Source organism: Trachypithecus francoisi, unplaced genomic scaffold (assembly GCF_009764315.1).
Source record: "Trachypithecus francoisi isolate TF-2019V2 unplaced genomic scaffold, Tfra_2.0 Lachesis_group11, whole genome shotgun sequence".
Classification (NCBI taxonomy): domain Eukaryota; kingdom Metazoa; phylum Chordata; class Mammalia; order Primates; family Cercopithecidae; genus Trachypithecus; species Trachypithecus francoisi.
The window spans coordinates 81,268,833-81,401,192 of record NW_022681456.1 but is presented as its reverse complement, the minus strand read 5'-3'; the positions used below and the strand labels follow the sequence as shown (position 1 = coordinate 81,401,192).

General features: G+C 48.6%; 3 protein-coding genes and 1 long non-coding RNA gene across 14 annotated transcripts; 2 read left to right on the top strand and 2 right to left on the bottom strand.

Moving 5' to 3' along the window:
• The first annotated feature begins 45,531 nt into the window (after positions 1–45,531).
• EIF4B (eukaryotic translation initiation factor 4B) lies at positions 45,532–82,732 on the top strand. Of its 4 annotated transcripts, none has more exons than XM_033221968.1 (15): positions 45,532–45,865; positions 55,510–55,647; positions 57,843–58,051; positions 58,990–59,106; positions 60,942–60,996; positions 61,628–61,762; positions 67,836–67,973; positions 68,073–68,246; positions 74,793–75,021; positions 75,583–75,680; positions 78,069–78,282; positions 78,873–78,928; positions 79,810–79,915; positions 80,208–80,280; positions 80,666–82,732. In XM_033221968.1, the coding sequence occupies exons 1-15, from the start codon at positions 45,853–45,855 to the stop codon at positions 80,744–80,746; spliced, it is 1,836 nt and encodes a 611-aa protein (XP_033077859.1). In that variant the 5' UTR covers positions 45,532–45,852; the 3' UTR covers positions 80,747–82,732. The 4 variants fall into 4 exon arrangements, with proteins under 4 accessions (XP_033077859.1, XP_033077858.1, XP_033077857.1 ...); XM_033221967.1 differs by having other exon boundaries at positions 79,807–79,915; XM_033221966.1 differs by having other exon boundaries at positions 75,583–75,695.
• A 3,304-nt stretch (positions 82,733–86,036) lies between these two features.
• On the bottom strand, positions 86,037–88,074 carry LOC117090062. Its single transcript, XR_004439886.1, has 3 exons — positions 87,671–88,074; positions 86,783–86,882; positions 86,037–86,464 (listed from the first exon to the last, which is right to left on the bottom strand). It is a non-coding gene; the product is annotated as an uncharacterized LOC117090062 (long non-coding RNA).
• On the top strand, positions 87,752–105,196 carry TNS2 (tensin 2). Of its 8 annotated transcripts, none has more exons than XM_033221960.1 (29): positions 87,752–87,883; positions 92,610–92,718; positions 93,212–93,249; positions 94,163–94,201; positions 94,521–94,559; positions 94,711–94,760; positions 95,016–95,187; positions 95,948–95,998; positions 96,331–96,453; positions 96,544–96,608; positions 97,763–97,846; positions 98,314–98,426; positions 98,518–98,578; positions 98,773–98,848; positions 99,060–99,189; positions 99,313–99,378; positions 99,455–99,568; positions 99,791–101,002; positions 101,149–101,299; positions 101,419–102,008; positions 102,124–102,213; positions 102,566–102,691; positions 102,902–102,994; positions 103,125–103,202; positions 103,342–103,419; positions 103,841–104,009; positions 104,096–104,164; positions 104,405–104,434; positions 104,572–105,196. In XM_033221960.1, the coding sequence occupies exons 1-29, from the start codon at positions 87,827–87,829 to the stop codon at positions 104,708–104,710; spliced, it is 4,212 nt and encodes a 1,403-aa protein (XP_033077851.1). In that variant the 5' UTR covers positions 87,752–87,826; the 3' UTR covers positions 104,711–105,196. The 8 variants fall into 8 exon arrangements, with proteins under 8 accessions (XP_033077851.1, XP_033077855.1, XP_033077850.1 ...); XM_033221959.1 differs by lacking the exon at positions 87,752–87,883 and adding an exon at positions 88,014–88,194; XM_033221957.1 differs by lacking the exon at positions 87,752–87,883 and adding an exon at positions 89,367–90,010.
• On the bottom strand, positions 105,142–120,985 carry SPRYD3 (SPRY domain containing 3). Its single transcript, XM_033221969.1, has 11 exons — positions 120,836–120,985; positions 118,636–118,782; positions 117,276–117,351; positions 116,634–116,758; positions 116,187–116,322; positions 115,132–115,317; positions 109,308–109,457; positions 108,797–108,854; positions 107,408–107,527; positions 107,149–107,321; positions 105,142–106,801 (listed from the first exon to the last, which is right to left on the bottom strand). The coding sequence occupies exons 1-11, from the start codon at positions 120,856–120,858 to the stop codon at positions 106,667–106,669; spliced, it is 1,329 nt and encodes a 442-aa protein (XP_033077860.1). The 5' UTR covers positions 120,859–120,985; the 3' UTR covers positions 105,142–106,666.
• Positions 120,986–132,360: the final 11,375 nt, after the last annotated feature.

Sequence of the window (132,360 nt, the reverse complement as noted above, 5' to 3'; positions counted from 1 at the left end):
GTGGCGGGTACCTGTAGTCCCAGCTACTCAGGAGGCTGAGGCAGGAGAATGGCGTGAACTCAGAGGTGGAGCTTGCAGTGAGCTGAGATCACGCCACTGCACTCAGCCTGAGCGACAGAGCGAGACTCCATCTCAAAAAAATAAAAAAATACGTTATGTCTTGGACACCTTTCTGAGTCAGTATGCATAGACCTGCCCCATTCATTTGAGTAGCTGCTTAGTACTCTACTGCGTGGAGTACAAATTAGTTAACCTAACCTAGGTCTTTAAGTGATGGATGTCTTGATCTTTTTTTTTTTTTTCCTTTTTGAGACAGAATCTCGCTCTGTCACCCAGGCTGGAGTACAGTGGCACAATCTTGGCTCACTGCAACCTCTCCGTCCCGGGTTCAAGCAATTCTCCTGGCTCAGCCCCCCGAGCAGCTGGGACTACAGGTGCATGCCACCACGCCCAGCTCATTTTTTGTATTTTAGTAGAGACAGGGTTTCACCGTGTCACCCAGGCTGGCCTCAAACTCCTGAGCTCAGGTAATCCATCAGCCTTGGCCTCCCAAAGTGCTGGGATTACAGGCGTGAGCCACCATGCCCAGCCTAAAAGCTTTTTCTTTTCTTCTTCTTCTTTTTTTTTTTTGTTGACGGAGTCTGCATCTCGCCCTGTCCCTCAGGCTGGAGTGTAATGGCACAATTTTGGCTCACTGCAACCTCCGCCTCCCGGGTTCAAGTGATTCTCCTGCCTCAGCCTCCCAAGTATCTGGGATTACAGGCACCCGCCACCATGCCCGGCTAATTTTTTGTATCTTTTAGTAGAGATGGGGTTGCACATGTTGGTTAGGCTGGTCTTGAACTCCTGACCTCGTGATCCACCCGCCTCAACCTCCCAAAGTGCTGGGATTATAGGTGTGAGCCACCAACCCCGGCCATCTTGATCTTTGGTAGTTTTGTTTTTGCAAAAAACAGACACCAGCCAACGTTATAGGATGTGCAGCTGACTGAAGGTAAAACAGGAAGTCTCTTGGGAGCCCGAGCAGTACTTGCAGCTGATTCAAGCTGATCAGAGTAATCCAAGACGATGCACCTGATACGATTAGCCCTCCCATTCGACAAAGTCTTACAGTTCCCAGGGCGCTTATGCATTTGATCCTCATTACAATCCTGTGAGGTATGCAAGGCAGTGGGTTTTATTGGCTCTGGCTCTGAGAGTTGGACACTGAGGTCCACAGGCATCATGCGACTTGTCTGAGGTCACAGAGCTGGAAGCTTAAAGCAGGAACCGTATCTTCAGGTTCCCAGTCCGCAGGTCTTTCCTCTGTGTGCTATAATTTAACTGCACAGGCTGCACATTAGACTCCTTGGGAAGCTTTACAAACAATACTGAGGCCCGGGTTCCAGCACCAGAGATTCTGATTCAGGTGTTTGGAGGGCAGGACTCAGGGCAAATGTTTGAAAAGCTCCCTAGGTGACTCCAATAAGCAGGCAAGGTTGGGGACCAGACCCAAGCTGTACCTGGGATTTGCAGCACGACATTCCTTCCTGATTCAGGTCATGGTTGTGTCTGATTGATTGATTGATTGACTGATTTGACAGAGTCTCATTCTGTCACCCAGGCTGGAGTGTAGTGGCGCAATCTTTGCTCACTGCAACCTCCGCCTCCTGGGTTCCAGCGATTCTCCTGCCTCAGCCTCCCGAGTAGCTGGGATTACAGGCGCACGCCACCATGCCTGGCTAATTTTTGTATTTTCAGTAGAAACAGGGTTTCACCATGTTGGTCAGGCTGGTCTCGAACTCCTGACCTCATGATCCACCCGCCTCGGCCTCCCAAAGTGCTGGGATTACAGTGTGAGCCACTGTGCCAGGCTGGCTGTGCCTATTTTAAACAGCGCACTGCTGGAAAATCCCGAGGCCTCTGGAACAATCCTACTCATTCCCCAGCATGGGAAGATGACTGAGGGGCAGTCTATTTTGTCCCCCAAGCACCAAAGGAAAAAATTATCATTCCCAAGGTTATAATATGAAGTCATCTGTTCTTTATTATATCAGTCCTATCTATTAGATCCATTCCCTATTTAAGTGCAACCCAGACCAGATGATAAAATTAATAAATGGTACTGGAAGACACGGAATAGTATATAGTGCCATTTATGGGGAAAAAAAACAACTCATATGTATATACCCTTGTACATGCAAAGATCTCTACAAGAAGACATAGGAAATTGGAATTCGTGATTGCCTCTGGGGAGGGAAATTGGTAGGGGGGAAGCAAGGGGGGAAGGGAGACTTACTTTACATTATCCTTTTATACCTTCTGAATTACTTATTACTAATTACAGAGAAAGCAGGGAAGGATTGTTAACTTTTCAATGGTACAGGAATCTACAGGCTTCCAGGGAAGGAAATGTTGCTGCTGTCTTTGTTCCATTCTTTTTTCTTTTTCTTTTTCTTTTTTTCCTTTCTTTTTTTTTTTTTTTTTTTGAGACAAGTCTTGCTCTGTCACCCAGGCTAGAGTACGATGACACGATCTCAGCTCACTGCAACCTCTGCCTGCTGATTCTCATGCCTCAGCCTCCCAAGTAGCTGGGATTACAGGTGCATGCTACGCCTGGCTGATTATTTGTATTTTTAGTAGAGGTGTCATGCCTGGCTCCACCATATTCTTTCAGTCACTCAATAAGTATTTCTTGAGCACCTACTGTGTACTAAGAACAGTTCTAAGTCCAGAGAATATAGTGGTGAATAAAACAGACCAAAAAACTCCCTGTTCTTGTTGAGTTTACATTCTAGCAGATAGAGACATAATAAATGATAATGTAGCAAGTAAATTACAGAGTACGTTAGAAAGAGTGTTATGGGAAAAGATAGAGCAAGGTGTGAGGACTCAGCAGTTGGTGGGGTGGGGGTATATTAGTTGCCTATTACTGCTCTAACAAATTACCATAACCTTAGTGACTTAAAACAATATACAGCCGGGCGCGGTGGCTCACACCTGTAATCTCAGCACTTTGGGAGGCCGAGGCGGGCAGATCATGAGGTCAGGAGATCGAGACCATGCTGGCTAACACAGTGAAACCCCGTCTCTACTTAAAAAAGTACAAAAAATTAGCTGGGCTTGGTGGCAAGCACCTGTAGTCTCAGCTACTTGGGAGGCTGAGGCAGGAGAATGGCATGAACCCGGGACGGGGAGCTTGCAGTGAACCGAGATCACGCCACTGCACTCCAGCCTGGGCAACAGAGCGAGACTCCATTTAAAAAAAAAAATACATGTTATCGGCCAGGTGTGGTGGCTCACGCCTGTAATCCCAGCATTTTGGGAGGCTGAGGTGGGAGGATCACAGGTCAGGAGTTCGAGACCATCCTAACACAGTAAAACCCCATCTCTACTAAAAATAAAAAAAAATTAACCGGGCGTGGCAGCAGACACCTGTAGTCCCAACTGCTCAGGAGGCTGAGGCAGGAGAATGGCATGAACCTGGGAGGTGGAGCTTGCAGTGAGTAGAGATTGCACCACTGCACTCCAGCCTGGGCGACAGAGTGAGACTCCGTCTCAAAAAAAAGAAAACAACAACAACAAAAACAAAAACAACATACACGTTATCTTACAGTTTGTTATCTTACAGTTTGGTATATCAGAAGCCCTATCAGGTTGTCTGCAGAGCTATTTTCCTTCTAGAGGTTGTAGGTGGAACTGGTTTCCTTGACTTTTTCAGCTTCTAGAGGTCACCTGCAATCCTTGACTTGGTCCCATCTGCCATCTTTAAAGCCAGCAACTTCAAATCTCTCCTCACTTCCCTTTCTCCCGACTTCTGCTTCCATTATCCTCGCATCTCCTTTCTCTGATCCTTCTGCTTCCCTCTTATAAGGATCCTTTGATGACATTAGATTTACCCAGACAATGAGCATAATCTCCCCAATTTAAGATCCTTGATTTACATGGCAAGGTCCCTGTTACTGTGTAAGGAAATATTCACAGGCAAAGAGAGGGGCGGTTAGGATATGGACATCTTGGGATGGGAGGGGACCATTATTCAGCCTACCATAGGAAGGGGGCAGCAGATTGCAAGGTTTTTTGTTTTTGTTTTTCTGTTGAGATGGAGTTTCATTCTTGTTGCCCAGGCTGGAGTGCAATGGCTCGATCTCGGCTCAGGGCAACCTCCACCTCCTGGGTTCAAGCAATTCTCATGCCTCCCCCTCCCGAGTAGCTGGGATTACAGGCATGAGCATACCCGGCTAATTTTGTTTTTTATTTTTTAATTTTTATTTATTATTATTATTATTTTTTTTTTTTTTGAGACGGAGTCTCACTCTGTCGCCCAGGCTGGAGTGCAGTGGCACCATCTTGGCTCACTGCAAGCTCCACCTCCTGGGTTCAGCCATTCCCCTGCCTCAGCCTCTCAAGTAGCTGGGACTACAGGCGCCTGCCACCATGCCCAGCTAATTTTTTGTATTTTTAGTAGAGACGGGGTTTCACCGTGTTAGCCAGCATGGTCTCGATCTCGTGACCTGGTCATCTGCCCACCTCGGCCTCCCAAAGTGCTGGGATTACAGGCATGAGCCACCGCGCCTGGCCAGCAGATTGCAGTTTTAAGTAGGGCAGCCTGGGCAGGAAGTGACATTGGTCCAAGACTAAAGGAGGTGAGGGACCTAGCCTGGCAGCAGTGAGGATGGATCCTGGGTGTATGAGCAGCATCTCTCAGCCCCCCACCTGCCCATTCAGGTTTGCCCTTGTATGTGCCCTTAGGTCTCCTCAGGGCCCACAGGGCGTTGGGGAAAGGGTAGACTGCCAACGTACTTTACCCCAAAGCTCCTCCTCATCCCCCCTTCACACTGCCACTAAAGCCCCCCACAGGCCACCAGTCTGAATCCAGCAGCCTCCTCTGTCTCTTCATCTTTTTCAGCTTCTGTAGCACTTGGCCCTGACGCCGTTCTGCTCTTGGCCTGCACACCACTGTGCTCCACAGTCCTCTCACCTCTGCTTGCTGTGCTTCGTCCATTTGCCCTTTAAACACAGACTTTGCAGGCTGTCATCAGCTTTTTCTCTTCCTCGGCCATTTTTGTTGTTGTTGTTGTTTTGAGATGGAGTCTCACTCTGTCACCCAGGCTGGAGTGCAGTGGCACAATCTCAGCTCACTGCAACCTCCACCTTTGGGGTTCAAGCGATTCTTCTACCTCAGCCTCCCAAGCAGCTGGCATTACAGGCGCCCACCACCACGCCCAGCTAATTTTTTGTATTTTTAGTAGAGATAGGGATTCACCATATTGGCCAGGCTAGTCTTCGACTCTTGACCTCAAGTGATCCACCCACCTCAGCCTCCCAAAGTGCTGGAATTACAAGTGTGAGCCACTGTGCCTGGCCATGGACAATCTTATTTTTATTCCCCGACTCTATTGCTACCTCTGAGCTGGCGTCTCAATGTTTATCTCCAAACCTGGCCTCTCTTGAGCTTCAGAACCGTGCCATATTTTCCAACTGCCTTTGTTTCATTTCATCATGTGGCATACTTATGTGGCATACTTAGCTATTTATGTCATCTTTCCCATGAGACTGGAAATGCCTTGAAGACAGGTATCGTATTATTTTATTTGTTTGGTTTGTGTTATTGTTTTTTGTTTGTTTGTTTGTTTTGTTTTGACACAGAGTTTCACTCTTGTTGCCAAAGCTGGAGTGCAATGGCGTGATCTCAGCTCACTGCAACCTCCACCTACCCGGTTCAAGTGATTCTCCTGCCTCAGTCTCCCAAGTAGCTGGACTACAGGCATGCGCCACCACGCCCAATCATTTTTGTATTTTTAGTAGAGATGGGGGTTTCACCATGTTGGCCAGGCTGGTCTCAAACTCCTGACCTCAGGTGGTCCGTCCACCTCGGCCTCTGAAAGGGTTGGGATTCAAGGTGTGAGCCACTGCACCCGGCCTACCCTGTTTTATTCATTCTGGTGTCATCCCAGATTGGTCATACAACAATGGCAATTATCATAATAACCAGTATTTTTTTTTTTTTTTTTGAGACAGAGTTTCACTCTTGTCACCCAGGCTGGCGTGCAATGGCACAAACTTGGCTCACTGCAACCTCTGCCTCTCAGGTTCAAGCGATTCTCCTGCTTCAGCCTCCCAAGTAGCTGGGATTACAGGAATGCACCACCATGCCTGGCTAATTTTTGTATTTTTAGTAGAAATGGGTTTTCACCATGTTGGCCAAGCTAGTCTCAAACTCCTGACCTCAGATGATCCACCCACCTTGGCCTCCCAAAGTGCTGGGATTACAGGTGTGAGCCACTGCATCTGGCCAGTAACCAGTATTTACTGAGCACTTTCTATGTGTCAGGTGCTATGCTAAGCACATTACATATATTAATTAACTTAATCCTAACAACAACCCTATGAGACGGATAGTATTACAATTCTCATTTTACAGGTGAAGAAACTAAGGCTCAGAAAGGTAAACTACCTTCCTTAAGGTTTCACAGCTAAATAAATGGCAAAGCCAGAATTCAAACCCTGGTAGTCTGGCTGCAAAATCCAAAGTTAGTAGTTGGAATGGATTGGCATTCAGCTCCATTCCAAATTGGTACCTTTCTGCTTCAGAAACCAAGGAGCTAAAAAGTGCATTTCCCAGATGCCCTTGTAGCTAGGAAGTGAATTATGTTGCACTAATTGGATGCAGATTAATACGATTTGGAAAGTAGAGTGAGGTGAAGACCCTCCTCTGCTGCTTTGATTGTTCCTGCTGGCACGTCTGGTCATGAAGCTGTGGGATTTTTCTGGAGCAGTGTACAGAGTCCAGTCATTTGCTTTGTAGGTATTGAGTACTGGGAGGTGGTTGAACCACGAGGAGCAGTAGTAGTTTCCTGATCCACGGATCACAGCTGCAATTGTGTGTTCATGGGGTCAGTCAGCTCCAGGATCCCCACCAGCTAGAGTAGTTTGTTTCCTGCAACTAGAATTCACGATGATACCTTCAAGGAAGGGATCTGAGAGTGGATATCTGAAGTAATGACAAAATGAATAACTTAATTTACCACCTGGGGTCACCAGGAATGACTGACCTGTTGAAGGTAAGGCTTTGGCAGGCTACACACCGTTGAGATTAAATCATTATGGAGGGGAAAGGAAATCAAAGGCTCTGGTGTGGTCTGGCTGCTACAGGCATGCGCCACCACACCCAACCATTTTTGTATTTTTAGTAGAGATGGGGGTTTCACCATGTTGGCCAGGCTGGTCTCAAACTCTGGTGAGCTTAAAGAAGAAGAAAGGGGCCGGGCGCGGTGGCTCAAGCCTGTAATCCCAGCACTTTGGGAGGCCGAGACGGGTGGATCACGAGGTCAAGAGATCGAGACCATCCTGGCTAACACGGTGAAACCCCGTCTCTACTAAAAAATACAAAAAACTAGCCGGGCGAGGTGGCAGGCGCCTGTAGTCCCAGCTACTCGGGAGGCTGAGGCAGGAGAATGGCGTAAACACGGGAGGCGGAGCTTGCAGTGAGCTGAGATCAGGCCACTGCACTCCAGCCTGGGCGACAGAGCGAAACTCCATCTCAAAAAAAAAAAAAAGAAGAAGAAGAAGAAAAAAAAGGGCTGAGCACAGTGGCTCACATCTGTAATCCCAGCACTTTGGGAGGCTGAGGTGACCAGATCACCAGGTCAAGAGTTTGAGACCAGCCTGGCCAACCTGCTGAAGCCCCGTCTCTACTAAAAATACAAAAATTAGCTGGATATGGTGGCACGTGCTTGTAGTCCCAGCTACTTGGGAAGCTGAGGCAGGAGGATCACTTGAACCCGGGAGGCAGAGGTTTCAGTGAGCTGAGATCGTGCCACTGCACTCCAGCCTGGGCAACAGAGTGAGACTCTGTCTCAAAAAAAAAGAAAAAAAAAAAAAAGCCAGGTGCGGTGGCTCACACCTGTAATACCAGCACTTTGAGAGGTGGAGGCAGGCCGATCATGAGGTCAGGATATTGAGACCATCCTGGATGACACGGTGAAACCCCGTCTCTACTAAAAATACAAAAAATTAGCTGGGCGTGGTGGTGGACACCTGCAGTCCCAGCTATTCGGGAGGCTGAGACAGGAGAATGATGTGAACCCGGGAGGCAGAGTTTACAGTGAGCTGAGATCGCACCACTGCGCTCCAGCCTGGGGGACAGAGCGAGACTCCGTCTCAAAAAAAAAAAAAAAAAGAAGAAGAAGAAGAAAAAAAAAAGGCCAGGTCCCGTGGTTCATGCCTATAATCCCAGCACTTTGGGAGACCAAGGTGGGCAGATCACGAGGTCAGGAGTTCAAGATCAGCCTGGCCAACATAGTGAGACCCCCCATCTCTACTAAAAATACAAAAATAAATTAGCCAGGTGTGGTGGTGGGGGCCTGTAGTCCCAGCTACTCAGGAGGTTGAGGAAGGAGAATGGCATGAACCCGGGAGGTGGAGCTTGCAGTGAGCCGAAATCACGCTATTGCACCCCAGCCTGGGCAACAGAGCGAGACTCCATCTCAAAAAAAAAAAAAAAAAATTTCATTGGCACATAATAATTGTATAGTTACTGGAACATTATTGTTCCTTCTACTGGGCTGAAATCTGCCTCCTACTAACCTTCTGAACTCAGCTCTGCCCACTAGAGTTACGAAGAATTCCCTCTGCCATTAGATTTCAGGCATAAGTGATTATTCTTCGCCTAACCTGTATAAAAGCAGCCCCAGTCACGGTGTAAGGATTTAGCTGCACTGCTGGCCTCAACCTCACCTGCCTGAATGAGCTGGAAAATAATTATCTACACAGAAACAGCCCAAGGAATTAGAATGACAGTGATGCTCAGATCCGGGGAGGCTGTGTCTCCCTGAAGGCCCTGGTCAGATCCTGGTGAAGTGGATGGCGCTGCCACAGGAGGGATGTAGGGTAAACTTCTCAGAGACTCAGGGCACTCCAATGATCTGGGCCCAAAGCACATAGTTCCTCTTCCTCTCCCCACAATCCACGCTGGAGCAGCAGGCTTTAGCGGGCCCCTCCCAGGCTGGCAGAACTTTCCCTATCACCCACTCCTCAGAAGCAAAAAAAGTTTAAAAAGCACCAGCCTAAGGCTGGGTGCAGTGGCTGATGCCTGTAATCCCAGCATATTGGGATGCTGAGGCAGGCAGATCACAAGGTCAGGAGTTCAAGATGTGCCTGACCAACATGGTAAAACCCCGTCTCCACTACAAATACAAAAATTAGCCAGGCATGGTGGTGCATGCCTGTAATCCCAGCTACTCGGGAGGCTGAGGTAGGGGAATTGCTTGAACCCAAGAGGCAGAGGTTGCAGTGAGCCAAGATCATGCCATTGCACTCCAGCTTGGGCAACAGAGCAAGATTCCATCTTAAAAAAATATATATATTATGCATTTAAAAATAAGTAAAAGAGTATAACTGGATTGTTTGTAACATAAAGGATAAATGCTTGAGGTGATGGATGCCCTGACGAGATTATTATGCATTGTATGCCTGTATCAAAATATCTCATGTACACTAAAATAGACACACAAACTATGTACCCACAAAAATTTTTTAAAAAATTTTTGAGACAGGGTTTCACTCTTGTTGCCCAGGCTGGAGTGCACTGGCTCGATCTCGGCTCACTGCAACCTCTGCCTCCCAGGTACAAGTGATTCTGCTGCCTCAGCCTTCTGAGTAGTTGGGATTACAGGCACCCACCACCACACCCGGTTAATTTTTTTTTTTTTTTTTTTTGTATTTTTAGTAGAGACGGGATTTCACTATGTTGGCTAGGCTGGTCTCAAACTCCTAAGCTCAGGTGATCCACCTGCCTCGGCCTCCCAAAGTGCTGGGATTACAGGGTGAGGCACCAGGCTCAGCCAAAATTAAAACCTTTTAAAAATAAATTAATAACCACAGCAGTAGCTAGTAGCTAATGGCTACCACATTGGACAGGACAGTGCAGCACCAGACTAGAAGCTCCCTTTGGGCAGAGACTAGACTATCTTTTTCACTCTTAGGCCCTGATACATAACACAGTTCCAACACATCAACAGCACGTTGTTATTTTATTTTCTAAAGACAAAAATTTGAAATTGTAATTTTTACTAAATAAAATAAAATAACATTTTATTTAACATTTTATTTTATTTTATAACCTACAGCATTTGCCAATATCCAAGGTGTAAATACTGCCGCCATGGTTGATTTAAAATGGTTTAATTCTGGCAAGCAAAATTTTCAAATTTAACAATCTTCTCTTACTAACTTTTGAATGATTAAGCAAATGAATGAACAAATAGATGAGCAGATAACCAACCAAGAGGAGTCTCTGCATGCCTCACCCAAGGAAAAGAGGACAAAGGAAAGTAGAAGAATATTTCAAGATGCCAGCAGTCCTCTCACTCCCTTTGCAGGTCCTCTTTGTTCCAGGAAAGAGAACCTAGTGGGAGAACGATTGAACTTCCTCAGCCTTGCTTCATACACACCCTCAGCTTTAAGAAAGCTCAGGGAGAATTTTTTTTTTTCTTTTTTTTTTTTGAGACAGTGTCTCAGTGTCTCGCTCTGTCACCCAGGCTGGAGTGCAGTGGCGTAGTCTCGGCTTCTCAGCTCACTGCAACCTCCACCCCCCAGATTCAAGCAATTCTTCTGCCTCAGTCTCTCCAATAGCTGGGATTACAGGTGTGTACCACCACATTCAGCTAATTTTCGTATTTTTAGTAGAGACAAGGATTTCACCATGTTGACCAGGCTGGTCTCAACTACCTGACCTCAAATGATCCACCCGCCTCGGCCTCCCAAAGTTCTGGGATTACAGACATGAGCTACCTCGCCCGGCCTTTTTTTTCTTTTTAAGGAAAAAAAAAGAAAAAGAAAATCTCATCTTAATCTGCTCCAATTTTTTTTTTCTTTTTAAAGAAACTTTCCCAAGTCACTTAAACAGTCTTCATAATGGGAAGGCACTCAAACTGTAAATCTCCCTGTCATTTAGGAATGCTCAGTGCAAATGTTTATAGAAGACCCCAGGCACCTCTTTCAACCTCTCCTTTGAAGAAGGGCTTTGTAATCCTCCTCTGGGGTCACTCCTACATTCCAAAAATGTTCAGGAAAGGAGGGGCAGGTGCCCACTAGTGGGACAGCTTAGACCCAGGTCCTGACCCTCAGGTTCAGCCTTAACTGATTCAAAACACAGAGCATTCAAATAACAATTCAAGCAACAAAACATAAAGATACAAGAAAGGTCACAAGGTTAATTCAGAGCCAAGGAATTTCATGGCAGTAAATGCTGCAGGTGTTCACGGGGAGGATGATGGCCACGATTTGTGGCAGCAGTGAAACCTGAGGGATGCTAAGATTTGTGCAGTGGAAGAGGTGAGAAAATAATGGGAACAAAATCCCCAAGGCTTGGCTGCATGCCTGGCAGCTAGTAGGTATTGCATAAATACAAGTTCATTGGCCTTCCTTGAGTTGTCTGGATGGGGTCCCAGAGACTCCGAACCTTTGCTCTTGGCTGCAGCAGGGGCAAGATCGCAGGGGTGGGTACATGCCAAGCCCCAGGCAGCACATCACCAGGGAGATAACCTTGAGCTGGCAGGAGCAGCCAGGCATCCAGTGGGGCTGAACTGAGCCAAAGCACAAAACAAAAAGGTCTCGTCCCTGTAGCTATGATCAGGGATGCCAACCCTCCAGCTGCCCCAAGACCCCAATCCTAGATAAGGAGGTAGCATCCTGCCTGAAGAGTGTGGCTGTGTCCAGCCAGGGTCTCAAAGGCCTACTGCCCACTTTGGTGCTGCCTTGAGCTCTGTCTAGCACCAGACCCAGCCACAAGGAGCTCCTCAGGACTATGGCATCCTTCTGTTGACCGGATGGTCACAGCCCTGGTCAAATCAAAGCCTTCTTGGGGTTCCCTGGAGCTGTTGCTCATCTGCCACCACTTTCAGGCCTCTGTCACCCCAACCCAGCCCTTCAACACAAGTTCTCTGACTTCTTCAAGTGCCTATCAAGTAATACAAAATCACCCTTAAAAGGCTCTGCAGTATTGTCCAATTCCTTATCTAATAATTTCAAACCCCAAAAAGCTCTGAAAACCAAAATTTCTTCATAACTCACTTACATGCAAAACCTAACATTAAGTTATTTATACTTTTTTTTTTTGAGATGAAGTTTCACTCTTGTTGCCCAGGCTGGAACGCAATGGCACGATCTTGGCTCACCGCAACTTCCTCCTCCCAGGTTCAAGCAATTCTCCTGCCTCAGCCTCCCAAGTAGCTGGGATTACAGGCATGCACCAACATGCCTGGCTAATTTTGTATTTTTAATAGAGATAGGGTTTCTCCATGTTGGTCGGGCTGATCTTGAACTCCCAACCTTAGGTGATCCGCCCACCTGGGCCTCCCAAAGTGCTGGGATTACAGGTGTGAGCCACCACGCTCAGCCTATTTATACTTTTTATATATTCCATTTAGTGTGAATATTCATACGTTTCACTGCAGCAATATTAATATGACTGAGTCTATGATTATAGTTGCCACAGATTCCCCCTCCCCACTGTGGTTTTCTTTAGTATACATTTTATAGGCCGGGCGCGGTGGCTCAAGCCTGTAATCCCAGCACTTTGGGAGGCCGAGACGGGCGGATCACGAGATCAGGAAATCGAGACCATCCTGGCTAACACGGTGAAACCCCGTCTCTACTAAAAAATACAAAAAATTACCCGGGCGAGGTGGCGGTCACCTGTAGTCCCAGCTACTTGGGAGGCTGAGGCAGGAGAATGGCGTGAACCCGGGAGGCGGAGCTTGCAGTGAGCTGAGATCCGGCCACAGCACTCCAGCCTGGGCGGCAGAGCGAGACTCCGTCTCAAAAAAAAAAAAAAAATACATTTTATGTACCACATTTCCTTTGTAAAATCTGAAAGATTCTGAATCCTGAGAGTCATCTGGTCCTACAGGTTAGGTTAAGTGATTGTGGGCCTGCAGCATAAGCCCAAGTATACAGTGAAAGAATTCCAAGCTGAAATGCCTACTCCCCCAAGAGATGCACAGGCCCCTGCCAGGCAGAACAGACAGGGTCTTAGAGCTGATAGTGGGAGGGCTCCCAGAAGGAGAAGACAAGACAGGGTAGGGGACTTGGACAGCTCAGGGCAGTGCCTCTTCACCAGCTGGTGCACAAGTGCAGTGTTTCTAGGCTTTCACAACCACGCAGCAGCCCAGGGTGTGCCTGCTGCTCACCGGGGTGACTCCACCTCTTCCATCAGCGAGAACTTGAGCAACAACTTATCTCCCCACCTGGGTTTCTTCATCATTGCAAGGAACCCACCAGGGAGCCCTGGGTGGGGAAAGGAACTGAGGCATGCAGCACACTTAAGGAACTCAGTGGGAGTCGGCTATTTTGATTGTTCCTTTATTCAGTGTTTCGTGACAACCTTGTACTGTGGTAGACCCCTGTGGGCAAGACAATGTATAAATTACCGTGTGAACTCAAGGACAGACAGAAAGCAAAACTGAATGGAGCAGATTAAAGTGAGATTTCAGAAGAGAGTTTTGGCCTGGAGAAAAGAAGCTTGGGAGGAAAGAATGCTGCCTGGGGCGTCAGAAGCCCTGGGTTAGGTGAGGCTGACTCATTCCATGACTTTCACAAGGTTCTTCTTCTCTGGGCTGTTTTCCTCATCAGCAAAATATAGATTTAGCCTTAGATCTCCTCTAAGATTCCTTTCATTTTCTTTCTTTCTTTTTTCTTTTTTTTTTTTTTGAGACAGAGTTTCACTCTTTTTGCCCAGGCTGGAGTGCAGTGGCGCAATCTAGGCTCACCGAAACCTCCGCCTCCTGGGTTCAAGTGATTCTCCTGCCTCAGCCTCCCGAGTAGCTGGGATTACAGGTGCATGCCACCATGCCCAGCTAATTTTTGTATTTTCAGTAGAGACGGGATTTCTCCAAGTTGGTTAGGTTAGTCTCAAACTCCTGGCCTCAGGTGATCCGCCCACCTCGGCCTCCCAAAGTGCTGGGATTACAGGCATGAGCCACTGCGCCTGGCATTTTTTTTTTTTGAGACAGAGTCTTGCTTGATCATGGCTCACTGCAACCTTGACTTCCCAGGTTCAAGCAATCTCCTGCTTCAACTTCCCAAGTAGCTGGGACTACAGACACGCACCACCACACCCAGTTAATTTTTTTGTTGTTTTTTGTAGAGACTAGGTCTTACCATGTTGCCCAGGCTGGTCTCAAACTCCTGAGCTCAAGCGATCCTCCTGCCTTGGCCTCTCAAAGTGCTGGGATTACAGGCGTGAGCCACTGAGCCTGGCCTCCCTTCCATGATGCCAAATATTAGAAGGTCTGTCATTTAGAAGATAAATTATACCTACTCTCTGTGATTCCCAGGGGTACAACCAGACAAAAGTGTGGAAGCCAAAGGTGGCAGGCTTGCTGAGATGAAGGACTTTCTGAGATGCTCTCCTGCACTCAGGAGGCCGCCTCCTGCTCACCCCAGTGCAGCAGCCTAGGGTTTGTAAATTAGGTAGAGAGTCAGAGTAGGGGGCCACACAGTCCCCTCCCTCCACAAGTCCATAAACTTAACCTCAAGAACATTTGCCAATTTGAGTTTACAGAGCATTTGCCAATTTACCAAGCAAGTCTGATTTCATCCTGGCAGCAGATCTAAAGGACAGCAGGGCAGGAACTCAAGGAGTCCTCAAGGAGACATAGGGGATGAGGACCCTGGGAATGGGCAAGGGAATAGCACCTGGATATGATGTGAGCTACACATGAAGGGAGATGTTGGTTCATGCCTGCACTCCCAGCACTTTGGGAGGCCTAGGTAGGCAGATCACCTAAGGTCAGGAGTTCAGCCTGGCCAACATGGTGAAACCCCATCTCTAGGCTGGGCATGGTGGCTCACACCTGTTATCTCAGCACTTCGGGAGGCCGAGGTAGGCGGATCAAGAGGTCAGGAGTTCAAGACCAGTCTGGCCAACATAGTGAAACAATTAAAAATAAAAAAATTAGCCAGTGTGCTGGTGTGAGCCTGTAATCCCAGCTACTCAGGCGGCTGAAGCAGGAGAATTCTGTGAATCCAGGAGGTGGAGGTTGCAGTGAGCTGAGATTGCGCCATTGCACTCCAGCCAAGGTGACATTATGAGACTCCGTCTCAGGAAAAAAAAAAGAAAGAAAGAAAGAAAGAAACTCTGTCTCTACTAAAAATAAAAAAAAATTAGGCAGGCGTGTTTGCAGTTGCCTGTAGTCTCAGCTACTCAGGAGGCTGAGGCCAGAACCTGGGAGGCAGAGGTTGCAATGAGCCGAGATTCAGCCACTGTACTCCAGCCTGGGCAACAGAGCAAGACTCCATCTCAAAAAAAAAAAAAAAAATTAAATTTTAAAAATTAAAAAGGGAGGGGAAGGCTGAGCCTGGTGGCTCATGCCTGTACTTTGGGAGGCCAAGGTGGGTGGATAACCTGAGGTCAGGAGTTCCAGACCAGCCTGGCCAACCTGGTGAAACCCCACCTCTACTAAAAATACAAAAAAAAAAAAAAAAGAAAGAAAGAAAGAAAAAAGGTTGTGGTGGCAGGTGACTGTAATCCCAGCTACTCGGGAAGCTGAGAATCACTTGAACCTGGGAGGTAGAGGCTGCAGTGAGCCGAGATAGCGCCACTGCACTCCAACCTGGGTGACAGAGGAAGACTCTATCTCCAAAACAAAACTGTGGGGCGGGACTTATAGTCATTTATGCATATAATACACAAAATGCAAATTATATACCAAATAGCAGAATATAATCAGTATGGGGTTAGTGGCAACAAGGGCTGGCAGTGGCTGTGGGAGGAGTTTGTGTTCTCACTCTGCCCTCCCCTCTCCATCTGGGTATTTCTGCCCCTGCCCCTGTTCTCTCTCTCTCTCTCTCTCTCTCTCTCTCTCTCTCTCTCTCTCTCTCTCTCTTCTCTCTCTCTCTCTCTCTACCTCCCTCCCTCCCTCCCTTTCTCTCCCTGTCTCTCTCTGTGTGTGTATGTGTGTGTGTCTTTCTCTGTTTCTCTCTCTCTCTTCCTCTTTCTCACTCCTTACACTGGCTCCCACCCTCCTCAACCATGGCCAGATGGCACCAAGGAGGAGACACAGCCCATGTCCTTGAAAGGTGTAAGGTGCGGCTGGGCAAACACCAGGCCGACCCATCCACAGGAAACCCTGCAGGGCCAAGGCCCAGTAGAGTCCTCTGTGTTTTGGCACCAGAGACAAAGGATTCTTCCAAGGATTTCAGAGAAGGAGCCAGGCTGGCTGGCTGGGAGAAGGAACAGGGAGAGGGGCTTCCTGGAGAAGTGGGTGTAACACTGATAGACAAGAATGAGTGGACTGTTCCTGAGCTGCAGAGGGGCCAGATGCCCCCCCTCAAGACTGAATGGGTTCAGGTAGCACTCCTGCAGCAAGCTCAGAGATGCAACCAGCATCCTCCACCTTTCCAGTCTTGTCCAGGAGAAATGGGGTGGGCGGGGATCCAGGACATGAAGAAAGGCACGTAGCCTGCCTGCGGGCAGAGAGGGGTGAAGAAAGCTCCAGGGGCTGGGATCCTAACACTCCTGCTGACTTTTATCTCCCCTCCTTTAATAGCCACTCCAATGGCCCCGTCCCAGCTGTACAGAGATATCCCTGGACAGAAGTCAAACAGCCTCTGTGGAATAATCCCAGAGAGGTCACTGCCTCCATCCTTCTGTGTGCGTTCTCTGAGACCCCCAGGAAGCAGTGCAGGACTGCATTCTGGTGCTTTTATCTTCCCGGGACATGACTTCTGTGTGGGAGAGGGGCCAAGGCAGTGAGGCCTGGGACTGGGGGTCACAGGAGAGAAAGAAGACACTCTGGGGAACCTCTGTGGGTGGACTGAACCTCTGGGATGTTCCCTTGGGCCCATAAGCTTCAGACCAGCCCCCTTGCTCTTGAACTTTGACCCACCCGCTTCTCCATTCCCCACACCCACTGTCCCTGGTTGGGCTGAGGTGACAGTATGGAGAAGCCACATGGCACACAGTGTATGGAATCCTTCCCTGGACTGTGCCAGGCCCTCTGTCTGTTCTGTGCTACCTGGGAGGCAGGGAGGGACTGAGGTCCAAGCCCAACTGCGGACAGAGCCCCTGGCCAAGCATAGACACAGAGCCCCAAGAATCCCAGGAGAGGGAGGGTGTCTGTCTCATGGCTCCCCCGTCCCACCCATCCTGCATCTTCATCAAGGTACTTCTGGGCCGCTTGGGACAGTGGCAGCAGCTGAAGGTGAGGAGTCGGGGGATAAGAGAGTGTGAGACCTGCACTCTAGGACCTGCAGAGTCTCTACCCTGCACCTCTCTCATTTGCTTCCAAAATTATCTTTAAACCCACATTGTTCCCCTATTACGACTCCCCCTGAAATACTTGTGATGGCCTCTCATTGTTGAAAGCATAAAATTTGATCTTCCCACTGCATTCCATCTCCTATATCCACCTTCCTACTCAAGTGCCCCATCTCCCCTTCGCTAAACCTACTGTTCCACCTGAACTGATCTCAAACAACGTTTCTCAAACTGCCTCCTGCCAGGATTTCTTCCCACCTTTCCATATCCTGCATCCCATGCTTTCCCCAAGGCTCAGTGCAAATCACACCTCCTCCCTGAATCCTTCCCCATAACTCAGCCGCCACCCTCTGGCTGCCTGCCAATGCTGTCTCCTCCTCTGACATCTCTTATGAGCACCACTCATCAAGATGGTCCCTTTAAGTACTTGGGGTGCCTGGACCCACATGTTGGCTGTCATTGTTTATTTGAATGAACATTGCCTTGGTACAATGATGGAGACTGCTCTACCCTCCTAGAAGAGACAGGAGAGAGAAGCCAATAGCAAGGGTCAAAAACTCCCAGCCTGAACCCAGGAGATGTCCATATACTGATGAAATGACAAGTTCCCCTCCGGGTTCCGATGCACAGGCCCCGTACCAGATGAGGAAGCCATAAGGGATGCAGAGAGAGACCCAAAGACAGAGACAAGGGCTGAGGGAGGGGGGATGGAAAGAACTGGGGAGCCAAAGACTGCAGCAGAGAAAGAATGCAGTGTCCATCCTAAAAGAAGGAAAATGGAAGTTTCCTGGGGAGGAGGGTGCCTGATCTTATCTGCTGTTTACATTCCAGAGAGCCCCTGGTTCTGCTTCTCATTGTAATTAGAGAATACCTGAGAAGCCCTGCACCGTGCAGGGAGAAAGGAATGCAGGTCCCTACCACCCCTGGCCTGCCCGCCTCACCCCGTCCTGCTGGCTATGTGGTGGGAATGATGGGAGCCCGGGTTCTGGATTCATTTTCTGTTTTCTGTTTTTTTGTCTACAGTGGACTGATCCATTAAGCTGGATTCCTTGAGAGATTATGTGAGAGGGTCTGGGAACTGTCAGAGCTCCAGTTCTGCAGGAAAAAAAACAAACAAACAAAACTTTAAAAGCATTAAAAAGAGCCACTAAGAGGAACAGCTGAGATTCTCTCAGTCAGTCTGCCACCCACCCACCCACCCACACAGCCATCGCTCTCACCCCACCACCATAATGTCCAGGCAGGGTACTGACACTTCGCCATTCACCACCCACCCCATCCCGGGCTGTCCTCCAAATGTGTGTCAGACACAGTGCTGGGGGACTCATACTTCTGTCATAGTCTCTGTCCTTAGTTGTATATGGTAAGAGCCAGGATCCACTACTAAACATGCTGTGAGTAGGTAGAAACAAAGTCTTGTCTTGTAGGGTGAGCAGGCAGTGAGATCAAGAAGGGCATCACAGGCAGAGGAAAAAGCATGGGCAGAGGTCTGGACCCCAGCCCCTCTTCATACTACCAGCTGACCCTTTCCCCTCCCTGCCACATCAGATTTCTCTCCCTCTTTTCTCTCTTCTCTCCCTCAACAATTCCAGGATTGCCTACCTGAAAACAAGCTCCCTGGACCACCATCCCCTGCAGCTCTCCGTTCCTTCTCTCTCGCTCTCTTTTTTTTTTTTTTTTTTTGAGACAGAGTCTTGCTCTGTCACCCAGGCTGGAGTGTAATGGCGCAATCTCAGCTCACTCACTGCAACCTCTGCCTCCTGGGTTCAAGTGATTCTTCTACCTCAGCCTCACGAGTAGCTGGATTACAGGCGCCCACCACCACGCTCAGCTAATTTTTGTATTTTTAGTAGAGGTGGGGTTTCACCGTGTTGGCCAGGCTGGTCTCGAACTCCTGACCTCAGGTGATCCACCCGCCTCAGCTTTCCAAAGTGCTGGGATTACAGGCGTGAGCCACTGTGCCCGGCCAGCTCTCTATTCCTTCTCACAGCTAAGCATCTTACATCATTCTCTCTCGTTTTGTTCTTGTTTTGTCGTTGTTGTTTTCGCTGTTGTTGTTGTTGTTGTTTGAGACAGTGTCACTCTTGTTGCCCACGCTGGAGTGCAGTGGCGTGATCTTGGCTCACTGCAACCTCCACCTCCTGGGTTCTAGTGATTATCCTGCCTCAGCTTCCCAAGTAGCTGGGATTATAGGCATGCGCCGCCACGCCTGGCTAATTTTGTGCTTTTAGTAAAGACGGGGTTTTATCAGGTTTGTCAGGCTAGTCTCGAACTCCTGACCTCAGGTGATCCACCTGCCTCGGCTTCCCGAAGTGTTGGGATTACAGATATGAGTGGCTGCTTCCGGCCTTACATTATTCTCAAAAGAGGTCTACTCACAGGCTCTCTCCTTCCTCACCCAGTTCACTCTTCAGCCCCTCCAGGCTGGCTCAGCTCCCATGGCTCTTCAGAAGCTGTACTAGCTGAAGTTCCCAGAGACCTCCATGTTGTTGAAATCGATGGACACTTGACATTCCTTTTGTTCCTTGACCACTTAGCTTCCAGCAGCTGCATGCTCCCTCCTTCTTATTTTATTTATTTATTTATTTATTTATTTATTTATTTATTTATGACGGAGTTTCACTCTTGTTGCCCAAGCTGGAGTCCAATGGCACCATCTTGGCTCACTGCAACATCCATTTCCCATGTTCAAGCGATTCTCTTGCCTCAGCCTTCTGAGTAGCTGGGATTACAGGCATGTGCCACCATGCCTGGCTAATTTTTTGTATTTTTAGTAGAGAGGGGGCTTCACCATGTTAGTTAGGCTGGTCTCGAACTCCTGACCTCAGGTGATCTGCCTGCCTTGGCCTCCCAAAGTGCTGGGATTACAGGCTTGAGCCACCGTGGCTGGCCTTTCCCTCCTTCTTGAAACACTCTCCTTCCTAGTCTCCCAGACACCTCGTGCCAGGCTTTTCTCTAGTTATAGCTTCTTGGTCCCTTTTCCCCACTCATCCTCCTTGACATGGTCTGTAACTTGATGTTTCTGATCTATAAATCGACCTGATATAAAGTTGATGTTCCTCAGGGCTGGGTCCTGGACCCTCTTCTCTTATCACTAGCGACTATTTTCCTGAGTCATCTCATACCTTATCCTGGTTTTAATTGCAACTTCTATACACCAAAGACTTCCAGATTGTGATGTCCAACCAGACCTTTCTTATGAGCTCCAGAGCAGCCTATGGAACATTCTACTAATGCCTCCTTTTAGACGACTGTTAGGCATCTCAAATTTAACCTGTTCAAAACTGGATTATTGATCTTAGCTCCCACCAGCTGCTTCATAAATCTTGTTCATCTTAGTAAATGACACACCATCCATCCAATTGCTTGTGCCAGAAACCTGGGAATCATATTTGACACCTCCTTCTCTCTTGGTCTACCCTATGGATCTAATAAATTAATAATCCTGCTTCCACAATATGTCCAAATCTATTCCTTTCTCCCCATCCACACCCCGCATCCAGGCTGTAGGCATCTGTCTTCTGTACTATTGCTGCAACATCTTCCTAACAGAAGGTCTTCTCATGGTCACCAGTAACCACTCAGCCTTCCTCCACACACCAGCCAACATGGTCTTCTTTAAAAATAAATCTCGGCCGGGCACGGTGGCTCAAGCCTTTAATCCCAGCACTTTGGGAGGCCGAGACGGGCGGATCACGAGGTCAGGAGATTGAGACCATCCTGGCTAACACGGTGAAACCCCGTCTCTACTAAAAAATACAAAAAAAAAAACTAGCCGGGCGCGTTGGCGGGCGCCTGTAGTCCCAGCTTCTCCGGAGGCTGAGGCAGGAGAATAGCGTGAACCCGGGAGGCGGAGCTTGCAGTGAGCTGAGATCCGGCCACTGCACTCCAGCCTGGGTGACAGAGCAAGACTCCGTCTCAAAAAATAAAAAAAATAAAAAAAAAAAAATCTCAGCAGGGCTTGGTGGCTTACGCCTGTAATCCCAGCACTTTGGGAAGCCAAAGTGGGCAATCACCTGAGGTCAGGAGTTTGAAATCAGCCTGGCCAACATGGCAAAACCCCATCTCTACCAAAAATACAAAAAAAAAAAATTAGCTGGGCATGATGGCAGGCACCCATAGTCCCAGCTACTCAGGAGGCTGAGGGAGGAGAATCACTTGAACCCAAGAGGTGGAGGGTGCAGTGAACCGAGATGGTGCCACTACACTCCAGGCTGGGCGACAGAGCAAGACTCTGTCTCAAAAAAATAAATAAATAAAATAAAAATAAAAATAAATCTCTGCCAGGCCCGGTGGTCCCAGCTACTTGGGAGGCTGAGGTGGGAGAATCACTTGAGCCCAGAATACTGGGCAACATAGCAAGCCTGGGCAACATAGCAAGACCATCTCTAAAAAATATATAAATAAATAACAAATAAAGAGATAAAACTAGATATCATAATAGTCTTCATTTACTTAAAACCCTTCAGTGACCTAGGAAGCGTCCAGACTCCATGGCCAGTGCCCTGGCTCCCTCCAGCTCCTCCTTTGGCAGTCTCCCCTGCTGACCAGCCTCCAGCCACACCATCCACTCCACACACACACTCCTCCCTTAGCTCCCTCCCACCTCCTCATCACCGATCTGATCTCTCCCTCACCTTCCGAGGCTCTGGCTAAATGCTCTGGTATACAGAAGGAGCTTGATGAGTATGGCGAAGGTACGGGGACAAAGGAAGGGAGGAAAAGCCATGGTGACAGGGTGACGCTTAAAGCAACAAGTTGTATCGTGAGGGGGGCAGGTTAAGGGATGAGGCTGCAGAGCTCCCTTGAACTATCCCTTTAAGCATTTCATAACGAATCCTATCCCTTTAAGCATTTCATAGCAAGATCTGCACCTGTTTGAGTTACTCTGTTTTATTTCTGGCACTGCATCGTTACAGCCATCGGTTTTATTAAATGACACTGATGGCTTTTTTTCTCGATCTGTCACCCTAGCTGGAGTGCAATGGCTCAATCTCAGCTCACCGCAACCTCCGATTCCTGGATTGAAGCTATTCTCCCACCTCAGCCCCCTGAGGTACGCACCACCAAGCCCGACTAATTTCTTGTATTTTTAGTAGAGGCAGGCTTTCACCATGTTGGCCAGGCTGGTCTTGAACTCCTGACCTCAAGCCTTGGCCTCCCAAAGTACTGAGATTACAGGTGTGAGCCACCGTGTCCGGCACTGATGGCATTTTTGAATGGTGACTGCAGCTGGCCCTGAGAAAAGCAGTCCTGTGGCTGGGCACGGTGGCTCACGCCTGTAATCCCAGCACTTTGGGAGGCCGAGACAGGTGGATCACGAGGTCAGGAAATCAAGACCATCTTGGCAAACACGGTGAAACCCGGTCTCTATTGAAAATACAAAAAAGTAGCTGGGTGTGGTGGTGGCGGGCGCCTGTAGTCCCAGCTACTCGGGAGGCTGAGGCAGGAGAATGGCGTGAACCCAGGAGGCGGAGCTTGTAGTGAGCCCAGATTGTGCCACTGCACTCCAGCCTGGGCGACAGAGCGAGACTCCATCTCAAAAAAAAAAAAAAAAAGCAGTCTAGGTTCCCTCTGCCCCCTGGTGGCCTTCTAGGTGCAGAGACCATTGTTCCAGTATAACCCTGGCTACCAGACTATACTTTGATTTTCTGGCTTATAGCACCACCATTTGACCAAATTTGCTAATAGGCGGCTGCTCCATCCACATTCACCTCCAATTTCTTTTCAACCTTCTCATGGGCAGAGTTCATGGAATCAGAGCCTCTTGGAGCTTAAACAACCTCAATAGATGTAAGTGCTCTCCAGAGCCTCAAGCAAGCTTGCAGTTCATTCTGGAGGGCCATGCTAGAGGCATAGACAGAATGGCAGTGATCCATGGTGCAGGAGTTGAGGAACTGGCACTGTGAATGTCAGGCATGTGTCCCCGAGTTTCCTCATCCTTCCCTATTTGCCCTCGCCCTGACACACCTCTCATCCTCCTTCATGCTGCTTCCTACACAATGCTTCTCCAGATTGGCTCAGTCCTATTTACTCAGTCTTTGATCTCTGCCCTTCTGATTTTCACCACACTTTAAAAAATAAATGTTTTCATTTTTCCTTATTTCAAAAGCAGGTCACATTCTTTTTTTTTTTTTTTTTTTGAGACGGAGTCTCGCTCTGTCGCCCAGGCTGGAGTGCAGTGGCGCAATCTCCGCTCACTGCAAGCTCCACTGCCTCCCGGGTTAACGCCATTCTCCTGCTTCAGCCTCCCTAGAAGCTGGGACTACAGGCGCCCACCACCACGCCTGGCTAATTTTTTTTTTGTATTTTCAGTAGAGACGGGGTTTCACCGTGTTCGCCAGGATGATCTCGATCTCCTGACCTTGTGATCCGCCCGCCTCGGCCTCCCAAAGTGCTGGGATTACGGGCGTGAGCCACCGCGCCCGGCCAGCACATCACATTCATAGTAAAAAATTAGGAAATGGGCTAGGTTCGGTGACTCACACCTGTAATCCCAACACTTTGGGAGGCTGAGGCAGGTGGATCACCTGAAGTCAGGAGTTCGAGACTAGCCTGACCAATATGGTGAAACCCTGTCTCTACTAAAAATACAAAAATTAACTGGGTGTGGTGGCACGTGCCTGTAGTCCCAGCTACTAGGGAGGCTGAGACAGGAGAATTGCTTGAACCTGGGAGGCAGAGTTTGCAGTTAGCCAAGATCGTGCCACTGCACTCCAGCCTGGGCAACAGAGCAAGACTCTATCTTGAAAAAAAAAAAATAGAAAACAAAGATGGAGAAAAATAAGAAAATTTTAAAACCATAGGAATACTACCACCTAGGGGAAACTATTGTTAATATCTTGATATGTATCCTTCAATATCTTTTAACATACTTTTTTTTTTTTTTTTTGGTTTCACAAAAGTGAATTGACTTGTGCTCACTGTTTTGCAACCTCCTCTTTACATATAACATGTATAATGGGAACATCTTTTCCTGTCACTAAATACTCATTATACGACCAGTCGCAGTGGCTCACGCCTGTAATCCCAGCACTTTGGGAGGCCGAGGTGAGCAGATCACCTGAGGTCGGGAGTTCAAAACTGGCCTGACCAACATGGAGAAACCCTGTCTCTACTAAAAACACAAAATTAGCCGGGCGTGGTGGCACATGTCTGTAATTCAAACTACTCCGGAGGCTGAGGCAGGAGAATCACTTGAACCCAGGAGGCAGAGGTTGTGGTGAGCCAAGATCACCTCTAGTGCGCTGCAGCCTGAGCAACAAGAGTGAAACTCCATCTCGAAAATAAATAAATAAATAAATAAATAAATACTCATCTTACATAGATCATAATAATATTATTTTCAAGGATTGAATAGTGTCCCCTCAATGAATGGATATGGCATAATTTATTTAACCAGTCCCCTAGTTTGGGATATTTACTTTGTTTTTAGTTTTCCGCTATCATAAACTGAACTTCAACAAACATCCCTCTGGTCATTTGAAAAGTAATTTTGCATTGTGAATATTCCCATAAATGGCATGCTTAGCCCGTTAAACTGTGAGGACCTGCTAGGAACTGCCTGGTGCCCCTCTCCCCTCATGCAGAGGCACACTTGCAGACTCCAGTCAGTACAGTACTGCCTCTGTATCAGCACAGTGGATGCTTATCTAAATCTCACCCACTTCAGCTCTCAACTTCGCTGGGACTCCTAAGGTTCTTACTCTTTTCTCTTTTTTAATTTTATGTTTTACTTTTTGAAGAGACAAGCTCTTGCCAACTTCTTTTCTTTTTTTGCAATTTTTTATAGAGACAGGGTCTAGCTATGTTACCCAGCTAGTCTGGAACTTTTGACCTCAGGCAATTGTCCTGCCTGGCCTCACAAAGTACTGGGATTACAGGCTTGAGCCACAGTGCCCAGCCCTTTACTCTCTTCTTACCTAGCACCTAAGTTAGTATCCATCAATGTATTCGTTTAGAAGTGAATGATATTTTTACCCTGTGTTTATGTCTTTTTTTTTTTTTAGACTGTTCTTGAACTCCTGACCTTGTGATCTGCCCACCTCAGCCTCCCAAAGTGCTGGGATTACAGGTGTGAGCCACTGTGCCCAACCTATGTCTTTGTAATAATACCTAATATTTGTATAATGCTTTCAAGTTTATGAACTATTTTATTTTATTTTTTATTTTTATTTTTTTGAGACAGATCCCCACTCTGTCACCCAGGCTGGAGTGCAGTGGCACGATCTTGGCTCACTGCAACCTCCACCTCCCGGGTTCAAGTGATTCTCCTGCCTCAGCCTCCCAAGTATCTGGGACTACAGGCACATTCCACCACGCCCGGCTAACTTTTTGTATTTTTGGTAGAGACCGGGTTTCATCATGTTAGCCAGGATGGTCTTGATCTCCTGACCTCGTGATCTGCCTGCCTCAGCCTCCCAAAGTGCTGGGATTACAGGCATGAGCCACCATGCCCGGCCTATGAACTATTTTATACAGAACTACCACTCTTTGAGTGCTTACTGTGTGCCAGGTACTGTGCTAAGAATTTGCAATAAATGATCCCTAAGCTTTCCAAGATAGGTAAGTGTAAGTGGTCCTGTGTTATGAAAAAGGAAACTGCCAGGTGTGGTGGTTCATGCCTGTAATCCAGCGCTTTGGGAGGCTGAGGCAGGCGGATCACCTGAGGTCAGGAGTTGGAGACCAGCCTGGCCAACATGGCGAAACCCTTTCTCTACTAAAAAAATACAAAAATTAGCTGGGCGCGGTGGTGGGTGCCTGTAATCCCAGCTTCTCGGAAGGTTGAGGCAGGAGAATTGCTTGAACCCAGGAGGTGGAGACTGCAGTGAGCCGAGATTGCGCCACTGCACTCCAGCTTGGGTGATAGAGTGAGATTCCATCTCAAGGGGGGAGAAAAAAAGAGGCTAGGCACGGTGGCCAAGGCCTGTAATCCCAGCACTTTGGGAGGCCGAGGCGGGTGGATCACGAGGTCAGGGGTTCGAGACCAGCCTGGCCAACATAGTGACACCCCATCTCTACTAAAAATGCAAAAATTTGCCAGGCATAGTGGAGCATGCTTGTAGTCCCAGCTACCCAGGAGACTGAGGCAGGAGAATCGCTTCAACCCAGGAGGCAGAGGTTGCAGTGAGCCGAGATCACGCCACTGCACTCCAGCCTGGGAAACCGAGTGAGATGCTGTCTCAAAAGAAAGAAAAAGGAAACTGGCAACAAGACCAAATGACATAGTAGAAAAAGCTTTGAAGTCAGACCACACCCAAGTTTGAATTATTTAATTGTTGTGAGTATCACAAAATGTCAGTTCACTCCACGGATAAAAATTGCATGTGAACACCTCTAGCCAGGGCATGCACTCCTCAATCTTCCACAGTCTGCACCACTTCCAGTGACCTAAACCATTTCGCACACTTGCCTGTCTGAACTCTGACAGTATTTGAATTTGAGACCCTTGAAAATATTCCATTTGATCTTTTTTTTTTTTTTTTTTGAGATGGAGTCTTCCTCTGTCGCCCAGGCTAGAGTGCAGTGGCACCATCTCGGCTCACTGCAAGCTCCACCTCCTGAGTTCATGCCATTCTCCTGCCTCAGCCTCCCAACTAGCTGGGACTACAGGCGCCTGCCACCATGCCCGGCTAATTTTTTGTATTTTTCGTAGAGATGGGGTTTCACCATGTTAGCCAGGATGGTCTCGATCTCCTGACCTCGTGATCCGCCCACCTCAGTCTCCCAAAGTGCTGGGATTACAGGAGTGAGCCACTGCGCCTGGCTCTGTTTGATCTTTAACAAGGGCTTTATAAGGAAGGCAGTAGCATAACAAAGGTAGGAGGGTAGGAGGATTCCATCCTGAGTCAGGCAAGAATGGATGTTTAGTCCATAATGAATTTTATTTTATATTTTATTTATTTTATTTTATTTTATTTTATTTTTTGAGGCAGAGTCTCCCTTTATCACCTACGCTGGAGTGCAGTGGCGCAATCTCGGCTCACTGCAACCTCCACCTCCTTGGTTCAAGTGATTCTCCTGCCCCAGCCTCCTGGTAGCTGGGATTACAGGTGTGTGCCACCGTGCCTGGCTAATTTTTTTTTTTTTTTTTGAGACGGAGTTTCACTCTTGTTGCCCAGGCTGGAGTGCAATGGCACGATCTCGGCTCACCACAACCTCCGCCTCCCGGGTTCAAGCGGTTCTCCTGCCTCAGCCTCCCGAGTAGCTGGGATTACAGGCATGTGCCACCATGCCCAGCTAATTTTGTATTTTTAGTAGAGACAGGGTTTCTCCATGTTGGTCAGGCTGGTCTTGAATTCCCAACCTCAGATGATCCACCTGCCTCGGCTCCCAAAGTGCTAGAAATACAGGCATGAACCATTGCACAGGCAATTTTTGTATTTTAATTAGTATTATTAGTGAATTAATAATATCTGCCCTATGATTATAAACTTGAACAGTATAAAGATATACAATGAAAGTAAAGTCTTCCTTCTACCCAGCACCCAACCCCACAAACCCACTACAGAGGCAACCATTATTTACAGTTTTTTAATGTACAGGTAGATATCATCTTAACCTCATTTTACAAATGAGGAAACTGAGGCTTAGAGAGGTTGAGTGGCTGACCTGAGATCACGCATCTGATGGAGCTAACAGAGATGATATGAGATCTTGTCCTTGACACCGCATTGCCACCCTGACATCATCCTGCTTCCCACGTACATCCTGGGTATGCATCCTGGACTGAGAGTCCTCAGAGGGCAAAGGTTGCCCATGGAACCTCCTGGGGCAGTAGTCAGCACTGGGCCACTGGGTGCTATAGCAGGAGATCTGGAATCTGTGCCATGATTGAGCTGCTGTGTGATGCTGAGCAAATCTCTTGATATCCTCACTTGCCTTTCTTACTCACTGGGCTATATTGAGACTTGAACAAACCAAGTAGAAAGATGATTGGAAAGTAAAGATGTCATACAGATTCAAGGAAGGGTGAAGACAGATATTTAGTATAGGGTTAACTTTGTACTTTCCTTGGAGCACACGTGTCCATGTTCAGATACTTTACAAATACTTTAACTTGAGCACGTGTCCTTGTTCAGTTCCTTGAAAAGTGTTGCTTGTTCACTGCCTTTCTTCTTTTTTTTAGACAGGGTCTCACTCTGTCACCCTGGCTGGGGTGCAGTGGCACAATCATCACTCACTGCACACTTGACATCCCAGGGCCAAGTGATCCTCCCACCTCAGCCTCCTGAGTAGCTGAGACTACAGGCGTGCATCACCACACCAAACTAATTTTTTATTTGTTGTAGACATGGGGTCTCACCATATTTCCCAGGCTGATCTCAAACTCCTGGGCTCAAGGGATCCTCCCCCTTGGCCTCCCAAAGCACTGGGACCACAGACACATGCCACCATGCCTACCTAATTTGTTTTTGTTGGTTGGTTGGTTTCTGTAGCAATTGGGATCTCACTATGGCTGGTCTCAAATTCCTGAGTTCAAACCATACTCCTGCCTTGGCCTCCAAAAGCACTGGGACTACAGGCGTGAACCACTGTGCCCGGCCTTCTGCCTCTCTTCTTTTTTGTGTGTGTGAGACGGGGTTTTGCTCTTGTTGCCCAAGCTGGAGGGCAATGATGTGATCTCGGCTTACTGCAATCTTGCCTCCCAGGTTCAAACGATTCCCTGACTCAGTCTCCCAAGTAGCTGGGATTACAGGCATGCACCACTATGCCTGGCTAATTTTGTATTTTTAGTAGAGACAGAGTTTCACCATGTTGGCCAGTCTGGTCTCAAACTCCTGACCTCAGGTGATCCACCCGCCTCGGCCTCCCAAAGTGCTGGGATTACAGGTGTGAACCACCGTGCCTGGCCTTCTGCCTCTCTTTGGAAGAGGGTTGACTTCCATTTCTCTACAAACTTCAAGCCCAGTAAGATAATAAGTCCATCAAATTGGCTACACAGCCATCTAGAAGGTTTGGGGCCAAGCCACATACGCAAATAGTGACACTTCTTTCAGGGAGCAGCACAGGGCTCCCAACCCAGTTGGGATGCAGGACAACTGAGACAGAAAATTCAATCATGGTAGACAGCGTTCTCTCTCCAAAGAAGAAACATTTGTCTTCTGCCTCCAGCTGACATTCTGTGACTGCACAGATAGCACTTTGTCAGTTTAGCTATTACTACGTAACAAACCACCCCAAGACTTAGAGGCTTAAAACAGTAATTAGCTCACAACTCTGCAATTTTAGCTGGGCTCAGCTGAGCAGTTCTTCTGTTCATCTCACTTTGAGTTGCTTAAGTGGCTGCGACTGCAGCATGTGGACCAGAATGGTCTACAATGGACTCACATAACTGGCAGTTAGCTGGGATTGTCAGCCAAAGCACCTCAGTTCTCCTGCATGTGGCCCTCCAGCAGAATAGCCTGGGTTCCTTGCCCGGTATCAACAGGTCCCAAGAGAGTAAAAGTGGAAGTCACAAGATCTTCCAAAGTCTAGGCTCCAGAAGTCACATATGTCACTTCTCACACATTTGTTACCCAAAGCAAGTCACAAGGCAATGCCAAATTCAAAAAGTAGGAAACAGACTACCTTTTGATGAAGGCACTGCAAAATATTTTGGTCATGTTTTTCGATCTATCACACTCTTTCTTTTTTTTTTTTTTTTTTTTTTTTTTTTTTTTTTTAATTTTTTTTATTTTTATTTTTTTATTTTTTATTTTTTTGAGACGGAGTCTCGCTCTGTTGCCCGGGCTGGAGTGCTGTGGCCGGATCTCAGCTCACTGCAAGCTCCGCCTCCCGGTTTAGGCCATTCTCCTGCCTCAGCCTCCCGAGTAGCTGGGACTACAGGCGCCCGCCACCTTGCCCGGCTAATTTTTTGTATTTTTAGTAGAGACGGGGTTTCACCGTGTTAGACAGGATGGTCTCGATCTCCTGACCTCGTGATCCGCCCGTCTCGGCCTCCCAAAGTGCTGGGATTACAGGCTTGAGCCACCGCGCCCGGCCTATCACACTCTTTCTAATCCATCATTCAATAATTCTCCAACCAACCAGCCTGTACTTATTGCATACCTAGCATAGCTAATACCTAAATATTGTGCTAGATGGCAAAATACAAAAGAACGCTAAGACCAAGTCTTTGCTGGAAAAAATGTAGAAGATGTTAAAATGAGCTAAAGATTACTGGGGGCCGGGCGCAGTGGCTCAAGCCTGTAATCCCAGCACTTTGGGAGGCCGAGACAGACAGATCACGAGGTCAGGAGATCGAGACCATCCTGGCTAATACAGTGAAACCTCGTCTCTACTAAAAACTACAAAAAACTAGCCGGGCGACGAGGCGGGCGCCTGTAGTCCCAGCTACTTGGGAGGCTGAGGCAGGAGAATGGCTTAAACCCAGGAGGTGGGGCTTGCAGTGAGCTGAGATCCGGCCACTGCACTCCAGCCTGGGCGGCAGAGCCAGACTCCATCTCAAAAAAAAAAAAAAAAAAAAAAGATTACTGAGTACCTTTTTGATGGAATGTTGGCCTTTGTATAGAGAACTTTCAGTGTTATTTGATTATGTAGTTGTCTGTGTCTTTGTGTTTGTTATTTCTTTTTAATTTTATAAAAATAGTTTATTTCAAAGACTCAATAGTCCTTCTTTTTTTTTTTTTTTTTTTTTGAGATGGAGTTTTACTCTTGTTGCCCAGGCTGCAGTGCAATGGCATGGTCTAGGCTCACTGCAACCTCCGCCTCCCAAGTTCAAGCAATTCTCCTGCCTCAGTCTCCCAAGTAGCTGGGATTATAGGTGCCCACCACCACGCCTGGCTAATTTTTGTACTTTTAGTAGAGATGGGGTTTCACCATGTTGGCCAGGCTGGTCTCGAACTCCTGATCTCAGGTGATCTGCTCACCTCGCCTCCCAAAGGGCTATGATTACAGGCATCAGCCACTGCATCCAGCCCCTTCAAATTCTTATTTTTGGATATACTATAATGTAGTAGGACAAGCCACAGACAAAACTCCTCAGACACCGGATTAAAAAAGGAAGAGGTTTTTTATTTGGCTGGGAGCGTCAGCAGAGTCACGTCTCAAGAGCCGAGCTCTCCAAAGACAGAGTTCCTGGCCCTTTTAAGGGTTTACAACTCTAAATTGTAATCCCAGCCTGTAATCCCAGCTACCCGGGAGGCTGAAGTAGGAGAGTTGCTTGAACCTGGGAAGCAGAGGTTGCAGTGAGCCGAGATCGCGCCCCTACACTCCAACCTGGGTGACAGAGTGAGACTCCATCTTAGGGGAAAAAAAAGAAAAGAAAAGAAAGAGAAGAAAGAGAGGGAGGGAGGAAGGGAGGGAGGGAAAGAAATAGAAATGTTTGTAGGTCGGGGGTAGTGGTTCATGCCTGTAATCCTAACACTTTGGGAGGCCGAGATGGGTGGGTCATCTGAAGTCAGGAGTTCGAGACCAGCCTGGCCAACATGGTGAAACCCTGTCTTTACTAAAAAATACAAAAATTAGCTGAGCATGGTGGTACACACCTGTAATCCCAGCTACTTGGGAGACTGAAACAGAAGAATTACTTGAACCCAGGAGGCAGAGGTTGCAGTGAGCTGAGATCACACCATTGCACTCCAGCCTGGGTGACAAGAGTGAATCTCTTGTCTCAAAAAAGAAAAAAAAAGAAAAGAAAAGAAAGAAAGAAAAGAAATGTTCGTTGTTGACCAGGTGCGGTGGCTCACGCCTGTAATCCCAGCACTTTGGGAGGCCAAGGTGGGTGGATCACCTGAGGTCAGGAGTTCAAGACTAGCCTGGCTAACCCGGTGTAACCCCGTCTAAAAATATAAAAATTAGCCAGGTGTGGTGGTGGGTCCCTGTAGTCCCAGCTACTCCAGAGGGCTGAAGCAGGAGAATTGCTTGAACACAGGAAGCGGAGGTTGCAGTGAGTTGAGATTGTGCCAGCCACTGCACTCCAGCCTGGGCGACAGAGCGAGATTTCATGCCAAAAACAAGACAGAAATGTTTGTTGTTTAAGCCACACAATCTATAGTAATTCGTTACAGCAGAACTCAGACAGACACAAGATCAAGGTGGGAAAAAGTGTAAGTTGACCCAGCTCTGTGATGAGATTATCCCTGGCTTCTTCCTCTATTACATTTACCTTTCTCTATTAGAGAATGCTCCACTCTTTATATATTCATCACTCATTTATCCAGATATACAATAAAAACATTAATCAGGTGAATTACTTTCTCACCAATACCTGCCAAGAAAACTGACTATAAATTTGTAATAAATTCGCAAGGGGCAGAGGTTGGGTTTATTAGTTGCTTCTCAAACACACCCCAGCATTCAAAAGTCTGAAGAAAGTAAGGAAAACGAGAACTTTAGCACGCTAGTGTCAAATAAGCCTGTTCTAATAAGCAACCCCAAACTCCTCTCCTGTCTGGGTCCAGAATTGGGTTTGGTTTATGAAATACTGTGTCCAGAATTGGTGGGATCTTGGTCTCAATGACTTCAAGAATGAAGCCACAGACCCTCGCGGTGTTACAGTTCTTAAAGATAGTGTGTCCGGAGTTTGTTTCTTCTGATGTTTGGACATGTCCAGAGTTTTTTCCTTCTGGTGGGTTCGTGGTCTCGCTGACTTCAGGAGTGAAGCTGCAGACCTTTGCAGCGAGTTTCACAGCTCTTAAAGGCGGCACATCCAGAGTTGTTCGTTTTTGGTCTCACTGGCTTCAGGAGTGAACCTGCAGACCTTCACGGTGAGTGTTACAGCTCATAAAGGTAGTGCGAGCCCAGAGTGAGCAACAACAAGATTTATTGTAAAGAGCAAAAGAACAAACCCTCCACAGGTTACCGCTGCTGGCACAGGTGGACTGCTTTTAGTCCCTTATTTGGCCCCACCCACATCCTGCTGATTGGTCCATTTACAGAATGCTGATTGGACCATTTTACAGGGTGCTAATTGGTGCATTTACAAACCTTTAGCTAGACACAGAGCACTGATTGGTGCATTTACAATCCTTTAGCTAGACAGAAAAGTTCTCTAAGTACCCTACCCCATTAACTAGACACAGAGCACTGATTGTTGTGTTTACAAACGTTTAGCTAGACACAGAGTGCTGCTGACTGGTGCATTTACAATCCTTTAGCTAGACAGAAAAGTTCTCCAAGTCCCCACCCTATTAGGAAGACACAGAGCACTGATTGGTGTGTTTACAAACTTTTAGCTAAACACAGAGCGCTGATTGGTGCATTTACAATCCCTTAGCTAGACAGAAAAGTTATCCAAGTCCCCACCAGACCCAGAAGCCCAGTGGCTTCACCTCTCAATACCACATGGCAAATCTCTAGCCAAAGTCCTCACTAGTTCCTCCTTTGACTAACAATATCCAGCCCAGGAAGTGGGAACCTCTTTGGTAGAGGTGGTTGGATTTACTCAAGAAAAGCCCCACGTGAACTCCCCAAGCACAAATCTTCATTAGAAAAAAAAACAAAAAAACAAAAACGGCCAGGCGTGGTGGCTTATGCCTGTAATCCCAGCACTTTGGGAGGCTGAGGCAGATGGATCATGAGGTCAAGAGATCAAGACCATCCTGGCCAACATGGTGAAACCCCATCTCCACTAAAAATACAAAAATTAGCTGGGCGTAGTGGTACACCCTGTAGTTCCAGCTACTCGGGAGGCTGAGGCAGGAGAATCGCTTGAACTTGGGAGGTGGAGGTTACAGTGAGCTGAGATCGTGCCACTGCACTCCAGCCTGGCGACAGAGCGAGACTTCGTCTCAAAAAAAAAAAAAGAAAGAAAGAAAGAAGGAAAGAAGGAGCCATTAAGACCCTAACAGTGTGCACTTATGCTGTCGGGAAACAGGTAGGAGTGACAGCTTAAAGAACATTCTGAGGCTGGGCATGGTGGCTCATGCCTGTAATCCCAGCACTTTGGAAGGCCAAGGCAGGCAGATCACCTGAGGTCAGGAGTTTGAGACCAGCCTGGTCAACATGGCAAAACCCTGTCTGTCTCTACTAAAAATACAAAAATTAGTCAGGCCTGGTGGTGGGCACCTGTAATGCCAGCTGCCTGGGGGAGGCTGAAGTGTGAGAATCACTTGAACCTGGGAGGTGGAGGCTGCCGTGAGCCGAGATCACGCCACTGCACTCCAGCCTGGGAGATAGAGCGAGACTCTGTCTCAAAAAAAAAGAAAAAGAACATGCTAGGGCTACACTCCAGCATTTAAGCTAAAGCTAGAAATACAGGGTTGAAAGGTTGAAGGCATCCACTGAGCTCACTAGGAGCTCAACAGGAGCTTTGACACAAAGATAGGGTCTTTGCCCCCATCTGAACAGGAGTGACGACAGAAGCTTTGGGAATTGATGAGTTACTAAGGAAAACAGTGCAGGGCACAAGTTGCAACTCTTGGCCCATGGGCTAAACTGGCCCCAAGTGTACTTTATTTGGGCTACACAGGGTCATAATTTTTTGAATTAATTATCCACTTTTAAATGTTGGACTATTTCACCAAAAAATCTGTATATCTAGTTTATCTTGAAAAACTGGAAGATCTGGTAACGCTGGGCCCCATTTCACTTGACAATGAGAGTCAGGGTTGAGTTGTGCCTGTTACCTTTAAAGAAAGTACATAGGGTAGGCTAGGCCACAGTTACAAAATATCAGGCACTTAACATAATGAAGATTTGTTTCTTGTTCAAGCAAACTCCAGGTGAATCAGGCAACTCTCCAGGGTAGCTTTCTTCCTTGTAATGACTCAGGGATCCAGGTTAAACACGTCTTATGAATCTGCTATTCCAACTTACACTCTAGATGATCCCATCAGGGAACCGGAGCTGGAGGGCTGCTTTGTGGCACTTACATGCTTCCAACACAAAGTGAAATGGTACTTGAACTAACTGTCCATTTGCCGAAACTAGTCCCAGGACCCTCATTAGGGGCCTGACACATGTGGGGCAGCTCATGGATATTGGGTGAGCAGTAAATGTCTCTGCCACATGGAACATGTGCTATGCAGTTTGCCACATGCCTGCCAGGCTGCTTAAATCATTCACATGATCTACCTGGCTCCTGGAGACACTGGCATTTGCAGCCTTTGGTACAAAAAGAGAGGAGTGCTGAGGAGAGAACCTTGTGGAATGCTACCAGGGAGCAGCCATCACAACAGAACCCTACACTTGCCCAGTGTTTCCTGCCAAGGTTCTGTCTGTAAGTGACAGAACCTACCCCTGGGAGGTGACCTGGCTATATCTTTCCTATCTCCTGGTCACAGTGCTGAGGGGGTGCCTGCTGCTTCTCCACAGATGAAGATTCAAAATGTTCTCGCGTTACAACCTTTGCATATTTCAAATTCCTTATAGTCAAAAAGACTCTTCTGAATTCTACCTACTTTCCTTCCCCCCATATTGCATTTCTTCTCTTTACTCGTGTTCTGCATAGCTGCCTAAAGACTGAACTGGAGCAAAAACCTACACACTAGGCTCTGGATAGTACCAGTTCCCAAGTAAAATGTTCAGGAAGACCAATTTATGTGTTTTTTCCTGAAAAGTGTTTGTTTTAAATAATTTTATTTGTCCCAGTTTTATTTTTTCACCTGTCTCTCCTTTTCTGCCTTTGTCTGAATTACACATTGTTTAGAATTCCACACTATTTATTGAATTTTTTGCTATAATTTTTTTTTTTTTGATACGGAGTGTTGCTCTGTCACCAGGCTGGAGTGCAGTGGCATAAACTCGGCTCACTTCAATCTCCGCTTCCTGGGTTCAAGCGATTCCCCTGTCTCAGCCTCCTGAGTAGCTGGGACTACAGGCATGCACCACCATGCCCGGCTGATTTTTGTATTTTTAGTAGAGATGGGGTTTCATCACATTGGCCAGGATGGTCTTGAACTCCCGACCTCGTGATCTGCCTGCCTTGGCCTCCCAAAGTGCTGGGATTACAGGCGTGAGCCACCACACCCAGTCAGCTATACCTCTTTACATTACTTTTCAAATTCTTGCTCTAGGGCTTAGAAAATATATCCATAAATTTTCACAGCCTAGGGTTATATTAATATTGTACTTCTTCATGTGAAGTATGAAAATCTTACAACCATTTTAGGTCCATTTACCACCAACACCCACTATTTCCTTTTTTTTTTTTTTTTTGAGACGGAGTCTAGCTCTTGTCGCCCAGGCTGGAATGCAATGGCACGATCTTGGCTCACTGCAACTGCTAGCTCCCAGGTTCAAGCGATTCTCCTGCCTGAGCCTCTAGAGTAGCTGGGATTACAGGCACGCACTAGCGTGCCTGGGTAATTTTTGTATTTTTAATAGAGACGGGGTTTCACCATGTTGGCCAGGCTGCTCTGAACTCCTGACCTCAGGTGATCCATCTGCCTCGGCCTCCCAAAGTGCTGGGATTACAGGCGTGAGCCACTGTGCCTGGCCCCACTATTTCTTATTTATTTATTTATTTATTTGAGACAGACTCTCGCTCTGTCGCCCAGGCTGGTGTGCAGTGGTGCGATCTTGGCTCACTGCAACCTCCACCTCCTGGGTTTAAGAGATTCTCCTGCCTCAGCCTCCCGAGTAGCCAGGATTACAGGAGAGCATCACCATGCCTGGCTAATTTTTGTATTTTTTAGCAGAGATGGGGTTTCACCATATTGGCCAGGCTGGGTTCGAACACCTGACCTCATGATCCACCCACCTTCGCCTCCCAAAGTGCTGGGATTACAGGCGTGAGCCTCTGCACCCGGCCTTCTTTTCAATTTATTTATATTTTAACTTATTTTTTTTTTTTTGAGATGGAGTCTTACTCTGTCGCCCAGGCTGGAGTGCAGTGGAGGAATCTCAGCTCACTGCAACCTCCACCCCCTGAGTTCAAGTGATTCTCCTGCCTCAGCCTCCTGAGTAACTGGGATTACAGGTACCTGCCACCACGCCTGGCTAATTTGTGTATTTTTTCAGTAGAGACGGGGTTTTACCATGTTGGTCAGGCTAGTCTCAAAATCCTAATCTTGTGACCCACCCACCTTGGCCTCCCAAAGTGCTGGGATTACAGGTGTGAGCCACCGCACCCAGCCTTCTTTTCATTCGTTTGCTTATTTTTGAGATAGGGTCTTGCTGTCATCCAGGTTGGAGTGCAGTGTCAATCACAGCTTACTGCAACCTCGACCTCTCGGGCTCAAGTGACCCACCCACTTCAGCTTCCTGAGTAGCTGGGACTACAGGTACATATCACCATGCCCAGCTTTTTTTTTTTTTTTTTTTGCAGAGATGGGGTTTCACCATGTTACCCATGGCTCATCTCCAACTCCTGTGTTCAAGGGATCACCCTGCCTCGGCCTCCCAAAGTGCTGGGATTACAGGCATGAGCCACCACACCTGGCCCAATTCCCACTATGTTTTAGCTGTAGTTGTATATATTACATTTAAATACATTATAATTCCCCAAGACCATGTTTTAATATTTGCTTTTGGCAGTCAAGTGTATTTTAAATAAATTAAGAGGGGCAGGGCATGGTGGTTCATGCCTCTGTAATCCCAACACTTTGGGAGGCTGAGACAAGAGAACTGCTTGAGGCCACGAGTTCGAGACCAGCCTGGGCAACACAGTGAGACCCTGGTCTCTACCAAAAACATATAAAAAATAAAAATACGCTGAGTGTGGTGGCACACACCTGTAGTCCCAGCTGCTTGGGAGGCTGAGGTAGGAGGATTGCTTGAGCACAGAGATTGAAGACCACTGCACTCCAGCCTGGGTGACAGAATGAGACCTTGTCTCTTAACAAAAGACACACAGGGCCAAGTGCAGTGACTCACGCCTGTAATCCCAGCACTTTGGGAGGCTGAGGCTTGATCACTCGAGGTCAGGAGTTACTGACCAGCCTGGCCAACATGGTGAAACCCTATCTCTACTAAAAATAAGCTGGGTGTCGTGATGTGTGCCTGTGATCCCAGCTACCCTGGAGTCTGTGGCAGAAGAATCACTTCAACCTGGGAAGTGGAGGTTGTGGTAGATTGCACCATTGCACTCCAGCCTGGATGACAGAATGAGATTACAACTCAAAAAAAAAAAACCCCACAGAAAAGCAAACGTGTATTTTATATATATATGTGTGTGTGTATGTGTATTATATATATATATATACATATATATATATATATTTTTTTTTTTTTTGAGACGGAGTTTCACTCTTGTTGCCCAGGCTGGAGTGCAATGGTGCGATCTTGGCTCACCGCAACCTCCGCCTCCCGGGTTCAAAGCGATTCTCCTGCCTCAGCTTCCTGAGAAGCTGGGATTACGGGCACCTGCCACTACACCTGGCTAATTTTGTATTTCTAGTAGAGATGGGGTTTCTCCATGTTGGTCAGGCTGATCTTGAACTTCTGACCTTGGGTGATCCACCCACCATGGCCTCCTAAAGTGCTGAGATTACAGGCGTGAGCCACTGTGCCCAGCCTATAGTAGTTTCAATAAATAAATCATAAATAAAAATAATTTTGAAAAAGAAATTAAGATGAAAACATGCCTTTTACACTTACCTGGTAGCCTACTAAATAAATACTCTTTATTCCTTCCTAAATATATGCATTTCTCTCTGGTATAATGGCCCCTCAGTTTGAAGAACTTCCCTTAGTTTGGCTGTAATACAGTTCTTTTTTTTTTTTATTTTTTATTTTTTTGAGACAGAGTCTCATTCTGTTGCCCAGGCTTGAGTGCAGTGGCGTGATCTTAGCTCACTGCAACCTCTGCCTCCCAGGTTCCAATGATTCTCCTGAGTAGCTGGGACTACAGGTGCGCACCACCACACTCAGATAATTTTTTGTATTTTCAGTAGGGAAGGGGTTGCCTATTGCCCAGGCTGGTCTCAAACTCCTGAGCTCAGGCAGTCTGCCCATCTCAGCCTCCCAAAGTGATAGGATTACAGGCACGAGCCACCTTGCCCAGCTGGCTTTAATACAGTCTATTGGCAATGACTTCTTAGTTTTCTTGTATCTGAATATGCGTTTATTTTGCCTTCTTTTTTTTTTTTTTTTTTTTGAGACGGAGTCTCGCTCTGTTGCCCTGGCTGGAGTGCAGTGGCCGGATCTCAGCTCACTGCAAGCTCCGCCTCCCGGGTTTACGCCATTCTCCTGCCTCAGCCTCCCGGATAGCTGGGACTACAGGCGCCAGCCACCTCGCCCGGCTAGCTTTTTGTATTTTTTAGTAGAGACAGGGTTTCACTGTGTTAGCCAGGATGGTCTCGAACTCCTGACCTCCTGATCCACCCGTCTCGGCCTCCCAAAGTGCTGGGATTACAGGCTTCAGCCACCGCGCCCGGCCTTGCCTTCGTTTTTTTAAAAACAGCTTTGAAATACAGTTAACAAACCAAACAATCCATCCATTTAAAGTATACAATTGGCCAGGCGTGGTGGCTCACACCTGTATTCACAGCACTTTGGGAGGCTGAGGCAGGCAGATCACCTGAGATCAAGAGTTCAAGACTAGCCTGGCCAACATGGTGATACCCAGTCTCTACTGAAAATACAAAAATTAGCCAGGTGTGGTGGCATATGCCTGTAATCCCAGCTGCTTGGGAGGCTGTGGCAGAAGAATCGCTTGAACCTAGGAGGCAGAGGTTGCAGTGAGTCAAGATTGTACCATTGCACTCCAGCCTGGGCAACAAGAGTGAAACTCCATCTCAAAAATAAATAAATAAAAATAAAAATAAAATATATAATTAAGTGGTTTTTAGTATGTTCACAGAGTGATGCAGCTATCATTACAATCAATTTTAGAGTATTTTCATTACCCTGAAAAAGAAAACCCATACCCTTTAGCTGTTACCACTCCCCTGCCCCTACTTCTTCCATCCTCACAACCTTAGACAGCCACTAATCCACTTTCTATGTCTAGGAATTTATCCATTTCTTCTAGATTGCTCACAGTAGCCACTAATGATCATTTGAATTTCTGCAGTACCAGTTGTAATGTCTTTTTCATTTCTGATTTATTTAGGTTTTCACTTTTTCTTTTTTTTTTTTTTTTTTTGAGATGGAGTCTTGCTCTGTCGCCCAGGCTGGAGTAAAGTGGCGCAATCTCTGCTCACCGCAAGCTCCGTCCCCCCGGGTTCATGCCATTCTCCTGCCTCAGCCTCCCGAGTAGCTGGGACTACAGGCGCCTGCCACCACGCCTGGCTAATTTTTTTGTATTTTTAGTAGAGACAGGGTTTTACCGTGTTAGCCAGGATGGTCTCGATCTCCTGACCTCGTGATCTGCCCACCTCACTGGGATTACAGGTGTGAGCCACCGCACTCAGCCAGGTTTTCACTATTTTTTTTTCCTTAGTCTGGTTAAAAGTTTCTCAATCTCGTTCATCTTTTCAAAAAAATTTTTTGTTTTGTTGACCTTTTGTATTGTTTTCTTCATTTAAATTTAATTTATCTCTACTCTGATATTTATTGTTTCTTTTTTTTTTTTTTTTTTTTGAGACTGAGTCTCACTGTCGCCCAGGCTGGAGTGCAGTGGCGCAATCTACACTCACTGCAACCCCTGCCTCCTGGGTTCAAGCGATTCTCCTTCCTCAGCTTCCCAAGTTGCTGGGATTACGGGTGCCCACCACCATGCCCAGTTAATTTTTTGTATTTTTAGCAGAGACAGGGTTTCACCATGTTGGGTTTCATCACGTTGGCCAGGATGGTCTTGAATCCCCGACCTCGTGATCCACCTGCCTCAGCCTCCCAAAGTGCTGGGATTACAGGTGGGAACCACCGTGCCCGGCCAGCTATACCTAATTACATTACTTTTTAAATTCTTGCTCTAGGCCTTAGAAAACACATCCATAACTTTTCACAGCCTAGGGATAGGTTAATATTCTACTTTTTCATGTAGAATATGAAAACCTTACAACCATTTTAGGCCCGTTTACCACCAACTTTCACTATTTCCTTTTTTTTTGAGACGGAGTCTTGCTTGTTGCCCAGGCTGGAATGGCATGATCTTGGATCACTGCAACCGCTAGCTCCCAGGTCAAAGCGATTCTCCTGCCTCAGCCTCCTGAATAGCTGGGATTACAGGCATGCACCAGCATGCCTGGCTAATTTTTGTATTTTTAGTAGTGACGGGGTTTCACCATGTTGGCCAGGCTGTTCCGAACTCATGACCTCAGGTGATCCGTCCGCCTCGGCCTCCCAAAGTGCTGGGATTACAGGCATGAATCGCTGCACCCAGCCCCACTATTTCTTTTTATTTATGTATCTATGTATTTATTTATTTGAGGTGGAGTCTCGCTCTGTTGCCCAGGCTGGAGTGCAGTGACACGATCTTAGCTCACTGCATCTTCCACCTCCCGGTTCGATTCTCCTGCCTCAGCCTCCCCAGTAGTTGGGATTACAGGTGTGTGCCACCACACCCAGCTAATTTTTGTATTTTTAGTAGAGACGGGGTTTTGCCATGTTGGCCTGGATGGTCTCGAATTCCTGACCTTGTGATGTGCCCACCTCAGCCTCCCAAAGTTCTGGGATTACAGGTGTGAGCCACTGCACCCAGCCAACTTTGTAGTTCTTTAAGATGCATCGTTAGGTTGTTTATTTGAAGTTTTACTTCCTTTTTTGATGTAGATACTTATAGCTATAAACTTTCCTCTTAGTACTGCTTTCACTGTATCCCACAGGTTTTGGTATTCGTGTTTCCATTATTATTTGTTTCAAGAAATTTTTCAAGACATTCTTCTTAACGTCTTCATTTTGCCACTGGTCATTCAGGAGCATGCTGGGTAATTTCTGTGTGTCTGTATAGTTTCCACAGTTCCTCTTGTTATTGACTTCTAGTTTTATTCCATTGTGATCAGAGAAGATGCTTGATATTATTTCAATTTTTTTGAATGTTTTAAGACTTGTTGACTGGGCACAGTGGCTCGCGCCTCTAATCCCAGCACTTTGGAAGGCCGAGGCAGGTGGATCACGAGGTCAGGGATTCAAGACCATCCTGGCTAACACGGTGAAACCCCATTTCTACTAAAAATACAAAACAAAATTTGCCGGGCATGGTGGCAGCCGCCTGTAGTCCCAGCTACCTGGGAGGCTGAGGCGGGAGAATGGCGTGAATCCAGGAGGTGGAGCTTGCAGTGAGCGGAGATCGTGTCACTGCCCTCCAGCCTGGGTGACAGAGTGAGACTCTGTCTCAAAAAACAAACGAACAAACAAAAGACTTGTTTTGTAACATATGGTCTATCCTTGAGAATGATCCATGTGCTGAAGGAAACAATGTGTATTCTGCAGCCATTTGATGAAATGTTTTGTAAATACCTATTAGGTCCATTTGGTCTATAACACAGATTAAGTCCGATGTTTCTTTGTTGATTTTTCTGTCTGGAAGATCTGTCCAATGCTAAAAGTGGGGTGTTGAAGTCTCCAGCTATTATTGTATTGGGGTCTATCTCTTTCTTTATTATAATATTTGCTTTATATATCTGGGTGCTCTAGTGTTGGGTGTATATATAATTACAATTGTTATATTCTCTTGCTGAATTGACCGTTATCATTATATCATGACCTTCTTTGTCTCTTTCAGTTTTTGTCTTGAAACCTATTTCGTTGGCTGGGCATGGTGGCTCACGCCTGTAACCCCAGCACTTTGGGAGGCCAGGGTGGGTGGATCTCTGGAGGTCAGGAGTTTGAGACCAGCCTGGCCAACATGGTAAGACCTCATCTTTAGCAAAAATACAACAATTAGCTGGGCATGGTGGCAGCAACCTGGAATCCCAGCTACCTGGGAGGCTGAGGTACAGGAATTGCTTGAACCTGGGAGGCAGAGGTTGCAGTGAGCCGAGATCATGCCATTGCACTCCAGCCTGGGAAACAAGAGTGAAACTCCATCTCAAAAAAAAAAAAAATTGGCCAGGCATGGTGGCTCACACCCATAATCCCACCAATTTAGGTGGCTGGGGCAGGTGGATCACTTGAGCTCAGGAGTTCAAGACCAGCCTGGGTAACATGGGGAAACCCCATCTCTACAAAAAAAAAATACAAAAATTAGCTGGGCATGATGGCACGTGCCTGTGGTCCAAGCTTCTCAGGAGGCTAAGGTAGGAGGACCGCTTTAGGCTGGGAGGTGGAGGTTGCAGTGAGCCATGATCTCGCCACTACACTCCAGCCTGGGTAACAAAGTGAGACCCTGTCTCAAAAAAAAAAGAAAAGAAAGAGGAATAAAAGAATGGCTACTCCATAGGCAGAGAGCAGCAGAACGGGCTGCTTGACTAAAAATACTTATAATTATTTCTTGATTATATGTGAAACAAGGGGTGGATTATTCATGTCTTCCCTGGAAAGAGGAGGGCGATTCCCATACTGAGGGTTCCTCCCCCTTTTAGACCACATAGAGTAACTTCCTCACATTGCCATAGCATTTGTAGTATCTTTTAGCTTGCTAACGCATTATATTTAGCATACAACGAGCAGTGAGGAGAGATCACTTTAGTCGCCATCTTGGTTTTGATGGGATTTGGCCGGCTTCTTTATTGCATGCTGTTTTATCAGCAAGGTCTTTGTGACCTATAACTTGTGTTGACCTCCTATCTCATCCTGTGATTAAGAATGCCTAACCTTCTGGGAATGCAGCCCAGTAGGTATCATTTTACCCAGCCGTATTCAAGGAGTTGCTCTGGTTCAAATGCCTCTGACAACTGCACTCTCCATTCAGTAGCCTGAGGAATCTTTTTTTCTAATTAACGCGTGACTTACATAAAGTACACAAATCTTAAGTATATGAATTCTAGATATACACCCATGTAACCGCCACTCACATCAGGATACTAAATCCTTTTTAAATTTTTATTTCAAGTCATGACATTTTTCTGCTTTAAATCATTCCATACTTTCCCAATCCCCTTGAGACAAAATCCAAACACCTCCTAAACCTGGTTACACAGTCTCACACGATCCAGCCCCTATCTCTCAGGATTCATCCTGAACCATCCTTCCCTCCCCTGCCCTCACCATATTGCAGCAATCCCGTCTGCGCATCCTGTCTTCTCCTAAACCTCTTCAGAAGACATTCCCAGTGCTGGCAGCTTATAATTTAGATCTCCGTCTGAATGTCACTTCCTCAGAGGTCTCCTCTGACAGGCAATCTAAAGTTGCACCCAATCACTTTTCATTACACCACCTTGTTTTAAGTACTCACAGAATACTTGTTGTAATATTTTATTTATTAGTTGCTTATATATCTGTCCTTCCCCCACTAGAATATAACCTCTTTTGGACAGTTCTAGTCCATGTTGTACCCACAAATGTCTGCCTGGCACACGGTGGGCAACAAAAATTTTCCTTGAATGAATGAAATGGAACATCTGCTAGGGGAAGCATGAATAGCCCTAGTCTCAGAAACCCTGAAGGCCTAAGTTTGACTAAACCTAGTCAGTAAATTGGAGCATTAAATGAGGTAAAAGCCCATGGGAATTAAGTGTTCAGCATTTGTTACCTTCTTATTCCGTCTGAACATGCCTCATTAAAGCCATTCTTACACAAGACGCTCGATTTGTTTTGCCTTTACAAAAAGTAATTTGAAAAGAAACTCCGGCCGACAGCAGTGACTCACGCCTGTAATCCCGGCACTGTGGGAGGCCACGGAGGGAATGTTTGAGCCCAGGAGTTCGAGACCAGTCTGGGCGACATAGGGAGATACAGCGCCTCCCCCCCCCCCCCTCCGCCCGCCCCTCTATCTCCACACAAAAACTGTTTTTTAATTAGCTGGTCCTGGAGGCGCTCGCCTGTGGTCCCAGCTGCTCGGGAGGCTGAAGTGGAACGACCGCTTGAGCCCCGGAGGTTGAGGCTGCAGTGAACCGAGATCGCGCCACTGCACTCCAGCTTGGGCGACACGGCGAGACCCCGTCTCAAAAAATAAAAATAAATACAAATAAACTCTGTAATTTCTGATGCGGCTTTTAAAAACTAGGCCGGTCGCGGTGGCTCACGCCTGTAATCCCAGCATTTTGGGAGGCCGAGGCGGTGGACAGCCTGAGGTCAGGAGTTCAAGACCAGCACGGCCAATATGGTGAAATACCGTTTCTACTAAAAATACAAAAAACTAGCAGCGAATAGTGGCGGGCGCCTGTAATCCCAGCTACTCCGGAGGCTGAGGCAGGAGAATCGCTTGAACCTGAGAGGCGGGGGTTGCAGTGAGCCGAGGCCGCGCGCGCCATTGCACTCCAGCCTGGGCAACAAGAGCGAACCTCCGTCTCAAAAAAAAAAAAAGTACGTTAAACTCAGACTCTTCCCTTTCCGGAAAATCCATTTCGCCACACCCATCGCCGGCTATGTGCAGAGTAAGCGGAACCAGCAGCGAAGCCCCACCCTTCCCGTCACTCTTCCGACAGGAAGTCTATGCATCACGAGGCCGGCCAGGGCTCAACACCAGCCCCGCGCTCGCGTGTAGCCCTACGTAAAGCGTGAGGGGTTTCGCGACAACCCAGGCCCCACCCCTTTGGCCACATGTCGCGCATGTCTTCCCGTCGAAAGCCGTGCCACCTCGCCGCGCAGCTTTACGAACCTAGAGCAGCGCCACCCCGCCTCCTGTCTCCGTCCTCACCTCCCCGCCCCCTCCCAGCTTCGCGTCTCCTAGCCCGACGCGCCCGCTATAATCACGTGATTGCCTCATCCGGGTCCTTTGCGTTCTCTTTCCCTCTCCCAACATGGCGGCCTCAGGTGAGCGAGCAGCCGAGCGCGGCCAAGGACTGGGCTCGGAAACCCCCCCTCCGAGCGTGATCCACTGATTTCCTGAAGTCGGGGAACTGCTGGCACCGGTTCCTTTCTGAATTGAGGGCTGCGGCAGGCTGGCGGCGTAGCCATGTTAGGTTACTATCTCGGGATGTTTGGGGGGGAGGGGAAGGTGTCCTTCCCCTCCCCCTCACACTCTTTTCACCCTTTCTGCGCGAGATTGGAATAGGCAGTAATGGTGGACTCTGGCTTGAATTGGAGAAGGAGGCGCAGAAAGGTGTGCGGGTGGTGCGAGGCCTTTTCGTAGACGTGAAGCACCGTGCCCACGTGAAGGCGTGGAGGAAGGAAGGAGGCGGTTGCTGCGCCGACGAGTGCACATTAGGCTACGTCTCCAAGGCGCGAGGCTGTAGCGGACCGGAGTCGGGGGCAGGGGAATAAGTGTGGGGGGAGCAGTTGGAACGCGAGCGCGAGTCGGTGGAGGGGCGGGAGAAGGCAGTGGTGCGCGTGCGCGGTGGGAGACACGCGGGTAGTGGAGACGGGCGCGCCTTCAATCCTTGCGCTAGAACCCAGATGGGAAGCTTTTAGCGCGCCTGTGTTGCGCGCTTTTTATGTCCTTTTAGGTTATTTCTTCCCTTTCTAGAGTGTGGCCCTGTGCCTGTATTCTTGCAAGGGTATGTGTGTTAGGCTTGGAGGTTGGTGCTGTTGGGGGGTGGGGAACCCAGTGTGGTGCACCCACGTGTTGGAGAAGCACGGGTGTGCACCTAGATTTCCTTCTAGGCTTTTTTCTCATACTCAGTTGGAGGCATTTTTACTCAGCGCAACTGTATGCAAGGATCAGGTTTCTCTTCTGGCGCTTCCATGTTGGTTGAATTTGGATAGCTCCAATGGTAGATTTCCGCTTTTTTTTTTTTTTTTTTAAGGTAACAGTACAACTACTAGCAGGTATTTTAAGATAGTGCTTACTAGTGGCTGGAGTTGCTTACTTTATGTATTACTAGTGACTGGAGTTGCTTACTTCTTTAGACAACCTTGGAAGTTGCCTTGCAAGTCTACTTACATATCTATTGGGCCTGTAAGAGCAGTGATGATCCAACATCTTGTAGCATTGATTTTAGTTTGGGGAATATAGTTTGTTTTCTCTGGCATGACCTTGCATTTTTCAAAACATTATTTGAACTTCTGTCTCTGGGTGCTCATTTCTTACCCAGTAATTCATCATCTCTGTTACAAAGAAGCTAAGGGTTATGGTTGGCTTTGGAAAATGTTGAGAAATTTGAGGTGCATTTGAAGATCTTTCGTTGGTGTAACACTTGACAGTTGACCAAGCACTTTTGTGCATTGTCGTCTCCTTCGATCCTGAGGTACTGCAGAGAACTGGTGGTATTTCCCAGCTGAGGAATATTATTTAAGGCCACACTGCTCTCAGCTGGCAGAGCAAGCTCATAATCTTTGAGACTCCTCAGCAACTTAAAAGTATCAAGGTGTCATCATCAGTTTAGGACGCTGCCCGAAAGCATCTGAAGTTTACAAAAATGTTCAAATTTTTTTCTCCAGTGGGCTAGTACAAGTCCTAAATATATTTTAAACTAATCATTACTTAAAGTACTTACTTGGTCTGGATTTGCCACCTTCACAGTTTAGTATAGTAATAGTGAAGAAAATTTGTGTTTTCTTAACTTTTGTGTGTTTTTTAGAGGTGGAAGACATGACAGCAATTCATGTCCTTTGTTTTACCAAGTTGAGGGAAGTCCAGACTGATTAAAGGGATTTACTCAGTGACGTCCCATTTTCTTGTTCTTCCATATTTACTCCACCCCCTTGAAAACCCTCATCTCTTTTAATTCACTTCAGTAAATCTTTTTAGCTGGTACTGGTATCCGAGCACAAGTCACGTCTTTCAGTCTGCCCTTGAGGAATCTGGGGTTTATCGGATTGTTTCCCCGCTCCTCTTTTCCAGTCACGTTGGCTTTGTGAAGGAACCAGTATTCCCTGATGAGGGAAATGGATGTTATATATTCTGTGTGAAAATACATAAAACAACTTCATATGCCTCTTTTACTGTTAAATGAGACCAAAAAATTCTTTGCAGCAATACCAGTTTCCAGTGTGATCCATTATTGACCTTCAAGAACTAAGGTAGGTCTCAGAACTAACTATAGAATGAGGATAGTTTGAATTCCTAGAAACTTGATACATTGAGCCAGTACACTTAATTTCTTGCTTTGCTTCTTAGAAAGAATTCTTCAAGGCTGGGCGCGGTGGCTCACGCCTGTAATCCCAGCACTTTGGGAGGCTGAGGCGGGCGGATCACTAGGTCAGGAGTTGGAGACCAACCTGACCAACATGGTGAAACTCTGTCTACTAAAAATACAAAAATTAGCTGGGTGTGGTGGCGCGTGCCTGTAATCCCAGCTACTCAGGAAGCTGAGGCAGGAGAATCACTTCAACCTGGGAGGTGGAGGTTGCAGTGAATCGAGATTGTGCCACTGCAATCCAGGCTGGGCAAAACAGCAAGACTCCATCTCAAAAAAAAAAAAAATTAAAAATATGCAGTTTTTCATTTCTCTTAAATTTTCATTGTGACTACTTTAGTAGACTTGTTACAAGCCAGTTACCTCTTGAATCTCAGTTTCTTTATCTGGAAAGTGGTCATTATTTGTCTGCTCTCCCCTTACCTAGAGGGAATCAAATGTGTTTGATACAGTTTAACATTTAAAATGCTTTCAAATTGGGCAGGGTGCAGTAGCTCATGCCTGTAATCCCAGCACTTTGTGAAGCCGAGGTGGGCAAAATACCTGAGAACCGGAGTTCGAGACCAGCCTGGCCAACATGGTGAAACCCAGTCTCCACTAAAAATACAAAAATTAGCAGGGTGTTGGGCTGGGCACGGTGGCTCACGCCTATAATCCAGGAGGCAGAGATTGCAGTAAATTGAGATTGCACTACTGCCCTCCAGCCTGGGTGACAGAGCAAGACTCCGTCTCAAAAAAAAAAAAAAAAAAACTTTAAAATTGGAAATAACGTACATAAGCTCATGCACAGGCCTATTTCCATAATGCTTCAAAATGCCATCCTGTGTGACATCTCATTTGATTATTTTTATAGGGAGAAGATGCTCTGCAGTGGTTGTTTTCATACACTGCTGACTCTTACAGTGAAATGGTTTTAAGGGTTGCCATTATATATTGCTTACAGATTACCTAGTTTCAAATTCCATCCTCTATCATGTATATGTTTTTCTGGGAGTAAGATAACCAGAAGGCTAAAACTAAAACTTTTTGAAAGTTTAAATACCAATACAGAATACTGTCAGTTAAGATAAAGCAGTATTTCTAAGTAATGTCATTGAAAAAAGAGGTATGTTTCATCTCAAAACATTCTGGAATTCTCTTTTCATAATGGTAGAGGAAATAACTGACGAATACAGAATACAGTATTTTAAGTGCATATTTGTAATTAGATTTGCCTTATGTACATTTATGAGCCAGTTTCTTAAATTTGTGATAGATACTGCTATGGTCCCAATGGTAGGAAACTACTCAAATCAAGAAGTTTAATTTGAATTTGTGTAGCTCCTGTCTCCTATTTTGTGTAATGGTTGGTATGGCATGCATTGGGCACTTACTTTGATTATGTAAATGATCAAATTGAGTATCCCTGGAAGGATAAGGAAAAGGTAGTATGGCATCTTTCTTCTTGTGTCAAAATGAAGTAATTGGGCACAGAGAGGTCATGAAACAACCTGTACGGGAGTCAAGATGGTGGAGCTTATGAATTCTGACTTAGTCTTTATCTCTACTATGCTAAACTTACCCAATCCCCAACTAAATCAAAGGGTGGTTTGCATTGGGATCTTTTCGACTTCACAGTGGGTTTATCTGGATAGTAAATGCTTTTTTTTTACTTGAGATGGGTTTATCCTGATAGTCTTATCATAAGTGAGGGACCATCTATATAGTGCAGTAAAGGTGAAGGTGAAATATTATGATATTGCATTGCATGAAATGTCTTTTCATGGCTGGGCTCTAAACACCAATGTAATTAATTAGTCTAATTCTAAGCACTCTATTTGGGTAGATTGATTGTGTTTATACAATGCTGTTGATTTAGGGAAACATTTGTTAATCATTAATTCATTATTTAAAGTAGCTTTTTTTGTTGTTTTGTTGTTTTTGTTTTTGTTTTGAGACAGAGTCTCACTCTATGGCTCAGGCTGGAGTGCAGTGGCATGGTCTCGGCTCACTGCAATCTCCACCTCCTGGGCTCAAGCAGTTCTTGTAGAGATGGAGTTTCACTGTGTTAGCCAGGCTGGTCTTGAGCTCCTGACCTCAGGTGATCCTCCCACCTTGGCCTCCCAAAATGCTGGGATTACAGGCATGAGCCACCACGCATGGCCTAAAGTAGCCTTTAATTATGGAGAATTTGGCAGAACTCACTTTTAATAACAGCTTTATTCAATGTAATTTGTATACCATAAAATTTACCCTTTTAAAGTATACAGTTTGGACCGTGTGCAGTAGCTCACACCTGTAATCCCAGCACTTTGGGGTGCCAAGGCAGGAGGATCACTTAGGCCCAGGAATTCAAGACCAGCCTAAGTAACATGGTGAGACCACATCTCTACAAAAATTTTTTTTTAATTAGCCAGGGGTGGTGGCATGTACCTGTGGTCCTAGCTACTTGGGAGGCTGTGGTGGGAGGATTGCTTAAGCCCTGGAGGTCAAGGCTGTAGTGAACCATGATCTCACTACTGTACTCCAGCCTGGGTGACACAGCAAGGCCCTATACAATTTGGTGGGGTTTAGTATATTCAAAGATGTACAACCATCATTATTAATTAATTTCAGAACCTTTTTATCACCCCCAAAGAAAAGTCCTTTGTATAGGACTAACATTTCCTTTTCATTTATCTTTTTATTCACTGAAGTGAAACATCACTTAGAACATGGTTCTCAACTAAGGGACAGTCTTTTCATCCCAAACCCCCATCCCACCATAGAGCATTTGGCAGTGTCCGGAGATGCTTTTGGTTGTCACAGTGGAATGGGGTTCAGGGGTTGCTATTGGCATCTAATGAGCAGAGTCAGAGATACTGCTAAAGATCCCCCCATGACAAGAAATTACCTAAGCTAAAATATCAGTAGTGCTGAAATAGAGAAACTCTGAGTTAAGAAGTAGGTTGTATTTATTTTAGTGTCTGTTATAACAAATTCTGTTTATTAAGAAAACCATGAATGTGTTGTCTCTTGTTTAAGGGCTTCTGGACTTAGCAATATTTCCGTTTTTAAGATCTTTTATTAAACCTGTATGGATATATAAAGAGCTGGTGGTGTCCTTTCCCCACTGTAGACCATGTATAAATAATTGGGACACGTTTTGCGAGCTGATTGATTTGTTACCTTTTTAACCAGTTCACATAAGATTTAGAGAAAATTAAAGAATTGGACCAGTTCATTGTCGAATTGCAAAGGATTGATAAACCTGGAGCATTAAACAGTGCTTTACTTATAAAGCAGAGGGAACACTGTTGAAATCTAAACATGTAATAGGCCTAGGTATTGGGGAAGCAAAGGGCATGGAGGATTTAGATAACATCTTTTCTGTTATTGGAATGAAATGGAGTGGAACAAACACAGGCACCTACTTTAGGCTTACTGATTTTGCTTTTCAAGGGCTACTTCCTTTAAACCTGCTGCTTATGTTGTGACTGAGTCAGTGCTGCTCCTGCAGTTAAATAAGTTAAAGATCTTGTACAGAATTTTAGCCTGTTTTTTTTTTTTTTGAGACTCATCTAATAGCTGGGGCGCAGTGGCTCACACCTGTAATCCCAGCACTTTGGGAGATGGAGGCGGGCGGATCACCTGGGATCAGGAGTTGGAGACCAGCCTGACCAACATGGAGAAATCCCGTCTCTATTAAAAATACAAAATTAGGTGTGGTGGCGCATGCCTGTAATCCCAGCTACTCGGGAGGCTGAGGCAGGAGAATCGCTTGACCCTGGGAGGTGGAGGTTTTGGTGAGCCAAGATTGCACCATTGCACTCCAGCCTAGGCAACAAGAGCAAAACTCTGTCTTAAAAAAACAAAAAAAAGACGCGTCCAACAGTAATTTCTTAACCAGAGGGCCTGGGAGTGGGTGGCAATCAGAGGAGGGGGAGATTTATGATTTGAAAAGACATTCTAAGATGTAAAAGTGCTTTTAATATTTTTTAGTCATGATATTTAATTTGTTTGGAAATTTCAAATAACATTAAAGAAGAAACTTGTTTGTCAAAGGAGTCAAGGGGTAAGAGTTGAGAAACTGATCTACAAAGTTGATTTAAGCCAAATCGGACTAAAGGGCAGATTAATTCCACATTCTGCTGTTTTGGTAGAAGATACGTATATTGGCCGGGCGCGGTGGCTCAAGCCTGTAATCCCAGCACTTTGGGAGGCCGAGACGGGTGGATCACGAGGTCAGGAGATCGAGACCATCCTGGCTAACACGGTGAAACCCCGTCTCTACTAAAAATACAAAAACTAGCTGGGTGAGGTGGCGGGCGCCTGTAGTCCCAGCTACTCGGGAGGCTGAGGCAGGAGAATGGCGTAAACCCGGGAGGCGGAGCTTGCAGTGAGCTGAGATCCGGCCACTGCACTCCAGTCCGGGAGACAGAGCGAGACTCCGCCTCAAAAAAAAAAAAAGTAGGGTGGATTCAAAATGTGATCTGGTTGATCATAAACGATACTTTCGGAGCTGGATTAATGTTAAGTCACTTGAGAGATATGGAAAATACCATGTTCGTGGTCAACTTTGATTATTTTAGCCGGGTTCATCTGGTTTGCATGTTGAGACCATAATACTTCAGGTTCTGATTGTGTCCAGAAGGCTGTGTGTTAACATTCATAGCAAACTGGTTACCTTTATTTCCTGAAAGTTGAATTTTGAAAGAAAGGCAGATACCAACTGAGAAAGCAACCTTCAGTTAAACAAAGGGGTACATCAAGTTTGATATTCTTGGATTAAAAATCAGGTGACGCCGGGCGCGGTGGCTCAGGCCTGTAATCCCAGCACTTTTTTTTTTTTTGAGATGGAGTCTCGCTCTGTCACCCAGGCTGGAGTGCTGTGGCCGGATCTCAGCTCACTGCAAGCTCCGCCTCCCGGGTTCACGCCATTCTCCTGTCTCAGCCTCCCGGGTAGCTGGGACTACAGGCGCCGCCACGTCGCCCGGCTAGTTTTTTGTATTTTTTAGTAGAGACGGGGTTTCACAGTGTTAGCCAGGATGGTCTCGATCTCCTGACCTCGTGATCCGCCCGTCTCGGCCTCCCAAAGTGCTGGGATTACAGGCTTGAGCCACCGCGCCCGGCAATCCCAGCACTTTGAGAGGCTGAGACGGGCGGATCACGAGGTCAGGAGATCGAGACCATCCTGGCTAACACGGTGAAACCCCGTCTCTACTAAAAAATACAAAAAACTAGCCGGGCGAGGTGGCGGGCGCCTGTAGTCCCAGCTACCCGGGAGGCTGAGGCAGGAGAATGGTGTAAAGCCGGGAGGCGGAGCTTGCAGTGAGCTGAGATCTGGCCACTCTACTCCAGCCTGGGCAGCAGAGCGAGACTCTGTCTCCAAAAATAAAAATAAAAAATAAAATCAGGTGACAGTTGGAACATGGAGGAGAAATTCATGATTATAAAAACCATGAAGCCGATCTTTTTTACAACAAAGCTGCTTGCTTTTTTCTTAATCATGTAGTGTCTGCTATCAGGCCAGTTCTGGAACTTTACTGAGTCCCTTCTGCTCTTCTGAATTAGTTCTTGATTGGTGATGACTTCTCAGAAGTTCTGAGGACCAAAAAGAAAGAGCAGTGTCAGTTCACTAAGCTGAACCATTTGGAGATTACTAAGTATTCCTTAATGGTGGGAAACACTTAAATGTGTTGGTTATTAGGGTTTTCTTGTGTTTTCCTTTTAGCATTACATCCTCATATGCAGTATTGTTATAGTAGAGAAGGACATTTTTTCTAGAGGGCAGAGAGATCTAGGGAATATGACTTTTACCATTTGAACACTACAAATAGCAGTACGTTTTACCATGATTTTGATAATCTGACATAGAATAAGCTGCTGAGAGGCAAGGATACCTTGGTGTATAGAAAGAACCTTGGACTTCGTATGAAAAAAACTTGGGTTTTATCTTCAGCCTAGCCATCTAATGTCTCTGTAACTTTACAGACATCTAGTGTTTCACTTAACCTCTCTGAGACTTAGTATCCTTTTCTGTAAATTGGTAGTTGTGGCCAGGCACCATGACTCATACCTGTAATCCCAGCATTTTGGGAGGCTGAGGCAGGAGGATCACTTGAGCCTAGGATCCTCCAGGATACTTGAGACCAGCCTAGGCAACATAGGGAATAAAAAAAAAAAAATTAAAAATCAGCTGGACATGGTGGTGTGCCTCTGTGGTCCCAGCTTTTGAGGAAGCTGAGGTGGGAGGATCGCATGAGCCTGGGAGGGTTGAGGCTGCAGATAGTCGTGGCCACACCACTGCACTACAGCCTGGACAACAGAGCAAGACCCTGTCTCAAAAAAGAAAAAAAAAATGGGGCCGGGTGTGGTGGTTCACACCTGTAATCCCAGCACTTTGGGAGGCTGAGGCAGGTAGATCACCTGAGGTTAGGAGTTTGAGACCAGCCTGGCCAACGTGGTGAAACCCCGTCTCTACTAAAAACACAAAAAAGTTAGCTGGGCGTGGTGGCGGATGCCTGTAATCCCAGCTACTCAGGAGGCTGAGGCAGGAGAATTGCTTCAACCCAGGAGGCAGAGGTTGCAGTGAGCCGAGATGGCACCATTGCACTCCAGCCTGGGCTACAAGAGCAAGACTCTCTCAAAAAAAAGAAAAAGGATAGTTGTGATTCCTTCCTCATATGGTTTGTTTACAAGTGTCAAACAATCTTCAAAAGTGCCATACAGAATATGTTATGTGAGATACGAATTTTTATTCATCTTTTTTATCCAAGGAGCAGTGAAAGTAGTAATCGAATAGAAGTACTTACAAAATTAAAGATCTCAAATGATAAGTGAATATAGTAGAAAATAAAAGGTTGCCATCCTGGCTAACACGGTGAAACCCCGTCTCTACTAAAAAATACAAAAAAAACTAGCCGGACGACGTGGCGGCGCCTGTAGTCCCAGCTACCCGGGAGGCTGAGGCAGGAGAATGGCGTGAACCCGGGAGGCGGAGCTTGCAGTGAGCTGAGATCCGGCCACAGCACTCCAGCCTGGGTGACAGAGCGAGACTCCGTCTCAAAAAAAAAAAAAAAGAAAAAGAAAATAAAAGGTTGCCCCCACACTCCAAACATACTCTCCAGGGGTATCTCAAACACCCAGGCCCTTTTCCATACGTAAACATGTGTTTACACATAATAGATATTCTGCAACTTTTAAATTTCTTATTGTTCGGTTCTTCTTTTTGTGCCATTGTATTGTGCTTTCTCCTTATTTATGTCTGTATAGTACCCCTTCATGGAAATACCATAATTTAACCATCTGAGGAGTATCCATGTTACTTTCTTTGAAAATAATGTTTTACAATATTGCATTGTACAGCTCTGTAAATATCTGAGTGTTGATGAATAATCTTTCTCTTGCCTTTTAAAACAGCAAAAAAGAAGAATAAGAAGGGGAAGACTATCTCCCTAACAGACTTTCTGGCTGAGGATGGGGGTACTGGTGGAGGAACCACCTATGTTTCCAAACCAGTCAGCTGGGCTGATGAAACGGATGACCTGGAAGGAGATGGTAATTTTTCTTTTGTCATCATGTTTGGAATGTTTATTATTTTCTAGAGAAAACCTATTACATAATAATTCACATCATTTGTAATCTGAAAAGAACTTACTCATTTTTTAGCACCTGAAATCTTACATATTTTATAGAATCTAAGGTTTATTCTGAGGTTTGGGCTATCAGACTTTGCAGTGAAGACTGAAGTGGTCATTTAAGAGAGCTTTGCTAGTTCTTGTTCTTGCATTAACAGACTTCTTAAGTTACTATTCTTTTGGGCCTCATTTTCTTCATTTTAAAAGTAAGCAGTTCTATGGGGTCCTCATAAAGTGATGTTTCAGGCTGCTCACGATGGCTCACACCTGTAATCCCAACACTTTGCGAGGCCGAGGTGGACAGATCACGTGAGATCAGAGGTTCAAGACCAACCTGGCCAACATGGTGAAAACCTGTCTCTACTAAAAATACAAAAATTAGCTGGACGTGGTGGCATGTGCCTGTAATTTCAGCTACTCGGGAGGCTGGGGCAGGAGAATTGCTTGAACCCGGAAGGCGGAGGTTGCAATGAGCCGAGATCATGCCACTGTACTCCAGCGTGGGTGACAAAGCGAGACTCCATCTCAAAAAAAGTAAAAACAAAAAGTGATGTTTCAGTGTAATCTGTTAGCTGTGTTTACTCAGAGCCAAGGAATAATTAGTTCTAGGAGTTAGTAGTATAAAATCAGTGTCCTTGGGTAAACGAAAATGGTCTGAGGAAAAGGAATGAGAACACTAATTATGGTGGGAAAATAAAGAAGAGTCATTGAGTGTCATTTGGACAAGTTCTGTACCTTCAGGGAGTCACCAGAAATAATCAGGAGCTATTTTTTATAATTACCAGGTATGACATAAATCTCATTACCATTGTTTTTTTCCTGAAAATCTTTTATTGCATGCTGAAAGAATAATTTTTCTTGTGACCTGTTCTCATAATTCCTAAAAACGAGAATTTTTTTTTTTTTTTTTTTTTTTGATACAGAGTCTCACTCTTATCGCCCAGGCTGGAGTGTAGTGGCGCGCTCTCGGCTCAACACAACCTCTGCTCCTGGGGTTCAAGTGATTCTCCTACCTCAGCCACCTGGGTAGCTGGGATTACAGGTGCCTGCCACCGCGCCAGCTAATTTTTGTATTTTTAGTAGAGTTGGGGTTTTACCATTTTGGCCAGGCTGGTCTTGAACTCCTGACCTCATGATCCACCTGCCTCAGCCTCTCAGAGTGCTGGGATTACAGGCATGAGCCACTGCACCCAGCCAAAATAGGAAATTTTATATAGATCGTACTTCCCATAAGTGTTGGTGTCTGAAGTACAAATTCATGGACAGTGCTGTAGGGAAAGGTTGTTGTTGTTGTTGTATTTTTTGTTTGTTTTCAGATGGAGTCTCTGTCGCCCACGCTGTAGTGCAGTGGCGCAGTCTCTTGGCTCACCTCCACCTCCCGGTTCAAGAGATTCTCTTGTCTCAGCCTCCCAAGTAGCTGGGATTACCGGCACGCACCACCACGCCTGGCTAATTATTGTATTTTTAGTAGAGACAGGGTTTCACCATATTGGTCAGGCTGATCTCAAACTCCTGACGTCAAATCCACCCACCTTGGCCTCCCAAAGTGCTGGGATTACAGGCATGAGCCACCGAGCTGGACCTGTTGTTGTTTTTAAGGGCGGATAGACCATGCAGAAAAATACTCACTTCAGCCTCGCCACTAGGAATACGAGAGTTGTCAGTAGTCGTTAAATACACCTGGAGTAAGAGGGACCCAGGTTTGAATCCTAGCTTTACCATCTGTGACCTTGGGCAAATTACTGTGTGAAATCTGAGTTTGCTTTTCTGTAGAATGGGGGACAACCTCACAGGATTGTTAAAAAGATAAGATGGGATATAATTAATATAAAGTAGCAGGCACACAGTAATATTCCATGAACAGTTGTATTTATGGAATAATTCCATACATTTATGGAATAGTATTTCTTTGCTACATAAGGATTGAGGTGTCATAATTAATCTCAGAAGCGTCTTCTTTTTGTAAAGTGCCCTTATTACTGAACCTCCACTTTTTTTTTTGTCTGTTTCCTTGTATAGCATGTTTAATATTTGGCAGTTAACATGGGTCCTCTTATTCTATGACAGTAGTGAGAGATGTTTCTTCTAATTCTTGTATTCATTCCTCTATCCTAGTTTCAACAACGTGGCACAGTAATGACGACGACGTGTACAGGGCGCCTCCAATTGACCGTTCCATCCTTCCCACTGCTCCACGGGCTGCTCGGGAACCCAATATCGACCGGAGCCGTCTTCCCAAATCGCCACCCTACACTGCTTTTCTAGGGAACCTACCCTATGATGTGACAGAAGAGTCAATTAAGGAATTCTTTAGAGGATTAAATGTAAGTGTAAAAGTTATAATAATTAACTAGATATTGAGGATAGTGTCTAAAAAAGACTAATTGTGGAATGGGCAGTTGCTCTTAAACAACTAGAAATACAATTTAAGGCTGGGCATGGTGGCTCACACCTGTAATCCCTGCATTTTGGGAGTCAGAGGCAGGTGGATCATTTGAGGTCAGGAGTTCGAGTCCAGCCTGGCTAATGTTGTATTCTACTAAGAATACAGAAATTAGCTGGGCATGGTGGCACACGTCTGTAATCCCAGCTACTCGGGAGGCTGAGGTAGGAGAATTACTTGAACCTGAGAGGGAGAGGTTGCAGTGAGCTGACATTGTGCCACTGTACTCCAGCCGGGGTGACAAAATGAGACTCTGTCTCAAAAAAAAAAAAAGAAAAGAAATATAATTTAGATTTTTTTTTTTTTTTTGAGATGGAGTTTTGCTTTTGTTGCCCAGGCTGGAGTGCAACGGTGCAATCTCAGCTCACTGCATCCTCCGTCTCCCAGGTTCAAGCAGTTCTGCCTCAGCCTCCCAAGTAGCTGGGATAACAGGCATGTGCAACCATGCCCAGCTAATTTTTTATATTTAGTAGAGATGTGGTTTCACCATGTTGGTCAGGCTGGTCTTGAACTCCTGACCTCAGATGATCCACCTGCTTCGGCCTCCCACAGTGCTGGGACTACAGGCATAAGCCTCTGTACTGGCCTGAATTCATATTTCTTTTAAGGGTTAAATTCATGTAGTTCAAAATTCAGAAGGTATAATAGGGCATTTAGTAAAGTTTCTACTATCCCTCTGCATCAGGTTTCCTCCTGAGACAACCATGTTCTTGTGTATTCATAAAAATGCATGCACATACAGTAATGCTTTCGTACTCCTCTCAAAAAATGGCCAATGAAGAACGTTGGGAACTTTGTTGTTGTTTCTTATTCCTTCAGATCAGTGCAGTGCGTTTACCACGTGAACCCAGCAATCCAGAGAGGTTGAAAGGTTTTGGTTATGCTGAATTTGAGGACCTGGATTCCCTGCTCAGTGCCCTGAGTCTCAATGAAGAGGTAAAGAAAATAAGAGTGGGTATATGAGGGGTGTAAGTTCACAAATCTCATGTTTATTGATCAAACTGATATTTTTTAGGTTGAGTGAGTGGCTCACTTCAAAGATTCCCATATCTACAAATAAAAGCCTGCATTATTTAACAGTATATCGCTTAACATTCAACATTTAGCAAGTCACACTTCAGCAAATTCAGTAGGCCCTAATAATTTAGAGAGGTACTTAGGTGGAAAATTGTGGAAGAAACCTGCCACACACCATGTCTCTAATTAAGTCTCACATTGGTTTACCCATAGTGTTGCCTCAACTCCTATGGCTTTGCTTTTTCAGAGTAATCTGACCTGATAAAGGCAAATAGAAAAATCAAGTTTGTTTAGTATTGAAAGGCATATCTCATTTTCAGGGAAGTGTTGTAATGGTATTTTTTGTTCATTTAAGAGGATTTGGAAACATTTCCTACAAAGGAATATATTATAGGAGACAGACAAATATCCAATCCTTCTGCTTATCAACACTGCCTACAAAATATTTTCCTGTCCCAGAACTTGAGAGGCTTATGTCTCAGAAGAAAAAAGGCTTTTTTCCTCCTTTAACTCCAAAAACACCTTATTGTTTATTGATAAGGCAATTTCTAGTGCCATTTGTGCCATAATTCGTGCCATAAGTCCTAATTTGCCATATGACATGATTGAAATCAACGCCTCTTAGAAATAGTTTCGCTGCCTCATAATTGATTACCATCATGATAATCTGTCATCAGTGTGAAATAAGAGATAAATATTAATGTACTTAGTTAAATTTAAATGCATGTGAAGGTCTAATGTTGTTCCAGAGTTACTCTTATTGGATTATTTTTAGATTTTATTTAGTGGTCTCTAACCTTACTCAGTCTGGATAAGAAAAAGAATACCATGCAATTGTTAACTATTTGATGCTTACTAGATGAACTATTACTTAATATATTGTTGTGGTGCATATTTAAGAGTTACTTTGTTACTAAAGATTTCATTATAGTGGTGTTTAATATAGTTTTGGGTATTTTTAACTAAAAATCACTGTTATCCTTCTTCAACTGTAGATTCTACTATGAAATGAGGAAAAATCAGCAATAGAATTAATTGGGTTCAAAGTATGTAAATAATGATGTGGGAAAGGGAAGTCAGAGGGTATCTCTGGAAGAACTGATTTATCCAAAGGTAATACTGAGTGAGAGAACCTAAGATTGTAGACAAAGCATGCTTTATGCAATTTTGCTGGTGTATAGTACTAGTAGGGGCTCTATATTTTGCTGGTGTATAGTACTAGTAGGGGCTCTATAAACGTGTTGGGTGTTTTTATTTTTAAGAGACAGGGTCTCGCTATATTGCCCAGGCTGGACGTGAACTCCTGGGCTTAAGTGATCCTCCTGCTTCAGCCTCCCAAATAGCTGAAACTGTAGGTACATGCCGCTGCACCTGGCTTCTATAAATTCTGAGAAATAATTGCTGTGGCATCAAATACGCCTTTTATTCAGCTAGTTATGTGAGGATTATTTTTAATTTACTACACTTGACAAATTACCTTGGATCGTTAAAAAGTTAATTCTGTTCTGTGAAATTAAGCTTTGTAAAAATAGTGTGATAATTGACCTAATATTCAAAGCCAGCTTAAATTTGTTGAAATTTTAAGTCTTTATAAAGGACTCTTTAGCCCACAGATTGGAGTGTTAGCTAGATTACAGTGTTCTCCTTTATCTTCCTTCCCCTAGTGCTTCTGCTATGCCCAGACGTTCAAGGTCACTCAAGGGATTTGTGCATAATGGGGCAAAAGGTTGGTTAATATGGTCCTATGCTCTCAGTCTCTAGGTAACAGGAGAATTCGAGTGGACGTTGCTGATCAAGCACAGGATAAAGGTAAGGAAACTGGTAGAGATTTCTGACTGTTAATGGTCCTAGGATGACAACAAACCATCCTTTCCCAGAAAATTTTAATAGGGGTAGTGGTGGGCCTGCCTGAATCTACAGTAACAGTTTTCAATCAGTTTTGCCCCACAGGGGATTTCTGGCAATGTTTTAAGACAGTGTAGGTTGTCACAATTGGAGGGAGTGCTGCTGACATAAGTAGAATCCAGGGGTTAATTCTGTAGGGGATAGGACAGTCCCCATCAACAAAGAATTATGCAGCCCAAAATGCATGTCAAGATTGAGAAGCCTGATCTAAATGAACATTAAATAGATGATAAATAATCTGCCTAACAGCACATTGGTCACAAAGGGGACCTAATTTGTATATGTTTCGGGGACTTCTAGCCTATGCAGAATTTGAGATAGCTAAGCATTAAATCAATAGGAAAAAATGGGAGGAAAAGAACCACCCGGGTTGCATTGGAGCATGTACTTACTTATGGGGCCTGAGGTAACTGGGATGACAGTGTGATGTGAAAGTGAAAAATAGGGTAAAGTGGGGTTTTTCTATGTGTGAGAAATATCGGGCAAAGTTTTTTTTGTGAGCTAACTTACGGTTTTTGTTTTAATGTATCTGTAGACAGGGATGATCGTTCTTTTGGCCGTGATAGAAATCGGGATTCTGACAAAACAGATACAGACTGGAGGGCTCGTCCTGCTACAGACAGCTTTGATGACTACCCACCTAGAAGAGGTGATGATAGCTTTGGAGACAGTAAGTGTTTTTATGAAGTTAGTTTCTTCTGTGCTTTGGGAGGCTATTTAGTAATAGGCCAAATGTGTTACAGATAATCACATTAACAGATAGAGGGGGGGAAAGCAGATTAAGAAAAATTTTGGATAATATCTGAAAGAATTGATAGATACAGAAAACAAATTTGACAAATTAATAATTTTTTTTAGAAACTTAACCGAACAAAGAAAGGGACAGACATTTCTCTTTTTTTGGAGACAATTGTTTTTAAAGAAACCCAACCTGGGCATGGTGTCTCACACCTATAATCCCAACACTTTGGGAGGTCAAGGCAGGTGGATTGCTTGAGGCCAGGAGTTTGAGAGCAGCCTGGGTGACAAAACAAAACCCTATCTACCAAAAAAAAAAAAAACAGCTGACGTGGTGGTACGCACCTGCAGTCCTAGCTATTCAGCAAGCTGAGGCAAGAGTACTCCTTGAGCCCAGGAGGTCTAGACTGGGTGACAGAGCAAGACCCTGTCTCCAAAAGAAAAAAAAAAAAAAAAACCTATCACATTCTACAAAGTGAGCTATTTGAAATCAGAAAGAGACAAGAGTCTCACTCTGTCGCCCAGGCTGGAGTGCAGTGGCGCGACCTTGGCTCACTACAACCTCCACCTCCTGGGTTCAAGCAATTCTCCTGCCTCAGCCTCCCAAGTAGCTGGAACCACAGGCATGCACCACCACACCCAGCTAATTTTTGTATTTTTAGTAGAGATGGGGGTTTCACGATGTTGACCAAGATGGTCTCGATCTCTTGACCTCATAATCCGGCTGCCTTGGCCTCCCAAAGTGCTGGCATTACAGACGTGAGCCACTGTGCCCAGCCAATCAGTTGCATTACTATATGCTTGTAGCAAACAATTAAAATACATTTTTTTTTTTTTTTTTTTTACCTGAAACAGAGTTTCGCTCTTGTTGCCCAGGCTGGAGTGCAATGGCATGATCTCAGGTCACCACAACCTCCGCCTTCTAGGTTCAAGTGATTCTTCTGCCTCAGCCTCTCGAGTAGCTGGGATTACAGACATGTGCCGCCATGCCTGGCTAAATTTGTATTTTTAGTAAAGATGGGGTTTCTCCATGTTGGTCAGGCTGGTCTCGGACTCCTGACCTCAGGTGATCCTCCTGCCTCAGCCTCCCAAAGTGCTAGGATTACAGGCATGAGCCACCATGCCTGGCCTAAAATGTAAGTTTTTTTTTTTTTTTGAGACGGAGTTTCGCTCTGTCGCCCAGACTGGAGTGCAGTGGCCGGATCTCAGCTCACTGCAAGCTCCGCCTCCCGGGTTTACGCCATTCTTCTGCCTCAGCCTCCTGAGTAGCTGGGACTACAGGCGCCCTCCCCCTCGCCTGTCTAGTTTTTTGTATTTTTTAGTAGAGACGGGGTTTCACCGGGTTAGCCAGGATGGTCTCGATCTCCTGACCTCGTGATCCGCCCGTCTCAGCCTCCCAAAGTGCTGGGATTACAGGCTTGAGCCACTGCGCCCGGCCAAATGTAAGTTTTTAAAATAAAAATATTGATTCACTTTAAAAATACTCAAGATATAGCAGTGAACAAGGATATAGCAGTGTAATTTTTTTCTAATAAAAATTGATTCACTTAAATGCTCAAGATACAGCAGTGAACAAAAACAAGAAAATCCTGTCTTTATTGGGCATACGTTATTATAGTGGAGGGACGAGAGTGTGTGAATAATTAAATAGTTGGGGTGCGGAAAGATAGGGGAGTGAGAAATAATCATGGGGTAGGAGTAGAGATTAATTATATACATCACTAACAAAAACCTTTATCGGGAAAACTATGCAACTTTATTAAAATACACAAAAATAGACAACACTAATTATTTTTAAGAAGCTATTAGCTAGTAAAAATAAATTAGTGTTTTGTCTGTAATCAAATACTTAATAGCATAACAACAGGGATAAAATTCAAAACCTGTTACATTAAGGGGAAAAAAATTGTGTATAAATTTGAAAACAATACCATGTAGTATTAATGCATAAGTTGTAAAAAATATAAAGCTGTGCATGGTAATTTTAACCACCCTTGTGATTGTTGGTGGGGGTAGGGAAAATTCTGTTGTTACATCTGTAACATATTTCTTTTAAACAAAAAACTGAAATAAACATGGCAAAATATGACATTCACTAAACCTAAGTAATAGGTTCATAAGTTTGTTATAATGGCTTCTTTACTTTTCTGTATGTTTGAAATAGTTTAAGTAAAAACAGAACAACTTAAATTTACAAGCTCTTTGTTTTATTTTTTTGAGACAGAGTCTCGCTCTGTTGCCCGGACTGGAGTGCAGTGGCAATCCTGGCTAACTGCAACTTCTGCCTGCCAGGTTCAGGGTGCTCCTTGTGCCTCAGCCTCCTGAGTAGCTGGGATTACAGATGCGCGCCACCACACCTGGCTAATTTTTGTATTTTTAAGTAGAGATGGGGTTTCACCGTGTTGACCAGGCTGATCTCTAACTCCTTACATCAGATGATCTGCCCACCTTGACCTCCCAAAATGCTGGGATTACAGGTGTGAGCTAGCGCTCCCAGCCACAAGCATTTTAATTTTGTGAGGTACCTTTTGAGCTTTGTACTAAATATAATTGAGGAAGCAGTAAGGGATATAATTCCTATTAGAGGAGAGTCCTTAACCTTTTAAGATGTAGAAGGAAGAAGAATGGGTCATAGGTCTGAAAGAAGGGTAAATCAGCAAGTTTATATCTGACTTCTTACGTGACTTTGACACAACAAAGCCTTGGGGAGAACTACCTGAGGTGATTACTTCAGCATTTATGCAAGAGATTCTAAGGCCGGGCGCGGTGGCTCAAGCCTGTAATCCCAGCACTTTGGGAGGCCGGGGCGGGTGGATCATGAGGTCAGGAGATCGAGACCCTCCTGGCTAACACAGTGAAACCCCGTCTCTACTAAAAATACAAAAAACTAGCCGGGCGCGGTGGCGGGCGCCTGTAGTCCCAGCTACTCGGAGGCTGAGACGGGAGAATGGCGTAAACCCGGGAGGCGGAGCTTGCAGTGAGCCGAGATTGCGCCACTGCACTCCAGCCTGGGCGACAGAGCGAGACTCTGTCTCAAAAAAAAAAAAAAAAAAAAGAGATTCTATTGTTAACAGGAAGAAATGGCTCTTGAAAGAAAAAGCAGACAGTCAGACCAGGGGTCCTGTTTTGAGTCCAGGGGCATGACTTTTCTCACCTGAAACCTTGAATTTAGAGCAAGCAGGATGGATAACGAGTGAGTGTGCTGTTATCCAAAGCTGCCCCAAAGTCAACTTAGTTAACCTGAATTAAAGATTCAGAGACTCCTATCCCAAGCATTGGGCCAAAAACAGAACCCTGAGGGGTGTTGGGGGGTATTACACTAAGTATTCCTATGAAATGTCAGTAATAGTATGTGCTGCTTTTCTCCAGTGTGGATCTATGCTTTCTCAGTAAATGCAAGCTTATCATAATTTCAGTATTATCCAATAAAATCAAGTGTAAATCGCATCTCCAGAAATTAAACCACATTTCAAAATAAACACAGGGCTGATTTTCTTGTGTCCTATTTTAGATCTTTTCTATAATCATTTTACTAACATTAACATGTTCTTTAATATATAAAGTTTATAATACTGGGAAATGTTATGTCTGGTCAGTAAAAAGTATGTGGTTTCCAAAATGAAATCATTATTTATATTTAAAAGACAGTAGCCACAAGAAAAGGATCCCTGGCCTGGCATGGTGGCTCACGCCTATAATCCCAGCACTTTGGGAGGCTGAGGCGGGCGGATCATGAGGTCAGGAGATCGAGACCATCTTGGCTAACACGGTGAAACCCCATCTCTACTAAAAAATACAAAAAACTAGCCGGGCGAGGTGGCGGCCGCCTGTCTCTACTAAAAATACACACACACACAAAAATTAGCCGGGCGTGGTGCCGGGTGTCTGTAACCCCAGCTACTCGGGAGGCTGAGGCAGGAGAATCGCTTGGACCTGGGAGGCAGAGGTTGCAGTGAGCCCGCTATTGTGCTACTGCACTCCAGCCTGGGCAACAGAGGGAGACTCCGTCTCAAAAAAAAGAAAAAAGAAAAAGATCCCTGTTTGGCCCCCGTATGTAAATTAATCAGCCTTATAAAATATTTGTAGGTTTTTTTAGTTAGTTAATTTATATTTAGAAATTCAGATTTTTTTTTTTAACATAAAAATCTGGGCTGCCAGCTTCTCTCAGAAAATTGGAAGATCCTAGCAACAGTCAACTGGAACTAAACAGCAGCTATCCTTTTTACAGACAACTTAATGCTACCCAGTTTGCTATCTGAGTTACTACATTTCTTTATACAGATTTCTAGTATTTAGGTTCCTCTGATACTGAAATGCACATGTGTGTGTAAAATATAGTTTATAACATAAACATTGCAACAAATGTCTTTGTACGTGTATCTTTATCACACATCCAGTTACTTCCTTAGGATGAATTTCAAGAAATTAAATTGTTGGCCAAGAAGGGTATATACATTACTTCAAAGCTTTTCATGCATAGTTCTAATACAACTTTCAGTATTTATACTAATTTATTGATTTACTTATTTATTTTGAGAAGACGTCTCACTCTGTTGCCCAGGCTGGAGTGCCTTGGCACAATCTTGGATCAATGCAATCTCTGCCTCCCTGGCTCAAGTGATCCTTCCACCTCGTCCTCCCCTTTGTAACTGGGACCACAGGCCTGCACCACCATGCCCGGCTACTTTTTTGTATTTTTGATAGAGTTGTAGTTTCGCCATGTTGCCCAGGCTGGTCTCAAACCCCTGAGCTCAGACGATCCACCACCCTCAGCCTCCCAAAGTGTATTTGTACTGTTTAAAATTATGATCAGCAGTGCAGAAATTGATTAAAGCTCCTAGACTTTAATAGAAAATTATGTCCTAGCCGGGCGCGGTGGCTCAAGCCTGTAATCCCAGCACTTTGGGAGGCCGAGACGGGCGGATCACGAGGTCAGGAGATCGAGACCATCCTGGCTAACCCGGTGAAACCCCGTCTCTACTAAAAATACAAAAATTAGCCGGCCGAGATGGCAGCCGCCTATAGTCCCAGCTACTCGGGAGGCTGAGGCAGGAGAATGGTGGGAACCCGGGAGGCAGAGCTTGCAGTGAGCTGAGATCCGGCCACTGCACCCCAGCCTGGGCGACAGAGCGAGACTGTGTCTCAAAAAAAAAAAAAAAAGAAAAAGAAAATTATGTCCTGTTAGTCATATGTTGCATATATTGTTTCTCATTTTGTTTGTCTCTTAAATAAAGTAGTCTTTGTGGCTGGTTGTTATGGCTCAGGCCTGTAATCCCAACACTTTGGGAGGCCAAGGCTGGAGGACTGCTTAAGCCCAGCAGCCCAAGACCAGCCTGGGCAGCATAGAGAGACTCTGTGAGTGAGACATAGTCTCACTCTGTCGCCAGGCTGGAGTGCAGTGGTGTGATCTCAGCCCAGCCTCCGCCTCCCGTGTTCACACATTCTCCTGTCTCAGCCTCCCAAGTAGCTGGGACTACAGGTGTGCATCATCATGCCCAGCTAATTTTTGTATTTTTAGTAGAGACAGGGTTTCACCATGTTGGCCAGGATAGTCTCAATCTCTTGACCTTGTGATCCGCCCACCTTAGCCTCCCAAAGTGCTGGGATTACAGGCGTGAGCCACCACGCCTGGCTAAAAAAATTTTCTTAATTAAAAAACAGGTGGTCTTTGGGATCACACATGGAAGATTCCAACTGTATTGTTTTAGTGTCTTGTGCTTACTTTGTTTTTTTTTTTGTTTGTTTTGTTTTGTTTTTTGTTTTTGCATATAAACCTTTTCTCCTGGAAATTCATTATGGAATATTTAGGGATTTTTTTTATTTCCAACCCACCCTTCCCAAATTATTAGCTGAGCAACATTTATTTCACCTGAGAAACTTTTTGAAGAAATCAGATAGAAAATTTAAATAAACACAAATTCTTCCAAACTGGTGTGATAGCTTACTGTGTTTCTATTAATGGTGTCAGAGAAAAGGGGATGGTGTTACTTGTCTTTTTTCTCTAGAGTATCGAGATCGTTATGATTCAGACCGGTATCGTGATGGGTATCGGGATGGGTATCGGGATGGCCCACGCCGGGATATGGATCGATATGGTGGCCGGGAACGCTATGATGACCGAGGCAGCAGAGACTATGATAGAGGTAATTGTAAAACGTTTGTGTTGAATTGTTCTTTCAGTAACTTTTTTGCTTGTTTTTCCCTCTCTGCTGTGATGATTATAATTTGGGATATGTTTACAGGCTATGATTCCCGGATAGGCAGTGGCAGAAGAGCATTTGGCAGTGGGTATCGCAGGGATGATGACTACAGAGGAGGCGGGGACCGCTATGAAGACCGATACGACAGACGAGATGATCGGTCGTGGAGCTCCAGAGATGATTACTCTCGGGATGATTATAGGCGCGATGATAGAGGTAATAGTTTTCTTTTTACTTACTTCATGGAACAGAAACTGGGGGAAAACTACGGAAAATTTGTGATTGTGTTGCAAACCACTGAGTTGGGCACAGATACAATGTGCGCATGGTACAGGAAGTAGCAAAGCATAGTAGAAAGAGCATTGGCTGGCCAGGCACAGTGTCTCACGCCTGTAATCCCAGCTGTTTGGGAGGCCAACGCGGGTGCATCACAAGGTCAGAGGATAGAGACCATCCTGGCTAATGGTGAAACCCCGTCTCTACTAAAAATAGAAAAAGTTAGCCGGGCGTGGTGGCGGGTGCCTGTAGTCCCAGCTACTCAGGAGGCTGAGGCAGGAGAATGGTGTGAACCCAGGAGGCGGAGCTTGCAGTGAGCGGAGATCGCATGTGGAGCGGACATCCAGCCTGGATGACAGAGTGAGACTCGGTCTCCAAAAAAAAAAAGCATTGGCTAAGGATGACATCAGTGGAAATACAGCAGTCGAATTCCTTTCATCTCATATGCCTTCACAGATAGATTTTTCAGTTAAAATTTATCGAATACACAGTAGAAATGGAAAAAAAAATTGCCAGATACTGTTAATGTTGTGATCTCAGTAAATTACACTTAAAGCAGATGGTTTTAGCTACATTTTTCAAGTGAGGGAAATGAAACTCAGATTAAATGTAGTCCTGTAGTCCATCATTGGTACTATGGGGTTAAAAACTAAGCATTAAGGGTAGGTGCAGTGACTCACTGGTAATCTCAGCGTTTTGGGAGGCCAAGGTGGGCAGATTATTTGAGATCAAGAGTTCGAGAACAGCCTGGCCAACATGGTGAAACCCCGTTTCTACTAAAAATACAAAAATTAGGTGGCCGGAGCGGCACACACCTATCATCCCAGCTACTCGGGAGGCTGAGTCAGGAGAATTGCTTGAGCCCAGAGGCGGAGGTTGCAGTGAGCTGAGATCGCACCACTGCACTCCACCCTGGGCGACAGAGTGAGACTGTCTCAAAAAAAAAAAAAAAAAAAACATTGCTGATCTCAGTACCATTATACCATAATAATTGATGTTCATTAATTATAAAGGTGAGATTTTGGTGCACCTATTCTTTTTTTTGAGACAGAGTCTCACTCTGTTGCCCGGGCTGGAGTGCAGTGGCCGGATCTCAGCTCACTGCAAGCTCCGCCTCCCGGGTTTACACCATTCTCCTGCCTCAGCCTCCCGAGTAGCTGGGACTACAGGCGCCCGCCACCTCGCCCGGCTAGATTTTTGTATTTTTTAGTAGAGACGGGGTTTCACCGTGTTAGCCAGGATAGTCTCGATCTCCTGACCCCGTGATCCGTCCGTCTCGGCCTCCCAAAGTGCTGGGATTACAGGCTTGAGCCACCGTGCCCGGCCTTGGTGCACCTATTCTAAAATTATGCTCCTAATACTATAAGATATAAAATGTAAACTGTTACAAATCTAACCTGTTAGAAAATACTAATAAATGGCCACCATTTGTGTTCTAACTTCAGTGATGTCATATAAAAGGTTATAGCATGTGTCCTAGAATTTTTTCTGTCCTTTTTTTTTTTTTTTTTTTTGAGACAGAGTTTTACTCTGTTTGTTGCCAGGCTGGAGTGCAGTGGCACGATCTCAGCTCACTGCAATCTCTGCCTCCTAGGTTCAACCAATTCTCTTGCCTCAGCCTCCCGAGTAGCTGGGGCTACAGGCGCATGGGGTTTCACCATCACTAGTAGAGATGGGGTTTCACCATCACTAGTAGAGATGGGGTTTCACTATGTTGGCCAGGATGGTCTCAATCCCTTGACCTCATGATCCACCTGCCTCGGCCTCCCAAAGTGTTGGGATTACAGGTGTGAGCCACCGTGCCCGGCTGAATTTTTTCTATCTTTAACATCTTTGTATTAGTCCTAAACTTTGTGCCAATGGCTTTATATCCATCATCTCCTGTGATTCCCCAAGAAAGTAAAATCGATCTGGACAACTAATAAAAAACAGTGAGGCCGGGCGCGGTGGCTCAAGCCTGTAATCCCAGCACTTTGGGAGGCTGAGACGGGTGGATCACGAGGTCAGGAGATCGAGACCATCCTGGCTAACATGGTGAAACCCCGTCTCTACTAAAAAATACAAAAAACTAGCCGGGCGAGGTGGCGGGCATCAGTAGTCCCAGCTACTCGGGAGGCTGAGGCAGGAGAATGGCATAAACCCGGGAGGCGGAGCTTGCAGTGAGCTGAGATCCGGCCACTGCACTCCAGCCCGGGCAACAGAGCGAGACTCCATCTCAAAAAAAAAAAAAAAAAAAAAACACAGTGAGATGACAAAATTATTCAGAGCCATATGGCAATTCTATTGCGGTGAAGTCTTTCCTCCTCCCTCAAAAAATGGTGAAGTCTTACTCCTTCCTCAATAATAATAATAATAATTCAATGTTTGTTTGTTTAAAAAAAAAAAAAAAACTTAGGCCGGGGTGGTGCTTACATTTGTGATTCCAGCACTTTGGGAGGCCAAGGCAGGAGGATCACTTGAGCCCAGGAGTTCAAGACAAGCCCTGGCAATATAGTGAGACCCCATCTCTCTGCAAAAAATATAAAAGTTAGCTGAGTGTGGTAGCATGTGCCTGTAGTCCCAGTGTCTTAGGAGACTGAGGTGGGAGGGTTGCTTGAGCCTGGGATGTCAAAGCTGCAGTGAGCCAAGGTCTCATTTCAGCTTGGGCAACATAGTGAGACCCTATGTAATAAATAATAAAAAAGGTTTTAAAAAACTACTTTTTTTTTTTTTTTTGAGACGGAGCCTCTCTCTTGCTGAGGCTAGAGCACAGTGGCGCAATCTCGGCTCACTGCAACCTCTGCCTCCCAGGTTCAAGTGATTCTCATGCCTCAGCTTCCCGAGTAGCTGGGCGTGCCACCATGCCTGGCTAATTTTTGTATTTTTAGTAGAGATGGGGTTTCACCGTGTTGGCCAGGATGGTCTCGATCTCTTGACCTCATGATCTGCCTGCCTTGGCCTCCCCAAAGTGCTGGGATTACAGATGTGCACCACCGCGCCTGGCCAAAAAACTACGTTCTTAAAAGCTATTTCCTCAAGCAAGAAGCCTAAAAAGAATAACTAACATTTATTAACTGTTTACTCTGTTCCATCTGTGAGCCCAGTGCTTGTACATGTATTAATTCTAAGACTTCTATGTGGTATAGGTAAAATTACAAGTTAGAAAAGTGGAGGCTCAGATGTGGGCTTCATGTTCTCTTTGACTTCTGACCTTTTCCTCTCTCACACTGTCCCTTACCTCCCCACCAAAAGCTGCATACCTGATTTTTTTTTTCTCTTACCCCCAATTCCCTCTAAGATCTGCCCTCTTGTCTCTAGTCGCTGCTGCTACCTTTGTTGAAGCCTCGTTGCTGCTCCCACATAACTGGCCATTGCCTCCTAACAGAGTTCCCTTCCTTGCTCCATTCTTTACATTGGCCCCAGTTGTCAGTTGTCTTTCTGGCATAAGATCTAATTACCTTATTCTCCTCTGTTTGACCTTTCTAGTTTCCCTGGGACCTGGAAGATAGCCCTTTCTCTATACCTCTGACATACACGGGCCTTCACTGTTTGCCCACCATTTACTTTTCTTTTTCCTTCTTGAGACAGGATCTCACTCTGTTGCCTAGGCTAGAAGTGCAATAACATAATCATGGCTAACTGTAGCCTCAGCCTTCTGAGCTCAAGTGATCCTCCTACCTCATCCTCCCCAGTAGCTGGGACTATAGGTGCATGCCATATGCCTGGCTAATTTTGATATTTTTTATAGAGATGGGGTTTCTCCATGTTGCCCAGGCTGGTTTTAAACTTCCAAGTTCAAGTGATCCACTTGCCCTCGGCCTCCCAAAGTGCTGGGGTTACAGGCGTGAGCCACTGTGCCCGGCTGTATTCTTTTATTAATATCTTAAATATCTGAAGTGAGCTACTTTTTCTGAGCCCCCGTTTTATCTTATAAAAGTGACAGGGCTATAATACAGATTTAAAATATGCCTAGGAACATATATAAACTGTCGACTTGAAGCCCTCGTAGAAAATTTAGATCTTGTTAAACAGTACCCTCTATCTACAGGTACTGTGTGCATACGTAGTAAAAGTATAAAGTCAAGTGTGGGCATAAAGTCACCATTTGTGGTTATTTAGAGGACAGAGTGCAGCTGGTCATGTCATCAGGAGGTTTTACCTCTTTGTTAAGGTTACATTACTTAAGTCAGGTGATTGTATACGTAGGCTTTCTTTATGTTCTCTGTATCTTTTGTATATCCAAAATATTTAGGACAATGATTTTTAGAAATTTAACTTCCTTGAAACACTTAGGTTTCTCTTGAAAGTATTCTGACAACTTGAATCAAGGAAGAAATCAGGCTGCCTTAAGAATTTATTTGTAGGCCGGGCGCGGTGGCTCAAGCCTGTAATCCCAGCACTTTGGGAGGCCGAGACGGGCGGATCACGAGGTCAGGAGATCGAGACCATCCTGGCTAACACGGTGAAACCCCGTCTCCACTAAAAATACAAAAAATTAGCCGGGTGAGGTGGCGGGCGCCTGTAGTCCCAGCTACTCGGGAGGCTGAGGCAGGAGAATGGCCTAAACCCGGGAGGCGGAGCTTGCAGTGAGCTGAGATCCGGCCACTGCACTCCAACCTGGGCGACAGAGGGAGACTCCGTCTCAAAAAAAAAAAAAAAAAAAAAAAAAAGAATTTATTTGTTCAGTGTTACATGCTTTGCCCCATGAACCACCTGCCAAATTTATATTATACACAGAGACGAGGGTATAAGATTTAGAGTCTTCCTGGCTGGGCGTGGTGGCTCACACCTGTAACAGCACTTTGGGAAGCCGAGGCAAGCGGATCACTTGAGGTCAGGAGTTCAAGACCAGCCTGGCCAACTTGGTGAAACCCCATCTCTACTAAACATACAAAATTTAGCTGGGCGTGGTGCCACGTGCCTGTACTTCCAGCTACTCTGGTGGCTGACACAGGGAAATCAGGGAGGTAGAGGTTGCAGTGAGTTGAGATGACACCTCTGCGCTCCAGCCTGGGTGATAGAGCAAGACTATCTCAAAAATAAAAATAAAAAAAGAACTAGAGTCTTCCGTATCATATTGTATTAGTTCTTAACACACAGATTTCGAAGCAAGATACTTTCATCCAGTAGTTTAATGATGGTCAAAAAATTTTTTCACATAGAAATCTTAATAGATTATTAATTTATCACTTTAATGTTTACCATTTTTAGTCTTTCCTATGGTCTTGAACTACATCATGGATGTGGTACAAGAGTAATTGAAGTTTATTGGTTTTTGTTTGTTTGTTTGTTTTGTTTTTTGAGATGGAGTTTGGCTTTTGTCGCCCAGTCTAGAGTGCAATGGCACCGATCTCGGCTCACTGCAACCTCCGCCTCCTGGGTTCAGGTGATTCTCTTGCCTCAGCTTCCCGAGTAGCTGGGATTACAGGCATGTGCCACCACTCCCAGCTCATTTTCTATTCTTAGTAGAGACTGGGTTTCTCCATATTGGTCAGGCTGGTTTTGAACTCCCAACCTCAGGTGATCTGCCCGCCTCGGCCTCCCAAAGTGCTGGGTTTACAGGCGTGAGCCATCGCGCCTGGCCAGAACTTGGTTATTTATGTCACTTATTGATTGATTGATTGATTGATTGATTGAGGAGTTTTGCTTTTGGTCAGGTTGGTCTCGAACTCCCAACCCCAGGTGATCTGCCCGCCTCGGCCTCCCAAAGTGTTGGGATTACAGGTGTGAGCCACCACACCTTTTTTTTTTTTGAGACAGAGTCTCTCTCTATTGCCCAGGCTGGAGTGCAGTGGCGCAATCTCAGCTCACTGCAAACTCTGCCTCCCGGGTTCACGCCATTCTCCTGCCTCAGCCTCCTGAGTAGCTGGGACTACAGGTGCCCGCCACCGCGCCCGGCTAATTTTTTGTATTTTTGGTAGAGACGGGGTTTCACCTTGTTAGCCAGGATGGTCTCGATCTCCTGACCTCGTGATCCACCCGCCTTAGCCTCCCAAAGTGCTGGGATTAAAGGCGTGAGCCACCGCGCCCGGCCTAAGCTACCTATTTTCTAATGATGTCCTATTTGCTTTCTGCGGATTGGTTAGGCCGCTAACTTTTTTTTTTTTTGAGGTGGAGTCTCGCTTTGTCGCCCGGACTGGAGTGCAGTGGCCGGATCTCAGCTCACTGCAAGCTCCGCCTCCCGGGTTTACGCCATTCTCCTGCCTCAGCCTCCAAGTAGCTGGGACTACAGGCGCCCGCCACCTCGCCCGGCTAGTTTTTTTGTATTTTTAGTAGAGACGGGGTTTCACCATGTTAGCCAGGATGGTCTCTATCTCCTGACCTCGTGATCCGCCCGTCTCGGCCTCCCAAAGTGCTGGGATTACAGGCTTGAGCCACCGCGCCCGGCCAGGCCACTAACTTGAATCTCATATAGCATTTCATAGGAGTTATATCTGGGAATCTGGCTTTCAGCCATCAGCTTCTGACAATTTGGAAAACTATTACTTAAAGTTTCATTTAACTTAGGTCCCCCTCAAAGACCCAAACTGAATCTAAAGCCTCGGAGTACTCCTAAGGAAGATGATTCCTCTGCTAGTACCTCCCAGTCCAGTCGAGCTGCTTCTATCTTTGGAGGGGCAAAGCCCGTTGACACAGCTGCTAGAGAAAGAGAAGTAGAAGAACGGCTACAGAAGGAACAAGAGAAGTTGCAGCGTCAGCTGGATGAGCCAAAACTAGAACGACGGCCTCGGGAGAGGTAGGTTGTCTCCTTGATAGATATCCCATCTGGGAATCCAGTGGTTCTTAATGGGGGCATTACATTCCCAGGGGCATTTGGGAAATTTGTGTTGTTATATCACTGGTTGTCACTGATGAGCATTTATTGGGCTGTGGCTGGGGGTGTTAGTATGCAGTGTTAGGGACAGTTTTACACAATGAAGAGTTGTTTCCTGTCCATCACAAAAGTGTTTACTGTTAAAAGCTGGTATTGCATCTAAAAGGCTAGAGACCTCCTATAATAAGTAATTGCCCTGAAAAACTAGGCTTGGTAGTGAGTGGCTTGTAGAACTGTGTTAATAGTAAAGAAGGGCAGTATTGTAGATTATGTAGGATAGCATTCTTAACTGTATTAGTTGATTCTTGCTGAAGTAATTAGGGCCAAAGTGTGTCTTAATGTCTGCAGCTTTCAAATAGTTTGAGGGAAAGATAAATTTATATGCACATACACCTATAGATGAAGCAAGTGTGGTAGAATAGGGTCTAAGGTGGCCTTCATTGAGCCAGGCATAATGTGTATTTTGTGAAATCTCTCGTACAGACACCCAAGCTGGCGAAGTGAAGAAACTCAGGAACGGGAACGGTCGAGGACAGGAAGTGAGTCATCACAGACTGGGACCTCCGCCACATCTGGCAGAAGTAAGTCAGACCAGGGTGGGTATTGTGTTATTGCCGTTTTCCATAAACTATCCATAACCAAATTATGCAGACTTTGCAGTATTTAAATTCAGTCATGAACTCTTTATATGAGTTGCATGGGCCAATTGGAGTTTCATGTCTTCTGCTGCAAAGCATTTGAGGAATGGGTACCAGAGTAGACCTAGATGATCTGCTTAATAATCTACCACTGAACTGGATACTTGACTGTTAGGCTTGTCCCTTCATTTTATGTCTTTTTTTTTTTGGTGTATTTTCATTTTATGTTTTAACATCTTAGAATGTTGTTTATTCAGAACAGTCAAAGGCTTGGAGTTTCATATGGGCTGTCCCAAGACCAACCTTTTTTGATGTTATCACCAGAGCAGTGTTCTCAAGCAGTGTTATTACTGGTTGATCAAGCGCTTTTAGTGTTTTAGAAACCTAAATGGTTCAATTGTAATACCTCCCTTCCCTTACCATGATGTGTTTTTTTTTGTTTTGTTTTGAGATAGGGTCTTACTCTGTCACACAGGCTGGAGTGCAGTGGCATTATGATGGCTCACTGCAGCCTCACCTCCTGGATTCAAGTGATCCTCCCACCTCAGCCTCCCTAGTAGCTGGGACTGTAGGCATGCACCACCACACCAAGCTAAATTTTATTTATTTATTTTTGAGATGGAGTCTCGCTCTGTCTCTCAGACTGGAGTGCAGTGGCACGATCTCGGCTCACTGCAAGCTCTGCCTCCTGGATTCATGCCATTCTCCTGCCTCAGCCTCCCAAGTAGCTGGGACTACAGGCGCCCGCCACCACATACAGCTAATTTTTTGTGTTTTTAGTAGAGACGGAGTTTCACCGTGTTAGCCAGTATGGTCTAAATCTCCTGACCTCATGATCTGCCCACCTCGGCCTCCCAAAGTGCTGGGATTACAGGTGTGAGTCACTGCACCTGGCCTATACCCAGTTAAATTTTTGTAGAGATGGTTTCCCCATGTTGCTCAGGCTGCTCTCAGCCTCATAAAGTGCTAGCCACTGTGATGTTTTTTAAGGTCTTTCCTCCCACCTCTAAATTGATTTGTACTTGCATTTCTTTTATTTATTTATTTGTTTGTTTATTGAGACGGAGTTTTGCTCTGTCACCAGGCTGGAGTGCAGTGGCACAATTTTGGCTTACTGCAGCCTCCGGCTCCCTGGTTCAAGCAGTTCTCCTGCCTCAGCCTCCTGAGTAGCTAGGATTACAGGTGAGCACCGCCATGCCCAGCTAATTTTTTGTATTTTTAGTAAAGATGGGGTTTCGCCATGTTGGCCAGGATTGTCTCCATCTCTTGGCCTCATGCTCTGCCCTCCCTGGCCTCCTAAAGTGCTGGGATTATGGGCATGAGCCACTGCTCCCGGCCTAGTTTTTTATTTTTAAGACAGGGTCTCATTCTCACCCAGGCTAGAGTGCAGTGGTGCGATCATAGCTCACTGCAGCCTCCAACTCCTGGCCTCAAGCAATCCTCTTGCCCCGATATCCCAAGTAGCTGTTAGGACGGGTACATGCAACCATATCTGGCTAAATTAAAAAATTTTTTTTTTTAGAGATGGCGTCTCACTACACTCCCCAGGCTGGTCTCAAACTCCTGGCTTCAAGCAATCCTGCCTCAGCCTCCCAAAGGAGGCTCATTGTTTTGAGAAGACACGTATTACCTTTTTAAAAAAACACATGTGTAGGTTGTTGTTTTGTTTTTTGAGATGGGGTCTCACCGTCAGCCAGGCTGGAGTGCAGCGATACGATCACAGCTCACCTCATCATCCCTAGTAGCTGGGACTACAGGCACATGCCACACTCAGCTAATTTTTCTATTTTTTGTAGAGCTAGGGTTTCACCATGTTGTCCAGGCTGGTCTGAAACTCCTAGGCTGAAACGATTCCCCCCACCCCCACAGCCTCCCAGTGTCCTAAGATTACAGGCGTGAGCCACTGCACCCAGCCAGTAGGCTGTTTTTCATAAATGTGATTGCATCATAGTCCATGTGTGTTGAGTTTGAAGTTGAGCAGTGGTTACTCGAGTTTGGGGTTTCATCATAGGTCCTCTTCACATATGTACATTCTCCAGGTCAAGGCACTTTAACATTTAGAATACAGAAAGGCTGTCAAGGATATTCATTCCTAAAAAGGTCAGATAGCTGGGTGTCCCTTAAGTTGTATATATGGTCATTATTTTTCCTGTTTCTCTGTGCATCAGTAAGACATTGTTCTGGAAATACTTGTAAACCACTGGTTTAGGGATAAATCCATCTTTGGGAGCCAAAACTTGGATGTGAACCATTTTTCACACTATTGAGATCCTGGTAGATGCATGAGCATCAGAAGCCTGATAATTTGATCTTTTCACTCTGGCTTCACAGATGCACGAAGGAGAGAGAGTGAGAAGTCTCTAGAAAATGAAACACTCAATAAGGAGGAAGATTGTCACTCTCCAACTTCTAAACCTCCCAAACCTGATCAGCCCCTAAAGGTAATGCCAGCCCCTCCACCAAAGGAGAATGCTTGGGTGAAGCGAAGTTCTAACCCTCCAGCTCGATCTCAGAGCTCAGACACAGAGCAGCAATCCCCTACAAGGTGAGTCAGCTTGGAAACAGTAGTTGGTTAGCTGTGCAGATTCTAAAATACTGTGATGTAATGACAGAAGATGCCCTACAGGATGCCAGCATTGTATAGCGCCTTATAAGTTATGCTGGCTTTAGTCTCTTAGTGTGCTGGAATTGGCTCATAAGACCTAGTTGTTCCATTTTCTGGAGTTTTGATAGACAGTTGACATCACTTTGGTAGCTTGAAATCAGCTATGATGGGAGTACTAGTGCCGCACAAATCTGCAAATATAAGTCAGAGGCTTGAGCCCAGGAGGTGGAGGTTGCAGTGAGCCAAGATGTGCCATTGCACTCCAGCTTGGGCGACAGAGTTAAGACTCCAAAAGAAAAGAAAATAGCAATACTAATCCTGCATGATGTGATAATTAGAAAGCATATGGCATTTAGTGTTCAAATTACTGTTTTCATTGCTTTCTTTCCCATATTTTAATGTTCCATAACGTTGAGTATGATTTTGTTTTCTGTAAAGCTTACCTACTGCATTTGGAGGATGATTATAAGTTTCTTGGCTGTTTTCTTCCTGAAACAACTGATGAATGTGATTACCTGTTTTCCTTCTAGTGGTGGGGGAAAAGTAGCTCCAGCTCAGCCATCTGAGGAAGGACCAGCAAGGAAAGGTGAGCTCATAGTATGGGAAATAGGTTTTTCACCTAGAAGCCTAAATAAAAAGGCCTCCAAAATTAGATTTTGAAGAGCAGTGTGTCTTGCACCTGATACTGTGTTAAGAGTTCTTGGGTTGGCTGGGCACGGTGGCTCACACCTGTAATCCCAGCACTCTGGGAAGCCAAGGCGAGCAGATCACAGGTCAGGAGTTCGAGACCAGCCTGGCCAACATGGCAAAACCCCGTCTCTACTAAAAATACAAAAAAATTAGCCGGGTGTGGTGGCACATGCCTGTAATCCCAGCTACTGGGGAGAGGCTGAGGCAGGAGAATTGCCTGAACCCGGGAGACGGAGGTTGCAGTGAGCTGAGATGGCCCCACTGCACTCCAGCCTGGGCGACAGAGCAAGACTCTGTCTCAAAAAAAAAAAAAAAAAAAAAAAAGAATTATTGGGTTGTCTACCTTTTCTTGCCAGTAGAGGGGAGGAATGGCCTCTTTGGAGAAAATATGAAACTCTGCCCTTTCCTGGTAGAACATTTCTTTGACAGGAGAAGAAAAAAATCGGAAGGAAATTAACACTTTCAGTCCAGATTAGAAATGTCACCATCAGCAAGGCCAAGGTCACTACAGAGCGTCATAGTCTTTATTTCCAGCTTGCTTTTCATGATGGCACATCCCTACATGGAACTTTTTAGTGGATTTTGTTTGGTTTTTGTATTTTTGTGTGCTATAGAGGATGTGGAAAGAAGGGCTTCAGGAAGGAAGTCTGGGTTGGGGTGAGGTTAGTTTCCCTCAGTACATGTGGGCACAGTTTTCTTCAGCTTAAGGGAAATCTTAGGAGAGGGACATTGATAACTTTACTTGCCTTTAATTTGTTTACATTACTGCTCAAGCAGATGAAAATAAAGTAGATGGGATGAATGTCCCAAAAGGCCAAACTGGGAACTCTAGCCGTGGACCAGGAGATGGAGGGAACAAAGACCACTGGAAGGAGTCAGATAGGTATGCTTGTTCTCTTTCTCATTATCATCTTTCCTCTGATCCACATGTTTGTGTAATTAAGAAATTAAGTTCTTGGTTCTCAAAGCACTGTCAGATCTCTCATTGTGAGCAAACTAAAGTCAGCCAATGTAGACAGTTAAGATTCTGAAAATCTAGAAGTAATACATCATCCAGACAATAAGGACTGTTGACTAGAGATGCCTGTTCAGTGCCTTGAAACTGCATGCATGCACATATTTGTATTAGGCGAGTCCTTTCCTAAAGATGTGGTTTTATGCTTACCTCTCTGCAGGAAAGATGGCAAAAAGGATCAAGACTCCAGATCTGCACCTGAGCCAAAGAAACCTGAGGAAAATCCAGCTTCGGTAAGTGTTGAAGGCTGCTCCCAATTTTTCTTAGAATACTTTTTGCCGTTGGACTCCTTTCCATTTGGAATACAATGAAGTGTTTGGAAATAAGACATTGGTCTTTATCTGAAATAGCACAAGAAGTTTAGCTTTTTCCTGGTTTCTGCCTTCCTTTGTTCTCATCCCTTTTGCAAGGTGTAGAGGTGGTATGGGACTACAGTAAGATCACATGTGCCTCTGACCCTCTTCCCTAGCTCCTCTCCAGTGGACAATGCTGATGACCAAGCAAGTGGGTGTCATCTGACTGTCATCCCCCATTGCCAAAGGATCAGTATTCTGTGTCTTGGGTTTTGATGTGATAATCCAAGGCCTTCATTATCCTGTCACTCTGGTTGTGTTACAGAAGTTCAGTTCTGCAAGCAAGTATGCTGCTCTCTCTGTTGATGGTGAAGATGAAAACGAGGGAGAAGATTATGCCGAATAGACCTCTACATCCTGTGCTTTCTCCTAGTTTCTCTCCACCCTGGAACATTCGAGAGCAAATCAAAACCTCTATCCAGACAAGACAAAATAAAACTCACCATCTCCTGAAGACCTTTCTTACCTTTTTTTAAAAACAAAAAATGAAATTATTTTGCATGCTGCTGCAGCCTTTAAAGTATTGAAGTAACTGGAGAATTGCCAATATAGCCAGAGAGAAAGGGACTACAGCTTTTTAGAGGAAGAGTTGTGGTGCGTTATGTCACCACACAGTTGCCAGTGTGATTAGTGCCTAGGGGGCCTCCATTTAGCAGAAAAGGTAATGACAGTGATATAACGTCTGGAACCTGGTTGGGCAGTAGGGGAGGGAGGTAGAAGGAAAATTGTGAGATTTCTACCTTTTAGTTTTTATCCTATTGTGGCATATATGAATTCTCAAAACATTATCTGAATAAATTTTCCACTCTTGGAAAGGTAGATTTAGTCTCAAGTTGTTTTAGTCTCCAGGAGGCTGCCAGCCCCTCCTCTTATTTAATTCTGAGTTTTGGGGGCCAGCCTAGGGGGAATTTTTTTTTTAACCCCCTAGGGGGGTAGTTGGGAATGAGACTATAGGCCATAAAGAATAGGACTGCATTGGACCAAAATAAATGGGAAAATCGTGGTTTGAAAAGAAGCTTTTGGGAAGTGATGAGTCATTTTGCACCAGGTAATAGGGGAAAACTGTGTGACCTCCATCAAACACATGAATGGTTATTTCCTGGAGCCGGAAGCACTTGGGGGTCGTGGTAATTCCCAGTGTTTTCTGTGTTCTAGTTTTACCCTTTCTAAACACTGTCCTTTTTGAAAGTTTGAATATATCCACATTTTGTTGAAACCTTGAAACAAAAAACTTAGACTCTTGTCGTCATCTTAAGTTCTTCGTGCTACTCTTAACCTCCCAAAAAGCAGTCTCTTAAGTCACATAGATGATGTCTTGGGCATTTTCTCTCTCAGCCATGGAGAGTTGTGAAAGGAAGAATCGCTGCTTTTCTCAAGCAAATCGGTTTCTTGACATCTTTTGGTTCTCACTCCTTGCCTGCTCCTGATGCTTTGACCCCTTTTATAGATCAGAGTGCTCTAGAATAATGGATGACCGTCTTGGATGGTGGATAAATAGGGACAGGGACAGTTAAATTGGGAGCCTTTTTTACAACCTTGATGGGTTTTTTCCCCCCCAAGTTTCCTTCTCCACTGAAATGCTACACCAATGCTTATTGGATTCATGAGGTAGCCAGACCAATGTGTTGTTTTTCTTTATTATTATTATTTTTAAAGCTTCCCTTGAGAGAATAAATGGTAATGGAGAGAACTATTTAACAAGGTCCTGGTTTCTCTTGCAACACAGTAGCTAAACTTGCCTGCTTGTATGTGCATTTTTGTAGGGATCGGCTTGGTAGACAGTATTAGCAGAGAAACACCACCTTGATCTTGGTTTGCAAGCCCTTCTCCCATCAGTCCTAGGTTAGGCCCTTTTCAGCCATGCAGGGGTGTTCGTTTATGCGTGCTGCAGCAGTGGGCATAATATAATTTACCCAGTTGACAAAGGTGTGTACCAAGTGAATTTAAATAATTGGTGTGGATTGGCCAGTAGCTAAGAAGTGGGCTTTTAAATAGTGTTGAACATTGAAAGGTGTTTTTTTTTTTTAAAGGAAAAACCATTGATTGTAGATAATGAAAAGCTAGGGTTTGCCCTCTTCATGTCTACTCTCCTTCCAAATAGTTATATCCAAAACTGTTTTTCCCTCTCCCCTGCCTTGTCCCCCCTATTAAAATAGAAATGGGGATTAATGTCCCGCTCCTGAATACATGTAAAATTTGTACAAAAATATCTTCTATGAAAATGATTTGTAATCTGTAGACTTATTACCTGGGAGATGTCTTGATGTAAAATCCCATCCTTTGGGTTGTGGGTTTTTTGTTTTCTCCAAATAAATCTGATCTTTAAAGTTCATTGTAATGCTGAAATTCTTTGACATCTACTCTGCACTCCCAGTGGTTTTTACTGGAGTCGTTGACCACCTGTTCCTCCTTCCTCCACCATCTCTGAAGTTTTCATTTAGCATTGGATACCATATCGTCCAAGGTCAGAGGGTGGGGTTACAAGGGAATCCATTTCAATGTTTATTGAGGCCTAGTAATACAGTTTGCATCCTAGCTCCCCTCTTGCTATTTTTTTTGGCCTAGTGTTAATTACTTAATCACCTGGATGTGCTTGCAGTCTATTTCCTGTACAGTTCATTTTAATCAAGATGTGGGAACTCTAAGAATGAATCCTTGTGTCCCTGGGGCAGTTCCCTCATAATCTCCCTCCCTTATTTCAGCAATCTGGAGAGGTGCTGCTCCCTTGAGTCAACACCGCACTGGTGGACCAGAGATACTGGTGACAACCTGGTCAAGGTTACCAGAACAGAGGCTTACAGACTCAGTGGGAATTTTCCAAACAACTAGGGACAGACTGGTCATTGTTGCAAGGCAGGAAAGGGGTTAGGACAGTGGCAGAGAATCCCTAAGGTCACAAGGAGGTGGAGCATAAAAAGGAGCCCGGGAAAACCTCAGTCAACAATTTTGGGGATTTAAGAGCCAAGAGGAGGAGCCAGTTAACACAAATAGCATTTTCCAGCCAATTGGAGCAGCTGCTCTTCTAGTTTCTGGCCAGTGCATTTTTCTCTGTTTTCCAAAATTGGCAAACTTGAGGGATATGAGACTCAGCTGTGATGATGTGAAGGCTTTTCAGTGTGGCTTTAGGTGCCCCTGTTGTCCAGGCTGCCTGGGGAACCTACAAGGTAATGCTTGTTCACTGCCTCTCTACCACTGGAATCAGTTTCAGTCACATTCTCCAAGCTTTTGTTTCAAGCCACTCTCTTAGCTGTGCAATACTGAGATCTAGGTAAATGATGGAAAGAAGGAACAAAAATAGGAAAGGCTTGTTGAAAGAGGTTTATGATGGCTGTGTACAGAAAGGGTATAGAGGAAGGCCCTGTGTATGGCCACATCCTCATTTAAAAAGTGTGTGGCCAGGTGCGGTGACTCACGGCTGTAATCCCAGCACTCTGGGAGGCCAAGGAGGGCAGATCACGTGGTCAGGAGTTCTAGACCAGCCTGGCCAATATGGTGAAACCCTGTCTCTACTAAAAATATGAAAATTAGCCAGGCGTGGTGGTGCACACCTGTAGTCCCAGCTACTCAGGAGGCTGAGGCAGAAGAATCACTTGAACCCGGGAAGTGGAGGCTGCAGTGGACCGGGATCGTACCACTGCACTCCAGCCTGGGTGACAGAGCAAGACTGTCTCCAAAAAAAAAAAAAAGATGTGTGTTAGCGGTGCATGGTTGCTCACACCTGTAATCCCAGCACTTTGGGAGGATGAGGCAGGAGGATCGCTTGAGCCTAGGAGTTTGAGACCAGTCAGGGCGACATGGCAAGACCCTTCTCTTTTTTTTTTTTTTTTGAGACGGAGTCTCGCTCTGTCGCCCAGGCTGGAGTGCAGTGGCCGGATCTCAGCTCACTGCAAGCTCCGCCTCCCGGGTTTACGCCATTCTCCTGCCTCAGCCTCCCGTGTAGCTGGGACTACAGGCGCCCGCCACCTCGCCCGGCTAGTTTTTTGTATTTTTTAGTAGAGATGGGGTTTCACCGTGTTAGCCAGGATGGTCTCGATCTCCTGACTTCGTGATCCGCCCGTCTCGGCCTCCCAAAGTGCTGGGATTACAGGCTTGAGCCACCGTGCCCGGCCGGCAAGACCCTTCTCTACAAAAAATAGAAAAATTATCCAGGTATGGTGATGTATGCCCATAGTCGCAGCTACTCGGGAGGAAGGATCACTTGAACCCAGGAGGTCAAGGCTGCAGTGAGCTGTGATCACACCACTCACTCCAGCCTGGGCAACAGAGCAAGACCCTGTCTCAAAAAAAAAAAAAACAGTGTGGGTCCACCCAGAAGCCTCCCAGCTGCAGAAGTGGAGCCAGGACTGGTCAGCCCTCATTGCTAACCTCTTGTAAATCTTGAACTACTGGACAAGTAGGGGGAAAGTGCAGGTGCAGTATCCTACTTCACAAGGGCTAACTTGAGGCTGGTTAGATCCCACGTGTATCCCAGTCCACATTAGCCTAGTTTCTTCTCAATAGAATCAAACACTATACTCTGGATCCCAAGGCACTAGGGTCCCAGTTCGTGCTGAGGGCGTCGCCTCAAGTGCTAAGCAAGCTCACAGCATCTGGTTTCTCAGTAAGTGAGAGAGCTACACATCTGCTCCTGGGAAGCATTATTTGTCAAATAAGCCTTGTTTCTCAGCAACCATTGTAGTCCCCAGGGCCACAAGTAAAGAGGGACTTGCCTTCCCTTACCCTCCCCCAAAAGAAATTTGGAAAAGACGAGCTGAGCTGCTCCCCGCCCAGCTGCAGCAACCTCCTGCTTTGACAATACACCCTCTGTCCTCAGCCAGGAGATCCGCCTCTGGAGTTGGCTCTGCCTCTTCCCCCACTCTTCCTGGTTCCCAGCACCCAAACCCTCTACTGGAGTTCTCCTGACCCAGTGGTCCAGCCAGAACAGTCCCACACCTTCAAATCCTCCCCCTACAGTCCCTGCACCCCAAGGATCTGAGCATATTCAGTAACAGGCATGGGGTCACCCCAGACCATGGAAGAGGGGATTCCACCTTCAGTGCCAAGATGGACCACCCTGTGCATAGTCAAGGTAAGAAAACCTGTGTGGACGGAGGCCAGAGGTGTTCCTGAAATTATTTGGCCTTTATTAATATCAACCTGGCTTTCTCCTCCTCTCCTCCCTCCTCTCTGAAGCTCCTGCTGCTGTGAGCTGGAAATCAGGATGCCTGGCTGGCCCATGAACCTCTCATTTTTGTTTCACTCCCACCAAGCTACCTCCTGCATAACTTCTTATTCTCAGCCTTTCTCATCAGCTTCCTTCCTGCAGCTCCCTTCCCCACTATCCCCAGTTTGAGAGTAGGAATCAAGCCAGAGCTGGGAGTTGGGCCACCCATCTTGTGACCCTTTTCCAATTCCTTGGAACCTTAAAGTTCCTCTCATGGGCCTGCCAGGCAGCAGCAAAACCAGCATGTGTGAGGTTCTAGCCCTTATCCCTCACCTCTCTGGGGTCCAATCAAGTTCCTCTTTGAGTCCCAGTCTCTCCATTGGTAACTTTAGAGCTTAGGTAAAGGTACTGCCACAGCATCCATCCCAGGGCCCAGCCAAAGACCCTAAGGAATGCTGGGAAGAGCAAGATGTTAAAAGAGCTGGTTGAAGGCTCCAAAGACATGAACACATTTAATTATCTCGTGTATCTCGATTACATAATCAAATCTGGCCAAAATACATGGGACAACCTTCAGCCCTGCCCTTTCTCCAGGAGCCTCCAATCCCTGCCACTCTCCTCGGTATTCCCCTAACTCTTGCCTCTCCCTTCCTCCCAGTGCCTCCCTACTCGTTCCTGCCTGGCTCCCCCAACCCACTCCTCTCCTGTCCCCAGTGCCCAGTGACTCCCACTGCTCTAACCTCTGAAACTGTCTATTGAACACCAACTCAACCAAGAGCAGTAAAATCAAGGCTTCCCAGTCCCAACCACATCCACCCCTCCCAAATGCCAGTTTCTGGGTGGGGGGGACACACCGTCATCACGCACTTCTTTACAGACTCTTCTTCCCTGCTGCAAGATTGGAATCAGGTGCTCCGCCCCCTGGACATGAGAACCAGTCTTCTCAGCCTTTGCCAAAGACAAGATGAGCACAGAAGGGACCCAGCTGAGATGAGACAGGGAGGGAAAGAAGGCCTTAGAGCCAGTGGTACTGGCTGCTTTGGGCAGGCACTGGGCATTGAGCCCTGGGCACTGGGTTCTCAGAATCCCAACCTCCCTTCCCCTGCCCCTTTTCATCATGGAAAATCCAGCAGGGAGGGTGAAGGAGGGAGAAAGTTTCAGGAAGTGCTCACTGCTAAAGGACGCTCGGGAATGTAGGAATGGCAATAGGTTCAGAACTTCTAGGAAGATATCCCCTACCTTATCCCTACCCTCCACCTTCCCTCCAGGGTGGCACGACTCGAACCTGCCCTAGGGCCCATTAGCTCCATTCCATGAAGTTCCTATCCAGTACCAGGCACTGCAAAAGAAGAGAATGAAGTCAGACCATAGAAAGAACTTCCATCTCCATTTGGAAAGGCTGGACTCACGTTAAATGTAAGGAAGACCTTCTCAGAGGTCTCCTGCAGGGTGGGAATGACGGTCTAGCTCTTTCAAAACAGGGCAATGGGCCAGGCATGGTGGCTCACGTCTGTAATCCCAGCACTTTGGGAGGCCAAGGAGGGGGAATCGCTTGGGCTCAAGAATTGGAGACCAGCCTGGGCAACAAAGCGAAATCCCATCTTTATAAAAAATTAGCTGGGCGTGGTGGCGCCCGTCTGTAGTCCGAGCTACTAGGGAGGCTGAGGTGGGAGGATCGCTTGAGCCTGGGAGGCAGAGGTTGCAGTGAGCCGAGATCACGCCACTGCACTCCAGCCTGGGCGACAGAGACTCCGTCTCAATGAATAAATAAAGCAGGGCACTAGATGGGATGGCTGGAGCTGCTTGCGGGTGGAGATGGGGGCTTGAGCCTGATGGAGAGGTCCTCAGCTGTGAATCCTTTCAGAATACTAGCCCAGGAGGTCTCCTGTGAGGCAGAGGACCAGGGAAGGGTGTCCAGCGACTTGGGCCAAAAGTAATACCAGGTGTCTTCACCTGATTCAGGCGCCCGCCTGGGGTAGGGGACGCTAGCACCACCAGGGTAGGCCACGGCTGGTCCTCTCAGGTCAGGCCCAAGCCAGGCACACTCCCGTGGGGAGGGTGAGAGGCTGAGGCTGCGCGGCAGTTCCCTGTCCCCTTGTTCCTAGTTCCTTCTGGACCTACGCCCACCGTTTCTTCTGCGTCTCTCTGGCTCGCGTGTTTCTTTTTGCCTGTGTCCCGCCGGGTCAGGCTCTCCCCGTCTCTGAGACTTTCCCGTCCCCGTGTCCTCCGCGGCCGTCTGTCTCCAACTCTCTCTCCCCCTCTCAGCCACTTCCTGTCTCCAGTATGTGCCTGGCGCGGCCCGGCTGGCCGTCTGCGCACCCTCTTTCCCCTCGGCTCTTTGTGAGTGTGGGTTCGCGGGAGAAGGTGGGGAGGAGAGGAGGCCGAGGGGCGGGGAACGGGCGGAACGTGGGGATTGGAGCTGGGAGGGAGGAGGAGGAGGAGGAGCGGGCGGCCACGGGCGCGGGCGCGGGACGCGGGGCGCGGCGGGGGCGGGAGGGAGCCCAGCCGAGCGCGGCCGCCCGCTCCCGCCGCCACCGCCGCCGCCTCCGCGTCCGCTCCGCGCGGGCACGGGCGGGATGGGCTGGCCCGGGGGCTCCCCCTGCTGCTGCCCCGCCCCGCCGCGCCCCCGCCCCGCCGGGCGCCCCCCGCAGGTGAGTGGCCGCGCCGCGCTGCGCGGGTGGCGGCCTCTGCGTCACGGCCGCGCGGGCAGTGCCAGGGGCGGGCGCCAGGGGGCGCGGGGCCGCCGGAGGTCGAGAGGGCGCGGGGCGCGGCCCAGGACTGGGGCTGGGGACTCTGGCTGGCCGCGGGGAGCTGGGAGCAGCTGGAGGCCGGGACAGTGACTAGGGGGCGGGGCGCGGCCGCGGTCCTACTCTATCAGGCCGCCACACCTTCCAGCACCCGGGGCGCACGGGGCCGCGAGCCGTGCCACACACGCAGGCCCGGCCTGGTTTTCCTTTCCTGCTTCACATGTGGGACACTGAGTCCCAAGCGGGCACAGATGAGGCTACTTCGACTCGCCAGCCCCGCTCTGCGACCCCCTTCCTTCTCTTCCCCCATCCTCCAGACCCTTCTGGGCACACCCCCAGAGCCGCCGCCCTCCCTCGCTCCTTCCCTGGGCCTTACCCCTCCTCCGCGGCGGCCGGGCTCCCAGCCTCCCTTCCAACCACAGCTATTTCCAGGAAGGGGGGTGTGGGTGGAGGGGGTTCTCCAAACAAACCCAAGACTTCGGAGAAAGAGGGGGCCCGGCTAGGGGAGGAGTTGACAGGCTCTGGAATGTTACAGGCGGGAGGAGGGTGAGGGTCCAAGTGGGTCTAGTGATGCCTTCCCAGCCCTCCTCAAGTGAGCTACTTTTCCCCTCGGGACTGGCTCATAGGGATTCCATCCCTGCCTCCCTTCTGAGGTGCGAGTGCCACAGGATGGGAGGGACTCACAGCCACAGTGGATCCTTACCACCCCACCCCTCACCGGACTCACTGCTTGGGCATCTCCTTGCTGGATTTGGGTGGGGAATGTGAGACCAGTGAAGGTGACAGGATGTCTGGGGACCTGTTCCAGGTGAGGGGACTTTCAGCCCCTATGGAGGCAGCAGCAGAGCGAATCCTGTAGAGGAATCCTGGTCAGGGCCATGCCATGTGCCATAGAAGGTGGGACTGGACAGAAAAAAGCCACCGCCACCGCCCACCTTGTCACACTGCCCCATCTCCCCCAAGCAGGGCTGGGGGCTGGACAAGGCCAGGCCCGGTTGCCCACACTGGCCAGGGGCCTGGAATGTGCTGGGACACAGCCAGCCTGGCAGGATGGGGGTGGGTCGCAAAGCCCGTGCTCCTCTCCAGTTACAGGCTGGGGGCCCAGGCCTGCCACACAGATGCCACCTTCTGGCCAGGATATCCTGGGGACACACTTCTTGGCCTGGAAAATTGGAGCTTCAAGGGAGAGGTCTCAGGCTAGGCCCAGCCCAGTCAGGTCCTCACAAGGGTCTCAAGTGGGCACCCACAGCAGGCCTCACCCCAGAGAATGCAGGATTCTCCATCCCAGAGAACCCATCCTGACGGGTATGAAGGAGCAGGAGGCAAGTAGAAGGGATCCCGTGGGAGAAGCCAGGGCTGTGGGAGTTGCCTGAGTACTGGGACATTCAATAAATACCATGCAAATGAGAGGGGCACGTTTGCACATTCTTGCAAGTGACAGCTACAGCCGGTCCCAGGGGCTGCTGTCCACAGCTTGGGGCTGAAGACTCCCAGGCCATTAACCCCTTAGCTCTTAGGGAGATTACTCCCCCTTTTCCACGGCCCCATCCACCTCCCTCCCTTGACTCCCAGGACGGGAAGTTGGCCATGTTCCCAGGAGGGAGGCAGGAGGCCCATGGATGGGGGTGGAGTATGTGTTGGGAGGGGGGACCTCCTGTCCAGTCCTCAGGCCCCAGGACAGCTGCAGAGGAAGGAGAGCAGACCCAGGAGAGCCATGAAGGTAGTACTCAGGCTTCGGGGTTGCGGCGGGGGGAGGGTGCAGCCCTTGGGTGGAGAGCCCAAGTTGCAGAGCTGGAAAGAGGGCTAGGGATCTGTGAGATCATGTCTGAAACAAAGCCAGGGAATGGGTGAGTGGGGGGCACTGTGTCAGAAGCAGAAACCTGGGGGCTTTCAGGAGAAGGGCCTCATATGCCTTAGGCTGTGGCAGGAAAATGGATTACTCCCCAAACCTGAGCAAAGCAGTCTTGTGGCTGGAACTTGGCCTTGCAAGGTGTTATTGAGGGTAAAGGTGGGCAGTGCATGCTTTCCTTTTCCTACTTCATACAGAGTGAAACTGAGACAGGAAGGGGGCCCCCAGTCCCATTTTTACCTGACTCTCAGGACACACTTGAGATCCTGGGCCTGCCTGCTGGTAGTAGTTCCCAGCTCCACTCCCTCCCCAGCGGAAGTCCCTCAAGAGCTTGAGAGTTCTGGCTGGAGCCTGGCTGGGACACACTGTTCCCCACTTGCCCTTTAGCCCTGCCCTGAGACCAGAATTCTCACCCGGCCCCACTGGGGGCAGGATCTCAAGACCATGGATCCCTGCAGATCCCTGGAGAGTGTGGTGTCCCAGGTGTGGGACAACTCCAGAGTTGGGGGAATGGGGGGAGCAAAAGATCACAGGCTGATACTCCCAGCAGGGTAGATCCTGGGAATCTGATCTCCTGGCCTCCCCCACATCCTCCCCCCTCCACTTCCTGGAGCAGCGACCTGCCCCCTTCCCGCCTGCACTTCCCTCCACTTCCAGGGCCGGGCTTCTCCTCACACCAGCCAGACAGCCTACCCTCCGCCCAGGGGAAGCGGCTGCCTCCGCCAGGCCGCTTCCAGGAAGCCCCGGGCCAGGCCCCAGCATTGTTCAGGCCCTGGGGCCAGCACCCCAGCCAGCAGAACACCATGAAGTCCAGCGGCCCTGTGGAGAGGCTGCTCAGAGCCCTGGGGAGGAGGGACAGCAGCCGGGCCACAAGCAGGGTAGGAGTGCCCACCAGCTGGGCAAAAGGGAGCAGGGGTGGAGGTGCGGGCAGTGGGGGAGGGGACCTGGAATCAGGCCAGGCCCTTTTCCCAATTTCAGCTTCCTCAGCCTTCTCTCCTGGCCCAGCATCCCCTCCGGAGTGGCCAGGGCTGTAGTGTGAGGGGATGTTTGGGTTAGAGTGGGTACCGCTGTCTGTTTTGGCTCCTCTCACCTTCCCTGCTCTAGCCTGGGCCAACCCTGGGGGTCCTGGCCCCCCAAACCTAAGCCCCAGGTACCTCACTGTAGGACTTTGCCACGCACTATCCAGGTATCCTAGAGCTGACTCAGAGATCATCAGGCCCCTTCCCTGGCCTGGGGAAGTTTGAGGGAAATGGGGTGGCAGGGCAGAAAAGGAGAGAGGAGAGGGAGTCAGGAGTGCTTTGGAACTGGAGGCTTGCTTTCCACTGACAACATCCATATCTGCTGCTAATGCCTGCATGCTCCCAAGTGTCCTAGTGGGTCCAACAAACTTGGTCCAGCCCAGAAGTGTTGCAGGGACAGTCAAGAAACCAGAGATGCTGCCCACATCCCCATCACTCCCTTTCCCAACTTCCCAGCCTTGCCCCAAAAGCAGCAGCTCAGGACAACCTGAGATACTACTGTGATGGGTCCCCAGGAGGTGGACAGCAGGAGTCTGAACTCCAGAGGAGGGGGAATATGGGTAAAACAGAGAGGTGGCAAGGAGACAAGCTGTCCCCAGACAGAGGATAGGAAGAGTGAACCCACAGTTTGTAGGGGAAGGGACTGAGATAGGCCTGGGCCATAAGGGGGCATCCCAGGCTCCTGCTTCACTGCACCTCTGGATCAGGAGGGGCTGAACAGGGAATCTGGTCCACTCCTTCCTCATTCAGTGTGTGAATGAATCCCAAGTGCCAGGGGGCAGGGGGTCAGGGGAGAGCTCACAGCATCCAAAACCAGCTAAACATCTCTCCCCAGTGACAGGCCTCTGTTTCCCTCCAGCATGACCACCCCCCTTATACAATTGCTGTCTGCTGCCTCAATGCACAATGAGTAAACATGTTGTTCTGACCGTGGGGGAAGAGGGCATGTCAGCTATCTGGAGCGTGGGGACAGCGGGAGCTAAAGGAGCAGGACTGGCTGAGGCCACTCCTGCTGGCTCAGTCTGGTGCTGCAGGACTGACATACAACACGTATGTCTGGAACCTCCCTGCTCACTCTGCACACAGGTCTCCATGCGGGGAGGACAAGATGGGAAGAGTCAGGGAGTACCCCTACTGCACCGGGGGAAAGCCTGAGCATGTGGGCTTTCCACAAGGGCATCACATACCAGGGCCACGTGAGGGGCCCAAGTGATCCCCTGGGGAGGAGCTGACCCAGCAAAGGTGACGCAAGGGGTCAGATTCCATACACAGTTGAGGACAGACCAAATGACCGCCCTGAAGCAGCTGTGGCCAACTGCGTCCTACAAGTTTGAGGGCTTGATCTGGATGGAGGAAACCAGTGCAGTGCTAAGGCAAGGCTCCTGCCCAGTCCCAGAGATGAAGATGGGCCCACTGGGAACTCACACCTCTGTTTGTCCTTCCACCCTCAGCCTAGGAAAGCTGAGCCTCATAGCTTCCGGGAGAAGGTTTTCCGGAAGAAACCTCCAGTCTGTGCAGTATGTAAGGTGACCATCGATGGGACAGGCGTTTCGTGCAGAGGTGAGGCGCTCTGTCCTGTGACTCTGAGACCCTCCACCCAGTACCACTGTGTTGCACAACTCCAGCAGGCCAACTCACACAATCTCAAATGTAATATGCTGCTCCTGGATTAGGCACAATGGCACCTAAGAGGCAGCTGCCTCCCCCTTCAGATGGCCCTGGCTCCCCATGACAGACACCCCCCACAACCCAGGAGACCGAGTATTCTCCACCATCTTCCCATCCTGACTTGTGACTGTAGTCTTCCTTCCCTCCCTTCGAATCCTCACCTCCACCCACCCTGGAACGTTACCCCTGGCCTGGGCAGTAGTACCCCACTGCCACACTCTTCCCTCAAAACCTAGCCCTGCTCCTCCGCCCTAGCCAGCCCAGTCCAGCTGGGATCCTAGAAGTCCCAGGATCTGGTTCCAGGGTCTGGGAGATGAGGGAAGGCCATTCCTTCCACTGTCCCACAGGCCCCTGCTAACCCCTCTCCTCCCCCTACCTCCCCTAGTCTGCAAGGTGGCGACGCACAGAAAATGTGAAGCAAAGGTGGGTATCTGATTCTACCTGATAGGGGGAGAGGGTCTGGAGTCCCTTCCTCCTCCCAAACAGGCTTCTCCAACCACACTGGCATCAACCCTCCACCTCCACCCCTCTCACTATTGGGGAACCCCTCCTGGGTGGGAGGGGTGCTGACTGGGCCCTTTAAGAACCACCCTACTCCGCCTTCTGGAGGGCTGGCCGGCCCAGGCGGGTGGACAGCGAGACAGCGTTTGTCTTGGTGCTGTGCCCAGGCTGCAGCTGGCGAGAGGATGGGGGTGGGGAAGAGGAGGAGAATGAGGAGGAGGAAGGGTGGGGTGGGTGGGGGGGTGGGGGAGCAGGATTTCAGAGACTGGGCAGCCGGATGGGCTGTGCCTTCCCTCTGGGGAAGGGTCCTCAAAATGCCTGGGCGGGCCTTGTCCTGGGCCGTGGAAAAACTGGGCCTTTCCAGAAATAAGCTGTAGATAGCACCCACTGTCCACTGGGCACCCAAGACAGCCCTATCTCTGAGGAGGTTCCCTGGTCTTCCTGCAGGGCAGGGAAGGAGGGTCCCAAGGCCCTGGAGCTGGCTTGGGGGAGCTGTGTGCCCAGGGGCGGGGTCTCCCGGTGAAAGAGGCCAGTGTCCGTCCCTGGCCATGGCCTGCCTGCGTGCTCTATATATAACTCCTGCCCTGCAGCTGGATGAATGGGGGTCTGTGTGGGCTGGGGGCTGAGCGCCAAGAGCAACAAGTGGGGGGCCTGGGGGGTGGGGGACCAAGAGGCCAGAGGGGAGGTGCCCTTAAATAGCACAACCTCAGCTGGAGCCTGTGCCCATCCGCTGAAGGCCCCTCCACCTTCCTCCTGAAGCTGAGGGGCTACCCCATCCTCAAGCCCAGGAGAGCCCTTCACCAGGAGCTCAGTTCCTTACTCGGTCCCCTTCCAGGTGACTTCAGCCTGTCAGGCCTTGCCTCCCGCGGAGTTGGTGAGTGTGCTCTGGGAAGAGGTGGGGAGGGCAAGGAACCTGGCCATGGTGTCCAGAGGTCTGGTGGCTCCAGAGAGGGCCCCCAGGAGATGACCTTGAATGGAGTGCTGTGGGTATTGCTCATCCTACAAGGAAAGAAAAAACTGTCTAAGTCCTCTGCTGATCTTGTGCCCTTGGGCCTGCTGGGGGTAGGACTCCTCTCCCCTTGTTCAGTACAGCCTTCATCAGGACACTGACATTCCCTTCCACTGTCCCCAGGCCCACACTCGTCCTTGCCCCTGCTGTAACCACTCCCTTTTCCTCCCCCATCTCCCTCTAGCGGCGAAACACGGCCCCAGTCAGGCGCATAGAGCACCTGGTAAGGTGATGCTGGAGGAGGAGGGGGAAGCAGGTAGCTTTGGGAGTAAGGATCTAGATTTCCTGAAGACAAAAGTGCATGGCTCTGGAGTGGGCAGTCTAGAGTAGGGGGCACCCAAAGGGATGTCCAGACACTGTCTGTTATCCACCAGGGATCCACCAAATCTCTGAACCACTCAAAGCAGCGCAGCACTCTGCCCAGGTAAGTAAGGGTGCTGGGGTGGTCCCACGTGACCCCCTTTCCGCCGGCCCCACACCTCAGCCCAGGGCACTGCCCCTCAACAAAGCTCCCCGGGACAGCCCCCCACCCCCAAAGCGGTATTCTCCCTCCGGACCGACCCACCCACCCTCAGGACCCACCAGGCTTCACCTGCTGCCCAACAGACAGCCTTCCCATCACACTAGCCACCTCCGGGTGCCCCGCCCCTGCGTTCATGCGTAGGCTCCCCCTCCCCAGGAGCTTCAGCCTGGATCCGCTCATGGAGCGGCGCTGGGACTTAGACCTCACCTACGTGACGGAGCGCATCTTGGCTGCCGCCTTCCCTGCGCGGCCCGATGAACAGCGGCACCGGGGCCACCTGCGCGAGCTGGCCCACGTGCTGCAATCCAAGCACAGGGACAAGTACCTGGTGAGGGGCGGGGCCATCAGGAGTCAGCCAATGAGAGGGGCATGGGGTCCAGATGGGCGAGGCTGATCACTGACGTCACCCCCGGAGGCGAGGCCGCCAGTGGGCGGGACCAGAGTGGTGGGGGCGGGGGCGGGGCCCGCAGTGGCGCCTGGAACGGAGCAGCGAATCCAGGAACGCTGGCGACTTGGCTATGACTAGCTAGGCCGGCCTTAGCTACCTTCTTATTTTCTTTTTTTTTTTTTTTTTTTGAGACGGAGTCTCGCGCTGTCACCCAGGCTGGAGTGCTGTGGCCGGATCTCAGCTCACTGCAAGCTCCGCCTCCCGGGTCACGCCATTCTCCTGCCTCAGCCTCCCGAGTAGCTGGACTACAGGCGCCGCCACCTCGCCCGGCTAGTTTTTTGTAGTTTTTAGTAGAGACGGGTTTCACCGTGTTAGTCAGGATGGTCTCGATCTCCTGACCTCGTGATCCGCCCGTCTCGGCCTCCCAAAGTGCTAGGATTACAGGCTTGAGCCACCGCGCCCGGCCCTTATTTTCTTTATTTATTTACTTTTTTTTTTTTTTTTGAGATGGGGTCTCACTTTGTTGCCCAGGAGGTGATCCGCCCGCCTCGGTCTCCCAAGGTGCTGGGGTTACAGGCGTGAGCCACTGCGCCAGGCCTGCACTTTGTTTTAGAGGAAGATTCTTACTTAGGATCTACCTCCACCTCGTGCCTCATTGCTGGAGGTCACTTCTGTCTAAAGCCCTCCCCCTTTATTTCAGCTCTTCAACCTTTCAGAGAAAAGGCATGACCTGACTCGCTTAAACCCCAAGGTATGAAGGAAATGGCCTGCCCAGTCGTTGAACCAAGCCACCCCTACCCCAGAAGCCCCCAGCTTCCTCGTTATTAATAGTAGCAATTGGCATCTACTTCACTCTTAAGCACTTCCCCCCCTCTCGCATGACATATTACTGGAGACACCCCAAAACGTGATGCATCAGGTATCAGCCCATTGTATAGATAAGGAAAGTGCTGAGGTTATCATGGACAACCAGCAGATCCCCAACCTTGCCCCCAGACCCCTATGCCCTGTCCCCTTTCCACCCCACCTGTCTCTCTCTGTTGGTGGACCCCAGCCCCAGTTGCACCCCTGCACTCTCCCCAGGTTCAAGACTTTGGCTGGCCTGAGCTGCATGCTCCACCCCTGGACAAGCTGTGCTCCATCTGCAAAGCCATGGAGACATGGCTCAGTGCTGACCCACAGCACGTGGTCGTACTATACTGCAAGGTGGGCCAGGACCTCGGGTTCCCTGGTGCCTGGAGGCTCCAGGTCAGCCTGGAGCCCCCAGACCCTCATTCCTGTCTCTCTGTCTCTCAGGGAAGCAAGGGCAAGCTCGGGGTCATCGTTTCTGCCTACATGCACTACAGCAAGATCTCTGCAGGGTGAGGCTTCCAGCATCCGAGTAGCCCCTTCCCCAGTGGCCCTTTCTCCAGCTGGCCCTTTAGGAACCCATCTCCCCTGGAGTCCACCTCTTCATTGAGAGTCCTTTGCTGGCAAGTTAGCATTTCCACCTCCCTTTTATCACTAGTACTGCAACACAGTCTGCAGTAGATGGTCTGTAAAGTTTCCTGGGGCAGCCACAGACAGGGTGGTGTAAAACAGTGGAAATGGGCCAGGTGCCTTGGCTCACACCTGTAATCCCAGCACTTTGGAAGGCCGAGGTGGGCGGATCACCTGAGGTCAGGAGTTTGAGACCAGCTTGGCCAACATGATGAAACCCTGTCTCTACTAAAAATATAAAAATTAGCCGGGCGTGGTGGTGGGTGCCTGTAATCCCAGCTACTCAGGAGGCTGAGGCAGGAGAATCGTTTGAACTCGGGAGGCAGAGGTTGCAGTGAGACCACATGGTGCCACTGCACTCCAACCTGGGCAACACAGCGAGACTCCATCTCAAAAAAAACGAAAAACAAAAAACGGTGGAAATATACTGTCTCACAGTTCTGGAGGCCAGAAGCCCCAAATCAAGCTGTCGGCAGGCCCTTGCTTCTTCTGAGACTCGAGATAGAATCCTTCCTTGTCTCATTCTACCTTCTGGTGGTGGCCGGCAAGCCTTGGCGTTCCTCGGTTTGCAGACACATCACTATAATCTCTGCCTCTGTCATCACATGGTGTTCTCCCCGTGCATCTCTGTCTGTGTCTCTTCCTCTCTTCTTATAAGGACACCAATCATATTGGATTCAGGGTCCACCCTCCTTCAGTATGAGCTCATCTTAACTAATTATGTCTGCAATGGCCCTATTTCCAAATAAGGTCACATTCTGAGGGACATGTCTTTTGGGGGGATATAATTCAACTCGTGAGATGGTTTTGTTGCCCCATTTTACAGATGAAAAAACTAAAGTTCAGGGAATAATTGCCTGGGGCCCAAAAACTAGTAAAGTGACTGTACATGGTGCTTCTCATTCTTATTACCACCACTCTGGGCTTCCTCTAGACTCAGGGGATCATATCTCTCCTCCCTCCCCTGCGGCTCAGGGATGGGAGGCCAGGATGAAGACTAGTCCCTAATCCCCAACACTGGCCTTGCTGTCCCCAGGGCCGACCAGGCACTGGCTACTCTTACCATGAGGAAATTCTGCGAGGACAAGGTGGCCACAGAACTGCAGCCCTCCCAGCGTCGGTGAGCAGCCTGGGTGGGGATGGGCCAGAGGAGCAGCTCCCTTCATGGCTCCCAAGGCCAAGACTCTCGTATTCATGCAGCACACCTTCACTGAGTGTGCCAGGTGCTGTGCCAGGTGCTGAGAATTCAAAGCGGACAAAGCCCCTGCTCTCATGGAGCTTTCATGCTAGTAGGATGGAAGGCAGTAAACCTGGGAATAAATAGACGAGGAGGTCCATCATAAAGAGAACCTGAAGGACAGTCGGGGCCTGCCACTATAAAGTGAAGCAGAGCTCTGGGGAAAGAGCTTTGAGGCAGAGGGGAGCAAGATGGATTGAGATTAGATGCAAGGAAGAACTTTCTGGTGACCTGGTAGACGGGAAGGAAGTGCTGAGGAGAAGGGCCAGCTTTCTAAGGGTGGATGGTTGAAATACAAGGTGACTTCCAGAGGAAAAGGCTTATGTTCTCCTCGACACGCCCTCTGCCAGATACATTAGCTACTTCAGTGGGCTGCTGTCCGGCTCCATCAGAATGAACAGCAGCCCTCTCTTCCTGCACTATGTGCTCGTCCCCACGCTGCCAGCTTTTGAACCCGGCACAGGTGAGTCTGCCTGAGATGTGCTCCCTAGGGAGGGCCACCTTCAGGCCCCTCCACTCAGCACCCCTCCGCACCTTCCCCTCTGCCCCTCCAGGCTTCCAGCCCTTCCTTAAAATCTACCAGTCCATGCAGCTCGTCTACACGTCTGGAGTCTAGTGAGTGCTCTATTCCCAGGCCCCTGACACTTCATGGCTAGGGCCTCATTTGCTCCCTGCATTCCTGCTTCTCCAGCCTCCCCAGACACCTGGGTGGGGCTCAGACTCTGGTCTCCTGGCTCCCCCTGACTGCATAGCCGCCTCTGCACGCAGGAGCCTCTGGTTCATCTCTGCCTTCTCCTCTCTCCCCACAGTCACATTGCAAGCCCTGGTCCCCAGCAGCTTTGCATCAGCCTGGAGCCAGCCCTCCTCCTCAAAGGCGATGTCATGGTGAGGGGGTCCTGGCAACAAGGAGAATCCTGGAGATGGGGCAGGGGTTGGTGGGTAGCCACACAGTCACCAATTTGAGACAGATTGGAGGGCGAGTAGAGAGATCGCCTTGAGATCGAGGCAGGGCAGAAGCTGTGACTAGGCAGTCCCCAGAGTGGAAACACAGAAGAGGACATGAGGCCTGATTCCCAGCCTCCTGCCTTTCCCCCAGGTAACATGCTATCACAAGGGTGGCCGGGGCACAGACCGGACCCTGGTGTTCCGAGTCCAGTTTCACACCTGCACCATCCACGGACCACAGCTCACTTTCCCCAAGGACCAGCTGGACGAGGCCTGGACTGGTGAGTCTGAGACAAGTGGCCTGCGGCTGGAGCCCAGGTGGCAAGCAGGCAGGTGGCAGGCAGGCAGGCAGGAGAGTGTGGTATGGGCCAGGGGCCTGGCTCTTCACTGTCCACTCTCCATAGATGAGAGGTTCCCCTTTCAAGCCTCCGTGGAGTTTGTCTTCTCCTCCAGCCCCGAGAAGATCAAAGGTAAGAGCAGGGACATGGGCTGGGGACTGAGGGCTGCTTCTCCTCTGCTCCCCAACACCCGAGTGGCCTTCCACAGGCAGCACTCCACGGAATGACCCCTCGGTCTCTGTCGACTACAACACCACTGAGCCGGCTGTGCGCTGGGACTCCTATGAGAACTTCAACCAGCACCACGAGGACAGTGTGGATGGTGCGCAGGGCAGCTTGCAGGGTGGGAGGTACAGGGTTGTGGCAGGGCCCTGGAGGGGTGGTGGCCAGGGAGAAGAACACTCCCTCCTCCCCAGGCAGAGCCCATTCTCAAGAGACACCCCCAGCCCGATGGCTATCTCCAGTGCCATCCCCTCTCATGAACTCTCTCTCTCCCTCCCTATTCCCTGCTTGCCCTCCCTCCCTGATCCTCTTCCCCACTCAGGCTCCCTGACCCACACCCGGGGTCCCCTGGATGGCAGTCCTTATGCCCAGGTGCAGCGGCCCCCCCGGCAGATGCCCCCGGCACCCTCTCCAGAGCCTCCACCACCCCCCATGCTCTCTGTCAGCAGCGACTCGGGCCATTCCTCCACGCTGACCACAGAGCCAGCTGCTGAGTCCCCTGGCCGGCCACCCCCTACGGCTGCTGAACGGCAGGAGTTGGATCGCCTCCTAGGAGGCTGCGGAATAGCCAGTGGGGGCCGGGGGGCTGGGCGAGAGACGGCCATCCTAGATGACGAAGAGCAGCCCACTGTGGGCGGAGGCCCCCACCTCGGAGTGTATCCAGGCCACAGGCCTGGCCTCAGCCGCCACTGCTCCTGCCGCCAGGGCTACCGGGAGTCCTGCGGGGTCCCTAATGGGGGCTACTACCGGCCAGAGGGAACGCTGGAGAGGAGGCGACTGGCCTATGGGGGCTATGAGGGATCCCCCCAGGGCTACGCTGAGGCCTCGATGGAGAAGAGGCGCCTCTGCCGATCGCTGTCAGAGGGGCCATACCCCTGCCCACCTGAGATGGGGAAACCAGCCACTGGGGACTTTGGCTATCGCGCCCCAGGCTACCGGGAGGTGGTCATCCTGGAGGATCCTGGGCTGCCTGCCCTATACCCATGCCCAGCCTGCGAGGAAAAGCTGGCGCTGCCTACAGCAGCCTTGTATGGACTGCGGTTGGAGAGGGAAGCTGGTGAAGGGTGGGCAAGTGAGGCTGGCAAGCCTCTCCTGCACCCAGTGCGGCCTGGGCACCCGCTGCCTCTGCTCTTGCCTGCCTGTGGGCATCACCATGCCCCGATGCCTGACTACAGCTGCCTGAAGTCACCCAAGGCAGGCGAGGAAGGGCACGAAGGCTGCTCCTACACTATGTGCCCCGAAGGCAGGTATGGGCATCCAGGGTACCCTGCCCTGGTGACATACAGCTATGGAGGAGCAGTTCCCAGTTACTGCCCAGCGTATGGCCGCGTGCCTCATAGCTGTGGCTCTCCAGGAGAGGGCAGAGGGTATCCCAGCCCTGGTGCCCACTCCCCACGGGCTGGCTCCATTTCCCCGGGCAGCCCGCCCTATCCACAATCTAGGAAGCTGAGCTACGAGATCCCTACGGAGGAGGGAGGGAACAGGTACCCATTGCCTGGGCACCTGGCCTCAGCAGGACCCTTGGCATCTGCAGGTGAGGGGCACCAGAGTGCGGAATGCCCAGGGCAGAGGAGGTTCTGGAAGATGGTGGGAAAGTCAAGGGGGAACAGGGCGAGAAACAACTAAGCCAGACGGAAGAGCCCCATCCTGCTCACAGCCCACCTCTCCCCTTCACTGCAGAGTCGCTGGAGCCGGTGTCCTGGAGGGAGGGCCCCAGTGGGCACAGCACACTGCCTCAGTCTCCCCGAGATGCCCCAGGCAGTGCTTCGTCAGAGTTGTCTGGTCCCTCCACGCCCCTGCATACCAGCAGCCCAGTCCAGGGCAAGGAAAGGTATGCAGAGGGGCCGGGGACACTCGAGTGCTTTCTTGTCCAAGCAGTTGATGAAGGCAGGTGGGGTGGGAGCAGCCACAATGGGGGCTCTGCTGACCATCTGCCCTTCCACCCTACAGCACTCGGCGACAGGACACCAGGTCCCCCACCTCAGCGCCCACTCAGAGACTGAGTTCTGGCGAGGCCTTGCCCCCTGTTTCCCAGGCAGGCACCAGAAAGGCCCCTGAGCTGCCGTCGGGAAGTGGGCCTGAGCCTCCGGCCCCTAGCCCTGTCTCTCCGACCTTTCCTCCCAGCTCGCCGAGTGACTGGCCTCAGGAAAGGAGTCCAGGGGCCCTCTCAGATGGCACCAGTCCTCGGAGCCCTGTGCCTACCACACTTCCTGGCCTCCGCCACGCCCCGTGGCAAGGCGCTCGAGGCCCCCCAGACAGCCCAGATGGGTCTCCCCTCACTCCTGTGCCTTCCCAGATGCCCTGGCTTGTGGCCAGCCCAGAGCCGCCTCAGAGCTCACCCACACCTGCTTTCCCCCTGGCTGCCTCCTATGACACCAACGGCCTTACCCAGCCCCCACTTCCTGAGAAACGCCACCTGCCCGGGCCAGGGCAACAGCCAGGACCCTGGGGCCCAGAGCAGGCATCATCGCCAGCCAGAGGCATCAGTCACCATGTCACCTTCGCACCTCTGCTCTCGGATAATGTTCCCCAACCCCCAGGTATAAAGGCCTTGAGGGGGTTGGGGTCACCTTGAGAGAACCCTTTTTCCTGGGATATAGCATGGATGGGGACCCGGGTACCCTGGGGTCTGAACCTACTCCCTCCCTGTCCTAGAGCCTCCTACACAAGAGAGCCAAAGCAATGTCAAGTTTGTCCAGGATACATCCAAGTTCTGGTACAAGCCACACCTGTCCCGTGACCAAGGTAAGAAGCCAGCCTGCCCCCACCCAACTCCATCCCACCCTCCCGGGTGTCTGTCTTGGTTTTAAGTCCCATCCTGTTGAAGCTCTTGGCTCCTCCTGTCTCAGCTGTGTTTACTCTTGGCTGAGCGTTTACCAGCAGGTGATTCTGGGCTTTGGGCCCAGGCGGTGAGATCCAACATGGTCAAAGCCCCTGTGAATCCTAGAGCCCTGTCCTCAGACTCCTACCACCACCACAGCTGCCAGGGCAAAAGAGACCCATGGAGCTTGTTGGCGGAGGAGGGGGGCTGCATGACGCTCAGTCCACCCCTGTGAAAACTTCTCCTCCCCACTGCCCGCTACCCCTCACCCTGCAGCCATTGCCCTGCTGAAGGACAAGGACCCTGGGGCCTTCCTGATCAGGGACAGTCATTCATTCCAAGGAGCTTATGGGCTGGCCCTCAAGGTGGCCACACCGCCACCCAGTGCCCAGCCCTGGAAAGGTACAGAATGCCCAAACCTGATTGGGGTGGGGACGAAGTTGGGGGGTGGTGCCAGAGGCAAGGTAACAGGCGGGTGGGGGTGATGTGCGGGCCATGCCACTGTGGAGGGGAAAGGCAGGAAAAGACCTCAGCTACTTGGGAAAGAATCCCATTAGGGAAGAAGCTGGAACCTGGAATCCTAAAGCCACAATCTTCCCCTCTTCCTCTCAGGGGACCCCTTGGAACAGCTGGTCCGCCATTTCCTCATCGAGACTGGGCCCAAAGGGGTGAAGATCAAGGGCTGCCCCAGTGAGCCCTACTTTGGTGAGAAGCAGGAGCTGGGGGAAGGCTACGTTGGGTCAGTTTAGGGAGACGCCAAGGGATCTCAGGAGGGTGGAAGGGAAAGGCGGGGCACCCTGGGCACCTCAGGACTTTCCCACCTCCTCACCCACAGGCAGCCTGTCCGCCTTGGTCTCCCAGCACTCCATCTCCCCCATCTCCCTGCCCTGCTGTCTGCACATTCCCAGCAAAGGTGGGTGTCTGGTCATCTGTCCTCCCCACCTCTCCCCACCCCCTGCAGCCAAAGCAGGATCCAGAGGTCTTGGCTCCCCGCCTTCCCTTGGGGAACGCTCTGCCTTCTGAGCTTCTCTGTCGGTTCTCATTGCCCTCAGATCCTCTGGAAGAGACCCCAGAGGCTCCAGTGCCCACCAACATGAGCACAGCAGCAGACCTCCTACGTCAGGGTGCCGGTAGAGACTTCCCCTCCGCTCCCCTCCCTCTCCCTGGGCACCAAGGGGGCATTGTCGATATAGGGCATGGGGCACTGAAAGGCCTTGGGGTGGGTGAGCCCTGGCCAACCCATGAGGGCAGGGGAGCTCCATCCTGTTGGGGATGAGGAATTAGGTCCTCAGCCTAGGGTCTCAAAGTCTCATGAACAAGAAAGAGGAACATGGGGTGGTAGCAGGGAGAAACTTGTTAGAATGTAGATTCTCAGGCTTTTCTGCCTCGCTTCTGACTGTAGTTCCGGTAAAGTCGTGGAATCTGCCTTTTTAACAAGTCACCTATGTGATTGTAAAGCATGTGACAGCAGTAGCTGGGGAATGTGCAAGAGCTGGTGGGGGTGGCTAGAGGATGGGCACTCCCTCTGTGACCCACTCCCTGCCCCCATAGCCTGCAGCGTGCTCTACTTGACCTCAGTGGAGACAGAGTCACTGACAGGCCCCCAAGCCGTGGCCCGGGCCAGCTCTGCAGCTCTGAGCTGCAGCCCCCGCCCAACACCAGCAGTTGTCCACTTCAAGGTGTCCACCCAGGGCATTACACTGACGGACAACCAAAGGAAGTATGTGTACTCAGCCCTGTGAAACCCCATGCTTAAGGCCCCTAGGGGTCCCCATTTTTTAGTGACCTTTCCCACCCTCCTTGCAGGCTATTCTTTCGCCGCCATTATCCAGTGAACAGCATCACCTTCTCCAGCACTGACCCTCAAGACCGGAGGTGACCCTCCCTCCAAACCCTTTGCCTCAAACCCCCATGGTCCCACCAGGTCCCAGCCCCAGCCCCAGCTCCCAGCCCCAGCCCCAGCCCCAGCTCCCACCCGAGCCCCAGCCCCAGCCCCAGCTCCCAGCTCCAGCCCCAGCCCCAGCCCTAGCTCCCAGCCCCAGCCCCAGCCCCCAGTCCCCCTTCAGCAGCTGTCCCCTGGAAGTGTGCATCTTCACACGTCTTCTCCTTCTGCAGATGGACCAACCCAGACGGGACCACCTCCAAGTAAGCCCCGCGAATTCAGCCTCTTCCCTCCAAGGGGCCAGGGCGCCGTCCTCTGGCATTTGATTCATCTCACCAGGCCAGCTACATTTCCTTGTGGAAGGAATGTTAAGCCCCCTCCCCACCCTTTGTCCCCCTAGGATCTTTGGTTTCGTGGCCAAGAAGCCGGGAAGCCCCTGGGAGAATGTGTGTCACCTCTTTGCAGAGCTTGACCCAGATCAGCCTGCTGGCGCCATTGTTACCTTCATCACCAAAGTTCTACTGGGCCAGAGAAAATGAAGGAAGGCCACAAGCTCAGAGCCCACATCAACACTGCACCCCTCCCAGCACCCCACAGCCCTCACTTCCCCTGGCCTGGACCCAGGAGACCCAGGAGAAAGCACCCTCCCTTAGGAATGAGGAGTGGGCATCAGGCCTGGGACACTGCTCTCCTTCCCCGCCCCCAGCTGGCTAAGTGGATGGGCCCACGAGATGACCTTGCATGTGAGCAGATGGCAGAGATGGGTGTGTGAGGGGTGAGGAGGCATCAGCAGTTGAGCCCCAAAGGAGATCAGGCAGCCCCACCTGCAGGAGAATGTCAGCCTTCCAGGGGATCAGCCCCTGCCAGTTCCACCCAGCTGCAGGTCCCAGCACGGCAGGGATGGGAGAGGGGTGGGGAGCAAGTCACTGCCTCCTCTGAGCAGAGATTCAGAGTAGGATCACATGAATAGGGGAAAAAAAGAGAGTCTATTTTTGTCTAATAAAGAATTTCTATAAACTTTAGCCAAAATTGGAGTCAACCCTTATTCACAGGAAGGTCAAAGCCTCATCTCCCAGGGGATGTATCTGTGCTTCCTGGGGGCATCCCAGGGCCCAGGCCTACAGCCAGGCCCATACAACATATGATTCCCATCCCTGGCCCAATGTTGGTCCACATCACCCTACGAGCAAGCTGCCCTCGGCTGCCCCCGTCTGGCAGTCCTGTTCCTAGCCCTGTGGACTGGAAAGGCCCCTGGTTCCGGCCATACTGATAAATACGGAAACTCCATCTTTATTGGCTGTATAAACATCTCTGGTCTGTACATACATTTCATACATCATAGGGCAGGAAGCGAGGGCCAAAGGGAGGCCCAGCAGCACAACAGCTCACCCGCTTTCCCCACAGCCCTACCCGCTCTGTGCAAACCAAGGCCAACAGCTCCTGCTCCCTCTTCCTCCATGGAGAAGTCACTGTTATGGGGAGGGGGTCAGGGGTTGAGGGATTAGGAGATAGAGGGCTCAGTGGGGACGACACATGTAAGTGCTAGAATCAAACACTGAAGCGAAACAGGCAACTGGCACAAGCAGCAAGCTGAGGCATGGGACGGGGCAGGAAAAGGGGAGGGAGGGGCCACGCCGCCCCTCTGGGCTTCCTCGGCTAAGGCTCTGGGGTGTTGCCCTCACGGTGACAGGGAGACAGGCCCCAGAGCCTTAGCCCCAGTACCTGGGAGTTAGGGACATGGGTGGCACTGGTAAAGAAAGGATGGAAGGGGAAAAGGAGCGAAGGCCCTAGTGCCCTGTCACCTCACAGCCCCTCTCTCTTAAACATGCAACAGGCACCCACCCATCTGGGTCCAGGTATGGGGAGCCAGAGATGCAGATTCTCTGTGGTGCCTGAGCAGGCTGGGGTGGGGAGCCAGCTCTCAAGGGAACGAATGGAGAGCCTAGAGGAGTCTTCCTGGGGCAGCAGCTAGTGAAAGGACAGAGATGACCAAAGAGAGGTCCCCTGGCCCTGCCAGGGGTATGACAGCAGCAACTGGTTCACACAACCAGGAAAGAAAACAAGAAAGGAATTCAAGGAGAAATACCATGGTGAGTAGGGGAGGGGGCTGTCTACTCCACCCTCTACAAAGCATCATGCCTAAATAGCAGCTGAGATAGGGTGCTCAGGCCTCTCCACCCACACAGGGCCAGTGAGGGAAAGGGGGATCCAGAAGACCACTGACCGAAGCGAGTGGGACCACCCACATACCAACACCATTCTTTGGGTCCATTCCTGTCCAACCAGGGACTCAGGCCAAGGGACTGACAACAGTGGCAGCACCAGGTCAGAAACATGGGCACAGAGAAGCGTGACGGGCCTGAGCCAGTGGGGGCAGAGTGACTACACTCCTCCAGGGGCCTGCTGGGTAAATGAATCCTCTGGGAAGTCAGGAACTGGGTGCCTGGCCCAGCAGAGGGTGAGCAGGGAAAAGAAGCAGGTCTGGAGGGGAGGCCCTAGCCACTCAAGGGGTGCAGATCTACTTTGACTTTCTCCCCGCAGCTCAGCATTCCAATGGTGGGGAAGAAGCCTCCAGAAGGAACAACAGCATCCTTTTTCCCAATGATCTTGCCATTCCGAGTGAAGAAAACCTGGGGAGGAGGTGGGGAGAGGAATGGAGCAAGCAGGCTGTGGCTTCTTCCCTGAGGATGCTGGAGCTCCATAGGCCTGAACCCCAATCACCCCAACTTGCAGCGGGGCTGGAGAGGGGCAGTTAAGGTGATATGGGAAGTGACCACCAGAGGGCATGCTGAGGCTGGAAAACAGCCGCCCAAGACCGTCTCCCCATCTCAGCAGCCCCTGGAGCTTGGAACATCCCTTGGGCAGCGCCAGAGCTTCCCGTCTTTCCCACCCTGGTTGTGAGATCTACTCTCCACTAATACCCACCCTTTGCCCAGACCCAAGAACCCTGGTCCCACCCCAAACTCTCCCTACTCACCACCACTTTCCTGCCCTCATGCTCCGGCTCTATCTCTTCCCCATCCTCTTCCTCTTCCTCTTCCTCCTCTTCCTCTTCCCCTTCCTGATGCAGGTACATGACATTCCGCACGTTCCGGACGGCCCGGGCAGTCGGAGACAGGATCACTGTGTCACAGCTGTCATCACTGTCCCCTAGGAGACCAGGAAACCTGAGCTCCTGTGGTGCCTTTCCACCCTCTGCCCCAAGCAGCCTGGTTGGCCACCCCCACCCCACTTACCCTCACTGTCCAAAATGTAGTCCCGGGGGAACATGATTCCACAGCCCATGATGTCCCCTTTGTAACAGCGTGGCCCAAAGGGGTCCCCCACACCGCTGCCGTGGAAGATCTTCCCATCGTCTGTTGGAGGGAGGGGAAAGGACACACACTTGAGGAAAGAGAGCTGACAACACACCCCCAGAGCGGCCCCATGAAGCTGAACACTTCCCATCCCTCAGAAGAAGGGAAGGGTCAGGGCGGAAACAAAGATGGAGAGAAAGGCCGGGCGCGGTGGCTCACACCTGGAATCCCAGGACTTTGGGAGGCCAAGGCGGGTGGATCACCTGAAGTCAGGAGTTTGAGACCAGTATGGCCAGCATAGTGAAACATCTCTACTAAAAATACAAAAATTAGCCGGGCGTGGTGGCACCCGTCTGTAGTCCCACCTACTTGGGAGGCTGAGGTGGGAGGATCACTTGAGCCTGGGAGGCAGAGGTTGCAGTGAGCCAAGATCATGCCACTGCACTCCAGTCTAGGCAACAGAGTGAGACTCCGTCTCAAAAAAAAAAAAAAAAAAGACGGAGAGAGATGTGGGAAGGGGGCACCAAAAAAATAAAGAGATGTAGTATCAGCCAGGCATGGTGGCTCACACCTGTAATCCCAGCATTTTGGGAGGCCAAGGCGGGTGGATTACAAGGTCAGGAGATCGAGACCATCCTGGCTAAAACAGTGAAACTCCGTCTCTACTAAAAATACGAAAAATTAGCCGGGCGAGGTGGCGGGCGCCTGTAGTCCCAGCTACTCAGGAGGCTGAGGCAGGAGAATGGCGTGAACCCAGGAGGCAGAGCTTGTAGTGAGCCAAGATCGCGCCACTGCACTCCAGCCTGGGCGAGAGTGCAAGACTCCATCTCAAAAAAAAAAAAAAGAGACGTAATATCCATCTGCTCAAGAGGGTAAGGGGGAAACCCTTAGGAAAGGAGTCAGAGGAGGGGGCCCTAGGGAAGGAATGAACACCCAGGGAGGGCAGGCAAGGGGAGGTGAGTCGGAGAACTCTGGGCTCAGTTTTCTTCTAAAGAAAGTCCTAAAGTCTTAAAGGAAACCAAGCAGCAAAAAATAAAAATAAATCAAGAAAATGAGGATCTGCAGGAAGGGCACAGAGGGGACCAGCTCAGAGGCCTGGAATGTCCCATCTGGGCCCAGATCTCCCTCTCCTGTCCTGCTCCCCCGGTTTCCACAGCTGGGAGGAAAACACAGATGGGAGGAAGCACTAGCGATTTGGGAAGGGGAGGTCAGCCAGCAGCAGGGCAAAGAGCGAGGCCATTTGCGAGGGGCCATGAGAGCGGAAAGTGGATAGCCCTATGCCTCCACATCTCCCACCATCCCACCTTTCCCAGCCAGCCCACTATTCACCTGCATGATAAGCCACAGACCCTCTGCTCCAGCCAGGGTGCCTGTTCTTGGGATAGTCCTGCATCCAGAAGAAAAAAGAAGATCTATGGTCCCAGGCATAAACAAGAAGACAGGAGAGAGTGGCAAGTGGCATCTGAACCTCTGGAACAGGCCACGACCCAGACAGTGCCAACCCCGCACACTCTCATACCCTGCAGGCACTGGGGCTTCAGGGGAACCAGGGAGGGTGAGGAAAGTATTAGTTAAGCTTTTAAGGCCAGAGCCATGGCATGTCCCACCCCTACCTCCCAGGCCTTAGTGTGTGGTGCAGTCATGACCTGTCTCAGGTCCTTGGTCACATGGGGTGTGTACTGTTACACAGCTGACACATACAGCTGTGTTCCATCTCAGCTAACACCCTCCCTCCAGAGTCTGGACTCCCCTGGTTTCTTCTAAGAGCTTCCTGGCACTGCCCCAACAGCCCCAGACCTGAGCAGCTCCATGGGCAAAAAAGCTCAGCCCTTGTGCCCACCTTCCGTGCCAGCCCCAGGGCAATGTAGCATTTCTCTCCAGGGTCCACGATCTCCACCTCGAAGTAGTGGCTGCGGGTGCTGAGTGGGTGCCGGGCCTGGGCCAGCCCCACATCCACGATGCTTTTGCCCTTCCCTAAGTACTCCAGCAGCTGTGGGGGAAGAGCCAGACGGAGGTCAGGGGACAGGCTGACATCTACCCTGGAAACCTGGACCCAAGACATTCTGGGTCCCACTTTCCCAGGTTTGACAAAAACTCCTAGCTAAAAGGGAAAGAATCCTAGAGATACAATGTGGCTCCAAAGTTCTAGGCCAGCATGGAAGAACAGGATGGGGTGGGAGGCAAAGGGGAGAGCATGAGCAGGGGGAGCCCCTTGCTGAATGCCCACCTCCCCGCGACGCTTTCTGGGAGGCCGGGGAAAGCAGCACAGCTAGGGGAGTGGCACACCAGGGGGCTCTAGATAACATCCTCATCCCGGTGAAGAACCCTGCAGCCTTTCCTGCTGGAAAAGGTCCACCCAGGGTCCCGAACACAGGGGAAAGGAGAAGCAAGACTAGGCTGAGAGGAAACTTGATGACTTTCTCAGGGGGCCTAATGAGGACAGGGAGGATGCAGAAGTTAGGTGCCAACCCCAGATATTCAGAGGAAGGGGGTGAGTGCAGAAGCCAATTCTGCCTGGGATGGGCCTGACATAATTTCTCAAGGTCCTTGTTTTACTTGGCTGTGAACACAGCTGTTCTTAGCTGGGTCAGGGAGGTGCTGAGGGGAGCCCAGGGACCCAGAACGCCCAGCTCTACTCCCTCATTTCATGTGAGGGAGGAGAGAGGTCAAAATGAAGACAGAGGCAGGCTTAGCTGTTCCCAGCCCCTCATTGCTCATTCAAGCTGGAGTAGGGGCAAGGAGGTAGGAGAGGGAGATGACTGATGGGTTCTTGGGGCTCTTCAGTCCCACAATGGTCCTGCCTGGGCACGATGGGGCGGCAACCCCCAATCTGGGAGGATTTATTTGTCAGTTGTCATGGTAATAGTGGGGCGATGACTCAACCCCATCCCCTCTTCCCCCCACCCTCAGCCTCACCTGGGATTCCTTAATCTCCTTTTAATTAGCCCAACTGCCCCTCAAGACTTTCTTCTACCCTCCTGCCCCTGCAGCCCTGAAGGAAACATGCTGCCTGGGGACCTCCTCCATGTCTCCCTGGCAAGCTCTGGGACGCTGGCCTCTCACCTCTCACAGATTCCTGCCTGAACAGGAAAGGAATTATGCCCACCTGCACCAGCACAGAAGCCTGTGTGTGTCTCCAGCAGAGGCTGCTCCTGCATCCCCACTCCCAGCCTCAGATGGCCGGCTGCTTAGCTCAGGTGCTTAAAGTGGGGTGCTACTAACCCCTTCTGAGAGTAAGACTAGAGGGGCTTGGTGCCCTTCTCAGCCCTGGATCCCCAAAGCCCCACCACCTCAAGTCCATCCTTCCCTCCTCTCCAAAGATAACTGGGGATGGATGAGGGGGAAAGCAGCATGCATAGGAGACCACCTAAGCCCATCCCCAAGGCCACACTGTTTGAATTCTGTTCATGGTGTATTTTCTGCTCAGCCTGGGTTCCTCCTTTGCCTCTCTCCCCAGCAAGCCAGGAGGGGTGTGGCTTGATCCACATTAACTAGTTTAGACTCCACCCAGGCAGAGCAGCCCCCAGCCCACCCTCTCCACCCAGCATTGCAGAACTGGGTGGGGGACCCCACAGCTGCCTTTGACCCATTCTATCCAATTGGCCTCGGTGTAGGAAACACAGTGTTCTCCATTTCCAGAGCCAAAAGACAGCCGATCCAGATCCTGATCCTTGGGAAATACCCGCCCAGCCCTTCCCTTTGCCTCAGCTCAGAAGAGGGTAGCTGCTGCATTTCTGTCTCCGGATAGGGTGGAGGTGCTTTCTCACGCTAAAAGCCAGGACGGACTACCCCAACATCGGTCTCTAAAACCCACTCTCCACCTGCCAACCGCAGAGCACTTCAGACAGAATGCTGATGTCCTGGACAACTAGATACCTGTGCAGTGTACAGGAGAGCCTTGTACAGCGTGCCCTCTTCAGAGGGGACAGCCCAGCCCTCACAGTGAAAGCCATCAGAAACCTCCTGATCCACTCTCCTGCTCCTGGACAAAGTTCCCCCAACCCCTCCTGAGCCTTCCCAGAGAACTCAGAGGGGTGGAAGTTGGGGGAATATTTGGCCTCCCTGACAGATTCTTTCTTGAATACATTCCTCTGCCTCCTTGGTCTACAGCAGTTAGGAACCTAGAGGAGGATTTAAGGTTAACCCTTAGAGTCTGAACTTAGGATCTTGATGCTAGTGCCTCAATCTGTGCCTCAGAATCCAACAGACCTGGGTTCAAATCCTAACTCCTATTACTTAACAGCTGCTAACCTCAGGCAAATGACATTCACCTCCTTAAGCCTTGGTTTCTTCAACAGTAAAATCAGGACAAAATTACCTGGATTTCCAAAAACAGGGGAAGACTTAATGAATGACCAGTACACATTGCTGTCTCTTCCTAAATCAGGAAATGGGGTTACACTGGAACTGCCAATCACAAACAAGGAAATGATCTTTCATCTTAGCCATTACTTCCAACTACAATGGTCCCTTAGGCCAACCAGGACGATGACCACTCCCCAGACAACTCTACCCTAAGTGTCCTCCTCTCAAACAATGTCCAATCAACAGAAATGTTTCTCTGCATTTTTGATGGGGGAAGAGGAAGCCCTTTCTTTGGGTGTCCCCTCAATACATACACACCACCAAAGCCCCAAGAAGCCAAAGAGGTGACTCAGTGCCACAGAGTGGCGGCTGCAGACCCAGAGTGTGGACAGTCTCGTGCACTCCACACCCTCCCTCTACCAGTAGCACCTTCCCAGCCTCTTCTCCCCTGCTGGTATCCGCCCTCCTCCCTTTGCCAGCAGAGACCCTAATCCCTCTTGACAGGAGCAACAAAGGGCTCAGTGCCCTGAGGGCCCAGAAGCAACTGAAACAGGAACCAAGTACACACTCTCCACTGGCCAGCTCAGGCCCCAACACGGCCTCCCTCTGGGCTGGGTCTGGGGAGGACCCCTGGAAGGGTGGGGCCTCATTCACCACCCTGTGTGTACCAAAGCTGTTGCCCCTGTCACTAAGGAGTTGTCAGAGGAGCTGTGAACAGGACACAAACACAGAATGAGTCTAATCCCCTAGCTGTTACCTACCGCCCCCAGCTCCCCTCCACCACATTACCTCACTTTGTGAGGCCTAGGGGCAAGGATGAGGCAAGAGGCAACACTCCCACCCCTGAGCAAGTGCCCCAGCAATTCCTCAACCCCCTCAGAGCTCTGGGGAGGTGGACTCTTCAGGAGGGAAAACAGGCCACAGGAGGCAGGGGAAGAATTCCGCTCAAGAAAGACCCAGGTCGGGCCGGGCGCGGTGGCTCAAGCCTGTAATCCCAGCACTTTGGGAGGCCGAGATGGGTGGATCACGAGGTCAGGAGATCGAGACCATCCTGGCTAACACGGTGAAACCCCATCTCTACTAAAAAATACAAAAAACTAGCCGGGCGAGGTGGCGGGCGTCTGTAGTCCCAGCTACTCGGGAGGCTGAGGCAGGAGAATGGCGTAAACCCAGGAGGCGGGGCTTGCAGTGAGCTGAGATCCGGCCACTGCACTCCAGCCTGGGCGGCAGAGCGAGACTCCGTCTCAAAAAAAAAAAAAAAAAAAAAAAAAAAAAAGCCAAGTCTGTCTATATCCAAAGACTCAAATCTAACAAATGTTGAGGCCCAGTGCAGTGGCTTATGCCTCGAATCCCAGCAATTTGGGAGGTCAAGGTGGGAGGATCCCTTGAGCCTGGGAGGTGGAGGCTGAAGTAACCAGCACTCCAGTCTGGGTGACAGAGAGCCTGTCTTAAAAAAAAAAAAAAAAAAAAAAAAAAGGAAAGTTGGCATGACTGGAAGAAGGCACATGTCCCTCAGGAGGTTCATGCCCAAGTTGGCCCCAGAGGAACGGGTGCCCCAGGAGTAGTGCTCCCACCCTGCCACCTGGCCCAAGCTGGGGTGAGGGTCCGAGAGAAGGGCCCAATTCAACAGCTTATGTCTAAAAAAGAAAAAAAACTCCTAAATAAGTGGCCTGAGGGTGTTGGGGGGAGGGTGGGGAGGAAGGAAGGCTATTTATAAATGTCTACAGGATTCTGCATCAATTAGAAAAGATTGCCTGGGAGGAGCTGAGAGCAGAGTGGGGACAGGTCCAGGCAGAGAAAGGATGCCAGGAAAAAACTCTTGAGGAGAGGTCAGAGATGAGAGCTGGAACATCGCCCTGGCTCAGCCCCAAGTTTAACTCTAGATACTGTCAGAACGATGGTAGATTGAGGGAAAAAAGGAGACGTGAGAGTCACGGAGTGGGCATCTGAGGCCTCTTAGTTCTCGGTTGCTGCAGCCTGAGACCCTGATGCCAGAAGGGGGTGCAGAGTGTCAGAAGCAGCAGAAGGGCACACTTGCTGTCATTTTTTTCCTGAGTTCCACTCTACCAGGGGGAGGCCTGGCTCCTAATCCACTCCCACCCCCCACTGCTTCTGTTTTGTTATAAAAGACTGAGTTGAAAACAGCCTGAGTTGGGGTGGAAAGGCCAGAGGGTGGAGAAAAAGGCCAGGCCAGGAGCAAGGGGGTAGCAGAGGGACAATTCAAAGTGGGAGGGCTGAGCAGCCCACTAGAGGTCAGGGCCAGATCCTGGACTTGGCGTCCCTTCACTCCCAATGCAGCACAGTGTATTGAGGCCAATAGGAAGAATTTCCCTTTCTCAAGGTTCATGAATTCTCCAACAAAACTTAAAATCCAGGGAGGAAGAATTTCCCTTTTTCAAGCTCCACATGCTTCCCAACGAAGCTTAAAATCCATAGTACAGCAGGGATGAGGAAAAGATGCATGAAGCAAGCTTTGGAGGTGCAGGGCGCTCACTGGATCTTTACTTGCCTCCATTCTAATCCTCTATCAAATGCAGGGATAAGACAACAGAGATAAGACACTGATGCTTCCGCAAAAAAGATGGCTAAGAACCTTCCACCACATGTGTGGGACTTCTGACCACACCTGCCCCACAACACTTTGAATGAAAAGCCTGGGCCAGCTGAGCTGGGATCAAGCCAAGAGGGTGATCCAGGCATTTTGCCTCCAGATCAGCTCCCAGCCCCTCAAAGGCAGGTGTGCAGGGCTGTAGAAGACACCAGAAGCTGAAGGAACCAAAAAAGGCAAAGCAGAACCACTTGTTCCCAGGGTCAAACTACAAATCTGAGTTCCCCAAAGAGGAGGAAGTGAAGAAAAGGGAATACGTGCTAAAGAAAACACAGATCTGGCCGGGCGCAGTGGCTCAAGCCTGTAATTTCAGCACTTTGGGAGGCCGAGACGGACGGATCATGAGGTCAGGAGATCGAGACCATCCTGGCTAATACGGTGAAACCCCGTCTCTACTAAAAAATACAAAAAACTAGCCGGGCGACGAGGCGGGCGCCTGTAGTCCCAGCAACTTGGGAGGCTGAGGCAGGAGAATGGCGTAAACCCGGGAGGCGGACCTTGCAGTGAGCTGAGATCCGGCCACTGCACTCCAGCCTGTCGACAGAGCGAGACTCTGTCTCAAAAAAAAAAAAAAAAAAAAAAAAAACAGATCTGGACTCAAGATGTCAAGAGCCCAGGCTATCCTGCCGAACCCCACACAGACACTGTCCTGCTCCCCATTCCCAGCAATTCAGACATGACCATGTGCCTACAGGTGTTCTGCCCAGCCTCCTCCAACCCAGCCCCTCCCACCCTCCCACCCACTACTTACAGTCCCACAGACTCTGACATCATGTAGCCGGCCCCATTCGTCCTCGTAACTATCCACCATCATGACGCTGTCGTCCTCACGGCCCAGCTCAGCGTTGAGGTGCAGCCGCACCTCCTCACCCAGGGAGTGCATGCCCACTGCTGGGAACAGTCCATCTGGGGACATGGGCATGATGGTAGAGCCCACCTGCAGCGGGGGGAAAGAGGGAGCTGCCGCCTGGCCTGCTTTTCCATAGCTCGCCTCATTCTTACAAGGGTACTTTTAAGATGATGCAACCAATAATTATCGCACACACTGACAGATTAAAAAAAAAAAAAAAGCAACCCAGAGGTGCAGAAAAGTTTACAAATGTGCTAAGTACTCCTGGCTAAGCAAGGTATCTACAGAGCTAGAAGACAAACACAAGTCTCCTGACTTGCTGCCAAATACTTTCAGTACGTGTGCTGGACAGAAGAGTGCCGAGGTGCAGATGCTAAGGCAGCAGGACCCCTTGGCCAAGGCCTGAGAAACCAATTTCCCAATGTGGGAGATGGAATTGGATAGAAGGGAGACAGCTGAGTGTCTCTCTCTTCTATTGGCTCCTATCCCATCTCCTCACCACGCATAGTCTGTCTACGAAGGGGATAGTGAGAGAGATGTGAAACAAGGAAAGCAGGACACAGAAAGGATATATCCCCAAAAGCACTCAAGTCAAAGCCCAAGAGGACCTCCAGCTTACACGGCCAGGCCACAATCTTCCCCTCTTTTTATCTGCTCAAAACCTTCCCCCAAATCACCTCATTCTGTTCCCCACAATTCCTGCTCAGCCTCTGCTCCACTAACTTGCCTCTCTCTGCCTGCCATCTGGGCAATGTCCCAGCTTCCTCTGGCCATGGGAAGTATCTTCTCTTACACACAGGAGACTTCAGGAGAATCTGAGGCTGGACTGGAGGAGATGGGAACTCAGTGCAAGGGTCCCTGGGCAAGCCCCAGCCAGCAGACTCTTCCTAATCACTCCCCACAAATCCTTTGGCAGATTTCAGCCACATAAATCCCACCCACGATTTCCCACTCACCCGCTTCCCATTTTTGGTGAAGAAGATCTGGGCAGTCTGCACATCAAAAGACACAGGCTCAATGCCACAGCCAATCCGGTCCCCGGAGTTGCACTTTGACCCAAACTGGCGGCCCTTGGCTCGGCCATTGTACAGCCTGCAGACAGAGTAGTACAGACACAGGACCCGAGCCTGGCTTCCCAACTTCTCCCCAGCACTGACACCAGAGGCTTCATCCTCATCTTGCTGCTCCTGGTCACTCCATGATGGTACCCACTTATGTCCTGGCATGAGCATCACCCTCCTCTAGTCTGTAAGCCTTCAAGGGTAGCTGCCAGGCCACTTCCCTGTCCTGCCCAGAAAAGTCTATGAAACACCGAATGGGAAAAGCCAGCCCAACGTAGTTCTTCAGATCTAAGATTCCCAAATTCATAGGAAAAGGGCCAGGTTGCACAGGAGGCAACTCACTTGCCATCATCAGCATGGTAGGCTACAGAGTCAGGCAACCAGCCAGGCTGGTGATCCAAGCTGTAGTACTGAGGGACCAGCCCCACAGCAATGGTGCCCCGGACTCCACTGTCCACAATAGACACCTGCAGGGAAGAGAGCAGGGAACAGTCAGCAGGGCTGGGAAATGGGATGAATTGCTGGGGGTGGGGGAGGGGGACTTAGAGATTAAAGGGGGCTGAGGCTCAAAGAGAAAAAGGACATGGGAATCAGGAAAAAAGATAAGATACTCAGATGGGGGAACTGGTGAGAGTGGGTGCCTATTTCACTTAGAAAATTACTCCCAAGCTTTGGAGAAAGATAGGACTCACGTCCCTTTATGGTGGGTTTGGGTTAGGGGACATGAGTCAAGGTCTGGGATATGGGTCACAGTCTACCTAGGTAAGGGGCAGGAGAGCAGAAGGGACAGGGTGACAGGTCTCCAGGGCACCTATCTCTCAAATGAGGGGCCATGCTATCCTGCACCTATTTCCCAGCCAACAGGACAGCCCTGATGGAAAATTAAAAGGCCCAGGTCATACATCTAGTAAAGGAGCTCCTTGGGGCTTAATGATCTCACCTCCGAGCTCATCCCCTGCTCTGCCCACCCACTGCCTTAATCACCTCAAAATAATTGCTGTCCTTGGTCAGGGGTCGAGAAGCCACGTAGCAGCCAACTTCACCAGAGTTTCCATGGTAACTGAAGGAGGAATGAGGGGGGAATTCCATTAACAGCCTAGCCCAAGAGTAGCGGGAGGGCCTCAGCATCTCCCACCCTTACCCTGCAAGGGCCAGCACACAGGAGAATCCATCAGGCCGCACTTCAGTACGTCGGCAGACATCATAACCAGATACTTAAGGTCACCTCACCCTACTTCTCTCGCAGCCTCCAGCTGGAATCCAACCCATACCAGACCAGTGCAAGCCTGGTTTCTTCATTTCCAGGAGGAAAAGAACGTAGAGCCTCCTTTACTTGCCTAAGAGAGATCTCACAACCCTGTCTAACCTCAATCTCTCATGCTGCAGCTTCGGCCCTTTTCCTCTGGCTCTGTCCTCAGTGGAGCTGGAGAATGGCTGGTCTCTATCCTCTTTACCAAAGCCCTTCATCGATTGGAAGACAGTGATTCAGTTCCCATTCCTCAGCTTTCTTGCCTCTAGTTAAACAGTCCTACTTTCTTCCCTCTTCAGTGGAACTCTGTGAGAGCATGGCCTCAGAAGGAGTCAGGGAAGGGGTTCAAGCCAGAAAAGAGGGAGGAAACACACACACAAGGCAAGGGGCTGGAAATACCGGAGCTGGTGGACAGGGTACACTACAGAATAGCCCTTCCCCAAATAGGAAATCAACTGCCTTTGAAACAGCCAGTCTTTGCTAGACCCAATCCCTGAGACAGAGGCAGGAGACTCAGGTACCCCACTGGAGTCTTAACAAAGCACCTGCGAAGCTCCTGAGACCCCAGCAGCCTCCTGTGTCTGACCTGATCCCTTCCCCTAGCCAGCTGGATCCCCTCCTTGCTGGATGAGGACAGAGCCACCCAGTGACAGAGGCAGAAGTGAGTGCAGGGTGAGGCAGCACACACTGCTTCACTCAGAAAGGCCTCTGGGCGGGTGGATCACTTGAGGTCAGGAGTTCGAGACTTGCCTGGTCGACATGGTGAAATCTTGTCTCTACAAAAATTACAAAAAATTAGCCATATGTGGTGGTGCACGCCTGTAATCCCAGCTACTTGGGAGGCTGAGGCAGGAGAATTGCTTGAACCCATGAGGCAGAGGTTGCAGTGAGCCAAGATCACGCCACTGCACTGCAGCCTGGGTGACAGAGTGAGACTCTGTCTTAAAAAAAAAAAAAAAGAAAAGCCTTTGGAGTCAAGGTCATCCCCCTTTCCCCATGCACAGTCCCCTTCTCTGGAAAAAAAAAAAAAAAATCCCTTTCCTCTCTAAGATCTGGAACAGAGAAGAAAATGTGGAAGCATTCCCCTAAACTCACCTTAAAGTATCTCCATCTACAAGGATATGTTTGAACCTCTCCTGATATCGGAAAGCTCGGACCTCTCGAATCTCCCGGATCCGCCGGCGCCAATTCAGAAACCGGTAGTGCAGGTTGAGGTCATCCATCTTGTTCATGAGAACAAATCTGCCAAGGGGAGAAGGTGATTGAGGAGAAGGCAGGGCCCTGAGTAAAGCCCCTCAGCCTGTGTGACCCAGAATGTAGAGAAGGCACTGGCCTTGAGGCTAGCTGCCCAGATTGACCTCAACAACCCCCATCTTCTTCCTTCCATTCAACAAACATTTACCAAGCTCCTACTATGTGCGCTCTTCTCTGTGCTAGTGATGGAGCTGTAAACAAGATGGACAGGATTCCCATTCTCACAGGCTGGGAGATGGACATGACAGGCAATAAACAGACATAATTGCAGGCAGCTGAGAAAAGAACAGGGTGATATGATAAAGAATCTGGAGGCAGTGGACAGAATGGACAGAGGTGGTCTCTCTGAGGAGGTGACATTTGAGTTTAAAAGGAGCTAGGCAAATGACAAGCCAGGCATATTCCAGGAAGGAAGAGCAGCCACAGATCCTTGGGTGGAAGACAGCTGCCATGGTAGAGAAACAGAAAGAAGGCATGGACAGCTGGTATGTAGGGAATATGAGGGAGAATGTACAAGATGAGAATAAGGCAGGAGTCAGATCAAGGCCTTACAGACAATAGTAAGGAGTTTGGATTTTAGTCCAAGATGGAAACCTCTAGAGGGTTGTAAGCAAGGAAATGCCATGATTGGCCGGGTATGATGGCTCATGCCTGCAATCCCAGCACCTTGGGAGGCTGAGGCGGGAGGATCGCTTGAGGCCAGGACTTCCAGACCAGCCGGGGCAACATAGTGAGACCTCATCTCTACCAAAAATTAAAACAATGAGCCAGGTGTGGCAGTGTGCACTTGTAGAGTCCCAGCTACTAAGGAGACTGAGGATGGCTTGAGTCTGGTAGGTCAAGGCTGCAGTGAGTTCTGATTGTGCCACTACACTCCAGCATGGCTGACAGAGCAAGACCCTGTCTTAAAAAAGAAAAGAAAAAAAAACAAAAAAGGCAATGATCCTGGACCCAGTGGCTCAAGCCTGTGATCCCAGCACTTTGGGAGGCTGAGGTGGGTGGATCACGAGGTCAGGAGTTGAAGACCAGCCTGACCAACATGGTGAAACCCCATCTGTACTAAAAATACAAAAAAATTAGCCAGGCGTGGTGGTGCACGCCTGTAATCCCAGCTACTCAGAAGGCTGAGGTAAGAGAATCGCTTGAACCTGGGAGGTGGAGGTTGCAGTAAGCCGAGATCGTCCTACTGCACTGCAACCTCGGAGACAGGGTGAAACTCCATCTCAAAAATAAAAAAGCCACGATCTTAATCAATTCCTAAAGATCATTCCAGCTGCTGGTTGGAGAACTGATCACAAGAGGATCAAGAACAGATGTGGGCAAACAATTCAGAGGTTGTTGCAGCAGTTCGGATAAGAAATGACATCCACTGAGTTGGTAGCAGCGCTGATGGATGGGAGTGGTATGATCCAGGTATTTAAACAACCTTCTACATATAAATGAATGAATGATTTTTCCTGGGAGTCAAAAGTGAAAAAGAGGTGAAGTACTCTTCTCTTCCCATTCTCCAAACCCTGGGACAGGGGTTTTCTTAAGGCCTGGCATTGCCTTGCACACGGTAGGTGCTTAGTAAGCCTTAGCTGGGCTGAATTTGATCCCAATGCGCAAATTAGGACTCTTATGCAGTAGCTACAACCCACCACGTGGCCCAGAAGAGTAGGCACCTGTGGGACAGACAGCCCTAAGATTCCACTCCCAGGCACTCAGCCAGGGCTCGACCCCAGGTAGATGCTGGTTGCCCAGACCGCATAGCCTTGGCACCGGCGAGTGGCGGCCCTACTGGGCCCCGTCTCCTCCCCGGGCACAGCTTGATCACTGAGATGAGACCCGGGAGCAGCGGGGCCCCAGCCTATCCGTGTGCCTACGCCCCGTCTCCCCAGGCCCTGCACTGGGCCGAGGGTGCGCCGACAGAGGAAGCCCAGTGACCACAGCGCAGGGCCCCGCCCCTGGCCCCGTAGCCCCCGCCCAGGACCCCCGCCTTCCGCTTCATGCTCCGGGGAGATACGAGGCCTACGGGACCCCGCCCCCGATCCCCGCCTACCGGGGCCGCCGCGTCCTCCTCATCCATAGGCCTCTCAGCTCCGCACACAAGCTCTTCGGCCGCCGCCGCCACACACATCCGGGTCCCCGCCTTTCCTTCACTCCTCGAGGCCCGCCCGATCCCCCACCTAAGCCAATCAGTAACGGTCTCTAACGACGGGCATCTGCAGGAGCCAATCGGAGGGCGCAGGCAGGGTGTGGGGCGCGGCCCGGTGCCCTGGGTACCCAGCTCAGGGCCGGGTCTAGTCAACCCGGCTGTCGCTGGGGTGAGCGAAGGCGACGTGGCAGCGCGGACGCTGCTGGGTGCCTGGGCGCCGCTGAGGCGGACAGGGGGCGGCTCTTGAGCGGCACCGGGCGGGACGGGACGGGCAGAGAAGGTGGCCAAGCTCGCATAAACCTTGCGAGTATTACGAGTGTTATTTGAGCCCTCGTTCCACGCCGGACTCAAAGCTTTACCGGAATGTCCATTTAATCCACGGTGCAGACTTATGAAATAAATCTTATTATCTCCTTTTTACGGATGGGCCAGAGGCTGGCCTCGATAGCCTGCGCGCTTAACTGTTACTGTATACTGTATACCCTCCCGAGCTCCGTTTCATGGCATTGCTCGCTCATTATTGGCAAGAACATTCCATTCCAGGAGGAGAGAACTTGGGATGCAGAAGGCACAGTGGCACAAAGCGGCGTTCTGTGGAGGAACACAGGGATTTGGTAGGCTGAAGGAAAGTTAGACTGGGGTCAGAATGTGAAGGGAGGAAGACACGAATATTTATTGAACACCTAATAAGGAGTGTCTACCTGCCATTCTGGGGGATTGGACTCCTAGATGAGGACTTCCTTGCTCCCTTCCCATCACCATATCTCTCTTTTCTGGACGGAAAGATTCCCCTCCTCTGTAGCACCTCATTTATAACACCTTTTTTTTTTTTTTTTTTTTTGAGACGGAGTCTCATTCTGTCACCTAGGCTGGAATGCAAGTGGCATGATCTCGGCTTACTGCAAGCTCCGCCTCCCAGGTTCACACCGTTCTCCTGCCTCAGCCTCCCGAATAGCTGGGACTACAGGCGCACGCCACCACGCCCGGCTGATTTTTTTTATTTTTAGTAGAGACGGGGTTTCACCATGTTAGCCAGGATGGTCTCGATCTGCTGACCTCGTGAGCCGCCTGCCTCTGCCTCCCAAAGTGCTGGGATTACAGGCGTGAACCACCGCGCCCGGCCATTTATAACACTTATTACTGTCTTGCTTTCGTTATTGGAGTCACTTGTGTGTGTAGACCTGTCTCTACTAGACTGTGAGCTCCTTCAGACCCTGGACTATCCTATTCTCATCGCACTAGGTACTCTAACGTGTTGAGTGCAAGGAAAGCCATCAACTCGCATATCGTAAATAGTGCCCACTCGGCATAACGGAAATGGGTGATGGGAACAGATGAGATGGGAAACCGGGAAACCTGGATTAGAGCCCCAATTCTGTGTGACTAAAAGGTCAAGGTCTTGGTGTTCTCATCCCTAAACAAGAATTTTTGAAGTGTGTGTTCTCTTAGCTCCCTTCCAGCCCCTGGATGACTCAGTTCTGAACAGCTACCCTTCCAACTCATCTCCACCTCCTTCTGATTCCCCCATTGCTTCTCCTCCGTTCCTCTTGTGTTATGAAAATACCTCGACACTGAGCTCAGCTCTTCCCAAAGGCAGCAAGAGAGGGACAATCTTAGGAGGGTGCCAGAGTCATGTTCATCCCAGACCAGAGCTCGTTCCAGAAACTAACTAGCTAGCTGGCTAGGGTCAGACATGGAGAGAAACCGCAGAAGGCGTTTCCAAACTGTTACTGATGGTTGGTGATTCCACTCGGGATTTCCTCACCTTCAAGTTCCAGGTGTGGGGCTGGCCTTTTTGGTGAATTATCCATCCACTGGCATGCTCAGGACCCAGCTGGTAATTTGTGCTTGGTGTCTACATGTATTTGAATAAACAACTTTATTGCCGTATAACCAACATACAATACACCATATATATTTAAGGTGTACAATTTATTCCTTTCCTTTTTTTGTTTTTTAATTAGAGCAAAGTCTCACTGTGTTGCCCAGGTTAGTCTCAAACTCCTGAGCTCAAACAACCATCCCACCTCAGCCTCCCAAAGTGCGAGGATTACAGGTACCAGCCACTGCACCTGGCCAAGGTATACAATTTGATAAGCTATGTATACACCTACGAAAATGAAAATCTTACCACACCCAAGATAGTGACCACATCATCATCATCCCTAAACATTTCCTCATGCTCCTTTATAATCCCTCTCTCTCACTCTTTCATCCCTACGAACCACTACTCTGCTTTTTGAAACTTTTTTTTTTTTTTTTTTTTTTTTTGAGACAGAGTCTCACTCTGTCGCCCAGACTGGAGAGCACTGGGGCAATCTCGGCTCACTACAAGCTCCACCTCCCAGATTGAGGGGATTCTCCTGCCTCAGCTTCCCAAGTAGCTGGGATTGTAGATGCCCACCACCACGCTTGGCTAATTTTTGTATTTTTAGTAGAGACGGGGTTTCACCATGTTGGCCAGACTGGTCTCGAACTTCTGCCTCAGTCTCCCAAAGTGCTGGGATTACAGGCATGAGCCACCACACCCAGCCCACTAACCTGCCTTTTTGTCACTAGCTTAGTTAGCATTGCCTAGAATTTTATGTAAGTGGAATCATACAGTAAATGCTCTTTGAGGTGGGGTGTGTCTGGCTTCTTTTGTTCAGCGTAATTACCTTGAGAGATTCATCCATGTTGTTGTTTGTATTAATAGTTTTTATTTATTTATTTATTTGGGGCAGGGTCTTGCTCTGTTGCCCAGACTGGAGAGCAGTGGCATGTTCAAGGCTTACTGCAACCTCAAACTCCTGGCCTCAAGCAATCCTCCCACCTTGGCCTCTCGATTGTTCCTTTTTATTGCTGAATAGTATGCTATTGTTTGAATATATTACAATTTATTTGTCCATTTGTTGATGGACGTTTGGATTTTTTCAGTTTTTGGCTATTACACATAAAGCTATGATGAATATTCATGTACAAGTCTTTGTATGGACATATTTCATCATCTTTTTTTTTGTTGTTGTTGAGATGGAGTCTTGCCCTGTCACCCAGGCTGGAGTGCAGTGGCATGATCTTGGCTCACTGCAACCTCCACCACCCAGGTTCAAGCAATTCTCGTGCCTCAGCCTCTCAAGTAGCTGGGACTACAGGCGTGTGCCACCATGCCTGGCTAATTTTTTTGTTGTTGTTTGTTTTTGTTTTGTTTTGTTTTGTTTTGTTTTTGAGACGGAGTCTCGCTCTTGCCCGGGCTGGAGTGCAGTGGCCAGATCTCAGCTCACTGCAAGCTCTGCCTCCCGGGTTTACGCCATTCTCCTGCCTCAGCCTCCGGAGTAGCTGGGACTACAGGCGCCCGCCACCTCGCCCAGCTAGTTTTTTGTATTTTTTAGTAGAGACGGGGTTTCACCGTGTTAGCCAGGATGATCTCGATCTCCTGACCTCGTGATCCGCCCGTCTCGGCCTCCCAAAGTGCTGGGATTACAGGCTTGAGCCACCACGCCCGGCCTGTTTTTGTATTTTTAGTAGAGACGGGGTTTCACTATATTGGCCAGGCTGGTCCAGAACTCCTGACCTCAGGTGATCTGCCCACCTCAGCCTCCCAAAGTGTGATTTTCTCTTAAGTAAATATCTAGGAGTGAATGACTCAGTCACATGGTAGATGTATGGTTCTTAATTTGTTAAAAAGCACCACACTGTTTTCAGAAGTGGTTGTATCATTTTGCATTCCTATCAGCAGTGTGTGAGTGTTCTAGTTGTTCCACATCCTTGCCATCACTTGGTATGGTTATTCTTTTTACTTTTAGCCTTCCTAATAGGTATGTGTCACAGTGTATAAGGGTTCCAATTTGTCTACATACTCACCAACACTTGTTATTATCTGTCTTTGATTATAGCCACTTAGTGTGAAGTGGTATCTCACTTCACTTTTGATTTGCATTTCCCTAATGACTAAGGAGGTTGAGCATCTTTTCACATGCTTATTTGTCATCCATGTATCTTCTCTGGTGAAGTGTCTGATTAAATCACTTGCTCATTTCAAAAAATTGTTTCTTATTACATTTTGAAAGTCTTTATATATTCTGGATTCAAATTCTTTATCAGATATGTGCTTTACAAATATTTTCTTCTAGTCTGCAGCTTGTCTTCTCATTTTTTTTTTTAACAGAGTCATCCAGGCTGGGCATGGTGGCTCACACCTGTAATTCCAGTGCTTTGGGAGGCCAACACGGGGAGAATTGCTCGAGCCTAGGAGTTCAAGACCAGCTCTGGCAACATAGTGAGACCCGGTCTCTACAGAAAATTTAAAAATTAGCCAGTATGGTGGCACACATTTGTAATCCCAGCTTCTTGGGAGGCTAAGATGGCAAGATTACTTGAGCCCAGGAGGCAGAGGTTGCAATGAGCCATGGTTGTGCTGCCACTGCACTCCAGCCTGGGCAACAGAGTGAGACCCTGCCTCAAAAAAATTAAAAAATAAAAAAAGTTCTGCCGGGTGCAGTGGCTCACACCTGTAATCCCCGCACTTTGGGAGGCCAAGGTGGGCAGATCACCTGAGGTCGGGAGTTGGACACCAGCCTGACCAACATGGAGAAACCCCATCTCTACTAAAAATACAAAATTAGCCAGGCATGGTGGTGTATGCCTATAATCCCAGCTACTCGGGAGGCTGAGGCAGGAGAATCGCTTGAACCGGGCAGGCTGAGGTTGCGGTGAGCCGAGATTGCGCCATTGCACTCCAGCCTGGATAACAAGAGCGAAATTCCCTCTAAAAATAATAAAAAAAAAAAAAAGGGCCGGGCGCTGTGGCTCATACCTGGAGGCAGAGGTGGGTGGATTGCTTGAGCTCAGGAGTTTGAGACCAGCCCGGGCAACATGGTGAAACCCCGTCTCTACTGAAATACAAAAAATTAGCCGGGCATGATGGCACACGCCTGCAATCTCAGCTTCTAGGGAGGTTGAGACAGGAGAATTGCTTGAACCTGGGAGGCGGAGGTTGCAGTGAGCCAAGACCGTGCCATTGCACTCCAGTCTGGGTGACAGAGGGAGACTCCGTCTCAAAAAACAAAACAAAACAAAACAAAAAAAACAAGTTTTTGTTTGCATTTAAGTCTATAATTATATAATTTAGGGTCTCATTCTATTGCCAAGACTGGAGTGCAGTGTTGCAATCTCAGCTCACTGCAACCTCCACCTCCTGGGCTCAAGCAGTCCTCCCACCTCAGCCTCCTGAGTAGCTGGGACTACAGGCGGACACCACCACAGCTGGCTAATTTTTATATTTTTGGCAGAGACAGGGTTTCACCATGTTGTTCAGACCTGATCTTAAACTCCTGGGCTCAGTGATCCACTTGCCCCCACAACTGTTGGGATTATTGGTGTGAGCCATAGTGCCTGGTTCCTCTATCTGTATGTTTTTGGTACTATAGCTTTATAATAAGTCTTGAAATCAGGTAATATAAGTCCTCCAACGTTGTATTTTGCATTTCCATATGTGATAATCAGCTTGCCAATTTCTATTGAAAAAGCCCCTGGCAGCCTGGCATGGTGGCTCACACCTGTAATCCCAGCACTTTGGGAGGCTGAGGCGGGTGGATCACCTGAGATTGGGAGTTCGAGAGCAGCCTGACCAACGTGGAGAAACCCCACCTCGACTAAAAATACTAAATTAGCCAGGCATGGTGGTGCATCAAGCCTGTAATCTCAGCTACTCGGGAGGCTGAGGCAGGAGAATCACTTGAACCTGGGAGGCGGAGGTTGCAGTGAGCCGAGATCATGCCATTGACCTCCAGCCTGGGCAACAAGAGGTAAACTTCCTCTCAAAAAAAAAGAAGGCCCTGGGGATTTTAATTGGTATTACATTGAATCTATTGGTCAATTTTGGAAGAATAGGCATTTTAACAATATATCTTTAACAGTATATCTTCTGATCCATTAACATGGTATATCTCTCCATTTACTTACATCTTTTTAAATTTGTCTCAGCAATATTTCATGGTTTTTAGAGTGCAGTTATTTGTCAGGTTTATCCTTAACTATTTCATATTTTTTACAATTTTGTTAATGTTATTTTAAAATTTCAATTTCCAGTCCAGGCGCGGTGGCTCAAGCCTGTAATCCCAGCACTTTGGGAGGCCGAGACGGGTGGATCACGAGGTCAGGAGATCGAGACCATCCTGGCTAACCTGGTGAAATCCCGTCTCTACTAAAAAATACAAAAAACTAGCCGGGCGAGGTGGCAGGCGCCTGGGTCCCAGCTACTCGGGAGGCTGAGGCAGGAGAAGGTGGAGGCGGAGCTTGCAGTGAGCTGAGATCCGGCCACTGCACTCCAGCCTGGGCGACAGAGCGAGATCTGTCTCAAAAAAAAATTCAGTTTCCAGTATATAAGAATTACTGCTAGTATAAAAAAGTACAATTGATTTCTGTATATTGACTTTCCATATACTCGATTTTGATGTGTGAAATTTAACTGCTATCTTCCTAAATGTACTCTGGCTGTTTAATATTCAATTATAGGCCCTCAGTTCAAAATTTTAGGAAAGGAAAAAAATATTTACTGTACTTGATATTTTGTTCAGAGCCCAAGATACTTCTTCAACAGCTGTGCCAGAGATAGGCTCTAGGAGTGCATAGCTGGCCTGCCCAAAAGGATAAGACCCAGTCCTCAAACAGCCCCAGGTTGTTTTTGGAAAGAACCCAGACTTAGACTGGGGATATTCTCATAGCTCAGGAAGAGGAAAGAGAGGAAATCTAGTCTTTTCATGACTTGCCAGAAATCTTTTATCTATTATTTTATTAACTTGTTTCTAACTTTTTTCTTTTTCAGTTTGTGCTGTTTATTATAAAAATATATTTCTTGTTTTTATTCCCTACCCCATCCCCAGCATAAGGCAATCATTCTTTTTATTTGCCTTAAAGCAATCTTTCTCTTGCCCTAGAAACTGCACACAGATTGAGTATTTAGAGAATTTAGCAAACAAGTCTGTATGTAAATTATCTACACCCTTGATGTTTTTCTACATTATGAAATTTGTTGTGGGGTTTGGGGGAGGGAAAGCATCAGGAAAAGTAGTTAATGGATGCTGGGCATAATACCTAGATGATGGGATGCTCTGTGCCGCAAACCACCATGGTACACTTGTTTACCTGTGTAACGAACCTGCACATCTTGCACATGCAACCCTGAACATAAAAGTTGAAGAAAAAAGAAAAAGGAAAGTTTTTGTGTTTCAGTGAAAAGAGTTTTGAACTTGGAATCTAGTGGATTCTGTCATCTAGCTGTGTGGCCTTTGGCAAGATATTTAACTTCTTTGGATATGTCTTCTTATCTACAAAGTGGAGATGGTAATGGAACATCATGAGAATTGTACAAAAAATAAATAAGCAGCCAGGCACAGTGGCTCACACCTGTAATCCCAGCACTTTGGGAGGCCAAAGTGGGCGGATGAGGAGCTCGAGACCAGCCTGACCAACATGGTGAAACCCCGTCTCTACTAAAAATACAAAAATTAGCCAGGTGTGGTGATGCGTACCTGTAATCCCAGCTACTCGGGAGGCTAAGGCAGGAAAATCTCTTGAATCCAGGAAGTAGAGGTTGCAGTGAGCCAAGATCATGCCACTGCACTCCAGCCTGGGCAACAGAGTGAGACTCTGTCTCAAAATAAATAAATAAATAAATAAGCATTTAGTGAATTTGAGTTGAATCTGACTATATCTGCCTCCTCTTCAGATTGAAGAGCCCTCATCTGTTTGGTTAGCTCTGACAGGCTAGTTTCCCATCCTGCTGAAACACTGCCTTTCTCTGGATCTTTTCCAGTCCAGTGAGATCTTCCAAGGCACAGATTTCCAACTGTAAACAAAACAGCTTTGAAACAGGGTACCATCATTCATTCAACAAATACTGACTACCTTAGTATGAGCCAGAAACTGAGCTAGACACTTCATTCATTTATTATAGAAAAAATCATTGAGTGTCTGTATATGTATGTTATATGAATTATTGCTAACACTCCTAACAATCCTGTGTAAATACTGCTACCCCCATTTAACAGAGGGTAGATAGAGGATATGGCCCCTGTCCTAAAGGAGTTCATAAGCCAGCTAAAAGCTGCTGGAAATACAAGACAAACTACAAGAGATGTTAAGAAGGGACACACGATTGTTAGAGACATGTGTGCCCCCTCTGCCTGGAAGCCTTTCCCTTAATTCCTTCCCTCACAAATTCCTATTCCTCCAAGAGTCAACCAAAGCATTATCTCCTCTGTGAAGCCTTCTGTGTTTCTTCCAGGCAAGCTTAAGTCTCTCTCCTCTTGATCCCTCTTATCCTTATATAGTGTCATTGTTGATTTACCTGTCTGTTTTCCTGATAGACTATGAGCTCCTTGGGATTAGGATAAACAGACTTACTCAATTTCACCCAGACCTTGATAATAAAAATCAAAGAACACATGGTTAGAGAAGAAGCAAAAGGTTAGAGATGTGATCATGAGTAAAAGTTTCCAGGTGTGAATTCAAAGAGTATATTTGGTCAAGATGGAATCATTCTCGTAAGGTAATAATAGGATTACAGAATTAGTGACTTTAAACCCAAGAATTTGGACTTGACACTGGAGTAAATAGGGAGCCATTGAAGGTTTCTGAGCAGAAGAGTTGTTTGCTGTATTTTCATTTCAGAAAGAATAGTTTGTGTTTAGAGCAGATAGTGTCTGAAAACTGGGTAGTCCATAGGAAATGATTGCCATGGCCCAGGTGAAAGACAATGAGAACCAAACCATCATGATGGTCTTAGAAATGAAAAAAACTGACTGGGCACAGGTGGCTTATGGCTGTAATCCCAGCACTTTGGGAGGCCAAGGCGGGCAGATTACCTGAAGTCAGGAGTTTGAGACCAGCCTGGCCAACATGGCGGAACCCCGTTTCTACTAAAAATACAAAAGTTAGCTAGGCATAGTGGCAGGCACCTGTGATCCCAGCTACTTGGGAGGCTAAGGCATGAGAATCGCTTAAACTCAGGAGGCAGATGTTGCAATGAGCTGAGATTGTGCCACTGCACTCCGGCCTGAGTGACAGAGCGAGACTCCATCTCAGGAAAAAAAAAAAAAAAAAAGCTATTTATTTTAGAAGAATTTTAGATTCACAGCAAAGTTGCAAAGATGGCATGGAGAGTCCCCAAATGTCCCTCACTCAGTTTCTCACATTGATAACCTTCTATATGACAACAGTACATTGGTCAAAACTAAGAAAGCAACATTAGTTCATCACTATTAACTAAACTTCAGACTTTGTTTGCATTTGGTCATGTTTCTATTGATGTCCTCTTTCCGTTCTGGGGTCTAATCCAGGGTGCACGCTGCTTTAGTTGTCATCTCTCCCCAGTCTCCGCTAGTCTGAAATACTTTTGCAGTCTTTCTTGTTGTTGTTGTTTTATTCTTTCCAATTGTATTTTAGGTTCTAGGAGTACATGTGCTGGGTTGTTACATGGGCAAATTGTGTGTCACAGGGGTATAGATAACTTTGTCATCCAGGTCACGAGCATACTACTCAATAGGTCATTTTTCAATCTTCACCCTCCTTTCACCTCCACCCTCAAGTAGGCCTTGGTATCTATTATTCCTTTCTTTGTGTCCACATGCACTCAATGTTTAGCTATCACTTATAAGTGAGAAAATGCAGTATTTGATTTGATTTGATTTCCTTTTTGTTTTTTTTTTTTTTGTTTTTTTGAGATGGACTCTTGCTCTGTCGCCCGGGCTGGAGTGCAATGGCATGATCTGAGCTCATTGCAACCTTCGCCTTCTAGGTTCAAGCGATTCTCGTGCCTTAGCCTCCCGAGTAGCTGGGATTACAGGCAAGCACCACCATACCTGGCTAATTTTTGTATTCTTAGTAGAGACAGGGTTTCACCATGTTGGACAGGCTGGTCTCGAACTCCTGACCTCAGGTGATCCACCCGCCTTGGCCTCCCAAAGTGCTGGGATTACAGGGGTGAGTCACTGTGCCTGGCTGCTATTTGGTTTTCTGTTCCTGTGTTAATTTACTTAGGATTCCTTTGTTTTTGGTAACTTTGACAGTTGTGAGGATTACTGGCCAGGTATCCAGTAAAACATCCTCCAATCTGGATTTGCCTCATGTTTTTCTCACTATTAGATTAGAGTTATGGATTTTTGGAAAGAAATCTATAGAGGTAAAGTACTTCTCATCTCATCATATCAGGGGTACATGATATCAGCATGACATCACTGGTGAGGTTAACCTTGATCACTTGGTTAAGGTGGTGTTTGCCAGTTTTCTCTACTACAGAGTTAGCATTTTTTCTTTTCTGATCTCTATTCATTGGAAGCAAGTCATTAAGGTCTAGCCCACTTGTTTTTTGTTTTTGTTTGTTTTTTCAGATGAAGTCTTGCTCTGTCACACAGGTTGGAGTGCAGTGTGGTGATCTTGGCTCACTGCAACATTCACCTCCTGGGTTCAAGCAATTCTCCTGCCTCAGCCTCCCCAGTAGCTGGGATTACAGGCGCACGCCACCATGCCCAGCTAATTTTTGTATTTTTTAGTAGAGATGGGGTTTCACCATGTTGACCAGGATGGTCTCAATCTCTTGACCTCATGAGCCACCCGCCTCAGCCTCCTAAAGTGCTGGGATTACAGGTGTGAGCCACCGCACCTGGCCTGTCTAGCCCACTTTCAAGGCAGGAGGGGGGTTAAGTTCCACATTCTGGAAGGCAGAGTATCTACATAAATTACTCGGAAATCTTCTAGAAGAAAGTTGTCTCTTCTCAATTTATTTATTTATTGACTCAAATATTTATTTATATCAGTGTTATAGATTGAGTTGTATCCTCCAAAAGAAGATATGTTGAGGTCCTAAACCCCCTGTACCTCAGAATGTGACCTTATTTGGAAATAGGGTCTTTGTAGATTTAACCAAATTAGGACAAGGTCATGAGGGTGGACTCTAATTCAATATAACTTGTGTCCTTATAAAAAGGGGAAATTTGGGCCGGGCACGGTGGCTCACGCCTGTAATCGCAGCACGTTGGGAGGCCAAGGCAGGCGGATCGAGAGGTCAGGAGATGGGAGACCATCGTGGCTAACATGGTAAAACTCCATCTCTACTAAAAACACAAAAAATAAGCTGGGCATGGTGGCACGCGCCTGTAGTCCCAGTTACTCAGGAAGCTGAAGCAGGAGAATCGCTTGAACCTGGGAGGCGGAGGTTGCAGTAAGCCGAGGTCGTGCCACTGCACTCCAGCCTGGGCGACAGAGTGAGACTCCATCTCAAAAAGAAAAAAAAAAGAAAACCCAAAAAGGGGAAATTTGGACAGACACAGAAGGAAGACACTGTGAAGACAGTCACGTGATGTCAGATACAGAGATTGAATTGACACAGCTGTAAGCCAAGAAATGCCAGAAATTGCCAGTCACCACTAGCAGCTGGGAAGAGGCAAGAAAGC

Coding starts and splice junctions, on each gene's coding strand:
- EIF4B (XM_033221965.1), top strand. Junction 61,763..67,835: donor TGATGATAGCTTTGGAGACA/GTAAGTGTTTTT, acceptor TTTTTTCTCTAG/AGTATCGAGATCGTTATGAT. Junction 68,247..74,792: donor TTATAGGCGCGATGATAGAG/GTAATAGTTTTC, acceptor CATTTAACTTAG/GTCCCCCTCAAAGACCCAAA.
- TNS2 (XM_033221957.1), top strand. CDS start 89,906: ATGGATGGGGGTGGAGTATGTGTTGGGAGGGGGGACCTCCTGTCCAGT. Junction 93,250..94,162: donor ACAGAAAATGTGAAGCAAAG/GTGGGTATCTGA, acceptor GTCCCCTTCCAG/GTGACTTCAGCCTGTCAGGC. Junction 99,569..99,790: donor CCACGAGGACAGTGTGGATG/GTGCGCAGGGCA, acceptor TTCCCCACTCAG/GCTCCCTGACCCACACCCGG.
- SPRYD3 (XM_033221969.1), bottom strand. CDS start 120,858: ATGAGGAGGACGCGGCGGCCCCG. Junction 108,855..109,307: donor CCCTGGGGCTGGCACGGAAG/GTGGGCACAAGG, acceptor TTCTGGATGCAG/GACTATCCCAAGAACAGGCA. Junction 106,802..107,148: donor ATGAGGGCAGGAAAGTGGTG/GTGAGTAGGGAG, acceptor CCTCCTCCCCAG/GTTTTCTTCACTCGGAATGG.